This window comes from Pteronotus mesoamericanus, unplaced genomic scaffold, assembly GCF_021234165.1.
Source record: "Pteronotus mesoamericanus isolate MK-2021 breed Mesoamerican mustached bat unplaced genomic scaffold, CSHL_Meso_final contig_29, whole genome shotgun sequence".
In the NCBI taxonomy this organism is placed as follows: Eukaryota; Metazoa; Chordata; class Mammalia; order Chiroptera; family Mormoopidae; genus Pteronotus; species Pteronotus mesoamericanus.
The window spans coordinates 3,572,997-3,714,053 of NW_026555123.1; the positions used below are offsets into that span (position 1 = coordinate 3,572,997).

Below are 141,057 nucleotides of genomic sequence, written 5' to 3' on the forward strand. Positions count from 1 at the left end.
TGAATAATATATTGGTTTTATAAACTATTTTAATAATTCACGCTATAGCTCAGCGCAAACAGTATTTAATGAAAACAGCATCCACATTCCTTGACTCATGAGAGGTTTGAAGAATACTTTAAATTTTGTATCTTCAAGGCATTGCATTTCAGGAGTTCACACTAATAACTGGCCGGTCTTCTTCCAATTAAGGAGCTGCACACATGGGGCGCTTGGTCAGCTTGCGGCATTTCTGAGCAAGGTCAACCTACTTTGTCCTTGTTGAAAAGGGAAACACCACAAAATTAAATTCCAGGGAGTTACCATTTTCTTATCGCTACTGAAAAGTAAATTACTCCTTCAGTAATGTTTTTTTTTACATTTTTTTCTGTAGTTAATTAGTATTGTGCAATATATTAGTGCTCACTGAAAAATTTTTTGAGACGCACACCATTGCTTAACTGATTCTAAAGATAAGAACTACAGAGTGAGAACACTCCATGCCTGGGCTACTCGTGACAAGGGAAGTCCATCCCAACTTTTAAAAACTGATTGCCTACTATGAGGCTCCTTCTGAATTGGAACTTTATCATTTTGTAATAATAACTGCAGCATCTTTCAATAAAGAAACACAAGAGTTACCAAACATCTGATTGTTCATTCTCTCCACTTGCCTGTGAGGACAGTTAACGGGCAACCTGTCTCACAGGTACAGTTTCCCAACAGCCTCCATACCTTCAGAGAAAAGAAAAGAATACCAGCACCTGGTATGTGAATTATCAGTCCTGATTACTATTTTTAAAGAATAAGGATCTTTTGAAATTTGTGTTCAAAAATAACTTCACTACCTATATAGATGCTCAGCTTGGTAAAGCTTAAAAAAAAAAAAAAAAAGGCTGCACAAGGAGAAGGAGTTGCTAACCATCTGGTTTTCAGGGATACTTTCCACAACAGCAAGAATGCACCGCTGGTATCTATAAACACGAATATCTTTTGGTGATGGTTACTAAGAAATAGGTTTTTAAGCTTTTTCATTCACTAGGAATTCATGCCATTATTGTCAGCCGACGCCGAGGAGGAAGATTTTCTGTGTACTCGTGCCAGGCGGCCGTTGCTTTACTGCTAAGGACCTGCCAACCCCTCGGAGAGCCGCGCCCCGCCCCGCAGGTGCGGGCCAGGCTGACGGGCGCTCGGCTCCTGTGTTCTTCGTAAGCCGCCTCAGAAACCAGCGTGATTCTCTACCCCAGAAAACGGTTTTGAAGAGTGCGATCTGGGATTTGGTACCTCCAAGTGTAATGTGGCCCGTAGGAGAGTGGCGAGGGAAGGGATTCTGAGGTTTGGGAGACTCGGGGCCACTTGGTAGGCAGTCGAATGGTTCCTCTCTCTGCTGTGTTTCCTTTAGATTCCAAGTAACTTACTTAAATGTAACTCCCACGGTAATTAACATTAACAACAGTGATACATTTTGAAGTGAAAAGCAGGCACATGTTGCTTGCCAAAGCTTACAGAACACACACCTATATTTTCGATCATGAAAAACGGCCACGGCCGGTGATGAAGACCAGCGCGCAGCCAGCGGCTGGGCCACCGGTGGACCTGGTCTCTTCCGATCCGCCCCGAGCCGCGCCCTCTTCCTCTGCGTCCCCGCGTTCGTCTCTGTGGACCACAGCCTGAAGGCCGCAGGCACAGGGAGCCCTGCTGCTTCGCGAATATTCAGAGCCAGTAAGAAAACTATAAGGAGACCCTAATTTGTGGGGGGGGGGAGCGGGGGCGGGCGGGGCAGGATGGGGTAGAAACAGACCATAGACCAAAATAAACGGCCGCTTACACACAGGAATATAGCATACGCCAAGCAGATGCGGGTAAGCCCAGCACCCTCCGGCTGGCATGTCGTTTCCTCGAGGCGCCGCAGCGGTTGCGCTGTCGTGGCTCAGTGAGAGCCCTCCCGCTGGGCCCTGCTCCGGACGTGCTTTCCTGCCCCTCGTCTGCGGGCTTCTGCGATGCCCACCGCAGGGTTATCCACGAGCGGCAATCCGGTCTTCCCTCCCTTGGTTCCTCCCACTCCCGCGATGGGCCCCCCGCCACCCTAACGGTGCAGCGCGGCCCAGTCACAGCGCCTGCTGCTCTGGGGACGCGTCACTTGAACACGCGGGCAGTGCAGGGGAGGGAAGGACGTGCTCTCTCCACCCTGCTGCTTCCCCGGAGGGGGCCGGGACGTGGTCCGGTAAGAGACAGGATAACAAGATAAAAAACCAACAGGAGTTTATTGACGTGGGCATCGAGCGTGTGCACTGGAAACTGGAGTACTGCCCTGCACACTGGCCCCACACAGGGAGGTCAGGGAGAGCGCAGACAAAGAGGGGGCCACCGCAGTCAGGCAGGCGGCAGGCGGGACAGGCAAGGGAACTTACGCCAGGCTCATCTTGGGCGTCGCAAGAGGAGCGCGCCTCTGCACCTGCCTGGCCGAATCTTAGGAGTTCACACCGAGGCCCAGCGGGATTCAGCCCCGTGTACCATCCAGACCGTTTCAAAGGCAGCTCACTCCTTCGAGGATGAGTCTTTTCAAACAGCTTGGGCAGCAGGGATGGGGGCGGGCCAGGGGTCGGGTCCAAGGACCCGGCGAGGGGAGGTGCCTCCGTGTGGCCACGGCCACCTCAAGGGCCACCTCAAGGGCTAAGTGCCGGGTTGCCCTCTCGACCTCCTGGGTGAGAAGCAGTGGCTGCAACCTGCTGCTTACCCAGCATCTTCACAGAGAGCGGTCGTTTTGTGGGAAATGACGCACAAAGGGAAAGGGGTTTAGACTTCAGGGGCGGCTGACAGCGGAAAGTAAATAGGCGGGGAAAGGAGCAGAAGGCGGGGCTAATGGGCAAGGCGTGGTGCAGGGTCTCCTCCGGTGTCTTGTCTGGGCTGAGTCTAGAGTTGTCTCTGGCACTCAGGGACTGTCCCGCCCGTCCTGGTCGATGGGAGAAGGCAGAGAGATTTTCTTGTGTCACCTAATCCTCATCGCCTTTAGCTCAAAAGAATCTTGGGGTCCAAGTGGCCTATTTGGGGGTGGCATATTGTGAACCCTTCCCAGGGGGTTCTTTCTTGCGGTCCTTCTCTCTGGTTCATGTCCTAGTAATGTCTGTTGGAACGAGGAAGCTACCTTCCTCTTCACTTGTGTTATAATTTCACCAACAGGTGGCACCATCTTTTACTCTACCCCGGGGGTGGGGGCGCTACCACGTCACCATTTCGCTCTGTGATTATGATAATGTTTACGCCTGCGATGTGGAGTGCACGCCTTGCTTCACTCAGGTTGACCCTGCCCCTTGAACACCTCTGTGTCTTGGATTAATATTGCACACCTTGACCCCCTGCTGGGGTCAGCCCTTCCCGGGACGTGTCGCAGCCCAGACAGCTGTGTGGATCAGCCCGAATAGCCCCGCCGACTCCACCTTGACCCTGACATGAGCCCGCCCCCGGCAGCGCCTCCTCCCTGCCCCCAGTGCGACACACAGACATGCATGCATGTGCAAGCACACACTCACATGCTCCTACACAACCGTGTGTGTGCTCCTAAAAATATTTTCACATTAGTTTAATTTTTCAAAGTATAAGTATGAAACAGCAAGACATCAAATTGTATAACTTAAGTATGTACAGTTTATTATATGTCAGTTATACCACACTGTTGCTGTTAGCAGCACAACAAATACAATCACTATTAAAATTTCATACTTAAAAATCTATACAGATATGTGACCGGGCTCACGTCCGGGCTGGAGTTGAGCGTTGGTCATGCCTGCCCTGTGGGGTCGGGTAGTTGGGGGAGGAGAAGGCGGAGAGTGGAAAAGACCAGAAGACAAACTGCGAGGAAACACGGAGGGAAACTTCTGAGCTGGGTTTTGAAAAAGAGCCAAGGGTCAGGAGGGAGCCGTGTGTCGGGCTCTGATGCGGTGACTGATCTGAATGCTCTGTGACCTCCAGCTTCCCTGGAGGCAGGCATTCTCCCGGCGGCAGACAGGGGAATGGCCACAGGCCACTCTCCCCGATCACAGGTCACACGGGCCGAGCAAGTGCGCTGGAGAATCCCTCGGGGCAGCGACTGTCAGCCGGGCCGCCGGCCTCCTCTCCCTTAGACTGCCAAATTAGAAAAATGAGAACAGCCAAGGCAACAGCAGCCATTCAGTGTGAATGACTCAAAGTTACACCTCTTTGGAATACTATTTGGCGGTAAAAAAAGAGAAGAAAATTCTACCCTTTGCAACAGCATGGATGGACCTGGAGCTCATTAGGCTGAGTGAAATAAGCCAGTCAGAGAATGAAAAACACCATGCAACTACACTCATGCGGAATCTAATGAACAAACTGAACTAACGAGCAAAATAGACTCCTAGACGGAGAGCAGCTGACAGCTATGGTGGGAGGGGTTAGGGGTGCAGGGATCCAGCGAAATGGAAAAAGCGCTCACACACATGGACAACAGAGCAGTGGTTGCTGGGGGAAGGGGTAGAAGGGGTGCAAATGAAAATGGGAAAAATACAATAAAATAAATTTAAAAATTATACCAATTTTTGTCACATCAGCAAAAAATCTATTTTCTGGTATGCTGCAGAATTCGGAAGTTAGTGTTTGTGTGCCAGGAGATGGAAAAGGCAGGAAGCCTGGGATCTGGGAGATTGCGGCTCTCGGGGCAGGGCAGCCCCTCCTTGGAAGGCGGAGTCCAGCGAGGCTGCAGCCTGAACTGGAGGCGGGGCTGCGGAGCGGGAAGGGGCCCGCGTCCGCAGGGTCGGGAGAGCTGAGCCGCCAGCCGCAGCCGGGCCGCCTGGGAGGTCGCCTGTGCAAGCCACCACCCAGGGACGCGAGAAGCTGTTCAGGGGTGGAGAGCGTTGCAGACACAGAAGGGAGCTGCAAAGGAGAACATCAGGGCGCTTGCCTGAGTGGGCTCTCATCTGTACTCCATAGCCTGTTATGTGGGAAGGCATGGTTCTAAGGGCTATAAAAATGTTAGGTCCCCTCAAATTTGCACCATAAAACATCTTGATTAACCTTCAGATCTAGAGGTTTTTGACAGTATAAGCCACTTTCCATGGAACTGTACTTTTTTTAATAAAGATTTGCACTGAACCTGAAGAAAGTGTGCCGCAGCGACCTCTCATTCCATTGAATGGCACCTGCACGCTCTGCTCTAATGCCTTGTGGCTTCAGCCAGGGCAGGGCACCTCGGCCAGTGCTTGGCGAAGACTGCAAGCCCGCGGAGTACAGCCAGGTAACATGCTCGTTCTCTCCACAGAGCAGGCCCCGTTCTTTGCACACGGCAGTGTCGGTGGCGAGGATGGCACCGAGGGATAGATGGGTGGGGCCAGACTGTGCCTGGTTCGGCAACCCTGATACTTGACTTCTGGCTAAGAAGGAATCCAGAGTCAAGACACAAACGATAAGAGAAAGTTTATTTAGAAAGTCACAGAGGTACAAGTGAACAGTAGAAGAAACGAGCCCGGGAAACAAGTTCTAGAGGCAAAAGAAGGACCTTGGAGCTGAAAAGAAAGAAGGGGAAAGGTAACTTACCTGGGAGGGGGGAAAAGGGGGACAGGAAAGACACAGGTGTGCACCCAGGAGGAAGTACACGCTGGGGCCTCCATCCTCAAGGCTCTTAAGGGCGGAGATTTTGGGGGCGGGGAGCTCGACAGCGCATGCGTCCGCTCTCCAGCTGTGTCCTTTCGGGGCCCCGGTCTCCCCGATCGGTTGGCTCCCGGGCAGGAGGCCTTCAGTCAAGGCAGCTGGTCCTGATATCAGCCTAGGTGTTGCCTGTCAGGTTTTGCTGCTTTTCTGGGCCTGCGACTGAAACACAGCCAAGGCCTGGACGTATTTGATGCAGGTCAGAACCTCGTTGTCCTGGGGGCCTAATGCTTCAGGGCTCCCCCCCCGCCGCTTGTTTGTCCCCCTTTTTAAGGGGTCTAACCTGAACGACTAGCAACATGCCCGGGGAGGACAGGTTAGGAGAGGGTCCAAGCCGCATGGCCAGGGAGATGCTCCAGAAGGAGAGGTTATCCTGGGGGCGAGGTTCCTGTTCTCCCAGTTTAGCCCCTTGTTAGGCACCTGGGGCTTTCTGCCCCCGTGACATTCCATTTCTGGCCCACGGTCCTTGCTCCGCTCCCGTCTGTCTGAGAGCCCACCACAGCCGGTGCAAAATAGACAGGTGTTACGTGAGTGAATGACTGACAAAGTGAAGTTATTGCAAGATTTTCAAATCAATTTAAGCAGGGGATCATGTTAGGAATGGGGAGAATTTGTGAGGAAGAGAGGTAGGAAGTCTGGAAGAGAATTACGCAGGCAACTTAGAGACCCGTCCTAGAAGACCACAGAACGGACTGATGTTTGCGAGCCAGGGGGAGAAGCTGCTTTCTCGTCCAGCAGACGGGGCGCTGTCAGAGCAGAGATTCAGGCGGTGACGAAGCCCGAGAGTCCCGCCAAAGCTTACGTTCGAAACCTTGAGAGGCTCTGCCCGTCTTCACTGATTGCATTCTTTTATGTGTCAACAAAACTCACTCTTGGGCCTGCCCGTCAAATGAATCCTAATGGCAAAGTTGGCTCTGTTTGATTTTTTGATGTTAAACACTTAAAATGCATTTCTCGCTAAAAGGGCAGGCTCCCATTTAAACTGGGCAATGGAAATTACTTCAGATAAAGTAGGAGCTAGTGCCACTCATAGGAAGCACTGGATGTCACATTGCAAAGTGGCCGAGAAAGGAGACGGGAGGGCCTTGGCTCCAGAAATGATAGACGCTACCTCCAGAATAAAAAGTGGTATATCCTGGGCAGAGAACTTGAAGGAAAAAAAAAAAAGTTTTCATTGTGCATGGTCTTATGAGTGTGTTGAGCTGAAGAAGACAGTGCTGAGAATCAGGACTGAGGCGGCAGGCGGGGGAAACCAGAGGCACCTGAGAGGTCAAGCCCGAGGGCAGGGGAAACGCTGAGTGATCAGAGAGGAAGTGGGGCTGAGGGGAGGGGGAGCAGCGGGCCCGCCGGAAGGGGGGCCGAGGCCTCGCCCAGCTCCGCTCCGTGTGCCGGGACCTGGGTCCGGGTCTCCCCTGCCTCTGCTCTCGGTCCCTGACGCCAGGCTGCAAAGACGTCCGCGTCCGCGGGGCCTCAGAAGCTTCCTCGCACCGCTTCACCGCCTGTTCTTTGACTTCGGCCACTTTAAGTTAGATTGGTTTTTTTCCCCCCTTGAAAAATAGCTGATCTCTAGCTGAACCATGTAAGTTTTCCAGAGAAGGAAAATAGCAAGAGCCATACAGCTGGCTTGGTCCCTCACATGACACATTTCTTACAAAAATAAAATCTAAAGTACATGTGAACAATGTTTCCCCTTCACTGAGCTTTTCCACATCGTAAGAGACAAGCTTCTTAACTTCTTCTTTCCTCTGGCCCATCTTATTAAATTATGTTATTAGCCATTATTTGAGCAAATGCATTTACTCATTAGGGCAACAAACATTTATTGAACATCTACTCTGTGTCAGGCCCTGGTTTAGGGCCTGTGAGTAAACGAGGTTAACGAGACATGTCCACTGTCCTCAAGGATTTCCCTGAGGAGACACTCGTATGTCTTAAACGTAAGCAAGCACAAGGAATAAAAACCTACTTGAACTAGATTAAAAGAAAAAGGGAAAATGTTAGGGGGTACAGGGGCATTTTGGGGAAGTAAAGGTAGGAAAGGCGGTCAGATCTCACAAATGGCTGAAAACAGAACATGGAAAAAGATAAAAATGAAAGCAAGTGCGTGCTCTCTCCCCTCCCTTGTGCTATCCCTCCCTCCCTCCCTCCCTCCCTCCCTCGTGCAAGCCTCAGCATCTTGGTTTCTTATCTCTGCATCTCTGTTTTATATAAAAAACTGCAAACTGGCACTTTCTGTGCTCCTTAAGGAAAATGGGACATGAAGTGCTAGTCCCCGTGGTCAGCAAAGGGTCTCTATGATCCCTCCCCCCCAAGCACAATCCCAGGGAGGAAGCCTGGTGCACCCAGCTTGGTCTGGTGTCAGTCCACATGCCTGGGGGGCAGGGCGGTGTGAGTCAGTGACTTCTGGAGGGGAGTCATGGCAAACTCAGCATGACCTGTGGGCAGAGCTGGCAGATCGTTTGCATGTCTGCCACGTAGGTAGGTGATGAGGACGGTGGCCACCAGTAAGGACTGTCAGCCCCAGCGGTGCTAGCATGCAAGGGGGGGACAGGTGTGTGGCGTATGAACGAGGCCAGGGGGCTGGGGATCGCAGAGTCTACGCTTGTTCACCTGTTTTGTTTGTTTTTTAAGTTGAGAGTTTCTCTCTTCTTTTGGGGCATGAGGCAACTCCGCCAGTGCCAAGAGACCTGGGGTGAGTCAGGCACAGTGGACTCTGAGAGTCACTCAGCCTCGTCATTGGCTTACTGGGTAACATCTGAGAAGTCCCCGGTTAATTCATTTCAAAATTTCCAGAACTTCTATGGAATTTCATATCCACTCCCCCTCTCCGGTCTGGGGAGAAGACTATGGAACGATTACAGAAGTCATTTCAACTTAGTAACTGTTTTTAGGAGCTCATTTGCCAGGTACAGGACTAAACTCTTGGGATATAAATATGTAAGATTTCAGAGGTCCCACATTTAAGAGAGAAGTGGAGCATCGCTTATAATTAAACTCAAGTCCTACCATAATACAGGCAAAAATAAGGTTGTTTTAAACTAGAGGAGTCGGGAGCCAAGGAAGAAAAAAAAAATTCGTTCTGAATAAAGGGGATAGGAAAGGTTGGCAGATGAAACAAAATTAGATTGGAGCCTTGAAGTAGACTTTTAAGAAATGGAGAAAAAGAGAAAGACGTTCTAGGCATAAAGACAGCTCAGAAATGGGTGGAGGAGAGTGGGCAATGCAGTCAGTACATGGGTGAACTGAGTGTCGCCTGAGTGCCGCGTAGAAGGCGGGGGACAGAGAGAGACTGCGGGTCAGGTTCGGGGTCACCGGAAGTTCAAACGCTCAGGCACTGGAACTGCATTCCGTAGACGTGGAAAGATTTCAGCCGATCAACCCTGCATTTTAGAAAGAGAACTGTGATGTAAGACAGGCATTTCTCAAAAATGAACAAAGTGGGTTTTTTATTTAAAACAGAACAACCAATACCGTATGCATTGCCAATGATAAAATTCAAGCCTTCCAATAAGAATGAGAATTTTGGAAAATATGTATCTGCCAGCATGTGCTTGACAGTATCCCTATATGAGAAGACTTTTCTGATGAGATAGGTAGTAACGCAGCTTTTTTGATATCGTGTCCTGAAATGTATCAGCAATGGAAAGATCTGCGTAACTCAGTAAACCAGTATTTTCCAAATGACCAATACACGAAGGGACAAGATCTTGAATGGGTATAAGACCAGTTTAAAGTGCTCAATAGGCCAATGCATTTTAATGCACCAGGTGCTGGAGGTCATCAAGAAGACGTAACTGCCGGTCAGCCCAGACAATCAGAGGCTCCCTGCCGTTTCCTGTCTTTGGAATGTACCTCTGGCCCCTGGCCCAGGAGCCACGTCAAGGACTCAGCCTCGAGAGAGTAATCGGTGCTTGAAACCATCTGGCTGGTCTCTGTGACTGAACCCCATTAAGAACTTTATACGAATTCTTAAGATTCTGGTGGCTGGGTACAGAGATCCACAATTGTGTTCCATTTTTCCAACTATACATCTGTGTAATACCAGAATAATTCATGCAATCTCATTAAAACTACATATCACAACAGATTGAATGCAGAAGCAGATATGAAAATCCAAGTGTTCATTTCTAGGCAGACATTTAAAAGACAGGCAAAAAATGTAATTCTTCTCATGAATTTTTTTGTTTTGGGAAAGGAAGTTATTTTATATAAGATATGTTTTTATGTTAACATGTAATAGCCTTATTGTTTTTTTAGGGAATTAACACATAAATATCGGAAGATTTATCTGTGCCAATTTCTTACTTGGTAAGCACTGGTAGAAATAATCCACATAAACAAAAGTTTTTTTGGATCCTCAATATTTTTTTCCAGCCATAGAGTTGTAATTGACAATTACAGTTTATATATTTAAAATGTACAAAGTGATGGTTCGATATACACATCCGTGTGAAATTTTTACCACAATCAAGCTACTTAACACATTTACCACCTCACAGAGTTACTGTGTGTGTATATGTGTGTGTGGTGAGACCACTCAAGAGTTACTCTGTTAGCAAATTGTTGGTATATAGCACAGTATTATTAGCTACGGTCACTACGCTGCACATCGGATTCCCAGAACTTACTCATCTTAGAACTGAAAGTTTGCACCCTAAGACCAGCACCTCGGCAGTTCCCCCACCGCCAGCCCCAGGCAGGCTCTGTTCTGTTGTCTGCACCCTGAGCCGGTTTTTTAGGTTCCACACATCAGGAAGACCACAGAGCGTGTGTCTCTCTCTGTCTGGCTTCTTCACTCGGCATAATGTCCTCCGGATCCATTCATGGCATCGCAAATGGCAGGGTTTCCTTCTTTTTGTGGCTGAATAATATTCCGTCTATCGTGTGTGTGTGCACACGCGCATGCGTGTGTGTGTGAAATGCATTTTTAAATCCATCCACCCCAAGAGACTGTCAATAATTTTAAGATTGTAAAGAGCCCCCGCGACCGCGGCGTTTGCGACGCCGTCCCTTCGTCCTCTGGTGCCCTGCTCTGCACGTGGGGTCCAGCACAGCAGTGCCGCGGCGACGCCCCTGGGAATTTAAAGCGGGCGTTCTCAGACTTGGGTCTCCCGAACTCTTCACACTCTGACAATGAACGTGGAGCAGGAGTCGACACTTTGCTTCCTGAAATTTGAAACCCCTGTCTGCTCTGGGAAAATGTAACTCCTGATTTCTCTTGTCCGCCATGCCAGCAAAATGCTCATTGGTCCAGCCCTCAGCACAAAGGTAGAAAAGGGTGCATTTCCATCTCCAGCACCCAAAGACCAAGGACAAATTTCGGTCTCGCAAGAGCGAGCTCTGCTGCTGCCCAAACGCCGTCTGTTGGGAACCACTCACACACATTCCAGTGAGTCACAGGAACAGATCTCCTCACCTCCCTGAAACCTGGCCGACTTCCTGCAAGGGCGGGGGCAGTCCAGGCGGGGTGTGGGTGAGCCAGCGGCCACCTGGGAGCGCACAGGTGATATCCGAAGCCTTAGTAAGCAGGGGTGTGGAGCACAGACAGGTCAGAAAAAAGGCCCGCGGGTGTTGGTCAGGATTCGTAAGGAGAGTTAGTCAAGCAGATAAGACAGGAAAAGAACCGACGGCTATGCATTTTGAGTTCAAAGGTACTGAGTTTATGGTTATAATTAGAACCAGTATTAAGAATAGCAATTTAAGACTTTAAAAATTCGAGACTTCAGCCCGGGCCATGGTGAAAGGGAGCATTTAATTGATTGTCGCCTATTAATGAAGTTCTTTGCACCTTGAATCACTTGGCTTTCCAGTGACAATACCCTCAGCATCCCTCCCTGCTCTTAGTACCCGCGCCACAAAGACCTGCAATGGTGACAGCAACTCCTTAAGTTTAATTTTATTAAAACCTTTGATCGCTTCACAAAAGTAGTCACCGGCGGGAAGAATTCGCGCTTCAGCAATATGCTGGGAATCGGTGGCGGAATCTTTGGAGGAAAGGGTCAGGTTTCAAGAAAAGCGAATATCCTATTGTTTCTTAGGTTGGTAGGTGAGAATGCCGCACGGGGTTGCAGAACGTTCTCTTTCCAGATCCGAGGCGGACGCGGTGGAAGCAGGTGCCATGGTCGTGGCGCAGCACCGCCGAAGGGAAGGCTCTCGGTCCGACGTGGGCCTCTGCGCCTTGGAGTAAATCGCTCCAAGTCAGTAGTGAGATCAGCTCCGCGTTATCTTGGCGGAGAGGAGCGAACGAGGATCTCTCGCTTGCTCATGTGCACACACACACACACACACACACACACAGACACAGACACACACACACAGACACGGCGCCCCTGCAGCAGGTCTTGCTTAAATGTCACCTAGGATAATCATAGCTTGGGGAGCGGATTTTTGTCTCTCTAACCTGGTCGTTCCAGGCTTATTTTCGTCTCTTTCTCCGCCAGGCTTATTTCTGCCTGTTTCTTGGGAAAGGCAGGGCAGGCCCGCACTGCGCAGCCCCTGGAGAGCGGGGCTCAGAGCTCCGGCCCCCGAGCGCGACCGCTGCCAGGAGCCGCCAGGGCTGCAGAAAGGCTGCGGGGTCGTCCCGGGGACCCGGGCGTCCGGCTGCCAGGGGGCGGGGTGGTGGCAGGCCGGCTGTCGCCCGCCGCGTGTGCCCGGACTGCCCGGTCGATTTCCGGACCCCCGGGCGGGGAACTGAGCGCGGGGCGAAGGTGCGGTTTCCGGGGGCGTGGGGCCAGGTGCGGCCTGAGGGCGGCGGGCGGGGCGGGCACATCCGCGTTGCCTAGGCCCCGGGGCGGGCCGGGGCGGGCCTTGGCGTCCCGGAGCTGCCGGAGACTTTTCCCTGCGCTCGCCCGGGCAGGGAGCCCAGCCCTCTGGACGGCCTCTGGCGAGTGGCGGGGTTCTCTGGTCCCTCTGCAGCCCCGAGCAGCTACGGCCCCCGGGGCAGGCGCAGGATGCGGCCGGGACGCACGGGGACCGCGCCGCTGCGGCTGCTGCTGCTCCTTCACGGTAAGCGAGGACTGCGCTCCGCGGGGGCGGCCGCAGGGGCGGGCCGTGGGGACCGGGGCGCAGGCAGAGCGCGTCTCCGCTCCGACTCCATGTACACCCAGGTTCCCAGCCCTCCGGGGCGGAGGGAGAGACTGTCATCCCGTGCTGTCGCCCCGGGTGTCCCCGCGAAAGCGGGGCTTGCCGTCCGTTAAGCACACTTCAAAGTCAAGGCAGTGCGAGCTCTGATTTTAGGCACACGCGCACGGTGACACCTGTGCACAGACGGTGGCCACGAGTGCGTGTCCAGAGGGCGAGTGCCGCAGCGCGGCTGAGACAGGTGCCGCGCCAGACCCGGGCGGGGGTGGGGTGCCGTGGGTCCCGGGAACCTGCTCCTCCTCCCAGCCTTGCCCGGTGGCTTTGCAGGAACCCGGGTGCCGCAAATGCTGATTTTTCAGCCCAAGCGTGCGCTGACGCCCCCGTTTCTCCAGGACGTGGCACTGGCGTTTCTTGGCCGTAGGTGCCAGAAAAACCCAGCGCCTCTTAGGGACTTGGCGAAGGGGGATTCTTCCTTCCCTCCTGCCTTCCTCTCATTGTTCTAACGTCGTCTGTGCAATGAATGTAAACTCGGGCCAGGAAAAGTTCTTTCCACTTTCTTGATCTTGGCGCCGCAGCAAGAAAACTGAGCGAGCGGCAGCTCCAACTGCAGGGCAGTGCGCGGGGGCCCACCCGTGGCTCGGCTTCTTTCGCCCCAAGTTGGGAAAGGAGGCTGGGAGTGACCGTCGTCGCCGCTGCGCCGCCCTTGCGCCCCAAGAGTGCCTTCCCCAGGCCTTCTGCAGAGCCCAGTGTGAACTTTAATAAATTTTCCTTCCCTGGGGAGGGGGGGAGGTGGAAGGGGGGGAGGAACGGAGTCACATTTGTATTTTGTAGTTTGATCAGCTATCAATACAAATACATGGTCTCTGATTTTCAAATGTTTTTCCAAAGAAGTTACCTGAAATATTCCCTAGCCGGTCCTCCCTTGAGGCGTTTAGCCAGGCTTTCCCTTTTGTGGAAGAAACCTGATCTCTGTGACCCTGGAGCATTTTCTCTGGCTGGAGGGAACAGAGAAAGAGTCACACCATTCCCATGCCAGCAAGCACAGGCATCATCAGATTCCCTGTGTAACCGGTGGCCGGTGCTCAGGCACCCTCTCTTGACCCTCCTCCGGGAGAGCGTTCTGAGGGGCCTTCGCCCTAACCTGGGGGTTTCAGGGCGATTCACGTTGAAACTCAGGCCCTGCAACACTTCTACCTTCCCAAGAGCTAATAGACACTTAATTCCGAGCTTTTCATCTCTCTTTAATTACCCATTATTAACCGAGGCTATGGAAACATAACATCATTTTCTCATCTTCGAGATGTCGAGGCTTGTCTTTTCAAGAGGAGCGAGAAGCACTGGGGTGGAATGTGTTGCTTCAGGGCACGGAGTCAGGCACGGAGACGTTAACCTGGAATTAGCTCATGAGGACAACTCCGTGCAAGCATTGGACATTGAAAATGACACCACTAAAACGTTTTTTATAGTTCGTTCTTCCTTCCGCTCCAGCTATTTGCTTTCCCAAGGAACAGGCTTCCTCCTAATCCGGGATGGTCATGACAAAGCTTTGACACTGTGACACCAGCGCAGGTTTTAATATTAGGGAGGCAGCAACGTTTTCAGGTCCCATGAATATCCGAGGTGAACATGAATAACTGAAATCTCTAGGTCAGTGGTGGCTGAAATTGTATGATTATGGCATTACCCTATCTGTCTAAAACTGTGGAGGGTTCATCATTGCTACGCACACGCATCGTTGTTTATGAACTTTACACACGTACAATTGTGCGACATAAGTACATACCAAGAATTAAAATGTTAATGACACACGCGTGTCAGTGTTGATACATTTTGCATTCTCTCCAGCATACGTGCCAATCGCTGTAGAAACATAAAACCCTCAGCTCTCATTTTGACACAGATTCAGGTGCAGTTGCCACAACCCTTCCCCCAGGTGTGTGAGGAAAGCAGCGCTCACAGTGTGGCTTCACAGTTCTCACCTTTCGTTGATCAGGCCTTTGTTGACGTGCGGCAGCTGAGATGGTGTTCGGCCCTTTGAGGATGGACAAGAGAGACCATGTAGGCCTAGATAATCCACACTAACTCCCGGGTCCGGAGGGGCAAGGGAGATGCCGTTGTGCAATGCATGGCGTCACTTCCACTGGCTCCTTTGTCGCCAGGCCCGGGGCAGTCCTCCCACTGGTCTAGGTGTCTTCTCTCACCCTCTCTGGTACCCACCACAGAAGATTTTCCAACCCTCTCCCTCCTTCCCCCGCAGGCTACAAGTTTCCTCCTTGCTCCCCTGGTCAGCAAGTCCTTGTGATACGGCTCCGCGGCCCTGTCCTCCTGAAACGCCCCCACCTCGTGCCCCTGTCCTCCCTGGCTTTCTCTCACCTCCCTGGCGGCTCTTGCTTAGTCTCCTCCACGGGCGCTCGAGCCTGGCCCAGCCCGGGGCGGTGCTCGCAGAGTTCCGTCCTGGCCCTTCCCCGCCATCCTCCCTTCTCTCGGGCAGGCGCAGCGCAGGTGGGCACCGACCAGGCTCCCGAGCAGTAGTTCCCTCTGCCACCTGCATTTCCACCCAGATGCTCTCCGAGTGCATCAAACTCAATGTGTCCCCCATGGAAGTCGGCACCTGTCCTCTGCACCCTGCTCTTCTATTGTCCGCCACGGTTTGGAGGCGGCCTTCCGTGCAAACACCGAGCCAGGGGCCTTCGCCTTGTTCACGGCCTCACGGCCCGTCTCCGACGCGGCCCCTCCTCCCCACCCTGAGCAACGGTGCCGTGCCATCCAGGCAGGCCCTGGAGTGGGGGGGGGGGGTGCGTGCGTGCGTGTGTGCGCACGCATGCGCGTGTGCCAGGACTTCTGCAGTTTTTACACTGGTTTTCCTGTTTTGTCTCTTATCCCTTCGGGCCAGTCTCCTCATTGTCCACTGCGACCTTCCTAAACGCTGATTGGTGTCCAATCACTCCCTTGCTTCAGATGTCTGGTGGCTCCCCATTTCGCGTAGGGTAAAGTCCAAATGTCTTGGCAGGTTCCGAGAAGGCCCTGTGCCACCTGGCCACAGCGTGCCTGCTCAGCCTTTCCTCCACCACGTCTGCGCTGCGCACCATGGAGGTGCTCAGCCCGCTCTTGTGCACACACAGCACACCCTCCAAGGCCATATACACACACCTCACACACCTTCCGTGTCCTGCCTGCACCTGATCGAACCACAGTTAGTGTCGGCCATTTTCCAGGCTGTTCTCTCGGCCCTTCCTGCCTTGCTGCCTTGTCCCTTTCCTCTCACCCTTGGGCCACTGACCATTGTTTTGTATCGTAAGAAACAACCCCAAGCGAAGCGGTCAAGCAGGGAGGTTTTTCTTTTACAACAAAAAGAAAGTCTGAAGCCAGCTGTCGTTTCTGGGGCCTGCCCCAGACCCCAGACCGCCCTCTGACAAAGTAACCCCTTCCCCCACAGCCCCCCAGCTTCCGCTGCCCAGCCGCACTAAGCTCTGCTCTCTTAAACCCTGGTTCACGAGCCTCTGCTTGATTTAAATTAATGGATTGAGGTGCAGGATTTAGTATTTAGAAACAATTACTCATCTGTTTCTGATGCACAGCCAGGTTTGGAAGTAACTGCTGAAATAGTAGCCCCGCGCCCCTCTGTTCTAACCAGTTGAAATCCCTGTGTTGCCTGTGCCAACCACCGTGCAGAGATGACCCCCAACACAGGCAGATTTCAACACCAAGAGGCAGTGGGCGCGTCACTTTGAACGAGTTCCCGCTAAAGCGGGCACTGACCGCTGCTGACTCTGCGTGCCAGCAGCGCTGGGCAGGGGGAAAGGGACAAGCCTGTAACCGTGAGGACATGAGCTTCTCACAATGGAATTTGAGACGTTCTGCAAAAGAAAGACACGCTCCTGTCAGTGGGTCAGAAAGAAAGACTCAGCCTTGGCTGGGTAGCTCAGCTGGTTAGAGCGTTGCCTCCATACACCAAGGTTGTGGGTTCGATCCCTGGCCAGAGCACGTACAAGAAACAACCGGTGAGTGCAGCCACAAATCTCTCTCCCCCCCCCACTGTCACAATCTCTCTCAAATCAATAAAAAATAATTTAACAAAAAAAAAAAAAGAAAGAATTTCAAAAAATATTGGAGACCAGAAGTATCATCCTGCTATTGCCTAAACGTCACCACTGAAGTCACGGGCCGCAGGCTGGACTGTCCGCCCTGCTGGAGGTATTGCTGAAGGTTCAGCGTGAAAGAGGAAGAAGCACTGTGATTGTCACAGCAAAGATGTGGGAGGTTTGTTTTTTCAGTTGTTATGGTGACTGATGATTTACCGTGAAAAAAACGCACAGAAGAATGGCTCCCCCCAGCGAAGAGCGGCTCCCCCAAGAGCAGAGAGGCTCCCCCGAGCGAAGAGCGGCTCCCCCGAGAGAAGAGAGGCTCCCCCGAGCGCAGAGCGGCTCCCCGGAGAGTAGTCTTTTCACCACCTGCTGAGGCCGCCCTGGGCGCCGGGAGCGGAAGTGAGCGCTGCAGGCGGCCCACAGGCACCCTGTCGTCCTGGCCCCAGTGAGCCCCAGAGCCTGGGGTCCAAGCAGATTTTTCTGCAGTGACCGCTCTGTCGGGCAGCGGGCTCGCCCCGTGCGGCACCGAAGGGGACTTGAAACCTGGTCGGGGAGGCTTCAGTCCCCCGGGGGACAAGCACAAAAGCAGGGCAGGGCGCCGTCTTAGCCCTGGTGGGGTTCTGACCGGCGGTGCTGCCGCCGTCCTCCCGACAGAGTCCGGTGGCCGGGTGAGCCCCGCCCCCGCGGCGGGGAGACCAGGGGTGCCGAGCCGGTCGTGCCCTCGCAGGGTCTGATCCAGACACCGCCCGTAATACAGTCCGGGCCTAAGAGACGGGGCGGGGATTTGCCCCAGGGTTTTGGGGAGAGCTTTCTCATTCCCAAGAGACACACTTTTAAGAAACATATTGTCAGATGTAGACGTGACGATCAGGACAGCTACGGTCATCTTGCAGCCCTGGTGTCACCTGGCTTGAGGTCAAAGCCAGTGCGCTGTCCTCGGGGGAAGAGAGAATGTGGGCGGGCCTTAGACCGTGTTTCTGAGTTTCCGAATTCTTGGAGTTTACAGCCGTCTTATCTCTTGGGAGTCTTAAAACCCTCCCATCTAACTGAAAACCTCTGTTGTTTTTGTTATGCTGCATCGTTCATGCCTGTAACGCAGAGATGTTACGTACGGGCGTTTCTGTATCACCACGGATGTCATAGGGTCGCCTGTAATTAATGGGTAGATGAGTGGTTCAAAACGAAATGGCGCGTTCAGAGGCTGGAGAAAGCCACTGTTGATGCCTCTAAGGAGGAAGGGCCCAGAGAAGTCTTCACGGGCGCGGGAAGGAATTGCTGCATGTCGCACCTGCTGTGAAGGACCCCAGATGTCACAGGGCCCCGCGCCGCCTGTTACGAAGGCCGTCTGTGACGGTGGGGCACTGTCGGATACAGAGCTCGGCACCTGCGAGGAGGACCCACGCCCCCCAGTTCCCGGGTCAGGGGTTTTAGACACTTGCCGAGGGAAGGAGAAGGTCCTTCTGCCCAGGACTCATGGCTCCAGGGGTCCCGGGGGGCGAAGGCGGAGAGGAGAGCAGGCGCCGCCACGAAGGGCCTGTGGGCCACGCTGAGGAGCCTGGCCGTATCCCGAGGACAGTGGGGCGGTTCTGAAGGGGCCCCATCAGACCGGCTCCGTAGGCAGGTCGCTCTGGTGGCAGGGAGGGCGACGGGTTGAATGGAAAGGCCCCGTGGAGGCACCAACGCCACTGAGGGAAGAGCTGGTTCTCCTTCCGGTGCTGGGTGAGCTCCCCCGTTGAGGGATGGCGGCAACCAGCATGCAGGGAATGGCCACAGGGAAAGGCAGCAGGGGACAGACTTGAAGGCTACGAAGGAAGAATGGCTGGGGTTCGGTGATCGATTTGCCATGGTGGTGGCAAGAGGGAGCAGGTAGGACGGGAGCCTCGGTGTCCGACATGGACGGCTCGGTGGGGAGCCGCGGACCGAGACAGGTGGGGCTGACGGGAGGCAGGTAGGAGGGAAAGACGGCTGACGCGTAGAGTGGGAGACGCCAGGTGTCCATGTGTAGTTAGTGGGTAGTTACATGTGTGCGGAGGAGAGGGCGAGAGGCGGGGAGAGATCGGGAGTCTAGAGAGTAACAGAAGACACGGTGTTGACGAGGCAGGCACCGCGGGACGAGAGGGCGCCTCAGCCCAAGCGAGGATGGGGGACCTCCGGGGGCCGGCGAGGGAGCGGCCGGCGCCATGGAAAGCACGCCGCACGAGTGTGGCTGAAGGGACAAGAAGGGAGCAACTGCCTGGAACAGACAAACCCAGGAGAGGCGTGCACACAAAAGACTACAATGAGATTTGATTTACCACTTAGAGTCGCGCACGCCACGCTCGTACCGTTTGGATCCCTCTGAGGCCTGTGTACACAGCAGGCTCGGACCCCGGGGGACCTGGGGGGCCAGGAGGAGCTCTGGGGTCCATGGAAAGGGCCTAACCAGGGAAGGCGAGCGGAGCTGGGCAGCCCCCCGCCACAGCTCTGGTGACAGGTGAGAAGCCACAGCCCATCGTTTGAAGGAAGGCGGAGGAGGTGCCGCCGGTGGAACAGAGGACAGCAACGGGTGAGAGGGAAGGGGCTCAATGGGGGCCCAGGCGGAGGAGAGCCGGCGCAGCCCCGGGCCGGGCGCCGCCCCGCAGGGCCGCCGCCTGGTGGGCCGGGAGGCCGCTGGGCACAGTTGTGTTTCCGAATGCACGAGCCCCCCTCGAGACGCGGAGATGAAGAAGCCCAGCCCCGTCTTCAGCTGTGTGATCCGCCGCAGCGCTGCGGCTCGGGGAGCACGGGTGCTGTCGGTGCTCCACCAGATTTCCTGCAGCGGAACGTTCTTTGAGCGCTGTGGTTTCATGCTTCTCCAGTCACGCTTTTGATTCTGTACTTCCATCTGCTATAGTAAAGCCCCTCAGAGTAATCTTCTTAGAACTCCTAGTCCCATCCAGCACAGAGAATTAGTGTGGGCTTCGAAAGTTTCCATTAGTAAAGTAGTGAAGGCATTCATTCTGCCTGTAACTCTGGTGTTTTGAAGTGTTTGAAAACATCTTCATTAATCATATAAATTAGAAAAGAAATTAACAGCTATTCATGATTTTGTTAACGTTCTAATCAGTTCACAGGGCTTAGAGTCACGTGCTGTGCCCGCCCCTTGCCCGCTGACACTTGTACATGTCAGTGGCATCTACGGACCCCTACTAACTCGAACCGCATAGTGTGCTAATATTTTCATGCCCGAAGACTATTGGGGCTGTGAATAATTTTCAGATACATTGGTCTTCCTTTGAGAGAGTGGTCTGTCCTGTTGCCCGGCCGCTTGTAGAAACTGTGGTTTGGCCCGTGGCAATTCCTGCCCCTTTGCCGACTAGAGAAGGCTTTCCCCGCGGAAGCCGTGGGCAGCCCTGGATCGCTGGAAGGCTTTCCCCACGAAAGCGAGGCTGCTGTTTGCACAGGGCGGTGGAGAGGAAAGCGCAATGGGCGCTGGGCCGTCCGCGTGAGAGATTTCTGCAGACCCTGCTCTGAAAAGCACGAGCGGGGCTACCGCCTGGCGGACGGCCTGGCGTTCCGCCTGGGACGTGGGCGGCTGCCGTTTCCCGGTTCGTTAGACGGTGGCCTTGGTCTGCCTTTGCGCAGACCCGCTCCCATTTCCATGGATACCATGTAGAAATGCAGGTGGACGCGGGCCAGCTTCTGGGCAGCTTGTGCAGATAGCTCTGTACCAAATTGTTTGCGGTCACCCCAGGTCCTCATCCACGTAGCTTCTGGAACACTCGTTCGAATAGGGACATGGAACCTTCTGGATTGAGCAGCCTCTTCAGAACCACACTCTGAATGCTAGCGCACAGAATAAGTCCTTCAGAATAACTGGCATAGTTTTTGGTGTCTTTATTAATGTTGTTCCCTGGGGGGAACAATAGGAAAACTTAGCTCTGGAAATTGGGATGCTTGTATGTGATCTTTGTGGGTTTCCTTTCAGTGTAAAACTGCAGTACACGGCCCAAATAAAAAGGCGATTAAATAAGGAATTTATGCAAATGTTATACATTTTAGTCTGTTTGGACTGCTATAATAAATGACCAAAACTGGGTGGCTCATAAACACAGGAATTGACTTCTTCTCATGGTTCCGGGAGCTGGGAAGTCCAAGGTCAGGGTGCCCACGTGTTCGTCTTCTGGTGAGAGCCCTCTTCCCGGGTCAGAGCCACTGGCACCCTTTTGCTGTGTCGTCATGCGGTGGAAGGGGCCGGGGACCCCTGTGTATGAGGCAGTAATAATCCCTTCCACAGAGGGCAAAGCCTAAGCCCCGCCCATAGGCCCCACTTCCTAACATCATCGGGGGCGAGCATTTCCACACAGCACGTCTGGCAGGACAGCACCATTCTGACCACAGCACGTAGTAATTAAGAAATCCCTTCATTATTACGGTATCTAACTTTTGCCCCTCTGTCACTGACAAAGAGTCAGACTGCAATATATTAATGTCATTGTAGCACTGTTGTCCTGTTACGGTTCGGTAGGACCTTAACGGCCCCCCCTCCCCCCGGAGTCCAGCGCCACGGCCTCCCCTGGGCCCGTGTCCGTCTTTCCGAAACCCGGCTTAGCCCCGACCCTCGTCTGTCGTCGCTCAGGTCTCCGTGGCCCTGAGGCCCGCTCGCCCCGCAAGGCTCCCCGACCCCTCTCCCAGTTTGGGTGGCCTGCTCACGTGGCCGCCTTCGTGGCCGCTGTCCCCGTGCGCCGGCCGCCTGTGTTCTGGGCTCCGACTCCCGCAGGCGGCCGACCCGAAGAAGACAGGGCCCGGGTCTCCCTCGCGGGTGCCGAGTGGCGCCCTGCTGACTCGCTGCTGTCGGCAGGCGACGCGAGCGACGGCCCCGGGCGCCGATCGAAGGCACGCTGTCCGCCCGAAGGCCGCGCCGCAGCCCGCCCCGCCTCTACCCCGCGGGGGCACGCAAACACCGCGGGCACGTCCTCCTGAATCCGCTCGGATATTCTTTCAGCTGATTTCTTTTTCACTTGACAGAGTTTGTTTGCTCTGGAAAAGTTTCGCTTTTGCCTTGAAATGTCCAGCCACGACATTACTGTGGACAGGGCGTGAGGCGACTAGGAGAGTCCGGGCGGCACAGACGTGCCCCCCGCCCCCCGGCCCCGCCCCAACCTTCCCCCTTCTCACAAAGTGGCCCCGCGATGGGCCTGCAGCTTCTGCAGCTCCCCGTCCTCCCGGAGGCTCCTCGGGCTGGCCTGGCACCCCCGGCGCAGACTGCAGCGAGTGCCCAGAAAATACCGGCCAGAAAACCTGTTTAAATAAAACTACCCCAGAATGCAGATAACCACGAGGTAACTGGAGCCATTGAAACACTAAACTCGATTCATAATTTCAGTTTATAGAACCTGTTCTTTACAAAGCAGAATATTTGAATATTTTTATAGAAAAAAAATGACACATGTTCAATATCCTAACTGAAGGAATATTTATTTTTCTTTTCTTTGCTCTGCATGTGTGGAAGTGTGAGTTTTTCATAGACATACTCACCATTTACATGAAAATAAGTGGTTTGCTTGTTTTCACTTGCTGTCTTTTGTGTGTGCTTTTCCATACGGCCTTTACGTTAATGCATCCTGCAGTGTTGTGGTTGCTATTGTCTCATTGTTGGATATTTAGGTGGTTTCCTGTAGGCTTTTTCCCCCTACTGTAACTAAGGTGGTTATAAATATCATTGTATAAGAAGTTTTTTCTTTTCTTTTCCTTTTGGATGATTTCCAGAAGAGGCATTACTGGGTCAAAGATACTGTGTACTTTTTACTTCCTGTAGCATATTGAACGGTGTAATCATCAGTAATTTGTGGATTTACCAATTTCTCCAACATTAGATTTTGATTTCCTTTCTGTAGTTTTTAAACACTTTTTCTAGTTTGGTGGATGTAAAGCGGTGCTTCCTATTTTAAGTCTCATTCTTTCTATTCTCAGGGTCCCCTGTTTGTTGCCATTTTAAAAAGCCTGTCTTTTGAAAACTCTGTGCAGATCAGAATGCTTCAGAATGCAGGCCAGGGCGAAACCGCAGGAGACCATCCGGTGAAGGCCTCATCCTCACAGCAACTTTCTGACGTGCCCAGAGGCCAAGGCTCTGACCTGCGCTGTGCTTTGCACCCGTGCAGGCTGCCCTCGGGAACTCCTTCCAAAAATCTTTTTGACCAATGTCCCCTGGCCCTCTATTTCCCGCAGGCCGCTCACAGTCCTCTCGTTAAAGCGTCCCTGTTCCCAGGGGTTAGAACCCTTCAGGGAGGGCGAGGAGAGGTTCCGTTTGCCAGATGATTGACTTGGATAACCCCATTTGGAGACTGTTCTGGTTAGCTATTGCCTCTAACCAATCACCCCAAGACTTAGTGGCTCCGCATGACAACCAGTGTTTGTTGTCTCTCGTGGCCTCTTAAGCAGGGCGGTGAGAACAGCTTGCCCGGGCGGGTCTGGCGCGGGCTTCCTGGCGGGCTCCCCCAAGGAGGCGCAGCTCTCCCCCTGCAGGCGGTCCCCTGGCGGCTCCGCTCGGGGCCTCTCCTCGCCCGCCGCAGAAAGCACGCAGCTGCCTCTGTGGTCAGCACCGTCCCGAAGTCCCGCCTGGGCCCCGGGAGGAGGCCCAGAACCTGGACCAGAACACTGTCTCGCCGTTAGTTCCTGGGCATGTTTTAAAGCCACCACAGTGACTTAATCAACTGGACGGTGCTTACAAGACCATTCATTGCTGAGACCAGAGCTGCTCACTATTGGCACCGTTGACATTAGGGGACAAGGGTGGGGAGGTGGCAGGGGGTTGTCCTGTGCGTTGCAGGATGTTGGGGGCATCAATGGTCTCCACGCAGGAGATGCCAGGGGCCACCTCCCCACACACAGTGTGACAGCACGACCTCTTTCCAGATGTTACCAAATGCCCCCTGACGGTCAACACTGTCCCCAGCGGAGAACCACTGCATGAAACAAGCATGTATTAAGCACATGTAATGTTCATGCATCACAGAAAGAAAGAGCACCAGGTCTGGAAAGGAGGCCATTTTTCTGGGTGAGTCTGGTAAGCCACAGGCAAACGGTTCCTGTTGGGAGGGTCAGATCCAATTATGAACGAAAAAGGATTTTGCACGCTGTGGACGCATACGTAATTTTTTTTTTAAATCCATACACTGGGTCCTCATTCATTTTTATCATCATCCATTCTTTTGAGGGCCCCATGGGGTGCCTGTCACATGGCGGGAGGGGAGCATCAGACGCAGCGGGACCTCAGGGGTCCGGGCGGCCCTCGGACCCCTGCCCTCCGTTCCTCACGTCACCTGGGCAGGAGGACGGTGGCACCTCGGTCCTTCCTGAATGTAAAATTTGACACGCAACAAAAAGACTTAAAGAAAAATGGCATTTTCTTTCTCAGTGAAAGCAAGGGCCCCCCTCCGCCCCCCCGCACTGTGCCCTTGTTTAAAGCCCCGAAGCCGTGACCCAGCGCCGCGGAGCCCGGACCTGCGCCCACTGCGCGGTCTTTCCCAGGAGCCTCTCATTTCAAGTGTAGTTGCCTTCCCCCTCCCCCCCGCCTTTTTTTTTTTTTTTTTTTTTTTTTTGTCAGAGCAGGGGGCGGCCCCCTGCAGGGCGCCTGCAGGGTTGGCCTTTCCGCCCAGAGACAGTGCTATTGAAAACGAGTTCCTGTGGTTCTGTGTGTGTCCCTGCGATCTGATGTGGCCCATGACTGTTTTCCGTTGTCATGTATACTCTGGGTAATGATTGGCTGCACTTGCGAGTTTGAAGGCTATTTTCTCAGTTTCCAAGTCAGGGCCTGAGTGACCCAGCTTCCTGCCGCTGTGGCTTCCTGGGGGGTCTGTGGGCAGATAACATTTTCTCGCCTTAAGCCGTGCGCTTCGAGCGTGGCCGGCCACAGGCAGCGGCGTGGGCTCCTCTACACCCCCACTCAGGGCTCAGCAGCTTCCTTGGAAAGGGACTTCGGACATGTTTGCCACATTAAAGCTCAAGGTGCTAGGCCCTTTAGTACTTCTCAAGAAGTATGCTATCCTCAGTAACACAATGACATCGAGAGCAAGAGACAAGACTAAAAGAGTTTTTACGAAGTGCTCGCCGTTAGCTAGGCTCGACGGAGACTTTTTCAGGCACTGTCTGATCACAGTGAGGTCAGTGACCAGAGAAGTGGCCTGTGAGCAGAGATGTCACAGAGGAAACGCTGTCTTCGGTCAGGCCCGTTGCTTAATACAGGGTCTTGAGCCTGTGAGGCAGGTCTTGTTATTACTCAGCAAGTTACTCAGCAGCTGCCGCCCTGCTCGATGCGCCGAATGCTCCCGAGCCTCTGCTCCCCTGGGAGGGACCGAGGAAAGAACTGATGCCTCGAAGGCGAACGGAGAAGCTGCTGTCCCTGGTGGTCCTCCTACTCCTCTGGGCCGTGGGGACACAGTGCATCTGCCAGGTGGCTAGTCACCGTCCGGTGTCCTTATAAGAAAGGGGATCCGCTGAGCTGTTACAAAGCACTGAGTTACACCAAGTGGGCTTCCGAAGCCATTGCAGCTGACTCCTGCCCATGCGCTGCCTGCAAGATACAGGTGGGATGGAGTCTCAACTCACCTGCCACCAGCCCCGATGCATTTGCGTGGTCAGGTATGCGCCGTTAATGATGTAACTGGCATAGCACATCTCTCTCCTGCATGCTACGTACCGGTCGAATGGCCTTTGAAACTCAGAACGGTAAACTGAAATGTTCTGGGATGATCCGATTTCTCCCTGAGTAATCTGCTGGAGCTGCCGAACGAATCACCTCCCCCTGCGTGGCGGCCTTACCCGCTGAAATTCATTTTATCGCCCTTCTGGTAGCTACAGTCCCGGAGCCAGAAGCTGTGGGGTGGGCTTCTGGCGAGGCCTCTCCTCCAGCGTGTGGTCTGTGGCCTCTCGCTGGGCTCAGGTGGCCTGTCCTGCGCGCCCCTTCGCGGAGCCCGCCTGGTTCGGGGACCCAGTGCTGTCAGGGCAGGGACTCCCCAAGGACCTTTTTTTTTTTTTTTTAAAAGCTCAGCTTTTTATTGAATGTGTTGCAAAAGAGATTTAGTCGAAGAGACCAAAGCCCTTGTCCTGCGCAGATGCCTCAGGTTCTCCTTTCTTGCTCCCACTGTTTTTCCTGAGCGGGGGCAGCAGCGGCGGAAGGGCAGGACCTCTGCGGGCGCAGCACCAGCTGCCGGGGCAGGCCCGCCAGCCCCAGCGTTGCAGAGGGGGCTCCCCGTGGGGGCGTCGGCCAGCGCCTTCGCGCACAAGCCTGGCCGGAAAGGTCCAACGCGCACACCGGCTGCTTTAATGCGGGCATTGACCTTATCCTCCGTCCCCGTCCCCTCCCCGTGCTGCAGGGCACGAGCCGAGTGGACGCCGGCGAGCTCGGCAGAGGCCGTGGTGTGGGCGCTGGCCCGCGGAAGAAGCGAGGGCCTCGCCCCAGCGTGGCCTTAGCTTCCTCGGAAGGACCGAGCACCTCAGCGGCCGCTGGGGAAAGGTTTTTTGTTTATTTTTCCTTCACTTCATTTCAACCTTAAAAGTCCTGTCTTCAGACAGAGTCGCTTTCGGAGGGGTTCAATGTACGCATCTGGGGGGGATGCGGTCCATCCGTAACCCCCGCTCCGGCGTACCAGTGTCTAAAAGGGTTCATTCCTGGGCGTGGACGTGATGCGCGTATTCCTTGATGTGAACACGGAGGGATTGTCGAGGGAATGGTACATGCGTGTGCTGTGAAAAAAGGGGGGCAACAAAGCCCGCAGCAGCAGGTTATTACCTGGATGTCAGGGGAGCCTCTCTGCTTCTTAGCATTGAAGTAAGATTTGTTCAAGTCCCTGGGCCGCCCCCGCAGGAGTTCTCCCCACTCGCGGGAAGTGTCCATTCTCACGTCCGCCGGTCCCCGGCGCGCCGGCCGCAGAGGGCTTTGTCCTCCACCGTCGGGCCTGGCGCTGGGCGTTCCCCTGCGCGCAAGCTCGCGCAGGAGCCCGTCACCGCGTCGCGGATCTGACAGGCACGAGACGCCCGAGTCCGCGATGAGGGGCCTTGTGTCTCAGAGCGCGGCGGTCGGCGCGAGCGCGGGCGCAGGCCGTCAGCTCCCTTTGTGCCCCCCTCGAGGGGGCTGCGGGGAGGGGCCCACGCGGACACGGGCACACGCAGCTGGTGCACTGCAGGCGGCGCGCGCTGTGCCTGGGGACCCTGCTGTGTTTGTCCTGGCGAGAGAAGCTGGCCAGCCCGCTCCTTGTCCCCGAGGGCGGGGCTGCCTTCCCCGAAGGCTGCGGGCTGCAAACCCGCCCGGGGGGTGGCCCAGTGCCCGGCGCGTACCCATTGTCTGGGACTGAATGGTGCACCCCCCAAAAGGTATTTCCGTGCCCTAGTCTCCCAAATCTGGGAATGTTACCTTGTTTGGAGAGAAGGTCTCTGGCGGTTGCCCGTGGAGTCTGTTGGTAGACACAGGGATGCGGAAGCTGCTTCTGGGGGGAGCTCCGAGTTAAATGGGGAACGTGGGATTGGAACCTGGAGGAGAGGGGACGCTTGGTAGGCCGTGGCAGAACATGTGGCCTCCTCGTGTCCTCCAGATGCGTGGGATGGGGAGCTTTAAGCAAGGACCTTAGATATTTAGCAGAGGGGCTTTCCAAGCAAAGTGTTCATAGTGCGGCCTGCTCTTTCCTTGCTGAATGTGGTAAAATGCAAGAGGAGAGATAAAAGACAGTAGTTAATGATTGGAGAAAATCTCAGCCTATCCAAATTACAAAAAATTAAAAATTAAAAAGCTAATAAAAAAGCCAGAAAAAGACTCATTGTTGGGCAAGTGCACTCGGAAGAGGCCAGGCGTGGGCGGAACACATCTGTCTTGCTGCGCAGCCCGGGCGGGCGGCTCCCGGGCGCCGGCAGCCGTCTCCGCGAGGCCGGCAGGGGACGCGGCGCGGTGTCCAGGGAAGGCCTGGGGAGAGCTCTCCTTCTAACGGCATGGACCGCCCCCCACCCCGCAGACCTGCGAGGGCTCCAGGGCTGCGGTCTCCGCAGAAGCGCTGCCGTCTGCGGTGGAGGGGGCTGTGCGGCCGCAGAGGACAGAGCCTTGCGCCCAGGGCTTCGTGGTCCGGCCTCGACCCCGGACGGCGTTGGACCTGCTAGGGTAAACTTCCTCGGCCCGGACGCCCCTTTATTCCTTCCGATGTCTCCCGTGAGAAGTGGGGATGTCTAGGGCATGCCTGCCCCCGCCCCCCCCACCCGGCATGTTCTAGAAGCACATAACCTGTTTTCTAGGTTCACAGAACCTCAGAGAGAGAAGGTTTTGCCTTAGAACGGGTCATACCTGGTCTCTCCGATCCCTGACTTCGTGAGGCTGTGTCTCCTGGGCTCTTGGACACTCTTCTCCTGGGCAGCTCTGCTGTCCCCTGTGGCTCGGGGGCTGCCTCATAGCCCTGCTGCCCCTCTGATGCCCAGCTCGCTGTCCTACCTCCCCGCTCTCGCCAACACCCCTGCAGCTCCCGAGGCCCAGTTCCCACCAGGCACAGGAGAAATGTGCTCCACGTCCTCAAGGAGGCGACCCCTGAGCCTGCTCCTCATAGATTCGGGCCGTAGAGTTCGTATTATATATTATATTATATTATATACAAGCACACACACGTACATAGATAACTACCCATGTGTATGTATGTATATGCTATATGCACACATATACCATAAAATTTAACTGCCAGAGGATAAAATGAACTCCATCATGATTTCATGTCGCTACTGATCTGCCAGGGTCTAATTAACGGGAAAAAATGACATCATTATACATGGAGTCATACGTGGCCTTTCCAGCATGAGACATTTTAAAAGTGGGGGAGCAGTTTGACATCATCTCCCTCAGCTTTTACTAGTGTGTTAGATAATTGGTTACACATTTCAATAGCATTTTTGAATTCTGCAAAATGGGGTGGCATTCAACTGTTCGTTGGAAATGCCAGTTTTCTGAATGTTTGGTCTAGTTCTCTGCTTCGTTTGTGACTTTATATATGTATTTGTTTTGGGGTTGGTTTTTGGGTTTTTTTTGCATTTTCTTTCCTCAAAAGTAAACACACTTGCCCTGGGCAGGGAGCTCATTGGGTTAGAGTGCTATCCTGATACGCTAAGGTTGCGGGTTTGCTCTCCGGTCACAGTGCATACAAAAAGCAGCCAATAAATGCATCAATAAGTGGAACAACAAATTGATCTCTCTCTCTCTCTCAAAACTAAAAATGAGCAGTGGTACCTCTGAACAAGGTGTTAAGGAGAAAATTTGCACGTGTAGCCCGTGTGGATTTTGCCACCGAGCATTTCAAAAACGTTGTTTGTTGCCTCCCTGGCAGCGTGTGTTTCTAAAACGTAACAGGCTGTGCTCCCTGGCGGGCACAGACCCGGGGCAGAGTGAATGACTTGGGCACCTAGAGAGGGAACTCTTTCCGTCCCCAAAGCGCCATCAGTGACCTCGGCGACTGCGCTGCTCCCTTGGGGCCCTGGGCAGCGTGGGCTCTGGAGCGCAGACGCAGGGGAGGGAGCCCTTCCCTCTGCGCTTTCTGTGCCCAAGTCACAGACTCAGGGTGCTGGGCACGCCCAGTGCTGCCCAGGGAGTGGGCTGTTCCCTTGTGAAAACTCGTGAGGGTGGGACTGCGATGTCGGTTGTAAGTCCGCTCTGCCTTCAGTGCCTGCAAAGCTAAGTGACGGTCTCAAACAGCAGAAAGCGGGGCCGTCTCAACAGAGCGCCCAGATCCAAGCACCCTGCTTTCTCTTGGCAAAGGGCAGGGCGAAGGGCGGGGAAGGGGGGGGAGGGCAGCGAGCATTCATGGTCTCGGTGCAGAAGGAGCCGGAATCGACCCAGCTCTCTCCCCTCATTCTCTTTCCATTAGAAACAGGGTTTTTTGTTTTGTTTTGTTTTTCTTTTTTAATGTCTATCAAGGCCGCGTCCTTCTTGGTCTTTGTTTTTGAAAATGACGGTCGTTTGAAAGAAGCGTCCAAAAGCCAAACCACCTTTGACAGTTCCCGCTGGAGTCAAAGGGCAGCGACACCTTTCCTACATTTTCACCCTCGAACAACAACGATCTCTGCTGAAAGGAAGTGGCGCAGTTTCCAGGCGCCAGGATCCCGCGCCCTCCTGTGAGGGTGTCAGTGTGGTTCATCCGCAGATGCTTCGTAGAGGCCACGGAGGCTCTTGCAGAGAGTCAGCAGGAGCGGGAGTGACCTTCAGCCCTTGCCCTGGGTGGCTCCGAGCCTTTTCTTCTTAGAAGGGACAAATAGAACTGAAGTTACTTAAAAATCCCTAGTGGCGACATGGGAGATGAACCCAGAGGTGGAGAGTCCAAGCCTTGACCCGGACAGCCTTGTGCCCAGATCCTGTCCTCGCTCTTCCTATTTTCCACCCGTGACACATAACTTCTCCAGGGACCTCAGGGTTCCCTGGGGAACAATTAAAATGCCAGCAGCCCTCCCTTAAGGCTGCTTCTGAGGATGAGGAGATAATGAATCATGTATGTAAAGTGCTAAGCATGGTGCCAGGCCCCAAATAAGTACCCAGAAAGCAGTAGCTGCTATTTCTTGGTAAACTGCTAAGGAGAAGGGTTGTATCAGATAAGTTGTTTCTAGAATGGACATTAAGGATTATATTAAACATTTATAGTCACACATTGTAAATATGGGCTATGTTTTTATTTTTCTTAATAGGCATTTTAAATTGTTGTGTGGCCTACAATGTCGGTCTCCTGGAAGCAAAGGTATTTTCCGGTCCTGCGAGTGAACAGTTCGGCTATGCAGTGCAGCAGTTTATAAATCCAAACGGCAAGTGGTAAGAAGATTCTCTTCTTTGTCATTTCAGTAAAAACACTAAATATGTTTAATATTTGACTGCAATTGCTTGTTGAAATTGGAGCATGAATATATTATTGATGAGTAGACCTCAGATGTTTTAAGTTTTTTTATTGTTGTTCAATTACCGTTGTTCCCATTTCCCCCCATTACTCTCCCCTGCCCTGCCCTCCCCCACCTCCCACATTGAATCCCTGTCCCCTCCCCCCTGTTGCCTTTGACCATGGGTCCCTTACACATGTTCCTTGACCTGTCCCTTCCCCTTCTTTCCCATGTTACCCCCCTCCTCCCGCCCCTCTGGCCTCTGTCAGTTGGTCTTTATTTCCATGTCTCTGGTTCTGTTTTGCTCGTTTGTTTGTTTTGTTGATTAGGTTCCACTTAGAGGTGAGATCATATGGTGTTTGTCTTTCACCCCCTGGGTTATTTCACTCAGCATAATGCTCTCCAGTTCCATCCATGCTGTCGCGAAGGGTAGGAGCTCCTTCTTTCTTTCTGCTGCATAGTATTCCATTGTGTAAATGGACCACAGTTTTTTGATCCACTCATTTGGTGATGGGCACTGAGGCTGTTTCCAGCACTTGGCTATTGTAAATAATGCTGCTATGAACATAGGGGTGCACAGGTTCTTTTCAGTTGGTGATTCGGGATTCCTAGGGCCTAATAAAATGAAGGATTTTTCTTTGAGAGTTGGTAACTCTCAGATAGATAATTAATGGGATGGCATAATGCTACTTTCTAAAAACCCGAATAGAAAAGTTTCTCTAAATATTACATAGCAAATGCGTAATGCCGGTTTTGACCACTTAACTGAGGATAGATTTATCTCTATTTCCTCCTCTGTAAACCGGTAACGATGGAGCTTTGTAGATGTTCAGCTAGCTGGTGATGCTGCTGGGCCATTTCTAGATGATGGAATTGTTCTGTAAATTTTCTCCTTCAGCAAGGTTTTGTCTACTGGTTTCATTCGAAGTCAGTCTTCCCCTCCCCCGCCCGCCATATGGCGAAGGGTCCTCCCAAGCATTTGTGCAAAAGTTACGAAGGTCCCTTTCTCCAGTGCATTGAACATCTTTGGTTTTTCCCCCAAAAGTGCCCTAAGTTTTTTAATGCTGAGTCACGGTTCCATTCATAAACCACAGTTACAGTCACACAGGGTGGGCAAAAGTAGATTTACAGCTGAGAGTAGGCAAAACAATTTATTCTTGTATTATTATTTATTAATGAGTGCATTATTTTTCCATGCAAAAAACCCTAAACCGACTTTTGCCCCACCCCTTATACGGCCACCTTCATGGATACGGAAATATATCCTCCCATTGCGGGTTTAAGTTTCTCATGGTAACTATGAAAATAAACCCAGGCAGCTCTGAAAGTTGCCTTCAGGCAGAACTGTAGGTCCTCTTTGGCCGGAGCGGGCGCCCCCTGGTGGACAGGATCCTGCCAGTGCAAGCCCAGCGCCTGCGGCCGCAGGAGGCCCCAGCTCACCTGGAGCTTCGGGTCTGCCGCCCTCCAGAGCTCTTGGCAATGATTAAGGGGGCTCGTCAAATCAGAGCTATCATTTGTAACCTTTTCCCCCCTGCGGGAACTTATGTGTGATGCTCTAAAGAAATTAATTCAAAGACGCAGAATACAGACGGTTCCCATTTTGGAGCCTGGCTGCCTGTGATGGGAACGAAGGGAGTCGGGAGCCGGCCTGTAGGGGACGCGGTGGGCAGGCTGGAGACGGTGCTCCCGGGCGCCGGGAGCCTGGGCGAGCGGTGCGTGTGCGGAGAGTGTCAGTCCTGCCGAGGGGTAAGGGCAGTTTGGCCTGAAACGCCAAGGGCAGCAAGTACTGTCATCATTCGGGATTTGAGAGAAAGAAAGAGAATCTCTAACAAGTATCGAATTTCACTTGAGAACCATAAACCACAGGGAGGCTGAAGGAGTGTGGTTTGACCTTGGGACCTGGCAGGTAGACTTGCCCCAGGCCGCCCGCTTTCCGTAGCCACCCCGATTCTTTCCCAAACTGCAGACGCCCAACCAAACATCTCCACCTTAATGCCTACTGCATAGATATTATCAAACCTAACAGAGAGAACAGATATCTGATTTTCTGCACCACCTGATGAGGCCAAAGATCCATGACGCCTCTCCCCTCCTCCCCCGTATTCTGTGCACTAGCCAGCCCTGGTGACCCTCCCACCAAAATAGACACAACCGCCCGGCGCCCACCGCGGGCCTTGCAGGTGCTCAACCGCCTCCCGCCGCCCTCCCGGCGCCTCTTTACTCTCCCTGCTGCAGCCGGAGCGAGCCTTTTAAAACATGATTCCAATATTGTCGCTGCTGAGCTTAAACCTTGCAGTGGCTGTCCCCAGCCGTTAGAATAAGCTAACGCTCCTCAAAGGTGCTTCACGGCCTGGCCTCCGTGGGCCACTCCTGGCTCCTGTTCGACCCCTTCACCCTTGATCCCTGAGCCCCGAGAAGTCTGGCTCCCATCCCGAGCACACCAAGGCCATCCCTGCCTCGGGCCTTCTGCACGCGCCTCGGTCCTGGGAGGCGCGGCCCGCCCAAGACCTCCCCTCGGCAGGCGGTTCGTGTCCTTCTCTCAGCTCCAGGGTCTCCTGTCTGTGTCAGCGAGCGCTCGCCACCCCTCCCACTTGCTCTGCAGCACTTTCTGCCCATAGTGTCTAGAGCAGTTGCCGCTATCCAAAATAATCTCTGTTTCTTTAGATGCGCCTCATCTGTCTTCTCCCCTGCCTCTGGGTATAGGGATATTGTCTTGTTCACTCGTGCATCCTCTGAATCCAGTGTGCTCTCTGGCGTAGAGCAGGGGATCAATAATCATTTGCTGAATGACCGAATGGAAGCCCTATTTCCAAATGACTCACCCAAGGAACACTACAAAGTGCACTACAGTAGAATGACGGACGTAGTAGCCGAACAGGACCTGCAGGCGTGCTCTGATGGTCTACTTCCTGGGTGGGGCCTTGCTGAGGACGACCTGCCGTTAAGCTCGAGGTTATTTTTTGTAAGGGACAGTTTTCCTGGGACAGGCCACCTCTAAGAGAAGGAATCACCATCCGTCACAGGTGGATCAGAGGCAGGAAGCCTGTCATGGATTGTAAGGAAACTTGGCCACTGGCCACACTGCACGTGGGAGGTGGGGCAAGACCACAAGGGACAACAAGGTGACAGGAAGCCAGCAGGCAGAGGCCTGGGCCGCGGGAGCGGCAAGCCCACCCCGTCTCTCTCAGGGTCCCCTCCAGCGCGCAGACCACTGTGCAGAGGCCCATGGGCTGGCGGTTTATCGTGGGATTCTGGTGCGAGTGAGGCCAAGACCAGACATTCCCAAGTCCCCCCTTGGCCTGGTCTTGACGTTCCTGAAAGACATATAAACACAAGGCAGTGGCTGTTAGGAAACGAGGTACTACTGTTCGTTAATTGGCTGGGCTCCTGCTTTACCCCTGCACAGAGCTTCCTGGGAGGGTGCAGAGTCGGCCTTCCGAGCCTCCTGTCCCCCCAGCCTGGGTTCAACCACCAGCTGGTGCCAGCACCCCCGCCCCCTCAGAGGGAGGGGAAGGTGAGTCCCCAGACGGCCAGGCTGGGGCCTTGCCCTGGTGTGGCCTCGTAAGGCAGAGGAGCAGAAGGGGCCAAGTCACGGGCCGCAGGCTGGGGCAGGGGAGGCGCGGAGCGCTCACCGCGGACCAGGGCTTTGAGGCCGTGGAGCGGCGTGAGGCCGCGAGGACGCGCTCGGGGCGCAGTGGGCGGCCGCGGGGGACGGCAGTGTCCGCCCCTTCTCGTGGGTGTCACTTCAGTGTCCTCGCTGTGGTAACTCCCTGCGCACAGCTCACGTCCGCTTCCCGACCCTGGACCCTGGGGGGGCAGGGTGCCCTCCCGGCGCCCCTTTGTGGCCTGGCCCTGCCCCAGGGACTGGCCACGGGGGCGGGGCCGTGGCAGGACCCAGGCGAGCGGGCGTTCCCGCCAGGGCCAAAGTGGCCCGCGATGAGGACAGTGTCCTCCCCAGCCCTCAGGCCTGAGGGACATGGCAGGAGACCCGGAGTCCAGAGTTGCCTGCTGTCTGGGCAGTTGGCGCTGCGCCCTCCCCCACTCCTCATTTACCGCAGCTCCACGGACGTTGCGGATGTAGCAGACGTGGGACGGACTTTTTTAAACATTAACTTCCCTTCTGATACCAATCGAGTTCCTTGCAGGCCCAGAAAGCGCTATTGCTATGAATTCCTTTAGTCACTGTGAGCTTTTTCCCTGTAAACCTTGTATCCGTAACGCACACCCCCCTGTATTTTCGTTCCTCTCCGGCCTCTCGTTGGGAAGCCGCTGTTCGGAGGCGCCCTCCACTGCGCACGCCGCCTGGCCGGCTCGCCGCCCCGCGGAGCCCGGCCGCGCGTGCCCCCTCCCCCGCCAGCGCGCCTGCTGCTGCCGCCTGCGTCGCCTACGAGTCGCACTTCGCTGTCTTTCCAGCGTACGTTACCTGTTTCACGGGGCCCACGTTTCTAAGCATGTACAGGCACATTCTCCATTGGTGTGTACACCACGTTAGCAAAATGTTTCACTGGTTTTATGTGCTAGGTTTTTCTTACTATGCTATGAAATTACTATGCTATGCTGCTCACTCCGGAAACTCTGCTGGCACGGCCCTGAGAACTCGGGAGCCTTTTGGATGGTCTCTGGTGGTTTTCAAAGCAGGTTCCCCCCGAAGCGGAGCACCGGGGCACCCCTCGGTCCTCAAGGACCGTCGTGGTCTGTTCCCCGGCCACGGGGCCTGAGGGTCATCGGGTCATCTGCCTGGGAGTTGTCCCTCATTTCACACACAGGTTGTTTAAGTGCAGATGATGCAATGCTTATCACACACAATCGCACAGAGAGCGGACGTGTGTTTGAAACCCTTTCCTGGAAGCTCACAGTACACATACCGGGTCTGTCTGTCCCCCCCTAAGGCCTATCCCAGGGACACGCTGAGCTCATTTTATGAGTCAAATACATGAGAACATTGCAGTCCCCGGTGTGACGAGGGCTGTCTGGGTATGGGGGGTGTTTCCAGTGGCAGAATTGTGGGTTGTTTTTTTGTTATTGTTCCCGCAGCAGCTAGAGCATGCATGTTCCGTGAGAATTAGAAGGGACGTGTGTCATGGCCAACAAAGAGTCTCATCTGTATGTGAGCTGATGTGACAGTTTTAACTCATTAATTAAGAAAACATTTAATAAACCTTCTATGTGTGTTGGTTTATCTTAACAGGTTGTCTGTAAGAGAATTTTAGGTAAATAATAAAGAAGGAACATTTGATTCCATAACAGACATTAAAGATTGTCATATAGCGTGTGGGTAAAAACAGGCCCTGGTATTTATTGATATTCTTTCTTTGCCAAACACGCAGTACTCATAATGCTTCCAAGAGCTTTGTAAAGTCATTACCCCATTTACAAACGAGGGGACTGAGAGATTAAACAGTTTGCCTAAGATTACAGAGCTAATAAACAATAAACCTAGGGCAGATTAATGCAAAACAGAGATAAAATGTGCTAAATGCACATAATTTTTTTTATAAATTTCCAAGGGGGGGAGTGACTGAATGTAATTGGCATGTAGAAATAATGTTTAAATATAGTTTTCATATAAACTCTGTAAAGTCAAGTCAGCGTCCGTGTTTTGAATGGAAATTCCTGTCACGGAAAGCGTGGCCTGGCTGGGGCGCCGGTGACCGGGGTGACAGGTCGCGTCTGCCTTCTCACTCTCTTGCGGAGAGAGATTTGTCACCTGAGCCAGCAGCCAGAGCCCGAGGGCTTACCCTCAGCTCCGCTAGGCGGAGCCGGGGGCCTGGTGAAGCCACTCAGCCTCTCTGCAGCGCAGCGCTGTTCCTGCCAAGCCGGGGGCTCGGAGCGCCCTGGGAGGGGGTAAAAGCTCAGCCCTTCAAAAGCCGGGCCGGGCGAGGGGCTCTGTGGGCGCGGTGTACAGACCGCGAGGGAGGACACCAGGACTTTTCGTAACCAGCTCCTCCCTGCGTGTCTGCGCCCGCCACCGTCTCGCGTGTGCCCGGGAAGGGCTTCGCGCGCCGCGGAGGAGCTTCCGTCCATTCCTCCCTCTTCTCGGCCGTGCACTCTAGTCCACTCCCTTTTCCAAAGCAGCCACGCTGCTGTCTTTCCTCAGGGCCTTGAGATGTTGGCCAGTGTCATCCTTTGTGTTTCTTCCTGGATGTGACATTCTCTTGCCGTTAGGCCGGGGGGCAGGGCCACGGTTCACACGCGTGCTTCGCGTATTCACGGGGCTTGCGTTTATTTTCAGTCCTGGACATATGTATTCCATTTTGTTCTTTCATTTCACTTTAGTTACTTTCCCTAACTTATAACTTAGTCCAATTTTTTTTTTTTTCTGTAAAGGCATTAGAAATCTGGCTGTAATACGTTCTTGCGCTTTGACGATAAGTCTGAAAAACTTGACGTTTTTATCACTGATCATTCTACTTTTGCCATAGAATGAACACGTGTGTCTCCCGCCAACAGCGACTCTCTCTAGTCCAGCAGTGGGGGCAGGGTAAAGGGAACCAAGCGCCCTCAGGCCCCCATGGACGGCCCCTGCGGACCGCCCCCCGCGTTGACTCAGCTACATCAGTTACATCGTAGTTGCCTTTTTTTCCATTAAGTAAATGTAACCTTCATGGTGGCGTTGTTTTCATGGTTTGTGTCGTTGTTCATGCAGAAAAGTCTGCAGTAGACGGCGCGGCGCGGCTCCCCTGCTCCGGCCTGCTCTCCCCGGCCTCCGCCCCGGGCGCAGGTTTGTGAGGCACCTACAAATGCCTGCGCGCCCGTCTTCTGGGACTGGCGTGCGGGGGACAGCTGCTGCCCAGCGTGTCTGAGGGGGGACCTCCTGGACCTCACCCCCCTCCCGGCCTCACTGGACTGGCTCGTCTTACCACGTTGAGCCTCCCTCCCTGTGCACACCCGGGTGTCCGCTTCTGGGGTAAAATTCACGTACAAAAGGGAATGGGGTCGACGCATCCACACCTTCCTGGTGGCCAGGCGTCCGTGACGTTTGCATCTTACCTAGAGACAGCCGTGCGGCCCAGGTGGAACCGCCTGGCCACTTTGTTGCTGGCCCATGTGGCGGGAAGACTGAGCACCTCTGCCCTAGGAGAGCCCTGAGCGACGTCGGCACAACAGGGAGGATCAGCGTTTGGATGGAAGCGCACAGGCTCGGGCTGGGCTTTGTTGCCCGTCGGATGCTTCGACTCGGCTCCTTTATAGGAAAACAGGGACAGTGACAACCTGGGCCTTTACGAGGGTTGAAGGAGTTAACGCCCATACGACGTGTCTATGGCGTGAACTGAAAGCGGTTCATGAACGTTGCTGCTCATCCAGTTTGTGTCCTTGGTAAAACAACCACGTGCCAAAGCACGTAGTTGAAAGGCCCTACTCATGAGCTTCGATTTATAAAAACGTGGTGGTTTTAAAATCATTTCTTCTCTCCTCCGGGGCCTGAGAATGTGGAACTTACTCCACCTCAAGGCTGTAAACTGAGCATTTCAGCTTTTGACTTCAACTTCAGGAAGACTGGCTGTCGACGTAAGGGAGTCCATTTTTACTGATTCATTTGCTTCCAGCACAAAAGCTAACCCCCAGGGCTTTCACGAGCCAGCAAGGAGCCAGCACTGAGCCTGTGCGCGGTGCGGCGGCCCTCGCCCGCCGGCAGCCGGAGGAGCCTCAAGCAGCGCCACGAGGCTTAGGTACTAAAATTGCCTCTCAGCAAACGCCATGGAGTGTAAGTCTTAAATTTATAATAGCGATGTTTCCCAACCAAGGGCTAAAAATGCCCTCTCTTTACCTGTCTCCCTCCTTCCCAGAGATCCAGAGTCCTCCCAGGTGAACTGTTTCCATCCTAAGTTCCCTTCAGGTGACAGGAAGCAGGTCTCTCTGTAGAAACGCGCCGACCCTTCTGTTGTCAGTGCCTTGGAGCTCAACTACGTAAGAAACCACAGGCAGGTGCCTTAGGCTTTGGAACGTCTCACCCTCACTGGGCTTCTAATCCCGAGTGAAATCCCCGCCCCAGGCGTCCGACAGCCTCTCGGAGCCCCTCCTGCCTAGATCTCCTCCAGGGAGAGTATCCTCCTTCTCTGGTGATGCATCTGGTTCCTTTCAGTTTCTTAGCCAAAAACCCTGCGAGCATCCTTGACCCATTTTTTTTTAAATGCCAAAAATAACCTCTCGAGAAACCCTGGTGGCCCTCCCTTCAACATAAACCTAAAATAAGGGCCTTCTCACCCCCTGCCCCTTCCACCACCCCTTGCCCAGGTGACTGAGTTGCCTCCTAAGTGCCTGATCTTTGCCCCGATGCAGCCATGCTCAAGAGAGCAGCCTTCCAGATCCTTCTAGCATATGTCAGGTCACATCACGACTCTGCCCCAAACCCTCCCCTGGCCTTCTCGTTCCCCTCAGAGGACCGCTCAGTCCTATCTGACCGCACCCCTCCCCATCCCCTGTCCCACCCGCCGGCCGGCCGCAGGGCCTTTGCCCACGCTGTGCCCGCAGCCCAGACTACTCTTCCATCAGCGTCTGGGGTCTAGTCCTTGGGCTCCTCCAAGACTCCTTCAACATCACCTTCTCCTGAGACCTTCCCTGGCCATTCTAGCAAGAATTTCAGTGCCCCACACTCCTCACTCCGTCCCCCACACTCCTCACTCCGTCCTGGTCGGCTTTCCACAGAGCCACGGTCGCCCTCACCCTGCGCTTGAGTCACGTATTAAATTTATTCGCTCTCCTTTCGCACTGGAGCGTAAGCTCCATGAGGCCAGAAAGCTCTGACTGACTCGTGCACGACTGGTCCCCCGGGGCGTTGAATCAAGTCTGGCCCACGCGGGTCTGGCGCAGAGGACAGCCCCCTGGTTGTACACGGCACACGGAAGGGCTCGCCGTTTTGGAGGGAAGGACGCCCCCTGGAGTTGTGCGGAATGTCAGCCCGTAAGATCTCAGCAAGCTTTTGCTGGATCAAAGAAAGCATGTTTCGCCCTACTCTTATCTCCGTCAGTCATCTGCACAAAAACCGCTCGTACTGAAGGGACACCTGGAGAGCTTTGAGACTCGGAGACCGAAGGAAGATATTTATAACAGTCCCTGGATTGTGGGTTTGCAGCGGCCTGGCCTCCATAAATACTGTTTACCAACCTCAGAAAGAACTTCGAATTCCAGTGGAGGTGGGCAAATTGGCTCTGTTTGGGAACTCTATATAATCACTATTTTGCCACAAGATAATTGAACAGTGAGTGTTATTTTAAGCAGCCTTGGAAGAATTCCCGTTTTCCCTGCAGGAAAAGAGAAGTTTGTGTCTCGGGATTCTGTGTTGTCAGAGACTCGGCACCCGCCACTGTTCCTGCAGCTGGCTTGTCCGCTCGTGGCGAGGTGGAACCGTGACTTGGGAGAGAGCCTGCCGCTCCTCGCAGGGTGCACCCCCTCCCTTGCCCCGTCCCCGCCTTCGTCACCTCCTCTCCGAACGTGTCTCCTTCCGCTGCAGCGGGTTACAGAAAACTGTATGGGTGAATACACCAGCCCCCTCCTCCTCCTGTCTGATTAGTTTAAGAACGTCGCAGTTCCGTAGGAAGAGTGCCTGTGGGGGTCAGCCCCCTGGGCGGAAGTGACGGGGAGAGGCGGCTGGGAACCCCGCCAGGAAAGGCAGAGGCGGTGGTTTTGGAAACGTCCTCTGTGGTCGCCGGCATGACCTGGAGGCTACTGACCAGAGTGGGTCACACATCTGAAGACTGCGCCCCATGGGACAAGGACCCCTTTGTTCTTCAGCAGCCACCAAAAGGGTCTGGTTGGGCACTGCTTTCTAGTGTTTCCTGTTACGAGTTTAAATGGCATTATACTGCCTGGAGCGGTGCCACTCAGTGGGTTGGGCGTCAACCTGCACAACGAAAGGTCGCCGGTTCGATTCCCGGGCAGGGCGCGTGCCTGGGTTGCAGGTTTGGTACCTGCTCAGGGTACATACAAGAGGGAACGGATCGATGTTTCTCTCTCACGTCGCTGTTTCTCTCCTTCCCCGTCTCCCTCCCTTCTCCCCTCTCTAAAAAAAGTACACAATTTAATAAAAAAAAAAGCTATAATGCTGGACGATCTAGATGGGTTTGCTGAGAGAATTTCCGGACCTTTCGCATCTCCCCGTGAAGTGGCACCCGCTACATGCCTTTCTCTCCTTCCGGCTGCTGCCTGGGGGCTGTGCCCGCAGGGCCTGCAGGGAGGTCAGGGAGGTCGGCACCCCGACCCCTCCCGTGAGGTGGGGGAGGTGCCCCGGAAACACTTAGTCAGCAGGATACAGCACGTGGCCTTGGGAGCGTTGTCATCGAGAGGATAGTAGCTACCGGTGGAGCTTTCCTGCTGAAAGCCCCGAGGGGCACATGGTTAAGTTTTAGACAAGAAACACGAGCCCTTCGCTCGTCAGTGGGCTCCTCTGGGCTTGGGAGGTGGCAGGGTGGAGGGGAACCAACCATACCTGCTTCTGTCTGAGCATCCCCTGCTCCTACCTGCCTGTGACCAGCTCAGCCTGGCCCCCCAGGGTGGACGGGCTCTCCCAGGGGGCCTTGGCTGGGGGCCCTCCTACAGCGCATGGTCACGGCCCTGCGTTTCAAGTCCTAGGTGGTTCTGGAACGCAGCCGCTCTGTCCAGATAGTTTTCCCAGTCTGGGCGCCCACCAGGCCTGGTTGCCCCCAGGAGGAAGGAGAAAGGACTAAGGGTGAAGACTTCGGCGTCAGAATTGGTCGCACGGGGCCCTCACAAGGCTGCGGACACAGCAAGCTGCTCATCTCTCTGTTGCGGTGGCTCCTTCTGCAAAACAGAGGCACGACACCTCCGACGCGTCCTGCACGTGGAACTAGATCGTGTTGGGAAGGCCGCGCGCCCGGTGCCGGCTTTCCTAAGGCTCTCCGGGATGAGTGCCCCGCCGAGCACGCCCGGGGCAGGGCCGTCCGCCCCAGACACCAGTTCCCTCCAGACCCCCCAGCCAGCCCTGGCTTCCGCCCACTCGCCTCTGCTTCTCAGTCGGCCTGTGGGGCGGCCAGCGAGGGCGCGCTTCCCTCTCAGCTGCGTTGGGTTTTACCTCTTATTTCTTTTAACTTTAACTCAGAGAACAGAATTAAGATTTTCATTAAAAAAAAATTTTTTTTTTAAATGTTAAAACCTCTGGCTAGTGTGGCTCAGTAGGTTGGAGCATCATCCTGTTGCCAAACGGTTGCGGGTTCGATTCCCGGTCAGGGCAATTCTGATCCCAGGTCCCGGCGTGTACAGCAGGCAACCAGTCGACGCTTCTCTCCTTCCCTTCCTCTCTTTTTAAAAGCAGGGACAAAATATCCGCAGGCTAGGGTAAATAAATAAATAAAACACAAAGATATGTTTTCCCTACTCAACTTTTCCTCAACCAGGAGAGCCCCCCTAAACACTGGTGCGGCCGCCGGTCCTCTGCGCGCTCCTCTGCGCTCTCACCGCTCGGTCCCACAGGCAGTGTCCCGGCGCCGCTGCGCTGTGCCGAGCCTCGCGGGCCTGCCCTCTCAGGCGCTTAGTCGCCGGGCAGGAAGGCAGCCCAGTGTGCGGCACCAGCCGGGGAGCCGGTGGCCCTGGACGTGCAGGTGGAGCGCCCTTGCCCACACAGGCAGAGCCGGGGCCCCCTGGAGGGCGGGCAACCGAGCGGGAGCACTGGGCCTTGCCAGGCAGGGCGCAGGCCATGTGACGGTTCAGAAGCCAGGCAGCCTCTGATGGCGGAGGAGCCGAGTGGAGCGGGACGTGGAGTGGGCCGGACACGCGGAGTTTTGGGGAGGAGCACATGGGAGGGGCGAGCAGGGGCTGTCTGTCTCCCTGTGTTTTTCCTGCGCTCTGAGGCCTGTCTGACCCCAGAGGTCAGAGGCCAAGCTGACAGGCCCCTGTGGGATGAAAGGCAAGGACTTGGGCAGAGGAAGCTGAGGGTGCTCTCATAGTGCAGAGCTGTCGGGGGCTTCCTCCCCTGCGAGGTGTCACGGGTCAGCAGAGCGGGGCCCTGTGCGCATTTCCTGGCCTAGTACCAGCCTCTCCGCTCGTCAGAGCGGACACCGATACCCAGCACTCAGAGTTCTTTTCCGAAAACCTGAACCCGTCTGCCCGGTGTTGCTGTAATCCCGTCCACAGTTAATGTTTTAACAGGTAAATTATGCTAAATGATATGCTCGCAAGAAGAAAACGCTTTCAACTCTACCCTTCATCAGAGTTAACTGAATTAAATGAAGCACTCAAGAATGCTCTATGAAAATGTTCATTTGAGAGTAGTTATGTAAGATGAATAAGGGGAGAAGCTTATTACTGAACCGTGAACTGTCTCAGCATGACCTGCATTTCCCTGTTCTCCCTGCGAAGAACACCAACACCACCTTCATCTTGTGACCATTTTCCTGTTTGTTCCACGGGGGAGCTTATTCGTATCTTTTCATTCATCTGTGTTATTACTGTTTTCGTTGTCACGTCCTTCAAAGAGTTTTACTACATTCAGTGAACAGAAGGGCAGCTGGAACCTCTCTAATCCACTGTAGCACCAAGCATGGAGCACCTGTTGTCTCACTGATGATGATAAAGCATTTACACGAATGGATTATGAAAGCATTTAAGCATCATCGGTAGATAATCTATTCCTTCCAAACTCTGACAAGGGAAAGACGTTGAATTCAATATCCTTCCTCGGTAGCCGGAGCTGCGGAGCCTCGGAGAGGGAGGCTGTCGCACAGTCCCTTTCTGTCCGCTCTTCTGTGCCGGGGGAGTGGTTCTCAGGGGAGCAGTGGTCGCTGGTTGGAGACGCTCCGAGGGAAGTGAAGCCGACCCGCGGGGCAGGGGGAGCACGGGCCGCGGACCCCGTGTCCTGTGTTCTGGCTGTAAATGTGGCTGCTCTGTCTTCTTTGTGCTAAGGACCCACTTACAGAAGCGATAAACATAAAGCCATCGAGGGAACTCATCGACTCCCTAAATACCGTGCGAGTTCTTCGGGAGTAGAAGGCACGCAGCGCAGGGGAGTTTTTGCTTTTAGCTCGAACACCGTCCCCTTCTCTAGGGTTAGGCTGACCCGTACGGTAGCCGCCGGCTGCTGGCGCGTGAAACGTTGCCCGTCCACCAGGACGGGGCCCTAAGGGCAGGGACATGCTGAACTTCAGAGGCTTTCTGTGGAAAAGAGAGAACGGCAGATGGCTCATTAATAGGTTTAATATTGATCGTGTGCTAGTTTTGATACAGAGTTAAATGAAGTATAGTAGTTAATGTCACCTGTGGCTTTTTATTTTCTTAATGTAGCCAGTAGACAATTGAAAGTGACCTTTATGGCTGACATCGGTGACTTGCACCGTGTTTCCGTTGGTCAGCTCTGCGTTCAAGAGACCTCCCGGGGAGCTGGGACCAGACAGCAGACAGCCCTCAAGCCTCTTGATCAGCAAAGAGGAAGGGGTTAGGGTTCGGGGGCAAAGATCCAATTATAGCTGAACAAACATGAACTAGTCACTAAGTAAACATTGAAATTATGGTAAATGTGTTTCCTCACTGCTTTGTGGTCAGTTTTATTTTTAAGAACCATTAGCTAACATTTAAGATCTAATGAAAAAAAAATCCTGTTTTTAGGTTACTGGTTGGTTCACCTTGGAGTGGCTTTCCTGAGAACCGAATGGGAGATGTGTACAAATGTCCTGTTGATCGGCCCATTGCGACATGTGAAAAGCTCAATTTGCAAAGTAAGTTCCAGTTAGCAATGAGATTTTTGAGAAATAACAAAACTCGATTTGTTATATACACGACTGGAAAATAATAGCAAATCCAATCATAGTTCTGTCTGAAAGAAATAAAGACAGCTTATTGGCCTGTATTTCTTTTTTTTTTTTTTTAAAGATTTATGTATTTATTTTTAGAGAAGGGGGAAGGGAGTGAGAGAGAGAGAAACATCAATGTGCAAGAGAAACATCAATTGGTTGCCTCTTGCATGCCCACAACTTGGGACCTAGCCTGCAACCCAGGCCTGTGCCTTGACTGGGAATCGAACTAGAGGCCTTTCGGCTTGCGGGACAATGCCCAACCCACTGAGCCGCACCAGTGAGGGCTGCCTGTATTTCTTTGTCCTAGTTATATGGGGCCCAATTGCATCCAAATCTCCGACACAGTCCGAAGACCCGATTTAATACAGTACACGGGAAACATGCTGCTTCCTGGACCCTCTACCCCCAGATGCGGACTGGCTTCCACCAACGTTTAGGATTATTTGTTGATTATTGACAGAAATCGGAGGCTGCCCCAACCCCTGTCTCCTCAAACGCACCGTGAAGAGGAGAAGTGTCAGTCCTCGGATGGCCCTCGGAGGCACTGCGCCTAAACGACGCCATTCTAGTAAAAACGTTCATGGTTGAGGGCCGCCTGTAACTGTTCGGAATTGCTGTTTATTGCCCACACGTCAGATGCTTTCTATTAATGCAAAAGTTCCTAAAAGTTCCTGGAGACCTACATGAGTCATGTTTCCACACAGCATTTCCTGATGCAAGTAAAAATTACTCAATTTGGTCACTGTCATCATTCAAAAGAGACAGCACTGAGGAGTCAGAACCCTGCAGAACTGGGGTGCGGGCCAGGAAAATCCTGTGTCGTGGAAATCGAGGGAAAGGAGACATTCGAAGACGGTGACTAAGCCTTGGAAGCAAGGCGGGAGCGAGGTGGGGCAAGCGTCAGTCATGGCCAGTGCTGGGGGAGGCGGGGCGTGGGCACGAGGACCAAATTCAGACGGTCGTCTTATCTAAGGGACGTGTGGCTGATCTCGAATAGTGCTCTCCAAGCATTCGCAGCCCTCCCCCTAGATAAAAATACATGCAACACGTCTAAAGTAAGAAGAGCAGGTACCAGGCGTGCGTGCTCAAGGGCCTTATTACGTCACCCCGATGTCTCATATTACCTCTTGCTTTTGAGCACTCATCCCTAATGTATACATTTTATTTTTTTAATTACAGACCTGTACTGACACCTTATCTTCCTAAACAAAAGTGATAAATTCAAAGGAATAAAAACATACACACAGACATTCTATTGCTTTTCTGTCTGCGCTCCGTACCATCACGTTTTGTGATTTTCCTGTCTGGTGTTGAAGGGAAAATGTAGGTGACAAAGGCTGTGGAGCAGGTGGGCAGCAAACAGGTGCGAGGCGAGAGCGTGGGCGCCCGTGTCCACGAGCCGAGCGGTGCGGGGAGCTAGGAAGACAGCTTGACGGGGCAGCAGGGTTAAGAGGAGATTTTCTCATAAGAAGATCCCGTTTGTCGGGAGAGCGGAAGGAGGCGGTACGACGGGGCGACCGTCCGTCGAGAGCAGAGCGACAGCACAGACCCGATGCCACGGGCGCCCGGAGAGTGCAGTGAGCCTTGGAGAGAACGCTCCCTTCTCCAGAATCCAAGCGAAGCCGGGGCCTGGAACGAAGCCTCCTCAGCGAACAGAGAGAAGCCAAGCTCGCACTTGGGGCGTGACTCTTTTCTTCAGGAGACACGTTGTGCAGACAGGGATGGGGCCTGGGCTCAGTTCGGAGGCTTGAGAAGAAAGGTCACGTTTTAAATTGGTCGCCCTGGGGCGTGCGGACGGAGGGCAAGTGGCGGTGTCGGCTTGGCAGAAACTAGGCTGCACGCGTCGATGACATCGTGGAGGAGGTCGGCCGTGTCCGATAACCGCTCGAGGACGAGTCCGGTGGATGGCGCTGGTTCGGTGGCAGAGACGGGGCTAGGGAGACGTATTTATTATTCAGTGTGGCCGGCCTCGGGGTTCCCTTCTCAGATTCGCTCACTGTTGTGCTGAGCGGAGTCTACCACAGGGTAGGGTTTCATAACACGCTACAGATACTTCTTCTGATCCGGAATGAAGCATTAGACAGAGTCATCACGGTCTTGGACAGGGCAGGGGCCGCAAACTGGAGACCCAACGGTGTCCTCAGCTGTGTTGGGTTTGGCTGGCCTTTTACCAATATTAAATGCAAATGCCCACCTGGTTTGCCTGCTCTGGCCCGCGCTCCGACCACATGCCCCTGCAGCCTCCCGCGCACTGGGGAGCGTCGGTCGCCGAAGGCCTCTCCATCCTCTGCGCTGACCCGGTCCCTGGCCTTCTGGCTACGTGACACTAAATTCAACACTACAAATATACACGAGTGTGCATGGGATGTTTAAAAAAACAACTTTAAGTAGAGAAAATTTAGTCATTATTTAATTTTTTTTTTTCCCCCTTCGAAAGCTTCCGTAAGCATCCCCAATGTTACCGAGATGAAAACCAACATGAGCCTCGGCTTGACGCTCAGCAGGAACATGAGGACCGGAGGATTTCTGGTGAGTGTTTAGTGCTCAAACCCCCCTCCTTCTCCAGGAAGCATGAAGCCAGCGTGTCTCACCGTCCCGCCTGTCACGTCCGATCTTGAGGCTCAGGAGCTTGCTTTTCGATCGGCTGGGCCACCGGGCTGCCCACCGTGACTTAACGACCTGTGGATGGAGAGGCTCCTGAGTTGCGCAGTAAAGTCCTTGCCATGGGGTGTTTTGAAAAGGGGGAGCGAGAGACACCCGGATTCTTTGCCCTTGGACAGGGTGCGGGCCTTTGTTGAAAACCTCAGAGCTCCAGGCCTCCCGTCTCCTCCCGTGGGGGCACACAGGACAGGGGCTGCTGGCTCCGAAAGCCGGCTTCAAAGCGAGACGTGCTTTTGTTTGTATTCCTGTCCTGTAACCGTTGGCTAATCTGATATTAGTTGAGGCATGGCTCGATCTCATTTTATTTCCTGTTCGTGTTTATTCTCATCTACTTTCTAGAATGCTGTGAAAAGACATCCCAGACCAGTGATGTCTAATTTAATGAATGCCTCAGTTAATGAGTGGGCTGGGCCAATCCACGGGTTAATAACTTGCACATCCAACTATGCCTCCAAGTGTATTAAAGAGTTGATATGTACAAGTAGAAGAAAGTGGTAATTTTCTGGAAAAGAGAAGAAATTCTGAGCTTAGAACTAACAGAAGAAATAGTATAGAAAATCGTTGAAAAGATTTGACTATATAAAAGAAGTGAAACCATTGCACACAGGCAAAAGAAAGTTTAAAGGCAAATAAAAGCCCAGCTTTAGTTCACATTTCCATCAGCTCTTCCGGGTGTATTCTCGCTGCATTGTCATGTTAAAATTGTCATCTTAGACAGCTTAAGTAAACTTTACATTAGTTATATCTATGACATGCTTAAAACCTATGTGTATAACTGTATTTTCCCAAAAGTACAATCGGTTTTGAGCAACGTCCTTCTACTTTCACTAATAGGTAATAGTATTCAGACAGACTTTGTACCACTAAGTAAATCAGAAATTGCTTCTAATATGTGCTGCATCAAGGCAAAGATGAATGTTGCAACAAACCTTCATGCTTTATGATATCGCGAAGTCCTTGTAATAGGGTTGCCTTCATCTTTTTTTTTTTTGCTTGTTTGTTTTTAAAGTTGAATAAATTCAGAAAGAGAAATATATTGAGATATAAAGATTACATACAGAATGTGCTTCAAAAATGTTTAAACTGTAACTTCAGATAGAGTAAATAAAATTTCAAGAGAATTTGAGAGATTAATTTACTCATGTAGCAAGCACAGAGGAAGGCAGGGAGGGAAGGAGGGAGAAAGGTGTGTGAGGGAGAAGGGGAAAAAGGAAGAGAAAGAAAAAATCCAGTCTTCTTTAGATACCTAAGAGAACAAAGTCTTAATATACTCTTAAGAATTATGTGGAAAAGACTGACAATCACCACATTTTTTTGAACCTGCTTAAATTCTGGGCTTACAGCAGGAATGTAGTTCTGGCTTTAACAATTGGCATAGTCTGATCTCAACTTCTTAATGATGTTTTCCATTGCTTAAAAAAAATTTTTTTGAATACTTCATGAGTTATTTTTTTTTCAAGTTGATTGGAACAGTCAGCTTGGGGAGGGGGGTATAGGAGTCAATCATTGGTATCTGTTACTTAGTAAACGACCACATGCGTGAGTTATGCTTTTCCCCTAATTGGCAAAAGGAACCAGTTTCATAGGCAAAGCTGGCCTTATTCACTCCCTGAGCATGAAAAATGACTACAGCTGTTGCTTTCTCTTTCAAGCTACCAGCAACTGAACCCATAAATTCCCTTTCATTCTTCCAGTCGCTTTTTGCAAGCCTGCACTCTTCTGTTCAGGTTTAACCATTAGTCTGCAGCCTAATAGTAAACTTCGTAGCTATTTTTTAAGATCTTGACTGAACTTCTCTTCCCCGTTCTTTCCTTTTCCATGGAAAGTATTAACCGGACCTTTCCCGTGGGGCAGCATCAGGCGTTCTGGGCACGAGCGGGCTGCGGAGCAAGGCAGGCCCGACGAGCGCCGGCCCGCGGGCTGAGGCTCCAGGGCGTGGAAGCGAGGGGCCTGAAGTCCTCTGAGAAACGCGCTCTAGCAAAGTTTCAAACTGGCAGCTCAGGAACCTCATGGTGTGTGCTTAGCACAGGGCGTTTTTTAAAAACAGCGAACTTCCACACACTTCATTCTCTCTGACTCTCCCGGAGGACTGGGGAGACCTGGCCAGGCGGGGGCAGAGTGGCCCGATCCCTCACTCACCTTGCTGTCTGTACCTGACCCCAAGTGCGCTTCCAGGCTTCCTGCCTGGCCCTTGGGGACACGGGGGTTCACGGCGTCTGCTGACTCGTCCACACGGAAGGGACAGGAGCAGCCCGTGTCCATGAATAACAACAATGGCGCTGGCTAACACTGCCCTGTGACTGGCTGCTCACCCAGCACTGTTCCAAGCATTTTATACCTAGGGACCCACTTACACCTTAGAAAGACTAGAAGGCGTTATTATCTTCATTTTGCACATGAAGCCCAGGTAACAGAAGGACCAGAAATGAACATTTCTCCTGGGGGTCCCCTGGAACGAAAGCACCCCTTTTCCCTAGCTTGGTGGGCGGCTGGTGGGCTCCCCTAAGCTGACACCTGCCCCTGAGGGTCCCGACGCCCCTCTGCCCCAAGCCTGCCCTCTGGCCCCGCACACCCCTACGCTGCCCTCGCTTCTGTCTACCTGGCGCACTACCAGCCAGAGGCGTGTGCCACGTGTTCCTGTCAAGGGCTGACAATCCCTAGTGTCTCGCAGAAGAACAGAAACGATTTTTGAGTTTCCCAGGCAGAGAGGTTTTCCATGCTGTGTCCTTGTTCTCGTTATTTTGAAGACGTGCGGTCCCCTGTGGGCGCAGCAGTGCGGAAGTCAGCACTATGCGACGGGCGTCTGCTCGGACATCAGCCCCGACTTCCAGCTCTCGGCCAGCTTCTCCCCGGCGGTGCAGGGTAAGTCGTGAGCGTGCGGAAGGTCTGAGCAACGTCTCACGTCGGAGGGGGGAACGCGTTTCAGCACGCCGCGCAGCCCTCAGCTCCGCATCGCTCCGTCACGCTTGGATGCGGCGTGGCCTCTTGACTTGGCCGTGCGACTCGGTCTCTCCCCTCTTTCCCTGTGCAGCCTGTACGTCCTTCATAGATGTGGTGGTGGTATGCGATGAGTCAAACAGCATCTATCCCTGGGAGGCGGTGAAGAACTTCTTGGAAAAATTTGTACAAGGCCTGGATATAGGCCCCGCAAAGACACAGGTATGGACGTAATGCAAATCCACAGATGAACCCCCAGCTTTCTCCCTGAGAAAATGGGGTTAGATACGAGGTCTTAATTTTTGCGTCTGTCAAGTCCCCATATTAACTGCCTTGAAAGGTAACATTGAGAGTTACATGAAGCTTGTACTCAAGTTATTCCGTCTGTGACTTTGCCCAACGCTGGTCTTTGAACTTGGATTTCTAGTTCTGGCCCAGGCATCAGATATGGGATAGAGCATTTTAATCCTTTTTAATCCTCTTCTGTGGCTTGTTTTTTCATTCTCTAACTCATGAATTTATTAATATGTTTTAAAATCCAATATGATTTTTTTTACACCCCCTGGACGAATAATGAATTTCTTTTGTTTACTCCTTGCTGCTAAACAATTATCCTTGAATTCTGGGATTTTCATAAAGAAGTCTCTAGACAGCATAATTCCACTATTTATCCGTTTGTAGTCTTTTACCACATTCTCGTCTACCCCTCTTTTCATACAGGACAGGTCTTTTCAGTTCCGTTGTATGTTTCTCCATGGTTTAAGGGGCCCTTCATTTGACACGCAACCAAAACTCCAGAGCAGAAGTTCATGCTTCTATTAAACTGAATAGAGCTTATTTTTTCAGTTCCGGGGGTTTGGTTTGGTTCTGTTTTCTCCTTGGCTCTATCGCTCCGTGGGTCATCCTGGGTGTGACAGCGTGTTGACCCGCCCTTCAGAGGGACCCATTCTCAGTGTCACTGTGCGTGTCCTTGGGCTGCAGCTGATGCCCCGAAGTCTGGCAGTGGCCAGCAAGTATCAGGACATTTTCTCCTAAATGCCAGTCAGTTGTCCATATTGAAGTTTGTTTTTCAGCTTTTCTATGCAGTATAATAAAAAATTGTTAGACTTTTCTCCTTGGACCTTACCCCTCAATACCAAGAGGAGCTTAAACCCCCAAAACTGCGAAAGTTTCACTGTGGGCTTTAGCCAGAAACTTCTGTTAAAGGGGACTGAGTGTAGCCCCGGTTTCCAGGGAGCGTCCCTGTTAGGGCCCCTTGAAGAAGAAGCTTTCATGTTTTCTTCTTCTCTGAGTGGGTCACCCCGTGACATGGCCCATTTGCTGGCTAGTCTCTCGTGTGGGATTCACGGCCTTTCTCGTCTTTCTGCCCCAGCACATCTTCTTCATCTCCAGAGGGGGCTTTGCTCAGTCTCTCCTTTTCAGCCGACTGTGACCTTTCTGCAGGTCCTGCCGCGCTGCGCCTCCTCACACCCTCCACCCAGCCCTCCCCCTTCTCGCCTGGACGTTCTGGGGCCGTGGCATGGGACGTGCTCCCATCTTCTCTCCCATTAGGCTTTGAAAGTCTCAGCCTTCTTTTCGGTCCTTCCCTCTCTCTCAAGTCTTACAATCCGCCCTGAAAAGCGGGGTGTGGTAATACCATCTTTTCGCCATCGAGTGAGAGGAGCTGATGGGACTCAGAGACCCAGGCTGTGCCCTCCCACCTTCCTTACTTGCTGGCCTGTGTTTCGGAGGCCGCGACCCTGAGCTGTCACTGCCCCTTCCGGCCCTGGGAGCCCCACTCCTAGGCGTGGCGGGTGATGTCGGGCCGAGAGCAGCAGATGTGTCTGACCCTCTGAGGTAAAGAACGAGGGTTGTGAGCCCGGGCGGCGGGGCCCGCCATTGTCCTGTTTCTCAGCTCTGCTCAGACTCCCTCAGGCGGCGTTGGCCGCACACGCACAGGCAGCGTCTGGGCTCCTCCCGTGTGCGACGGGAGCGACGGGAGGAACCCCAGCACAAGAAATACGTCCAAGTTGACTGCATTGATTACTAGCAATAATCAATTGTCTTGAATTCTCATTCTCTGCTTGTTACATAAATATCCTGAATCGACGAATCTTCCATCTGTGGCTGCTCATAATTATTTACAGGTTTATATCCATTGTTAATTAGAAAACTTACATCATTTTTATCTTTATTAACTTTATTCTAATATTTATCCATATTAAAATATTATAGGGCAGTGCTTTAAATTTTACATCTATTACTCTTGAGAACCAAATCACACAACAGCACATCATCTTGCTTATCGTAAGTACTGTTGCTATACACTTCCAGCCACTAACAAAGAAGTTATTTCATTGGAAGAAAAATAACTGTTCTTATGAAGGAAATTGAAAAAAATCCTCTGAAGGTGTCAGTCCTCGTCTACATGCACCTTTGATTTTTATTATATTGATAAAATAGAAATGATTTATAACTTAATTTACAGCCTTTTAAGAAACTTCTGCTCTCTTGCAGGTGGGGTTAATTCAGTATGCCAATGATCCAAGAGTTGTGTTTAATCTGAACACTTTCAAAACCAAAGCCGAAATGATAGCAGCAACAGCGCAGACATTCCAGAATGGCGGGGACCTCACCAATACCTTCAAAGCTATCAAATACGCAAAGTGAGTTATGAAGCCAACAGGCCAGGGCTTTGACAAAGTAGAAGCGCTTGTAAGTAAGAAAAAGAACAGACAAACAAAAAATAACGTGCCTGGTATCCACACGTAGAAATAGTGAAGAAGAAAGTTTAGATATTCTGTATCGGAAACACTTTGAGAAGACAGTAGGAAATGAAGTTTAAAAATCTTTGATTTCTAGGACTTCTATGAGATAGTCTGTGGTTTTTAAAAAGGTGTTACATGACATAATGAAATGAAGTGAAAAGACCTACGTCAAAACACGAGTAGACAGAGCGGTCTGGAATGACTCGTTAACACGTATCCAGGCCCCAGGCAACCTGAGCGGGCGGAGCGCTCGCTGCGGAGGGAGACGCCGCATTTTCCCAGGGTCCCGCTCCCCCCGCCCCGCCTCCGCTCGGTTCCTCTGCTGCTCAGCCTTCCCCGCGCTCCGTTTTAATCAGATACCTTTACAGAAACGCACACTGCGGTCCTACTGTTAAAAAAGTAAATGAGAACAATGTGCTCACCTTCCCTTAAACCTGCTTCCCGCCTTTCGCCTCTTGTTACGCATGCCTCCCATCCATCGCCGCTCCTCTCTCCCGAGTCTGTACTGCCTCCCCCCGACCTCCCTGCAGCGCGGGCCCTGCCGCCAGGCAGGCCGGTGGTGCCCTCTGCGCCGTCCACACAGCGGGCCGTCCCGCCTCGAACCTCGCCGCTTTGCCTCCCTGGACCTTTGACAATGATGAGACAGGCTGCTCCTTCTGCCCTCTGGCCAGGACCCCACAAACCTCTAGGGTCCCGCCCACGCTTTGTCGGCAGCTTTGCCTCCACCCTGGCCCCTTGTCCTGTCTCTCCTTCCTTTGGCAGAGCCCTCTGTTTCTGCAGCGCTTCTGGGAGGCGCTGTGTCCACGCCCACGGCACAGCCGCTGCTGCGGGTCGCCGCGGGCGCGCGGTCAGCCCAGCCCCTCCCGGAGCGCACGCAGCGGCCTGCGGACGCTGCTTCTCCATGTCCGCGGGGCGCGGTCGCGTTTCAAAGTCTGTGCCTCCTGAACCCGCGGCCTCATTCCTCTTCCTATTCCTGCTCAGGACTTCGTCGCGTGCAGACACGCCCCCGCCCCTTCCAGGGGCCGAGGCCAAGGACTGGACGGTGCCCTTTATCCCTTGTGCGCCTCCTTGGGCCGCGCACCCCAGCAGCCGCCACGCCCTGTCATTTCTGTTTCTGGTTTCCTCGCTCCGCTCGTTCCCTTCGCTGCGTGTGCGCTGCTTTAGTTCCTGCTTCCGTCCTCTGGCGACCCTCTCCCCCGGTGTCAAAGGGCTGTGGGTGATTTCAAAAGGGGCGGGAAGTCCTTTCAAAGTACTGTGTCAAGTATCAAAAGGCCACAGAAATAGTTAGTGGGTTTGATTTTATTAAAATATAAAATTTCTGTGCAGAAGTAATCCCATTAAAATTCAAAAGATGATTAATGAGTTGAAGAAATTATTTATAATGTATATGACAAAGGATAATTTTATTTATTAACAAAAGATCTTACTAATCACTACAAGAAACGATGAACATGCCAAAAAAGGACAAATATAAAAAATCAAGGGAGAGAAACAGTTAATAAACATGTAAAATGCTCATCGTTCCTTCATAATAAAAAATGCATATTAAAACTACAATTATGTATTATTTGTCACTTCTCAGAATGCCCCAAATTAAAGGGTTTAACAATCTTCATTGCTAAGGAAAGGAGGAAGAGAAATGTACGTTCATGGTAATATAAATCACTTGAAAGTTTTGAAGGTCAGTTTGGCATTAGCTATCAAAATTTTAAATGTATAGAACCTTTGTTCCAGTTATTTTATTGCACATACACATTTGAAAAAGCATACCGAGGTTCTCACGGGCGTTCATTACAGCGTGCGTTAGTTGTGAAGCTCAAAATGGACTCAACGCCCAGGAATGGGGAATTGGCTCAACAGCTGTTCCACCCCCAAACGTGGAAGTGCCCCACAGGCATCAACGAAGGACCAGGGCATCACCTGTGCTGACAGGGAAAGACCTCTGTCAAAAAGACATGTCACCCCAGAGACCACGCCCTGGGCAGGGCCATCCAACCTGCTGCCCGTGGGCCGCATGCGGCCCAGGACGGCTGTGAACGCGGCCCAACACAAAATCGTAAATGTGCTTAAAACTTCATGAGATTTGTTTGTGATTACGTGTCACAACGTATTTAATGTGTGGCCCAAGACAACTCCTTCCAGTGAGGCCCAGAGATGCCAAAAGGTTGGGCACCCCTGGTTTAGGGGGTAGACTACCCATATCCATCGAGACACAGCATTTTCTAGGACACATAACGTGATAATAGCAGTTTTGGAACAGGAGCTTGGTGTCAGATTTTTATTATATACCTTTTCAAAGGCTTTTATTTTTACCACATATATCTTTTTTTTAAAGTATATTGAAAAAGGAGATGCAGATTCAATGAGTAAAATATATGACAAATTTGAGTATTTTTGATCTGTCGAATAGTATTAATGAATTTAATTTTCTTATCAGAAGGTAACTCTAAGGATTCCTGATGTAGACACACGTGAACACACACAAAACACACACCGTGGAGCCCATGGAGATTCTTTTTGCTGCCCAGCAAGGGTTGTAGGTTTAAGTTTCTCCACAGGCTGCAAGTAGAGCGTCCCTAAACGTGTCTCCAGGCTGACAGGGAGGGGAACCCTCTGTCGCGATAGGCGATGCTCAAAGCAGTTTTGCATTTCTGTTTCCAAGAAGAGGTGCACATTTTAACGTCTGTGTTGGTGGCGAGCCTTTCATTTTATCTGTTGCAGGGACTTCGCTTATACTACAGCTGCTGGCGGGCGACCAGGCGCCACCAGGGTCATGGTGGTTGTGACTGACGGGGAATCGCATGACGGTTCCATGTTGAAAGACGTCATTGAGCAATGTAACGAGTACAACATACTGAGGTTCGGCATAGCAGTAAGTGCATCTTTTCAAAGCCTCCCCTGAGGACATGCTTATTGATTTTAGCGAGGGGGAAGGGAGGGAGAGAGAGAGGGAGAGAAACATCGATCGGTTGCCTCTCTCACGCTCCCTGACTGGGGATCGAACCCACAACCCAGGCATGTGCCCTGACCGGGAATTGAACAGGCGACCTTTTGGTTTGTGGACAATGCTCCAGCCAACGGAGCCACACTGGCCAGGGCTAAGTGAATTTCTTTTAATTATCTTTCCATTGCTGGGTAAACGTGCCTCTCTAACATCACTGCCCAAGACTGCCTTTCTCATTGGCTCGCAAAGCTTGATAAAAAGGAAATTTTTTACCCTGTTTCTGCTTCTTGTTGATTGTAGTCCTGCCGATGAGGGCGGGGCAGGCTTCCTTGCCCAGAGGGCCCGTGGTGGTCAGAAACTGCCCAGAGAGTGTTGCAGGAAAACCGAAGCACAGCAACAATGACCGTTTTTTTCCTCTCCTTGTTTTCAAGGTTCTAGGGTACTTAAACAGAAACGCCCTTGATACTAAAAACTTGATAAAAGAAATTAAAGCAATTGCCAGTAGTCCAACCGAAAGATACTTTTTCAATGTGTCTGATGAGGCAGCTCTGCTGGAAAAGGCCGGGACGATAGGAGAGCACATTTTCAGCATCGAAGGTAAAAGGGCGCCTCCCAGCAGGCTCCTTCCAAACGCATCTTTCACGAAGTCTCGCTTTTCTGGCTGCGCACTCGCTCTGTGAATGTCCGTGAGTCACGTGGTACGAAAAGAGCTCTTACAAATCAGTACAAAAAATAGGCAAATAACGTGAGTAAGTATCTTATAAAAGATAAATACAGACGGCCAAGAAATATCAGAAAATATTCCCAGTTATTTAAAAGCATAAATTATATCAATGTGACTTTGTGCTGAAAAGGTAACAAAGATTTAATTAGTTAAATTAGTTTAATTAGTAAGATGTAATTTTGGAGAGATTATGGAGGAGCAAAGAAGCTCATAGATTGTCCATAAGATTATAAATTCTATACCATTTGGAAGGCAATTTAGTAATGTCTATTGTAATTGTAAGCAGTTTTACCTTTTGGCACTGGAGTTTTTATAATTGTAGAAAGTTTTACTTTTTTACACCGTGTTACCTAATTTCAGAAATTTTTTGTTTATAAAAAACAAGTCTACTTTTAAAATTAGGAAAATATAATGAAGATTGTTAGTAGTTAGGATTTCAGGGGAGCATGTACCAGATCTACGATAAATTCCTTCCATGGCCTCGGAAGGTTCGTTAGTGGGGAAATGGCCCATGTTCAAGAGGCCACTTGCATGCAGGACTGGAACACACACTCCAGCCGGTACGAAGGCCCACAGGACCCCAACCTGGTTCCTGCCGGTTAACCCCAGTAGCTGTTGGCAGTAAAAAGCACCCTTTACTGAGCACCTGCTATGTATCCGTGCTGCTCCGGAAACTAGGTCCAAGGGGATTACGTCAGTTCAGTGTTCGTTCCTCAGTCATATCCTAATCTCCTAATTGTCCGCTGGAAAGTTCTATCCAAAACGTCGTATTCCTCCTTAAACATCCCATGGTGCTCCTGAATTGTTTAAATCATTGTCAAAATCTCACATGCCCTGAAATAATTAAAAATTGTTTGGCTGCCTGTTGTAATAATTTGGTTCTTTTGTGGCGGCACGAATATGAACCACCTTGATGCGGTCCAAAAACGAACTGCAAAAGAATTTGTGTATCCTCTGCCAGTCTGAGGGTTGGGACAACGCCGCGTTGTTTTCCTAAGAGTTATCTCTACTCATCCTGTGGAAGTGATTGCATCTTCCAAGCATGTGACTGAGTCACGAGGTACGGTTGGTCTCTCTGTTAAAGTGACGCTTCAGGAATTTAGCTTCATTTTTGAGACTATTAACGAGACCCGTTTTGACCACAATGTAGGGCACCGAGCACTAACTGCGCCCCCTGGGGCTGAGTGAGCGAGAGGCACCCTAGGGTTGAGCTGGGACACCCCCCAAGTTGGTTCAACCCCCGCTCAGGCCTGAACGCTGGCTCCTGAAGTCCAACCCCGGCACCTCTCAGCGTGGCCTGCGATGCAGCTCGACCGCCATCTGCAACGTGCACGCACTTATTAGTTCCTATATTTAAAGGCTAAAAGTTAGTTCCAATATTTAATGCTAAAAATTCGGAGAGCTTCTTGCCTAGAAATGACAGGTTGTTTTTTAAAAGGCTATCGCCTCAGTTTTCACCTTTCCCCGGCCCCTCTGTTGAGTGTTCTTTGCTATCAGAAACTTCCTATCAATAAATGTATCCATATGTAATCAAGATTAATGGCTCCTTTAAGCTCTGCCTTTGGAGATGCTGAGGATTTCCATATCTGTTGGAGTGCGACCTTACTGATTTCTCTGCCCTGCCAGCTCTGTATTTCTGAGTGAACCTCAGAGCATTGTATGTGCGTGCATGTGATTGAAAAATTGATTTAAAATTGATGGCAGCGATCTGATTCTTGAAACTGCCACTTCCCAGGCACCGTTCAAGGAGGAGATAAGTTCCAGATGGAAATGTCACAAGTGGGATTCAGCGCAGATTACACTCCTGAAAACGTGAGTATATCATAACTCCCAGCCGCTCTGTCACGTGGCCTAACCTTGCGGGCGCGGCAGCCTTGCCCGTCCCGGGGAAAACAGCCGCCCAGCAACCAGCCGCCCTGACTGCCGGTCCAAGTCCTTGAGCTTCTGCGTGCCACCGGCTGCCCCCTGAGCACAGAGGCTCATCCGTGCCGTCCCTTCCCTATTTCACAGGGATTTTGTATGCAAAAAAGAAAATGATAACATACTAGAAAGCCTCTGAGCACTCCAGGGGACAGGCCCTCTATGAATTCAAGGCGTTACCATTGCAGGAATTGCCTTCGAATCAATTAACTAATAGAAACGCTTACTACAAACACACATTCCTGTCACCGCCATCATTGAATTCTGAGTTGCTCTGGCAGGAAATGGTGGGGAAAAGGAGGGATTTGGGAAAGTGTGAGGTGGGACGTCGTCTTAGCTCAGGGAAGGCCATTCCAGAACCATCCACCCCCCCAGGCCTCTGAGGCTGAGTCTGCTCAGGACGGGAGGGGAGCCGCTGAAGGACCAAGGGACACTGAGGGACACGCGGGGACAGAATGCACTCAGAGCATTGGCTCAGAGCCTATTTTCTCCCTGGAATTAAAGGTACTGACTTTCTCGGGATCACCAGTCATCAGAGATACTCATAAAAGTTACAGGTCTTCCCCCTGGGAACTGTAAATGAACCCCCTCCTACCCCACCCCGAGAGAATTCTTAACATGAATTCCTGATGTTTTTGGATGCTCTGAAGCTCCTCTCCCTTCCCCAGATCCCGAGTCCCAGACTTGTGACAACTACGCACATGATTTCATGGCCTTCTAGTCTCAAACGCAGCATTTCCCTAGTTGCTATTTTTTTAACGACTCGTGTTTTTCTATTCAAAATGTTTCCTAATATGTCAGATCCCATCCTGACCAGCCCCGGGTGCTGCAAAGACTCGTGGGTTCGGATGCTCGGGTCGGGTTGCCGGCCCGCCAGGGTAGCCTGTCTCCTGTGCCCCTCCCCCACCGGGGCCGGCCTGCGGTGGTCCCGCTAGGGACCCTCCTGCTAGGGACCCTCACGCTCCCTCACGCTAGGGGGGCTGTCCCAGCTCCGGGTGCCTTGTTGTAAAAAGATTTTATTTAGTCACTTATTTTTAAAGAAAGGGGAAGCGAGGGAGAAAGAGAGGGAGAGAGACATCAATGTGAGAAACACTGATCAGTTGCCTGCCAAACGTAACCAGACCGGGGACTGAATCCATAACCCAGGCCTGTGCCCTGACCGGGAATCGAACCGGCCACCTTTTGGTTGATGGGATGATGCTCCAACCAGCTGAGCCACACTGGTCAGGACGGGGGTGCCTGTGGTAGCTGTGCTGTTTCCCAGTTGGTGAGACCGGAGAAAGGGGATGGGGGAGCAGCTCCTGTTTCCCAAGCTGCCCGGGCCCCACTGTGAGCTCCTCTGCGGCTCCGTGAGGCTGGACGCGCCCTGCGGACTCCTTTCCGAAGGCTCCCCGCTGGTCGGCCCTGGCTGGTGTGCGCCTTTGCATGGGAATCTGAGCGTGGCCATGGGCTCCTCCTGACGATCGCTTGTTGCGAAGACCCGTCTGTGCGACGCGTCATCCCAAAGGGGGCCTGAGGTGGCGCGGCCTTAGGAAGGCGCCTTTCCCAGCACGGACAGGTTAAGACAACTCCGCGACGGTCGACAGACATTTGTGTACTTTCACCTCATCGTGCTTAGTTTATTTTTCCCTACACCCAGACCATCGAGTTCAACATTTTACCTCTCCTGAATTCTTACACTTCGAGGGAGATTTGTTTTACTCTTCGTCTCCCCGTTATGGCAGGACGTCCTGATGCTGGGGGCAGTCGGGGCCTACGACTGGAGCGGGACCGTTGTCCAGCAGACGTCTCACGGGCATTGGATATTTCCCAAAGAGGCCTTCGAGGAAACCCTGCAGGACAGAAACCACAGCTCCTATCTAGGTGAGGCGTGGGGGCGCTGGGCTCCGCAGCCCTACGTCCCCTCCCCTGCAGCCGGCCCGCTGTCGAATCTCAGGATCGGTCAGCACAGCCTGCCGCTGTCCTCTGCTTATTATTTTATGACACAGTATCTGGGTCCCCTGTTTGCCCATCAGGCCTTTGTCCATAGCTATTTAATGAAACCGGAATGATACTCACTGATCTCTTCCGGCTCCCCGGGGGGTGTTATTCCTGTGTTTCTTCAAACTGGATGTGATTCCTAAAAGCCAACACAGCAAGTGATAGTCTGCTTAAATTCGGAGTCCTCGGTCTTCTAATTCCTAAGATAAGCCGCCTCCGATTGTGAACAGTTACTCTGGAGTAGTTCCTGAGCTGTCGATAGAAATCCACGTGAACATCAAACCCTCCAACAACCTTTTGGAGGGAGTCTTGTTGTCCCCTTTGGACCTTTGAGAGCCAATGAGGTTCATAATTGGCCTAAATGTGGCCGTCCCAGAATGTGAAGCAGGGACTGACTCCAAAGCCCATGTTCTCTCTGCTCTGCACTGTTACCATTTTTTAGCCATTTAGTGACTCGTTAAAGAAATAGTCGTTGTGGGCCAGGTTCATGAGTGGCTGATGGGGACAACCCAGAACGTAGAGTCAGATGCCCCCCCCCACACAGGGCAGCACCGCTGGTCAAAGGGCAGGAGCGGTTCATCTTAGAAACAGCCAGACGTGCCCTCGGTGGCGGGCGCAGGACACGGCGCGGCACCTCGCAGCTCACAGGAAAGGGGCTCTGACGCCGCCTCTGCCCACGGAGCTGGCCTGGCCCCCACCCCGTACCTCCGTCTCTCCTAGGTTACTCTGTGGCCACGCTCTCCACTGGAAACGGGGTCCACTTTGTCGCGGGTGCGCCTCGGGCAAATTATACGGGCCAGATAGTGCTGTACCGCGTCAGCGGGAGTGGCGACGTCACCATCATTCAGGCTCACAGAGGCGACCAGGTAAAGGCCGTGGTTCCGCAGGTGGCGTTAATCGCAGGCCCAGCGGGCGCAGGTGGGGAGTTGGTGGGAAGGGACGCCGCCGTTTGCCGACGGCCCGCGCTGCGGCTGGCTCTGCCGGCTGCCTTTCCTTGGCTATCCCTCAGACCTTCACAACAATGCCGAGGCCCGCCGTCTCCTTTGGACAGGTTCCCGAGAGGCGGACCAGCTTTCTGGGTCACATAGCTTTCACGGGGTGGCGCTGCCAGTCCGGTCACACCCCACCCCAGGTGACCTCAAGCCTGTGCTGTTTGGCTACCTTTGGACCCCCAGACTGGTAATGCCCGGGCGTCCTTTAGCCGCGGTGGCGGGCCCCGGACCCCTGCTGTGCCGACGCGCCCCTGCTGGGAGCCCGGGCTTCGGAGGAGAGGCCCTGTGAAGGGAGTGGTGTCCTGTCGCTTTGAGCTTGTTGAAAGTAAAGCTCCTCGCTTCTCAGCCACTTTCTTTTGCTGTGTGACCGTTCTGTGGGCAAACGGTCCTGACCGGCTCGGCGCGGCCCTGGGAGCGGAGGTCAGCCGAGAGACTCCCGCGTCCTCCCTACGCGGTTTCGGGCCACGGCCTAGGCAGCATCGGCGATGAGCATCGCGGATCTCGGACAATGGCCGGAACCTTTTCTTCCCTAGGCCGGAGAACCGGGCGCTCCCTGGGTTTCTCCTCCGTGGGAGCACGTCCGGTCCGCGGCCCCTCGGGTTTTCCAGGAGTAAGAAGACCCGAGTCTTCGACTTCCTTGACCAGAAACCAGTGAGGGTCCCATACTTTTCCCTCCTGTTTAATGTATTTTAAAAGGGTGCTTTTATCTTGAGGGGGAAGAACAAGGAAAGTATTACGGAAGAAATCCTTTCTTATTCGTTTCCAAATGCGGCAGAGGCGTTCGCGGGCGTGCACTGAACATGGCTGAATGGGGTGAACACGCACATTCCCGGCCTGGCTCCTCCTGTCCCTCCCTCTAACGCGCCTGTCCCAGCCTGTGTGGCATGACCCTCCTGTCCCCATCAGGCGGTGGACGCTGGCGTCACACGTGTGTCCCGCTCCTCTTCACTTAGAAAACTCCTTGGCATCTTTCAAGATGCAGTGGAGACAATACTTGATCTTTCTAAGCCTTCCTGACCCCCGCGCTCTGATCGCATGGTATTCGGTACCCGCCTCTATTGTAACACATTTTTTCACGAAAACACAACGTTTATTCCGCCTCTCTCCTCCTCCTCCCCCCTTTCTCTGGAACACACCCCCTGTGCATCTTCTAAGTGTGGCCTTTGACCCACCAGCATCCGAAACACCTGGCGTGTCTATAAAAATACCGTTTTCTGGATCACGTTCTAGGCATGACCCCAGAATCCCGGAAATGGGTCTCAGGACTCGGTATTTTAAAAGATACTTTCTTGGTGGTTTTTGTGTGCCCTGAGGTTTAAGAGCCAAGTATGAGGGGATGACACAACCCGAGAGAAGGGACTGTGTTTTCCATCTTTATGTTTCTAGCACTTTCCAGGAAGTGGGCACTCACTTTTTATTTGTTGAATGAACAAATACAAGTTCAGTGTCAGGAGCGTATGCACCCCAGAGTCCTAAGGTCGCCATGCTTTCGTGCTCCAGGTCGGCTCCTATTTCGGCAGCGTGCTGTGTTCAGTCGACGTGGACAGAGACGGCAGCACAGACGTGCTCCTGGTCGGCGCCCCGATGTACATGAACGCTCTAAAGAAAGAGGAAGGACGCGTCTACCTGTTCACTATCACAAAGGTAAAAACAATGATTACACCGACTGAATTTGTATTCGTATTGGTAAATAAAAGTTGACCTGCGTTTTTGTATTTAATGAAAGAAAATCTGGTATTACCGAATCATGATTTTCATGTATAGTATGGGTTACATTCATTTTGAGGATGTCACCATTTAGTTATAATTTTAAAAATCACATTAATGTAGAGCTTCATGGGTCATGCACTGACGTTTTCCATGAGGGGTCTTTGCATATGTATTCTCTTACACAAATAAAGTCATTACAAATGCCTATCATTTTTAAAACACACACACGTGCACATACACGTGCACACACACAGACACGGTGCATTTTCCAAGTGTCTCACCCAAGTATCTTCTTTGCTGTAAGGAGATAACGGTAACAGCTCAAAACTCTGACTCTTTCCCTGAAGCAGACAGGTTGTGCCGGGCACTTTGGACGCCTCCGTAGAGCCCCGGACGCTTTCCGCCTTCGCTGGGTCCGGAGGTTCCACTGCTTAGCGTCACATTTAGGTGTATCTCCAGCTCTTGAACTTCCCGGCCCTTGTGCATAAAACTCAGCATTCTCTAACATGGCAAAACAGGTTTTCCACCTCGAAGACTGAGCTCTCTAAATCCGCCCCCACGAGCACAGTGACACAGAATATTAGGTGGCCACAGGGGAGAAGGGATGGAAGAGAGGACCGCTGATGGTAATACAGTGTTACGTTCAGCTGATGTGATACTTTGCCCTCCCTCAGTTCTTTAAATTAACGTAAGATCAGCCCTTGAACAGAAGCAATTGAAACCATTCTAAAGAATATAAAGAGTGTGTAACTGAGCATTCAATAAGGAAAGGGCGTATCTGCTTGGCCAAAAATTTACCAGATCCCGGTTTCTTAAATGTTTCTTGCTTGTCAACTATTCTGAATTATCACTAATTGCCGAAGGTGAGAAGATCTAATACTTTCTCAAACTTAGTAGCAGGTGGATTTCTAGACGATTATGATAGAGGCGAAAGAGCCAGCACTGACGCACCTTCATGGTGACGGGCGTTGCTTTCCTGTCAAGTATGAAATATTTCCATTCTTGATTTCAAAATTGGAAAAAAATAAATGGCTGCGTCTTTTACAAGGAAATGGCATTTCTTTGGGTGGAATTTTTTAGTGTTTCTTATAATGGAATATTAACAATCTCATTGTTCACTTCCTGTACCATTATAATTATACCACTGTTCATTAAATTTTATGTAAAGGTCTAAATTAAGATACAGTATTTTATTTTGTCTGTACCTTAATTTTATTCAGAATATTCAGTTTTCACCAGAAAATGTTTGAGTCAAAAGGTCTAGAAACAGATCTTAATCTTGAGGGGACAAGGAGATAAAGGAATGGACACTTTATGTAGGTTGTGTCACTAAAGAGAATGCCCTCCTTTCACCTTGTTTTTTGAGCACACATCCTATGGCCTTACTCACGAAAATTATTCCTTAAAATCCTCATCACATTTGGAGAATTTTGAATTCTAGGTTTACAACCCTACCCACGTGTACCAGTTTGCAAATTGGTTTGGCCATCATTTGCTGTGAATTTCAATCGCAAAAGCAGTCGGGTTCGCTTTAATCGCCCCCTTTTCCCTTTTGCAAGGGCATTTTGAATCAGCACCAGTTTCTGGAAGGCCCCAAGGGCGTGGAAAATGCTCGGTTTGGCTCGGCTGTCGCCGCGCTCTCAGACATCAACATGGACGGCCTCAACGACGTGATCGTTGGGGCGCCTTTGGAAAACCACAACGCCGGCGCCGTGTACATCTACAACGGCCACGAGCGCACCATCCGCACGAAGTGTTCCCAGGTAACGCATGCGTTTCTTCACGACAGTCACACGTGGGCATCCTAGTGCCTGCGCTACAGAGAAGGGCGCGGACCGCCCACCCCACCCGCCTTATCTCACAGCTTTATTCCCTCGTTCAGCCACCATTCAGGGAGCCGCTGCCGGGGGCGGAGCTGTCCTCGGCTTTGCAGGTGCTGCAAAGAACCGGACAAACAGCTGCTCTTTATGGGTCTTATTATTCATACACTCCTGTGGACGAGACAGAGGAAAAATAAGATAAATAAGATGAAGAGTTGCACATAGTAATAAATGATAAGGAATCCTTTTAATGAAGCAGGGAGTGAGTGTTGGGGGATGGGAGGAAGCGAATGTTTAAAAGCGGGAGGAGAAGGCCTCGCCAAGCAGGCAGCTTGGAGCAGAGACTGAAGGAGGTGAGGCGGGGCCGGACTTGGGATGACCTTGTCCAGCTCCCTCCCAGGCTGCTGCTCCTCCACTGTGCCGTGCTGGTCTGGGATTTGATGTTAAAAGATTCGTGCTGTTTCCTTGATGAGAATGTGGCTGCAGGAATGACAAAAGATCAGATAAGGAAAGACCGAAAATTCAATGGCATTTTGTGGAGACCATGGCCACCTGGGCGTGGCCAGGTAGTGAAGGTGACAGGCTGGGCAGAAGCTGCTGTTTTGTCTGTTTCAGTGGCTGTGCCCTGTAATTTTGTATGTTACACGTGCCCTTCCAGAAAATCCTGGGATCCGACCGAGCCTTCCGGAGCCCTCTGCAGTACTTCGGCAGGTCCTTGGACGGCTACAGAGATTTAAACGGGGACTCCATCACCGACGTGTCCGTCGGCGCCTTCGGACACGTCGTCCAGCTCTGGTGAGTTGGGGAGAGCCAGGCTCAGGGCAGCTGGCCGACGCGGGGCCTGAGGAGTGGGCAGACCGCCGTGCTGGTCACAGGGAAATGCCACACGCACCCTCCAAGACGCCAGGCACCGGTGTGTCGTGGTTTGCATGTAGGGAGGAGCGTGTTTTCCCTGGTGGGAGATAAAAGGCATTTGCTTCACTGTGGCCCAGGAAATGGCCTCCTGGGTCTCTGAAATTATCACCTTCCAAAGAGGCTGAGCTCACCCCGTGCACAGCCAGGCAGCCTCCTGGGAGCGGCCGACCAGCGCCGAGTGCTCAGACCACACATGTGAAGTGATACTTCTCGTGTGGTTTAGGGGTACTTTCAAAATTATTAGTCACAAACAAGAAGCCGTTATGTAGGCCCAGTGACCTCTCCTTGAACTCAGGAGGAGCTACAGAGCGGGGGACAATAAGGGATTCAGGGGCCATGTGATTCAATGGCAAAAATAAGTACGTGGGGCTGGTGAGGGAATGGAATCAGAAAGAAACTGAGAGCTTGATCAGGAGTCGCCAGGAAAGGAGAGCGCAGCCTTTCACCCACTTGTTTCTTTTGAAAACTGTGCTTTAAATGCCCAAGAATGTCAAGAACAAAAAAGCTACACAGGGATGCCAAGTCGTTTCCGAGTGTAGTGATACAGTTCACAGCATCTCACTTGTGGTTTTCAAGAACAAAATGCATCGTTTTACGGAAATCTTTATGTGGGAAAATAAAACTCAAGGGTCATGTTTAAGACTTGAAAAATAAGAAAACACATTTACTGAATAAAATCAGTTAAATCAGTGAAGAGCAGCCTACCATCGGAAAACTACAAGGTGATCACCCGATGACAAGGCCGACCGCAAACACTGAGGGCTGGTGCCTCCCCGAGCGTCGCCCCAGCCGTCCAGCCGGGCTGCCGTCCCCCGGCCCGTGGTGCTCCTGCTCACCCCGCCAGCGGCGGCCAAGCTTTTCTCTCGGAAGGTGAATCTGATTCTTCCGAACAGTCAAGAAACATGAAATCAATGTCCTGCAGTTCAGTTAAGCGAGGTTAATGGCATTTTGCGGTCACATTCTTATAAGGTGCTGAGTCTGGTTTTTCTGGGGGACTTCCTGAGAATAACTTTTTTAAAAAAACAAGTGTTCAAAATAATTTCAATCAATGCCATTCCTACGGGATACGCGCTCAGCATCTCAGAGACTGACAAAGACAAGCCCCACCTCGACACTGCCGGCCGTGGAGGCGTGCGGACAGCTGCCTTTGTTACCAGGTGTTTCCTGACTGCCTGTCAGGGGCCTGGTAGATATATGAAAAATTACCAAAATAATTTTTCAACGGACTCAAGTCCTGAAATTAAAAGGAAATGTTTTCTATCTCCTCTTGTACTATTTGTAGGAACAGGGAGATTACTGATTTCTATGTGCTGCTTTGTAAATAGTTAAGGGGGTGCCCAAGGGTCGTCATGGTGATGTAGAAATCCCACGCAGCAAGGGAGGAGACCGTGGGCTCTCCTGTTGCCTGTGCTGTTGTTTCGCACTAACCGATACTCAGCGAAGTTACAAAACGTCTTTGTGTCTCAGGCTTTCCGTTGGTAAGCGGGGACAATGTTTGCCCCACCTGTTGCACAGGAGTGTTTGTTGTAGAAACAGCGAGGCCGCATCCGTGGGAGAGCCCTTCCGAGAGCCGAAGAGCAGAGTGCCTTGCCCGAGGTGGCCGTACCGCCACCGTCTGGCATCAGGCTAATTGCCCCCATCGTGGTCACATGCCACAAACCAGGGAACCACAGTGAGTCACTGAGGCAACGGGGGATAGCCACAGCCACACTCCTCAGCCCTGCCACCCCACCTTGCCACCGGCTGCCTGCTCGATCTTTGTGAGGACAGTGAATGTCATGGCGTCCTACTGGCAAAACATGGCAGGGACCACGGCTCTGTGCCTCCCTGCAGAGAGCTCGCAGCCTCAGGACCTGTGCTCACGCATGCAGACATTCATCCAACCAAAATAGGAGGCGCGCATTGCGCTGGCGACGCAGTCACAGACAAAAATATTATCCTGCCCTGGCTGGTGTGCTCAGCTGGTTGGAGCCTCATTGTGCACCAAAAGGTTGCAAGTTCAATTCCGGTCCGGGTACATACCTAGGTTACAGGTTCGATCCCCAGTTGGAGTATAGGAGGCAACCTATCGATGTTCTTCACATTGATGTCCCTCTCCCCGCTCTCCTCTTCCCCGTCTCTCAAAACAGTGAAAAAATGTCCTTGGGTGAGGATAAAAATAAATTAACAAACAAAAGAAAACAAAGAACGTGATCCCTACCACCACACTAGAGCTTTCAAATGTAAAATACTGCTGATGTGCGTAGACAGCGGTGGAGAGAAGAACCGGGAACTGCTGGCCCTGGTCCCGTGTGGCGCACGCAACATGTCCATTTATCTGTCTCCGCTGCCTCTTTCAGGTCGCAGAGTATTGCTGATGTGTCTATAGAGGCGTCCTTCACACCAGAAAAAATCACTTTGTTCAACAAGAATGCCGAGGTCCGCCTCAGGCTCTGCTTCAGTGCGAAGTTCAGACCTACTCAGCGGGACAGCCAAGTGGGTGAGTGGACTTTCAACAACCTGAAGGGAGACAGGTTTGCTTACAGGTCTTTAGTCCTGAGTACAGCTTATGCTTTGAGTTTGTAAACCAATTTAAATGCCGCCATTTAACTTGCTGCTCACGGGCAGCGCCCGGGAAGGGCTGATTAGGCGGCCACCTTCCGCGGGGTTCCAGCCTGCGGCCCGCGGGCCGCACACAACCCAGGGTGGCTACGACGGTGGCCCGACACAAAACCGTAAATGTTCTTAAAACCATTTTTATTACTCATGAGTTTGTATTATTAATGTTTGTGTATTTAAAGTGTGGCCCAAGACACCAAAGATCGGACACCCTTGACTGACCTCGCTCTGCTACACGGAGCTGTGGTCTCTGTGATAGAATCACGGGGCCTCCCAGCTATGCCCCTCGGGTGTCTCTCTCTCCCGGGTCCCCTCCAGGAACTAGGCTCGCCCTGCTCCCCCCGACCCCGCTCTGTAGCCCGTGCCCGGGAAGCTCCTCTGCTGGCTGGGCCATGGCCCGGGTGGGGTTGTTCAGTGTGAGTGCCAGGCGTTGTCCCTACTCTTCAGGAGTCAGTAAGCATGAAATGATGACAGAAAACACAAAAGAGTACATAATTCTCGCCCAGTGTCTTCATTTTCCAAATAGTCCAGAGAAGTGAGTAGAAGCCTGTGGCACGGTATCCACGGGAGGGGAGCAAACACGTGGGCCCACGTGAGCAGGAATTGCTGTTGTCTCTCGGACTGGCCGAGTCATCTTTCAGGGCCTGGCTGGGGTCCCGCCCCTTCATCCCACCTGCTACGTCATCTTAACACCTGCCATGCATGGCAGCCAATCACACTCAGTTAAATGACCTTCCTTCGCCCGCTGCTGTTTCATGGGTCCTATTCCCTCTCTCTCAGCCTCTGGCTCTAAACTTGAGAAACCGGTAGTTCCTACAGTTATTTCATTCAGCGATAAACTAATACAAAGACCGAAAATAGAGAAGCGGGCTGTTTGTCCACAAAGAGGTTAAGACCAGGAAGCAGAAATTCGATTCACTCCTTGGCAGTTTCCATAACCCCCATTTTCACACCTGTCTGGCCCACTCCTTCCAGATACGCAAACGCCCACAGACCTGCCATGTCACACATCCGCCTGAGTGAAAGGCGACTGTGTACACGCAGAGTGGCCAGCAGCAGCGTGCAGCCTGGTGACCGTGCTGAACACACTGTAGTCATTGCGCGTGTGCTAATTCTCCCAACAGAAAAGGCTTTGCTGTGAGGCGGCAGACGCGTCAGCGAAGATCACTGTGCCGGCCGTTTTGCAATAGACATGTGTACGAAAATCACTGCACTTTCCACCTTAAGCGTACACAGGGTTGCAAGTCAGTGATATCGCCGCACAGTGTGGGGAAGAGTCTTCTCCAAGATTAATCTGGAAAACATGTTAGGTGGCAGAAATGGCTGGCTGGTCGCCGCTCCTGGCGGGAAAAAGGTCCCTGCCCGCAGAGACTTTCCACCCTCCTGCGCACGGTCTGGCCTCTCTGGAGGTCTTGCTATTTGCTGGGCTCCTTTCCCTGCTCCCTGACGCCATGAGGCGCACACAGACACGCCGTATGGAAGACGTGAATCCCGTCTTCACGGCCTTCGAATGTGGATTTACAAAGCACAGGATCTCTGTTGTTTGTTGCATGAGGGTCTCACTGCAGGGTTAAGGTTAATGGCACAAAAAATTACTATACTGCCTCTGAGACTCTGTTCCATCTTTTCCAAGCTGCTAGAAACAAAATAAAACAGTGTCATCGTGTGCGCTAGCTTGGTCCTAGCTACAGTCACTCCCTCGTCATTGCTTTTCCGTTGCATTATTTTTACCACTTAGTTTTAGTTCATTTGATTCTTTTATATTTCATCCATCTTCGCTAACCTCCTTAAGTCACCGGAGCAAGAAAAATCACACGATATTTCTAATAGATAGTTTAAAGGAAACATCTGTAATTAACATTTTTGGAAGTCTATTCAACCTTTAAAATATTGACAGTAACAAAGTAAGACAGAGTAACCCCAGTTGCTGCCCTGAACAGTGTCCGATCTCTCTTGATTGTAGGCGTGCAGTTAGCAGGCTTCCGCCGACGGCAGTTTAGACCCTGGCTTCCGACATCAGCTTTTATCACGTGTGTTTTCATTTCCTCTCCCCTGGGTTAGTGGCATTACTTGTTCCATTGCTGAGGCAGTGGAGGGTCAAAGAGGCCTCACACAGCGCCTGCAGTCATACAGCGCGTAAGAGTGGAATGAGGACGCAAGCCAAGTCTGCCTCGTCAAACCCTCACTCCCTGCACCAGGCGCATGCCTTTCCCCACGGGAGCGTCTGAACATGCCCCACGCTGCACCAGTCCCCTCGGAGCATCTCACACCCGCGGCACCGGGTGTGAGCCCCGAACCCTCACACCCGCAGGGGGACAGCCAGAACATGCGCTCTGGCGTCCGAACTACGCACATTTTATTTCTGCTCACGCCCTCGCTGTGTGAGCAACGGTGAATTATTGTGCCTCTTTTACTGTGTTCACTGTCTGAAAAATAGGATAATAACACCTCCTTCCCGGTTTATCGTAGAACTTGAACAAGGTAACACATAAGAATGTGTTCCGCGGTGGGCACTCAAGAGCTGTTTCCTTCCGTTCTGCACCAGCGTGTTACGAATGACGTTTGGAAACCGGGGTTTGAGGGAGGGATTGGGCTGCTCCATTCGGCAGGTGGGGACAGCTCCACTTGTCCTTCCCCTGCCACTCCCAGCCACCAGTCTTTGAATCACACGCCTTGACACCCACAGCCACGCACGTCACCAGAGTTAGAATCGCAGGTGTCATGGGCTGTCCCCGTCTCACCCTCCGTCAAGTGGAAAGACTATTTTTATATTTTCTCATTGTTGAGCCTTCACCCAATAAGACACAATAAGACAGAGTCGCTTTTTCCTTTGAAAAAAAATGTAGTGACATATTTTAATGATTTTTACCGTAGCCATTACATACAACGTCACCATAGACGCAGACCTGTACTCATCCAGAGTCACCTCCAGGGGCTTATTTAGGGAAAACAACGAGCGGGACCTGCAGAAGAGCCTGGTCGTCCACCCAGCACAGACGTGCTCCGACTTCCTCATCTACCTGCAGGTGAGGCCTCGGCGTCCCCCTTCCTGGCATTCCTCCTTGAGTCTGGTCCCCGGGGTCGATCAGAAGCGGAAACTAACGAGTCAGAAAATGCTTGTCGTTATAATGAGAGCTTTTCTGTTCCAGGAGCAGGACACATAGTCCCTTTGCTTGTATATGTAGTCACATTCCATTAGTAACAAGTTAGTTGCATTAAGTTTTATTGGGGATGCTAGACAGGGCTAAATATACGGTTCCGAACGACATCGAGACCAGGGTGCTTTATTCGATATTTAACAGGGACAACTTTAAGTTGACATTCAGTTTTATTTTGACATTTTTCCTATTACAGAAAAATGGTCGTCATTTTTAAGGTGCTGAAACAACGATTTCAATTGTGTTTTTCCACAATTGGATTTCATTAACAAAGGTGGCGGATGGTAGAGTATCAGGTCAAAATGATTTGCTCTAATCTTAGGCCATGATTACTCTCACTCAAATGGATTTTGAAAATCTCTCAAATAGGAAAAATGCTTTTCAGGAGATAACTTCCAACAGGAAATTTATTATATGAATTAGATGAATAGTTCCCCCTAAAAACCACATAATGGTATTTGAAAGTGTAATTTACTCAGGAAACCATTTTTGAAAGAGCTGTTTAAGAACTTTTCTAGAATGGGGTTGTCAGAGAGCTTAAGATGCATAAGAATTGCCAAGAAAACTTTTATAAAATGCATATTCTGGGCCCTCACCACCAGAGATTTGGGGTTTGAAGGTCCAAGGAATATGCAAGATTTCGGGGGCACCCCCAGGTATTTCAACTGCTGATGGATGATGCAGGGAGCACGTCTCAAGAGATGTTAAGTAAAGAAGCTGAGAAAACATCAAATGGATGCTTAGATGCATCAAAATCAGTTGTGTATTGTTCAAGTTAAAGGTTTCTTATTTGGAAAGGCCTGGACTTCTTTTATCCTTAAGGGGCCAACTATATTGATCATTGAAAGGAACAAAGGCTGGTTTCCATTCTCTCCTATCTGTGCGCTAAATGGTGGGTCAAATTAAGAATGTCACCCTTCGTGGGGGAATGAGCCAGCTGGGCTGTTGTTGCAGGGGAGACTCCGTTCCCTCTCACGTGAGAAGTTTGCAGGGGCTGCGTGCCGTTTGGGTCGGCGAGGAGACACTGTTCCGGCCAACACACACGCTCGCCTGCCCCACTGACGTCCGCCCTCCTGTGTGCGGTCCTGAGCCTGGGAGGAAGTGTGTCCCTGAGTCAGGCCTCCAAAGGGCTGGCGACAGGAGCGATCCCTGCTGGGAGCAGGGCTGATGACACCTGCGCCCCTCTCAGGAAAAGGCAAAGTCAGGTCTCAGACGCTAGCATTGGCGCACTGTTCTTTCTTGACAAGGACGGGGAGCATGTTTGTGAGGGGCCTGCTCGATGACACTCGCTACCCCGTTTGGGCATTTTTACGTTTTTCATGAGACAGGGTGCCTCAGAAACCAAGGGGCCCCTGAAACACGGCCAGCCCCAGACCCCCACACGAAACGCCAGGTGGAGAGGGTGTACCGGGTGGTGGTGACGACAGACCGAGACGTGCATCATCTCACCTGTGCAAGGAGAGAGCAGCTCCCAACAGCCGGCTGGAGCCGCAAGCTTGGGGGTGTGCTTCCGGGTTTGCGCACCCCCATGCTTGGGGCTTGTGGAGCAGAGTTAGGGCCTGACTAAGGGAAGGAGCCCTTGTCCGCCGCCCACCAGCCAGCGCCGAGCGCCGTCCCTGCAAGGCCATCGCCTTCCCCCGCAGAGGTTCGCTCGGCACCCCCAAGGACGCCTAGGCCTTGGCGATAGGACTGGAAAGGCCAGAGCCAATGCCCCGAGAGGCAGACACAGACCCAGGGGTCTTCTGAGCCTCAGAGCTGGACACAGCCTCTAAATGTCTCTAATCCTCCACTGTACAGGGTGCTGAGGAGCTTAATGACGACGAACTGCTGCTTCTGATTTTTACTGAACCCCAGCCTTTAGGTTTCCTAGTGGTGGAGAGGCGAAGAGCAGAATTAGGGCAGAAGGGAAGAAGCCGGCGTCTTGAAAATTTGCAACCAGACTGTGGTCATTTCCTCGCCTTAAATCAGGGATGTCCAAACTGTGGCCCGTGGGCCGCATGCAGCCCAGGATGTCTGCGAACGCGGCTCGACCCAAAATCATCAATTTACTTAAAACAGGATGAGATTTTTCTGTGATTATGGAGCGCAGTGTACTTCACGTGTGGCCCCAGACAAGCCTTCTTTTTCCAGCGTGGCCCAGAGGCGCCGAAAGGCTGGGCACCCCTGTTTTAAAGCCTCCGTGTGCTAACCACCTGCCTCTGTGTTCATGTGTGCGCACATGTGCGTGCGCATGTGTGTAGGAGCCCTCGGACATTATCAGCCCCCTGGACCTGTGCGTGGACATCAGCCTGGCCACCCCCGGCTCCAGCCCCGCCCTGGAAGCCTACTCCGAGACCGCCAAGGTCTTCAGCGTAAGTGCGGGCGCCCTGCCTCGGGTTCGCTCCTGCCAAGCTCCCCCGTATGGCCTCTTGGCAGACACTGAGGACATAGCCTTTAAGTTCTTAATTTTATGAATGAAATACAATTGCTTCCGTGCGTGCAGCACATGAGTTCCACGGAGGCTGAGAATTTTGCCCCCCTGGGTCACTGCTCTGTTCCCACCAAGCCTGGTGAGCAGTGTCGGGCCCTCTGAAAGAATACGTGTCAATAAATATCAATAAAGCAAATGCCTTGTGCTCACCGCGCACTTAAACAATGACATGTCACTCCACAGGTATGTGCCTGTGAAGTTCGCTGCCTCACTTCCCGCCCCCGCAGATCCACGCTCCTCTTGCTCCCCAGGCAAATCATCACCTTGAGTTTTGCATTGATCGATGCTTTTTCTGCCATGGCTAAATGCGCACACACGCCTAAGACACTGTTTCATTTGGCATGGCTTTGAACTTCGTGTAAATGGCATGACGCTGTATGTACCCTTCCACAATTTGCTTCCTCACATGCATGTGTCTGGGTTGTTCTCCCTCGTAGGTCCCTTTCCATAAAGACTGTGGCGAGGACGGAGTTTGCATCTCTGACCTGGTTCTCAAGGTCCAACAGGTGCCGGCTGCTCAGTAAGTTTTCCTTTAAAGGCTGGTGTGGCTCAGTGGGTTGGGCGTCATCCAGCGAACATAAAGGTCCCTGGTTTGTTTCCCGGCCAGGACACAGACCTGGGTTGTGGGCCAGGTCCCCAGTTGGGGGCACGTGTGCGGCAACTGACTGGTGTTTCTCTCCCTCTTTTTTCCCCTCCCTTCCCCACTCTCTAAAAATAAGTAACTGAAGTCTTAAAAAAAAATAAAGTTCAGTGTAAAACGTAGACATAAAAGGCACATTCAATTGTGTTACTCAAGTCTGTTTACGGAGATTTTTTTTTTCTACAAAAGAAATAGCCATAATTAATAAAGACCTTTAAAATCTAAATTTCAATTTCTGCCATCCATGTAGGTGTAAAACAATAAGAAATATAAAACTATCTGTATTTGGACGGTTCCTTTTCCTGCAATGTAATTAAAGGCTACGAAGAAAACCCCATAGCATCTTCTTCTCGCTTGTCAGTATCATTTTGCAACGAAGACAGTTTATTAAGCAATTTTCTCAGTATTCAAAACAAATCTAAAGAGTTTATTTTTGAAATGAGTGCCGTGTTTGAATATGGGGCCCTTTTCCCCTCCTCAATGACCTTTTTTCCCGTTTTTTGCTTCTTTAACAGGGAACAACCCTTTATTGTCAGCAACCAAAACAAAAGGTTGACATTTTCGGTGACACTGAAAAACAAGAAGGAAAGCGCGTACAACACGGCGCTTGTGGTGGAGTTTTCAGAGAACTTGTTTTTCGCTTCCTGGTCCATGCCGGTAGGTGGCGCCAGCCGGGCCCCGCGGGGCCCCTCGTCAGTCACCGTCCTCCTCCCGCTCAGACACGGGTCGTGAGAAGCATGTAACCGCGACCAGCATGGCCCGTCCTACCTCGGAGGCTCCCAGCGGGTTCAGCCCCCCGAGGACGTGCCCGCCGCGGTGTCCAGGCCGGTTCTGCCGCACGGCCGGCCGGTTTTCCTCGGCCCCGAGACTCGCCGCTGTGGCCAGGCCCTCGCGCAACCCCCAGCCGCCTGTGGGCTGGGGCCGCCGGGCGGTGCTCAGAGGCCCCGAGCGGCACTTGCTCCGGGAAGCTGGAGTCCTGCAGCTCGGCCACGTGGGGCGGCTGCCAGGATGACACATTCCAGCGAGGTCACCTAATCGTGTCGACTTGATCGCTATTCCAGGAGCACACTTGACCATGAGGGCTCCCTGGTCCCTGCTCGGCCACCTCGCCATGAAAGGGCGAGGAGGGAAAGGCTAAGATTTTCCAAATGAGCTACCTACTTGAGGAAAGAATTCTGAGATGGTTCCATCTGGCTTCAGGTCAACGTGAACTTAATAGATCCAGTGTCCTAAACCTATTCCGACTTCGGCGTTTAAGTTTTCTGCGCAAAATGACTTTTTATTTTAAAGAGAAAAAAAAAAGAGGAAAACTAGAAAAAGAGTCTTTAGGTTATTTAAAATATAAACAAATGCCAACGTATGCTTTTGTTTTCTTCTCATGAAACTACCAATTTCAAATCTATTAAGAGAAAGGTATTAAAGACAGCATTTCTGAATATTGAATTACAGTTATTTTGTGCTTATGAAATATAAGAGCTACGATTTACTTCTGGGGAAAGTAAATCCTTTGGCTTGTTGGGTGTCCTGCTTAGCCATAAAATAGCATATCAGCCAAGTGGACAATGCACGATTTCCAAGTGCTGGGGGGCAGTAGGTCACTTCAGTGTGAACCCCTCTGCGGCTAAAGCGCCCGCGTGGCTTGCGCACCCTTCGGCGTGGCTGGGCTGCACGCAAAGGTCATATGCTCATGGCTCCTTGTTTCCTGCTCTCATCCAGGTTGATGGGACAGAAGTCATGTGCCAGGTCGCTCCATCTCAGAAGACTGTAACCTGCAACATAGGCTACCCTGCGTTGAAGAGGGAGCAACAGGTAGAGCTTGCATTTCCTCCTCAGATCCGCGCCAGCCCCTCCTCAGCCCGGGTGGAAGTTCGCCAACATGCCCTCCTCCTTGTGAGGTGCCACCACGTCATAGGCGTCATGGCAGGACTGGTTGCCTATTCAGAGGAAGTGTTTAAAACCTAAATATTTCTTTAAGTTACTAAGAAAAGTGAGATGCTCCCCCCACCTCGCCCCTGGCCGTCCCCACCAAAATGCACACACCATACGGAAAGCATCGACCAGCTTTGGTCAGGGTGCTGCACAGCAGGCCCCAGGGAGCCTCGGCTGACCCCGATGAGCAAATTCCACGTCAGCGCAAAACCTCCAAATTCAGACGGGGGCACGCGCCTGAGATGGCGGCGCTTGCTGGTGTTAGTTGAAAGCTAAGTCCTTCCGATTCTGAACGTGGGGCAGGAAGGAAGGTGGGTAGGTGAACACAGGAGCTACGAATTCGGAGGCTTACAGCAGATAAAACTCTGAATTAGACTGAAGTGGCTTCGTTTTCATGGGAAACTTGTTTTTTTCACATCGGTCCCCAAGCAAAGAGCATCACACATGGATGAATTTTAATTTTGTGTACAGGTGACGTTTACTATCAACTTCGACTTCAATCTTCAAAACCTTCAGAATCAGGCATCCGTCAGTTTCCAAGCCTCAAGGTAAAGCCTAAGGAAGTACGAAATGGGTGGCTTTGCTCGTATTTCTCGCTGAGTAATTTCCTGGTGTTTGTTTCCACAGCGAAAGCGACGAAGAAAACGCGGCAGACAATGCGGTCGGCTTCAGAATTCCGCTGCTGTACGACGCCGACATTCACATAACGAGGTGGGAGCCTGCGGCCGCCAAGGCACACGGGGCCGGGCACGGGCTCGGGGCGCAGCGAGTCCTCTGGGCGCACTTTCGTAACTGGGGAATGGGGATTAAAATGCTTTTCCCTTGTCAACTCAAACAGAAGTCTGGGGACCACCTGCCCCTGGGGGAGCCTCGAGCCACTCCAGGGTTTTGGACCAGAATGACACCAGAAAAGCAGGGCACAACCCTTCTGGTGCAGGCCAGTGGGACCCCCCAGGTCCCCAGACAGGCTGCCAGCTGTTCCAGGAATCAAAGCGGAGCTAAGGGCCCCCAGAGCCCCGCCGCGTTCTCCAGACCCCTTTCCCTGACCACACAGGCTCCCCAAGGATGTCCCCATTCCTGGACGTTGAAGTTCCTAGCGCAGTGCTTTGCATGTAGTCGGTCCACAAATACTGAATCTAATTAAAAAAATAATAATAATTTCTGGGTAGAAAGCTCCTGACCTAGCAGACAAAAGAGTTTCTTCCAACCAAGAGGAAATGCGGCATTTCCCAAAGGAGGCCACCCACGAGGAAATACCCCACTCCCTTTGCTTGCCTGCCCCCAGCAGGAGAACCCAAGATCGCGGCCCAGAGTGGGGCCCGGTGATACCACCGTTTGTGACTTGCGCAGAGGGGCATGTGTCTTGAGACATGAATACCATGTAAACGTCACAGGAGCTAACAGGTTGACATCATCACCTTCACTCCCTCTTAGAAGCGAAGCAGACACACTGGGGCACAGCTGTGTAGGGGCACAAGCGACAGGGACACCCACCTCCGCGCCTTGGGACCAGAGTTCTGTGCCTAGCGAGGCTGCCTCCCAGCAGAGATAAGTGACCGTGGGCCACGGGCAGCGGCATGTTCCCGAGAAGCCAGGCCGCCAGGTGTCTGGGACAGGACCTCCCCGACTCCCACAACATCTCTGCAGCCCCCAGAAGCAGGGGGCGTGCAGTCACCCCCAGACCCCGGAGCAAGAGCAACAAGCAAACTGTCTAGAGCCCGGGACGTGTGAGCAGGAGGAAAAGAATGCTTCTGTATCAGGCGAGTCGCAAACAGTAAAAGCAGAAACAGAGTGGAGTCCAAGTCGTCATCCCTGAAAAACTAATCAGTAACCGCAGACTGCGGCCGCCCCTCCCCGGCTGGAGAGGTAGCGGACGACACCCGCCGCCGGGGAGGCGGAGGGGACACGTTGCCTGCCGTTTCTTCTTCCTCCCTAGCCTGATACTGATTTTCTTTTTTTCACATCCTCACCCGAGGACACATTTATTGATACTAGAGAGAGGGAAGGAGAGACAGCAACGTGGATGTGAGAGAGAAACATCAGCTGGTTGCCTCTTGTACGCCCCCTGAGCAGGCCACGCCTGCTACCCAGGCACGCGCCCTGGCCGGGAATCAAACCCATGACCTTTCAGTGCACAGGGCGACTCTCCAATCAACCGAGCCACCTGGCCAGGGCCTTAAATGCTTTTTCTTAACACAGCTGTTTTATGACTCCACTCTCCGCCACGACCGATTGTTTCAGGTATTTTCCCGCAGGACAAATAGAAGATTGAGGGGTCCTTCAGTCTACTAACAGCTTAGCTGTGTATTTTTGGGATGGTGAGTTGGACTCTAAGACATTCTGATCATCTTTTAAAAATATAATACAGTTTAAAAAATGAATATGAAGAATTAGGAAGAAAAAACTAACATGGCTCTTAATCCTACCACCCAGATAATGCGTCTTGATTTCTTTTTTTTTTTAAAGAGACATTAAATGTACACGGATGGAAAATCCAAACGTTAGAGAAAGATACACAATGGAAAATGAACTCATCCCTCCCAACCTCTTATGCCCACCCCGCAGATGACTAACTCGCCTGTTTTAAGAACACCTTCCAGACATGGGGTTTGTTTTTCCTCCAGGATAAATGTCTCTCTCTCTCTCTCTCTCTCTCTCTCTCTCTCACACACACACACACACACACACACACACGTATTTACCCAAATGGAATGATAAAACTTTCCTGTGCCTTGCTTTTTCTGTAATCCTAAAGAAATTTATATCAGGAAATACAGGTCTAACGTGTCCTATTCCTGGCTAGATTATAACTGATGGAATCAATTTAACAGTAATGAGATATTTGGATGTTTTCCAGTTTTATTTTGTTTTGTTTAATCATCACAAGCAATGCTGGGGGGGGGAGACATTTTTAAACAAACACTTTTGCAAGCTTTTTGAAAAAAATGTCCTCCCCAATTACTGAGCATGACTGTGAAGCACCCGCTCTGATGCCGCATAACTGTGCCGCTGTACTGCGCCAAAGGGACGGGTGGGCGTGGACGACAGGGGACTTATTTCTCACACAGAAACCCCCCAGTATAGCTGACTGCTATTAAAAATACATTGACCGACACTACAGAGACTTAAGGAAAACTTAAGTAACACACGGACAAATCTTGGGTCTCTTCAAAATGCAAAAGCAGGGCTATCAATGAGCTTAGAAATGGGTGTCCTCAGAGGCCCCAGAAAGACCCCCGGAGACTAGGAGGACCCCCGCACCGGCAGCCAGCTTTCTGGGTCACGGCCCCGGCGGCTGCCCCCGTCCACGGGGGCTCGCAGGTCCTCGTTCCTCCCTCGACCAGGACCTTGGCAAACACCACATCTAGTTAAGACTCCCTAGGATGTATTTTCCTTTTGAGACTTTGGAAAAGTGTTTTTTCCTAACGGGGACTAAAGAAGAAAAACGAAGTAAAGAAATCAAATACCTCTATCTCAGAAAATGTCCTAATTTGCGGGGGGGGCATATAATCAACATCCTATAATTATGATAGATTACGTGGTGGGGATAAATGTCGCTTCTCAGTCTCCTGCCCCAACCCTCGCCCTCTTCCCCAACAAAGCCACCCTGGCATCCAGCCGCAGAGCCCCAGGAGTGAGAAGGGACACTCTGACTGCCCCTGTGAGGGTCCCCCGACCCGGTCATCACTGCACTTGCGCACCCCAGTCGGCAATCCCCAGCAAAGAGATCAAATCGCTCCATTGCCTCTAGGTCTCGTCTCATAAAACCCCCGGGTCGGCCATTAGAGGGTGGTCTCTGTGCTGATGGAAACAGACGGACCAACCCAATTCAGCCCTGACGCACTAGAGTTGTTTCGGAACCAGAGAAGGTTGGGGGAGGAATCGTAAGGAAAGGTGTACGTCCTGACTCACAGGCGTCCCGTACCGACGAGGCCGGAGCGCTGCCCAGCGCCCTGTCCCTGCGCCTCAGCCGTGCCCAGCGGGAAACCCTCTGGCTGGTGAATCCGATCGTCCGCTCCACACGGACCAACCGTCTGCTCTGTTAACACCCCAGTCAGGGTAACGGCATCTGGTAGGAGGTCCACTATCAGCTCTAAAGTAATACAATTGTACTTATTTTAGGAACTTTACAAGTGATCAACATACAGCGCAGAGATTCTCAGCAGAAAGACCAGGAAGGGACATGCTTTGAGAAGAATTTGATTTAGCCTTAGAGATGGACACTGGCCCCTAGGCCCATAATAAGCATGTGTTTTCATTTTGTGCTTTTGTACCTGAATGTAAACTGTTTTGCTTGTAACATAAGCTAGAGACATTTAAGTGAGGGAAATGCTAAGTTTCAAGAAGAACAGCAAAACTAAAATATCTGGCTTTGCAACAGGTTTACCAACATAAATTTTTATGAAGTCTCCTCAGATGGGAATGTTCCTTCTGTTGTGCACAATTTTGAAGATATTGGTCCAAGCTTCATCTTCTCCATTAAGGTTGGTATTCCTGTCATAAAGGTGGGAAATCAGGAGGAAGGGGAAAGAAAAACACGAAGCCAGGAAGAGAAGAAGAAAGGAAAAAGAAGTTGACGTATACTGGCGGCTCTCAAACTTGAGCCAGCGTGAGCTTGCGGAGGGTGGCGGGGGGGTCCTTGTTCGAGCACAGGCCACCGGGCTCTGTCCTCAGAGCTCCTGAGGTAGGGTGGCCTCAAAGTGCGCGTTTGTAACAGGTCCCCAGCGACCCTGACAGTGGGCCCATGGCCGCACTTGGAGAGTCACTGAGACCAGAGACATAAAGTGCTGGGCTCTGTGCATAGTTCTGTGTCCTGGGCGAGGAGGGATAACCGATATATTATGAAAGAAAATGTTCAATGTTAATCCATGGCATGTTGGTGGGGGCCAAAGTCTCTGGAATACAATTAGTATGCCAATTCGGCCTTAGAGACCGCTTCCATTTGAGAAGCTTTCTGTTTGTGTACAGCTACGCATTCTGTAGTCACGCTACGTAGCATCTTAAAATATTTTAAAATCAGTGTTATTGCCTATTCCTATATACAACTAATAATCTAAAGGTTGTTATCAATTATGTAAAGAGAAATTAATATGTAAAAGTAACTAGTTTACAACATAAATTACAGAAACTTTGGAAAGCAAAAAGGAAGTTCATCTACCACCCTGAGTCTGTACAATTTACTTCTGTACATTTTCTCACTAGTTTGTTAAATGGTTGCATCTGTGTAACTGGGTGATTTTTTTTATAAAAAATCTTTCAAAGAGCCTTGATTTGTAATCCAGATACTGGAATTTATAAAATATGCACGGTATTTGGCAACTACCTCTTTGATGCAACGTTTAGTCCGTCAGTAGTAACAGTAAAATAGCGGTCACAGCGGCGGTAATAAGAATCAGCCTTTGTATCCAGTGCTCTGCCTGTGTTGACCCGCGTTTTCCCAGAGCAGCGAGGGGGTTGGTGGCACTGTTGCTCCCGGGGCGTTACACAGGGACAGGACAGGGCATTGCTCAGTGCGGTGAGTGCCCGGCGGGGAGGGTACAAGGGGGTAAATGGTAACGTGGACAAAAATGCAATACACAGTAAATTGAAAAAACAAAGACAAAACATGAAATGTTTAACAACTCTCAGGGCACAAGTACTGGGCAAAGGGAACGGGCTCCCCACTGGTGAGAACGGACGCCCTCCTGTCAACAACCCCCCCCCTCGCCCCGAGCTGCCGATTTTCTTTATTTACAGGAAAAAGGAGACTTGCAGAGGCCTGCCCACGCCACGCTGCCCGTCGGTGTGGGGGCGACTCCGTGCCCTGGCAGCCCATGGCGGATGCCTTTAACCATCTCCTCAGCCACAAATTATGTACCAGGTCAAACTGTAAGATTTTTCCAATTAAAGAAAACCGCCTGTTTGCCCCGTACTTGCAGGTGGCCATGGGGAGCATGCCGGTAACCATGGCGTCCGTCACCATCCGCATCCCCCGGCACACGCAGGCGAAGAACCCGCTGCTGTACCTCACAGGCGTCCACGTGGACCAGGTAAGGGCCACGAGCTGCCTGGGACGATGCGCTCTTGCCACGCGGAAACTCCCCCTCGGGCGGGGGGCGACCTCGTCCAACGCTCGGAGACGAGAAAGCGGGGAGGCAGCCCTTGCTGCCCTGAGTGCCAATTCACAAAGCGTCGGTTTCGTGCGAGGAGCAGGGTGTTGTTACACGAAAACCAATGCCTGTGTCTAGATGGCAGCAAGGAGTCCTGGAGCCCCGCCTTGGCCAGGCGGAGCCGGCTTCACAGGGCCCTGTCCGTGGGGAACTTCGTGAGCTGGGGAGGGAGCGGTTGAACCCACGCAGGAGGCGCGTTGCCTGCAGGCCGCCGTCAGCAGCTGGCCTTGGAGCTGCCGGCCTGGCCTTCCTGCCGGCCCCCCTTAGCCTGGCTGCTCCTGCCAACGGCCGAGGCTGCTTTTTGGGTAACGATGGTGCCCAGGCACCCCCAGCCCCACCCCAGGCCGTGGACCTGGCGTCTCTCTAGCCGAGGCTGTAGTCGAGCACCTGTGTTTGTCTTTAAAGCCCCCCGTGGCTCTGCCCTGCTCTGACATCGGCCCCGCCGACCTCCGGCGCCTACTGAGCCGGTCCTCACGTCAGAATCCTAAGCTGTTCTGCAGGAGGGAACCCTGAGCTAAATCGCTCACGGTCTGTTGTTGCTGCAAATGCGTCTCATCCCCGGTGAGACCCAGCAGCAGCCAGCTGAGTGCGTCCAGGTTTGCGTGAGTGATGGCCAGAACGGTGGCGGCCCAGCAGTGAAGCCAGCCCCGTGGCCCCCTCTCCCCGCCCCCGCCCCGACACGCGACACGGGGACCTCCCCCCAGGCTGAGAGGAACGGCAGGCACACACTGTTTTGCTTCCTCAGACTGATCGGATGTCCTTTTCTTGTAGGCTGGTGACATCAGTTGTGATGCTGAAGTAAATCCACTGAAAATAGGACAGACGTCTTCTCCTGTGTCTTTCAAGAGTGAAAATTTCCGGCACGTAAAAGAATTGGTGAGGACGGGCTAATGCGGTGACAGCTTCCCTTGGGGCGTCATCGTTCGATTTGCCCGGAAACCCAGGCCCTTCTTTCCTGTCTGTCCCCACCCTCCCCCTGCCCCAGGTCACAGATTTCCATTTTGCCTTTGACGGCCTGTACCAATCGAGGGGTAGAAGCACACACTCAAGCCTAGATTAAATGGTTCTATTTCATGATGGATGGGGGATGGAGGAAAATAGGAGGATGAAACAGTTTCTTTTTAAAGTAGTTATAGTATAAATATAGTCGAAATCTAATATGTAAAAATTTGCAGTCGAAGCTCATCTCAGCATTTTCCTTCTTTTGGTGGAAATGCTTTGATTTTGTAAAAATGGCCACCGCTAAGTGGGAACAACACAACCCAAACATGACAGTAAAAACGACGAGAGAGAAACGGAAGTTCTTCGGACGTGTCCCAGCTGGCTGCTCGGCGGCCAGCGGCCGCCCCTGCCCCTGCCGGCACCGGCCCACGTGGAGGGAGGGACCGGTGGGCACTGCTTCATAAACGGGCCGTGCGCCCTTTTTATAGGCCGATGTGCCGCGGGCCTTTAAAAATAGACTTTATTTTTTAGAGCAGTTTTAGGCGCCCAGCAACACTGACTGGAAAATACAGAAATCCTCTATAATCCCCCCCCCCCCCGCGATAGGCACGGCCTCCCCCACTATCAAAATCCCCTCCCCCCCGCCACACACACACACCAGAGTGGTACCCTTGTTTCAACTGGCGGACCCACATTTGAGACGTCATAATCACCCCACGCCCAGAGCTGGCCCTGGGCTCGCTCTTGGGATGTAGATTTTACTGGTTTGGGCAAATGTATGACGACACGTGTCCAGCATTAGAGTGTTACACAGAACAGCTTCACTGCCCTAAAACCCTCGGTGCTCCGCCTGGGGACCCCTCCCTCCCCAGACCCTCGGCGGCTACTGATTCTTCTACTGGCCACTTCTCTGAAGTCTAAGGAATGCATCTTTATCAATTATGTTAACGCCTAAGTTGTGTTGCCTTCTGTATCTGTCCATTCAGTAATTTGCTTAGTTAGAACATTCCCGATACACAGGAATTACTAGTTGTTGCTGTTGTTGTTGTTCACCGTTGGAAGTAGTCACTGAGCGGAGGCGGGGGGGCTTCCCCCTGCACAACCCCGGCCGTCCCCCACCCCCGGCCTTCCGAGCAGATGGGAAAGGGCGCGGCAGAGGGGCGGCGCGGCCCAGCCCAGCGGGGGTGGGGCGGCCACAGCGCAGAGCACTGGCTGCTGATAGTTGTGAGCTTTGTGTGCTTCCCTTCGCCCTTCCCACCCGCCTCTGTACGAGCGCGACGTTTCTTTTCCAAAGCCCACACTAACCCTCGCTCTTCCCTCCCGCGACCCCGCCCTGAAGAACTGCAGGAGCGCCTCCTGCCAGAACGTCACCTGCTGGCTGAGGGACCCGCAGGTGAAAGCCGAGTACTTCCTGAACGTGTCCACCAGGATCTGGAACGGGACTTTCGCCGCAGTGAGTGTCGCTTTTATTTACTGGGCGTGGCCCCACGCCGGCCGGCTCCGTGTGGAGGGGCTCCCACCCTCTGGCCAATGTCAGCGGCACCCATTCACCGAGAGCGGCGTCACCCCCGGAAGCCCGGTGCCGCCTCTCCGTCCAGAGCTTGTCCAGCCTGGCCGGGCCCCGCCCCCCGCCACTGCGGTGCTCCCAAGGCACCTGCTTCCCCAACTCCCCGCCAGCCCCCCACGCCCGTCTCGGGGCACCGTGCCAGGTGCCCTCTGCGGTCGCAGGGCCCCTGCGTTGTCTCCCTCCCGTGCCTTCCTCCCCTCCCCACCGCGCCCCAACCCCAGCGCACACACAACTCTGCCCTCCTCCTGGGGCTCTGCCTGCCGGGTGGGTGTCGAGCCACCCAGCGGTGACTCTAACGCAAGGAGCAGGCACCCGCTCACTCCCCCGGTCACCCCTTCCCTGGAGGAAGCCCAGGGCGCGCACAGGGCTTTAAGTCATTGCAACCTCACAAAAAGTTTGAAGGAAGTACCAAAGCAATGTCAGTGCGTTTTTGCACTCAGCAGGTGCAACCGGAGTGATACCTGCTTTCAGCAGAGGTTTGGGAGCCAGAATTTGCGTCTGGAATGAGAACTACAAGGAAGACAGGGCTCCTGGAGCAGGACCTTGTAGGCGGCTGACTGAGGCCGCAAACCAGAAATTAGTCTGAAGCCTCCAGAGGGCCTTGTGGCTCTTGGTGGAGGTTTTTCTCTTTTTTCTTTTTTCTTTCTTTCTTTCTTTCTTTTTTTTTTTTTTTTTTAACAAATCCGTCCTGAAGGTGCTTACCCACTGGCCTCGACTCCCTGTTTTCTAGCCATGCCATGGTCTCGCCAACAAACCCACGCCCTGCTATGGCATTTTGTGTCTGATGAGAGAACTAAGCACCCGAAAATCTTGTCCCTAGAACCAAAATATGAGCAATAGCCTTGGGTAAAGACATCATAGAAAGAGGAACGGTGAAAAGCGGGGACGAAGAGGGAAGCGGGGGTGGGTGGAGAGAAGCGGGGGCTGCTTCCCTTTTATTTCTCTTTCTCGTCGGTTGCGTTTGCTCTCGGGCCCCAGGGCCCCAGACCCCTGCCCTGCGCGCTGCTGCTGGCCCAGCTGCTGCAGTTGGGCGCCCAGCTTCACCAGCTGGCTCTGGGCTTCCGGGATGTGAGGGGCCCACGTTTCCATAGCAGCAGCCGTCGCTGGCTGGGAAGGGACCCAGCTGCTGCAAATCTGATGCAATCAGGCGGCTCTGTAACATGCATTGGGTTTTTCCTGAGTTTATCTAAAGCTGCATCATTTTAAGTGTCGGACTTGGGACCTGTGTCCAAAGGTTTTCAGGAAAAAAAAAAAAGCCATTTCATTTCTGGGAACAAAGTTCTGAAGAAGCGTAGCATCGAGGCTTCTTCGCCGTGGTTACGATGGTTAAACTGAGAAACCGCCCGATGGTTCACGCCCGTGGTCAGCCCCTGCGCGTCTCTGGGTCGAAGGTCAGAGGTGCACCCCCCTGTTGGCCGCTATTTCAGTGGCAAAGGGGCTGCTCTCCGTTTACATGTGGGTCTCGTTTCCTGTTTCAGACCCATTAGGGTCCTGCCCTCCCCTCTGCCCCTGATGCGCTGCAAATCGGGGTACCATGACAAGGAATTCCATTGCCAAGTGACGGCCACGCGCGGGCCTCCAGACGGATAGCACCGTCGGCTGCCACGTGCACGCACGCCCTTGCTGAACGCGGGTCTCGAGTGTTCACGGCGCACACGCCTGCCGCAGCTCGTTCGCGCTGCCGAGGGCTCTGGGTCCTTGTGCAGGGGCCTGACGTGGGAGGCCGATGGTCAGCGCTGTAAGGAGATTCTTTCATCGCTAGTCAATAGGGACTATGGAACCAGCATCCACTTCACTGTTTTTATTTAATTAAGCCATTATCAATACCCTTTTTTAAATTGATTTTTAAAGAGAGGGGGAGAAACATCGATCTGTTTTTCCACTTACTGATGCATTCGTGGGTTTCTTCTCGTATGCACACTGACTAGAGATCAAACCCCCCACCTCGACTAATCAGGATGGCGCTCTAACCCACTGAGCTACCTGGCCATCTTACCCTTGATGCTCCCCTGATAAAATATGCTTCAGAGACTAGGGATCAAGGTTAATTTCTGATGCGATCTTCCATGCTGAGAAAATGAAACAGACCAATCAGAGACTGAGCGATTGGAAAGGAAATGTATTGCTCTGTTTTTGGGTGTGCACCCTCTTCTTCTGGCTCCCAGAGTTGAGCACATCGGCTCATGGAGCACATTGCGTCCCGTGCCCTAGGAACCAGGAGCGCCGCGTCCTCATAGCCAGCACGCATGGCGGCCGTTCCCAGACCTGGGCGCCTCAGGCCCATGTTTGCATCATAAAGAATACCCACATCAGTAATGCAGCCAGTGAGAAAGAGCTTTATTTCTCTACAGCAGGTCCAGGAATGCATGCTGCATGATTTCTTGTCAGGTCACTGGAAACATCAGCCTAAAATGAATGTGCTAGTTCCTATATGTCTGCCCCAAATCCTGTATTTTCGGTAGAAAGGCTCAGATTAGGAAATCTGAGATGAAGAGCCATGTCGCACAGCATGACACAAGTTCGGGGTGTCTGCTATGGACGGGCGTGGCCGAGCTCAAGTGTACCTTCCCTTCGAGCAGTACTGTGTCACACATGTGTGCGCGAGAAGGACCGTTCTCTTCCATTTTTCTTCTGACCTCCCACTGCATTAAAAACTCCACTTCCAAACCCTGTTCTGCGGCCCTGTTTGCAGCCAGACTCACCGGGAGAGACGGGGGGACTGGACTCCCCGAGTCTGGGGTTCGTTTGCCGTTCCTGCCTGCCACCCACCCGTGGAGGTCCCCAGGCTGTCCCCTGTCCCCAGGTGGCCTGTCCCCTGTCCCCGGGCCCGGACGCTGAGTGTCCTGCGTCTTCAGATTGGCATTTGCTCCTGTTACTTTTCATGGGGAAATTGATAAAAGTAAATTAATTTACTAAATGCAACAAGCGTCCTGCCTGAGTCTCTGCTGGGGTGACATGTTGTGTTTGCCCTGCGTTCCAGGCGACTTTTCAGACGGTACAGCTGACGGCCTCTGCGGAAATCGACACCTACAACCCGCAGGTGTACGTGATCGAGGACAACGCCGTCACGGTGAGCGCTTCCGCCCCTGAGGGCCCCGGGGCCATTTCTGAAAACCTGGAGCAGGGCTGCCTCTCTCCTGCAGGCACGCAGGGCGGCCTTGCACAGTGCCCAGTGCCGGCTGTTCCCTACGCTGAGCTGTGGGCCAGGGCGTTTGCTCCTTGCCCGCCTCCCCGCCCCCACGTGGGCAAAGCTGGGTCAGAAGGAGGGTCCTATGCACGGCACAGCCCGTGGACCCCCATCCCTGCGGCCGGCTTCTCGCGCCAGGACCAGCACCTCCAGGCCTCCTTTCCCCGCCCGCCCACTCGGACGCGTCCAGGCCTTAGCTCCGAAAATCCCAGTCTTGCCCATCGGGAGCATCTGTTAGAGAATGTTTTGGAGAGAAATGTTGAAGTATGCGTAATAAAGAAGGCATTTAGTAGAGGGCTTCTTTTTCTTTTTTCACAGTATTCCTTCTTACTGACACTGAGTGAAATGTCCATTCATGAGGTCTGACAGTCTAGAAAACTATAAATGCTCCCCTTGATTTAAAAAAAAAAAAAAGTCTTGCAAAGAAATGCACTTTCGGTGCAAACAAAGGCTCCCTGTTCTAAGAGCTGGCCCGGAGCAGGCTTCCTTTGCCCACGAGCTCTGGTTAGACTGCGCTCCGTTCAGATACAGCGGGGGCCGTGCCCAGCTCTGCTGGCACATGCCCGAGCATTTCCCTCCAGAGCTTTTGTTAGAAATTGGAAGGCAGTTCCAGTCTCTCCCCCAAGGCCAGTGCGGCCTCGGTGCCCTGCCGCAGCCCGTGAACGTGGGTGCAGGGCCTGCGGCCTGTGAGCTCTGGGCCTGTCACCAAACCTAGCCCTGCCTCCCTCCCTGAGGGGCGTCCACAGCACAGCTGTCCCCTCCCATCCCAGGGAAAGGAGTGCCAGCCACAGAGGATGCGCTTCTGTCTCTGGACCCTCCACCGAGGACCCACCCCCCGGCCTCTGCAGAGGCGGAGGGTGGGGCGTGGAAAATCAGAAATAGAAGCAAAGGAAATATCATCTTCAAGTTCAAAGTGCTATGACCTTAGACTGGGGGTGGGGCGGTTCAAGGGGGAGCACCATAGACATTTTTAAAGTTCGCTTCGGAAAAATGCAGTGTTCAGAAAATGCCTAGACTTCTGCTGAAGTTTCCTTTCTTTCTTTTGTTTTTTAAAGCAGTTTTAAACAAATGTACTAATTGAAAATTCAAATGAACTATTTTAATGAGCCCTTTAGGAAACTTTTCTTTTCCTGGTTTTCTCTGAGCAATACCGAAAAATAACAGAGGCCAACTCTTACTTTGTTGTGTCTGTGAAAATAGTATTTGCATCCAAATAAAAACTAGGTACATTTTTACATAACATTTGGAATCCAAATAATAAATTGACATGTCCCTACAGGTAACTGTGTGACTCAAATGTATTTGAATCCCAGGCCCATTCAAAAACCTGATACAGAAACTTCATTCTCATGGATCCCTGTCAAGTCAGGGACCCAGACTGGGGAGCTCTGGAACGGGGAGAAGTAGAGGCATGATGGCCAGGCAGCGGTGGACCACGTGAACTTGGAGTTAATGCATTCTTAGACTCATAAAGCCCGATTTTAGCTCTTGAAGATACTAATGAAAAGAAACACAGTCCCTGAAAGGCCAGATTCGCGTTTAGCCCGACTCATCAGCTCTGTGCTGAAAAGCAACTCTCTGCCCCCGCCATTCAGGGTTTAACCAAGTAAATAAGTTAGGCTCTGTCCCCTCCTAGCTCTCTGAGAATATGCTGGGTTGGCCAAAAAGTTTGTTTTGTTCTGCACAATGGCTCTAGTAGCGCTCAGTGGTCTTTAACTTCATTCAAAACAATTTTGGTAGATTGTACGTGATAGCTGTCCTATCAACGTGCATTTAAAAAAATTTACCAAAATTGGTGATTTTGTGTCTAACTATCTTAATGTTAAAGGTGGAAGAAAAGTAGCAACATTTTTGGCATATTATGCTTTATTATTTCAAGAAAGGTAAAAACGTAACTGAAATGCAAAGAAAAGATCTGTGCCATGTATGGAGAAGGTGCTGTGAGTGATCAAACGTGTCAAAAGTGGTTTGTGAAGTTTTCTGCTAGGGATTTCTTGCTGACGATGCTCCACGGTTGGTAGACCAGTTGAAGTTGATAGCGATCAAATCGAGACACTAATTGAGAACAGTCCATGTTCTACCACACAGGAGATAGCTGACCTACTCAAAATATCCAAATCAATAAAGTTTTTGGTGAAAATGAAAAATGGGTCTTTTGTTTTATGGGAAAAAACCATATAGACTTTTTGGCCAACTCAGGACTTTGTGGAGGAAGTGGTTGTGATTCTCTCTCAATTAAAAAAAAAAAAAGACTCTACAGTCTTACTGTTAAGACTCAAAGGCTAGTCGTTCTCTTACAAAGTCACAAAGATCGCCATGAAGCGGACATAAAGAATCATAGGGAGCCTCAAGGACAATCTCACTGCTGGAAAGGGCAATCTGAGCCCTGAGATATTACTTCTATTTTTTAACAGTCCATATCAAATAAGCTTGAGTGGGAGTTAAATGCAATCAACGTTTTAGGAACCCACTTCCAAGTTGTTTTTTTGCAGTTTAATCACAGGCCATTGACTCCCCTCCCCAAGACTGGGCTCCAAAAGCTTCACTTGATGATGGAACTGTATGCAAGAAAGTGAAATCGTTATTTCATAAACAATTAACACATCGGAGAGGGCACATCTGCTACATACTGATGCAGTTAAAAGGAGGAAGCCAGAAAACGTGTATTCTTTGCCTGTACTTTGCAGGAGCATTTTCTCTAGAAGTTGTCCTGCACCATGTTTAATTGAAGAACACAATCCTGAACAGGTCATGCGCCTGTCATGTATCAAATTGGAGAATTGGATGAGACCATCTTTTTTTTTGGTGCTGGAACTGGTTAACTCAGCTGTTGTGTGTACGCATTTGCAGATCCCCATCACAATAATGAAACCCCATGAGAAAGCCGAGGTGCCAGTCGGAGTGATCGTAGGAAGTATAATCGCTGGGATCCTGCTGCTCTTAGCTCTGGTTGCGGTGTTATGGAAGGTAAGAAAAGTTTCGAATCTAAAAATATGGGGCTCCTGAGGACCTTGAATTTCCTGATCGAACAGCAACCTTCAGTTTTATGCGGTCCTTCCCCCATCATAAGAGGAAAGGCTGTGCACGTTACATGCAAAGTCTCGCTCACGTCCTCGAAAACACTGAGGAAGGGTTTTAGCTCCTTGGTCTTGTCCATGCCCTTTTTCCCCTCAGCCTTCCTTTTATCCACATCCCTGAATGTTTCATTCAATCGCAGATAACTACAGCCTGAAAAATTAAACTTGCTGCAATTCAGCTCAGCTCTCGGGAACGGACTCCCTCCCTGAAGGGCTGACACCTGGTCCGTCTGCACACCACCGCATCCTGGGCCCTGGTGGCTCCCGCTTCAGGGCTAGTGGCAGCAAAGGGGGTCCAAGGCCCCACCCAGAATAAGCCATAGGTGGTAACACTGTTATATCATTGTCCCACAGCTCGGCTTCTTCAAAAGAAAATATGAAAAAATGACCAAAAATCCAGACGAGGTTGACGAGACCACCGAACTCAGCAGCTGAGCAACCACCGTGAACCTGCCATGGACCAGGCAGCTGCCCAGCTGGGGTCTGCTGTTGGCCTGGATTTTTTTTTAAATCCCACTGTTTTGCAATGTAATTGATGAACTAGCCTGATATTTTATTTTAAGAAAACTGCAGGTCAGTTTGGAAAAAAGAAACTGGAGGTGGGGGTGGGGGTTATTTTATATGGAAAAGTGATCTTTATCTGGCTGGTCCAGAGTTTACATTATAACATGCACTGTGTTGGAAAGGGGAAATGCTTCCAAACATGATGTGACTTAAAAAAAAATGTAACCTTTCTTAAATTTTTTTTTGAGGGAGAGAAAACCCAATTGTGTACAATGATTGTTTTTAAACAGCCACAAAAAAAGGAGTATTTGGGGTAGATATGTAATTGCTTGAATATTGATATTTGGCCAGGGGGGGCGGTGTTGGGATGGGGGGACCCAACAGTCTTCAACCTGTGCTGCTCACCTGGAGCTGACACAGAGTTTACAGGAAATTTGTGTTGATAAACTTGGCTGCCTGCCCTCGGGCCTCGCCTGCTGCGATGCACTGAGGAAAACCTGCAACAACGGCAGCGGCCTCCTGCAGGGGGCGCCTCCAGCTCAGCGGGCGGAGCAGGTTAGAGGCCGAAGCACAGACCGCTGTGGCCACGCGTCTGGCGCGGTCCTGCCCGTAGGAGCAGCGCCAGCCGGTGTCAGATGAAGAAGTAGGAGGCTTCCTTTCTCCTGAGGGCTCGCGCCGTTGGCTGGCTGGCTGGGACCTCGTAAATCTTTAAAAGAGGGGTAACATCTTTGGCATGTCGCCACCTTCCACACTGAACCCCGGGAGCCGCGTCTGCTGGAAGCCCGCGAGGCTGCCCGCACTCCAGAGGTGGCTCACCTTCCTCCACCTGCGTCCAAATAGCCGCCCCCCTCCGGCAGCGGCCCTGCCTCGGGGGTGAGGAGGAGAAGCCGTCTGTGCGACTCACACCCTCGGGGAACTTTGGGGGGGGGGGCAATTTTCATTTCCTGCTAAACAAGCAAGAGCTACAAGCCGGAGAGGATTTCTAGCCATTGGAATGTCAGCCGGCGTGAAGCAGGCAAAGTGCAGCGTCACCTCGGGACTTTGCGAGGAGGTAGAGAGCAAGATCGGGCGCCACTGAACTAGCAGGAGCGCCCCCTGTGCCTGTCCCCTTCTGGGGGACCTAACCCCCACAGCGGCTGCTGTCACTAGGGCACGTTTGCTCACGAGCTAGGTTGTCGGCCCCCCGCTCCTGGGGCTCCCCCTTGGTCGGATGGGGATGAGGTCCACGCATCCCCAGGTAAACAAGCGCCCCGTGGCGACGCCCCACCCCCCATTCCTCGGCCGTGCCTCCTTTCCTGGTTCAGGGCGCACACGTTCTCGCGGGGCGGGCCTGGGGAGAAGGGCGTGGGCAAAGCCGCGGGGTCAGCGCCAGGCCCGGCTGCAGAACGGAAGCTTTGGACAAGCTCTGTCACCTCTGTGGACTTCAGTGTCCTCCTGGTGAGCTGAGAAGGCGGCGTCGGGCGCTCTTAGCCCTCCGAGTCCAGGGTCTGGGCGTCTTACAACCCCAACAGGCTGGACCCAGGGTCTCACTTTGAAAAGAAGGCAGGGGCCGCAGGTGCGCGCCTGGATGCGCCGGCCCCACGCCCTCCGGCCCGGCCCGTGCGTTCGCAGCGCACATCCGCGCACGGCTCCGTCATTTATTTTTGTATTGGCCAAAGTAAAGAAGAACAGCCCCAGAATACCAGGGGCTTCAGCAAACACAGCATGGTGTTTTCCAGGGGGAGGTGCTAGAGCCAAGCTTTTCTAACAGCAGGTTGGATTAAACCTCTTGTTTCATTGCAATTAAAGGTTTATTAAAAAAAAATGGGGGGCGGGGGAGACACTGGTCATTAAGCTGATAAAGAAGAGTTACTAAACCGTGCGAATTCTGTAGCAATGTGCTGTGCCAAGAAGCAGGTGACCGGCCCGGCCTTCTTGGAAAAAGCCCAGGCGGCAGCCGGTCACGCCTGCCCCGCGGCCGGGCGCGTGGGCAAGCCCGGGTCAGGTCGCCCGCCTGCGCGCCTTTCCGCGGAGCGGCGTGATTCCAGCAGGCGCAGCAAGGGTGACCCTTCTCTCGCGCCACCTCTCACCGAGCCCAGGCCCTGCTGATGGTGGGTGGGTGGGTGGGGCTGGTGGTTCCTTCTTGCGGGCCATCCCGCGCCTTGCGGGGTTGGGGGGGATGGGGGAGGGGTGTAGCAACGGTGCGGCCTCTGCCCGCCCCACGCTGGGGCCCTCCCTCCCCAGCCGGACAGTCAAAAACTGCCCCCAGGCCTTGTGTCAAAGGCAAAACCGCCCCGACCGAGACCCGCCTCGCCGAGAGCCAGAGGTCGAAGTGCACAACTTCCCCGTCAGAGCGCCGGTGTGAGGCCGAGGCTGCTGGGATCAATAGAGTATTTCCCCAGCACTTTGGGCAGAAGGGGATAGTCATCAAAGACGGTTTTTAAATTGTTTAAAAAGTTTTGCATTCCTATTTCGCCACGCTTTTGTTTTGAAACTAAGTAGAGCGTGGGGCTCCAGAGATGCCCTTCTCGAGTGTCCGCTTCCTAAACGGCGCTCGGCCCAGAGCTGCCGGCGGGACACGGGCGCAGCTTCCTCGCGTGGAGCTGCCCCACGCGCCGTAGAACACGGTTTGGGGACAAACTGTAGAGATGGGACGCTGACGTTGCTCATTGTCGCAGCAAACTGAGAACTTCTGACAAAGGTTTTCTAGCTGGCAGTGTTCTTTTCATAAAATAGCCCAAGTTACCTATGAACTGCGAAGAGTGAAGAAAACAAAAACCAATTGATCATAATCACAGGAGTGATTACTCTAAACATTAGTACAAGGGGTATAATTTTATACTGTATTTATTTCATATACAGCTATAACTTAATGTAGGAAAACCTCATAAATTGGCATCATCCAGCGGGAACCAGGATTCCTCAAAGTAATCTCCCTGGTCCACACTGAACATTTCAGTTTGCACGCAGAACATACTTGTACACACAGCTCTTTAGGGCGATGCCTGTCATGTGTAGTGACACAGACCCATTTTAATCGATTTGAAAGACTGACCACCTAGAGGTAAACATAAACATGGGGGTAAAGTTTGAAATACATAAAAATGTAAAGTACTTTGAACCTTAAAGGATGAAAATGTAGCCATGATGTAAATATAAGAAGGTGGTGTCCTATGTGCCTGATTTATTTTGGAAGATAAAGTCTATATAAATGTATATATATTGCACGACTATATTATAATTGTATATTTTTAAAAGAAATTGTCCTGGGTATTTTCTTTCACACCTAATGTGTAAATCTTTGTTAAGATGTAATAAGTATATTGTCTTTGATTAACTAGTTTTTGTTTTTTCTCTCAACCAAAAATATGAAAACGAATGTATGCGTGTTTGTACATAAAGCTGCGGGATTCACTGGATTTCTGAGGGACACAAATCAAACCGGAGAAGTCAGCGTTACTACTGACGGGGCCTTCCTCCTATTAAAGCGTGGGGCTCGGCCAGAAAAGCATTATTGAATTGTGAGCCCCTCTTCCCACACCACACTCCTGACTAGCATTAAAAGCGTCTTGGAAATGATGCTCCTCAATTGGGATTTTTTTAATCTTACGGCTCGCGCATTTCGCTCCGTTTATCTCACCCGCTCACTGCGCTTCAGGACGCGCTCCGAACTCACAGGCGGAGGCGATCTAACCGCTCCGGCCGCGGGCGGGGCGCCCAGGTGCCGACGGCCCGCACCGCTCCGCGCCTGGTGCCACGCTCCGCTCCTGGCCGAGGCCCGCAGGCGTCGGAGCCTGTTACAAAGCGCAGGTCTTGGGGGCCAGCCCAGTTATTGAACGCAAGCCCGGAGAGTGACAAGCTCCCCCGGTAGTTCGGTAACTCGGATAAATCCTGCTATGTTCAGGTTTGAGAAGCGCGCTCCGACGCACAGCTTGTCCCTTGAAATAAAACGTGGGCTTGGAACGCAGCCGAGAGGAAAACGCAGTCCGTCTCGCGACCTGCAAGAGCAGCCACCTGCGCGTTGGGCTTGCTCATTTCAGCAGCAGCAGGAGGGGTCGCATTTTATTTTTAAGGACTGAATATGTGAAATGAATGTGCTGGGGTTATAAAGCGAGATGCATCTCGGCTCACCGACGGGCCGCCATCGCGCGGGAGTGTCGCCTTTTGCGTCGAGGCACGGAGGCCTCAGGGCGGCCTCTCCCAGTCCCTGCCGTCCTGCCAGGTGCGCGCCCCGCGCGGTCACGCAGCTCGGGGTCGGAAGAAGATGAGTTTCTGGTGGTTTTGTCGCAGCGAAGGTTAAAAGGGCTGCTCATGGCCCGCATTAAAGCTGCCACTCTATCCCCGTTGGAAGACACTTTGATACTTACTCATTTTTTTAAAAAAATTAATTCCTTGCCGTCCTCCACATCGTTTGAAAACTACCAACAGCATTTTTAAAAACTCTCATCCCACCCTAACCTTTAATATTCAAAACTAAGGTACCTATTAAAGGTTAAAAATCATTTCATTCACAATCAGGGGCTAATTCTCATGGAAGGCTCACTTCAACTTAATTTATTTTAAAAAAGCAATGGCTACTAGCCAAACTGCCCTTTTTGGTTCTGCGCGAAATGAAAGGCACCGACTAAAACCGAAGACTGGCGTTGCTCTGACTATAGCCCAGGCTCTACCGCCCCCTGCTGGGGGCGCTGCCTAACTACAGCGCCCAAGTAGTGGCCTGAGTCCAGCTACCACCTGTCACCCTGCCAAGGTGCTACAGTGTCACTGAATGTATTCTCTGTGCTGTCCTTTATGTCCTTTACACCCCCGTGACTTCTATAACTGGACGTCTGGAGCTCTTGATCCCTTCTCCTATCTTGCCCACCCCCGAACCACTCTCCTGTCTGGTAACCACGTTTGTTTCCTGTATCTATGAGTCTGTGTATAGTGTTTTAGATCCTACACGTAAGTGCAATCAAACTACATTTGTCTTTCTCTGACGTATTTCATTTAGCTAAACTCGTACATCCAATAAGAGGTTATGGTTAAAAATATATGAAGAGTTCACACATTATTTTTTATTCCCCACCCTCCTTTTTTTAAATTCACAGTTTACACATCCTAATGTCAAAAACAAAACATGATTGAAAAATGGGCAGGAGTCTTGAACATATTTCCAAAGAGGACATAGAGCCGCCCACAGGCATAGGAAAAGATGCTCAACGTCACTAGTCATCAGAGAGACGTAAATTAAAACCACAATGAGCTACCACCTCACCCCTGTCAGGATGGCTGCCGTCAACAAACCATCGAACAAGCGTAGGCGAGGATGGGGAGGAAAGGGAGCCCTCCCGCATGTGGGTGGGGGTGCGGCCTGGTGCAGCCACTGTGGAAGCCCGCATGGAGGGTCCTCAAAAAATTAAAAATAAAACTACCATATGACCCAGCGATTCCCCTTCTGGGTATTCATCCAAAGGAAATGAAAATGCCAGTTTGATAAGCTACATGCAGCCCTGGGGGCGCCGCAGCCTGTGTGTGGAGGAGCCGAGAGAGGAAACAACTGGGGCGTGCGCCCGGAGAGGGCTGTCGCCTGCCCCGGGCTGAGACCCGTGGCCGCCACCGGACGCGAGCGCAGGGGGTGGCGGAGCAAGGCCGCACCCCCCACTCCTGCGTTCAGCCGGGGCCAGGCTCCCTTCTGAAAGGGCACTACAGCCTCACAACCAGCCTCAGGGGTCTCATTTGGGGCACAAAACACCAACAGTACTTTTGTGTGTGTGTGTGTGTGTGTGTGTGTGTGTGTGTGTGTGTGTGAGATTTCATTTATTTATTTTTAGATGGGGGAAGGAAGGGAGAGAAACAGCGATCAGATGCTTCCCGCGCACACCCCAACCGGGGACCAGGCCACAACCCACGCGTGTGTCATGGCCGGGGACCCTCCGCTCTTCCGGATGATGCCCCACCCACTGAGCCACGCGGGTCAGGGCCCGGCAGTACTTTGGGGCACATGTGCTGGCTAGACACTGGCGGCCGAGGCAGAAGTCCTGGCCTCGGCGAGTTCAGCGGTGGCAGGGAGGCTCGTGCTGGAGATGGACGGAGGGCGCCGCCCAGCAGGCAGCAGGAGGCGCAGGAACGGGAGGCCAAGCAGAGCCGGCGGCAGGGTTCCCCGGGGGGCTCTCTGAGGCGCCCACCGTCAGTCGTGGCCGGGAGTGAAGTGTGGGACAGACCGGGACCCCGGAGGGAGAGCCTTCGGCAAGGACAGGTAAGGGCCTGCGGCAGAAGCAGCCTCCCGCACCCGCGGGCGCCTGAGCGAGGGCAGGTGAGAGGGCAGAGGGCGCCAGGGGCCAGGCCGGCGGGAGGCCCGGGAGGCTCTGCAGTCCCAGGGTGTGACGAGCTGCCGGAAGCTGCCCAGGACGTGAAACGGCCTACGTGGGGGACGGAGCAGGGGACAGGTGAGCTGGCTGCAGCGGCGCCCGGGCCGGCAGCGGAGGCAGCAGACGGAGGAAGTGACTGCCTTCAGAAGATACTCAGCAATCCGTTTCCTGATTCCCCAGTAGCTTCCTGCAGGGATGGGAGGCCGAGACTCAACCTGCCGGCTCCCTAACGACTACGTCTCCCAACGTACTGAGAGTATGTCTCAACGGCCCATCTAGCCGACGAAGAGACCCACAAAATCAGAAAACACGTCAGTCCCTGAACACCTGCTATTCCTTTCAAAGAAGGTAAAATTCTCTTCCTTGGTCCGCCTATTGAAAAGTACTTAAAATGTAAAAGATGTGAACGCCCCACTCCTTCAGGGAGCGGCCCTGGCTCTGGCACACAGCCGCGGTTCCACGGGGACTTTGAAGCCTTCCAGGAGATCTGTTTAGAGGCCAGTTTTTTTTTTTCTTTAAGTTGCTCTTCTAACTACTTGAGCGGCCAAGTCGCGGACAGGAGAGTGAGGCAGGGGGCCGCCAGCCCCCCGCGCCCCCCCGCCCCCGCCGCTTCTCCAGCACTGACGACCCCGCGGCGCCTGAGAAAGCGGGGCTCGGCGAGCCCCCGGGCCAGCGCAGGGCGGCGCCCCCAGCGCTCCAGCACCGCCCCCCGACCGAGCCCCGGCCCCCGGCACCTGGCCCCCTGTGCTGGAGGCTGGAGGACATGGCAGTCGGTCTTCCGACTCTAACGCAGCCTGCTTCCTGACCGCATGGTTGTTTACAAACGTGTGAGAGGCATATTTTGTTTTTTAAAGATAATTTCCATCCATAAAGGTCCTCTGAGGAAATACTGGAGTGGACAAAGCCTGAAATCCACGTATACCTAATATTAACATCTATGACCCAATAAACAGATTAACAGTAGGGGCACAGACTCCGAGGAACATCTACGGTGGGCCGGTCACGTCGCGGTAACGTGCCTTCCGAATGATTACACCGCCTCCGTTCTCACGGGGGCGGCTGAGGTTTGGTGGAGGAGGAGGAGGCGTGAAATCAGAGGGGTGAGGGCCAGGGCCGGGGCCGGGGCCAGGCGCCCTCCTCAGGAGGGGAGCGGCCGGCGGCCGTGTCTACCTCCCCGGGCCCTTGCAGCCCAGGCCCTAAGCAGGCGGAGGGAAGGGCCCCGTTTGCCAGGGGACCCCCGACGTCAGCGTGGTTGCCCTGCAGGTCCCAGGAAAAGACGGGATGCGGACCTTCCCCGTGGTGTGGGGTCGGGGGACAAGGACCACCAGGTGGGCGGCCGGCACCAAACAGGCATTCGGCGTGGGTTGAAAAAATGGATCCCTTATGTCAAAAATGCTTCACTGGATGTAACAATGTTACCAAAAATGCCATCACAGTGTCTGCAAGCATAGCCTTTGTCCCCAGTGCACATAATGCCAATTTTGTGATGGTGCCAACTGCCTGAAATGACGTCGGAATCGTATCACCGTAGGACCCACATGGCGCTTACAGTCGGGCTCTGAAGAGAGCGCACAGGCCACGGAGCAAGGAATGGGCCTTGGCTTCGCATAAAGACCGTGCAGAAAGTTGTTTCCTGATGACTTCAGTAGTGATCATGTTCCACGGGCAGCTGAAGAGAACACCATCTGAAAATGCTTTCATAAGCAACCACGTAATTCTCCTTTTTAATTGACTGTGGGTCAAATTTTAAATATCAGCTAACATTGTAACACAAGCGAATCTTGTTGCTAGTCAGTTTGCCTGGTTTTACAACACTTTTAGGCTTATTTGTATACTGATACAATACTAAGAATGAAGAAAATATGGTAAGTAATGGTCAAATGATAGGTTCTAAAATACTAGAAATTTCCATACGATGACTTTTTTTCGGAATTACCACAATATTTTAAAAAACAGAAAAATACTTGTATTAAACGTTTTTAATCATGTGTTTATTTTGTTTATTTTTTTAAATATAGAAATTCTAAAAATATATCAAGACTGTCCGATAATGACTCTGTACACCTTCCAGTTCTGCCACCGTCCTGTGACACTTCCTGATAACAATGACATCATGGGACGGGAGGGGTGGGGGCGGGTGCTGAGGGAGAGGAGCTCAGCAGGAGGGCGCGGCAAGGCAGCAAGTCCTGTGACAATGAGAACCTGGCCACGGGACAGTCTGCCTGCTGCTGACCCGTCCCTCACATTGAACGTATTCTTCCATTTTGTCCCTGGAAGCCCTTCCTCTGTCCCTTGTTCCAGTGTTAAGTCCTCCCACTAAACTCTCTCAGCTTCTGCAGAAGAAAAATCAAAGCGTCATCAAAGTTGATGCAATTTAAATGTTGGCACTCCAAACACGTGAGTGATTTACTCGGTGGTGGCCCAAAAGCACTCTTTGTTTCTCTTCCAAGATGATGACGATTCTTCATACATTTCCTAAAACAGAACCAAAACAGGTGTTCAAAACAAAGCATTTGAAAAAATACAAATACATCTGAATAATGAAGGCAGATGAATATCACAGCTGTTTACGTCCACTGCTCCTTTAACAATCCAGCGAACATACACGTCGAGAGCAGGAAAGGAAATAAACGCGTTCCCTACACGCAGGGACGCCCACCCAGCAGGAGAAACAAGGGACGAGGGGCCTTACCAAGATGGGGGTGCGCACCGGGAAGGGCAGCGCGTGAGCTCCCCTTGGGCAGGACGGGGACAGCTGGGCAAGGTCACACGGAGAGAGAGGAGGAGGGCTTTAGTTTTAAATGCCTTTTCTCTCCGAACACTCATCCCACTTCCACATTTCTAAACACGCCGCTCCGGGGGCGGAAGGGCGGTTGCATCAGCTGTGCAATCGGGGCCGCCCTGGGGACAGCTGCTCTGGAGGCAGTGCTTCCCCCGGCCCCTCTGAGCCCAGGCCGCCACGGGAACCCGACCCGCACTGAGGCACTGAGACACCTTCTGGGCGGCAGGGGAGTCAGAACGCAGCACTTTCCCCGCTTCCTCGCTAGTCTGCTCTGGTTCGGCAGGCAGGACTCCAAATCCCATGGTCCTCCGACCGCCTGTTCCCCCAGCCGCTGGGGGCGACCCTCTCACCAGCTCTGTGGGCTGGCTGTCCCTCGGCCCCGCCCACGGGCTCCCAACTGCTCCTGGGCCGTCCGGCCGCGCCCTGGGGAGCCAGGTTCACAGCCGGCCACCATGGGGCTCAGCTGCCCTGACAGTGTCCATCCGCAAGCCACGCCCTCTCACCCAGAGTCTGCCCTTATGACAATGGGCTTTGGTTTTTATTCAGAAAGCAGGGCCACCAAACCCCACAGGCCCTGGCTCGGAGGCCCGCTGGCCCCTGTGTGCGCGAGGGAGGCTCCCCGCTGCACCGTCCCTCCCGCCCCCCGGCAGCCTCCCGCCCCACCAAGCGGCTCCCGCCTCCTGAGCTCTGCGCCAGTGTCAGGGCGGCGGCGGGCAGGCCGGCCCGGGCGCGCAGAACAGCGAGCTGTCGGCCTTCTGGATGGGCTGGACACAGAGACGGAGAACAAGGAACAGCTTCCCAGGCAGAGTTCTAAGTTCACTCGCTCTGCGCTTTCTCCGAGGAGGCGGCACCCCGCCCTTTTCTTTGCCTAAAAGGATGAAGCTCTCGGAGGTTCTTTTGCCTGGAAGAGTTTCTGTCTCAGCCGTCGCCTACACAGCCACGCGTTAGTCCCCGCTCTGAGGGGAAGGCCCCGTGTCCGCGGGGGTTCACACCCGGGGTGCCCGTCTGGACGGGGCACTTCCCCCTCGTGGGGGTCGACGCCGGGCTGTGCATGGGGGGCACGTAGGTTTTCATGCTTAACCAACCTTGGAGAAAAGGTGTCACACAGACACTGTTCCACCGATAAAGGAAACAGGATTTCACAAAGTCAGGGAAGACCCACGAATGCAAACTCTGTATGTGTGTGCTCTTACACCCTTCTCCTGGAAAACCCCCCGAGAAAAATCACGTCCAAAGGCAAAATGAGATATGTTCGTAAGGTACCTTTTTCCATATGGGCACCTTGGCTTTCAAAGTGTCGATGGCGTAGCTCACGGCCTCGAGGGACGCGGCCCTGCGGGCTGACGACACAGCAATGACCACGCTGGCTTCCGACACGGGAACTAAGCTTCGACAGAATGCAGGGAAAGTTACCGTCTTCTCTAAAACTACGCGTTAAAGAATCTGCTACACGTGAGAAAGAAATCCAGAGGCACACTCTTGGAACTCAACCCACTTTTTACCTAAACACTCAGATTTGTCAGAACAGAGAGAGAGCACCGAATCCATCCCAGCTGCATTCACGGAGGGGGCGCGGAGGCGGTGGCCGATCTGTGAGCATCTGTCCCCCCACCAGGCCCATCTGATGGGCACCAGGAAGAAAGGGACCCTTGGCTGATTCAACAAACTCTGACTCAGACAAATAAGGCACCGTGCGGGCAGTGGGTGATGCTAGAGAAACAGTTGCCAATGACGAATGCAACATGGAATTTACAATAGCAAGAGACAGTAGATAATAGAATCGGCAACATTAATTATTCATACAGTTACAGTCATTAATAACAAAGTAACAACTAATAGAACATGATAGATACAGTGTCAATCGCTGGGTTCTTTGTAAAGCCCTGAACCAAACTCTTCTTAGTGGTACAAAAAGGCAAACTAATTGAATGACCTTCAAAGGCATTTACATTAGAAAATGTTTTTCTTAATCGGCTGTCACATAAACAGAGTCTGGACGACAAAACAAGTGTTAAACAGCCTCAGGACTTCGGCTCGAGAGCAGCAGCCATTCCGCTCCAAGGGGCCCGCACCGCTGGGTGCTGGCGCAGTGCCGGGTGCTCCCCACCCACCACCACGGAGGAGCCGCCGCAAGGGCGCGGGGGAGGCGGCTCCACTGTCCGCCAGAGGGACACCCGCACTGCCCTCACCGAACACGGGTCCCTCGCACACCACCAAGCGGCAGCGGCCACGCCGAGCTCCGCGGCTGGCGCGGCGGGCCTACCCGAGTCTGTGGAACACCACGATGTGTCTGACCGGCCACTGCTGCCTGATGTCCCTGCAGATCCTCCGGACTTCGTTTTCCGCCATTGGGATGTAGGCTTCGTATTCTAAGCTAATGACTTTTTTCCCTTCAAAGTTATTTCTTGTGGTCCCTAAAAAAAAAAAAAGAAAAGAAAAGAAAAAGGCAATTAAAATAAGGTTTCTCCTTGTAGTAGAAACTGCACATTAATAGAATAAAAAAGGGTTATTTTTGAGTAGACAAGCAGCATACCAATTGGTCTAAAAACTACTTTGAAATATTCTAAAAATGAAAACGGTGAGAAAAACAAAAGATAATTTTCACAAAGGTAAGAAAATAAAATGCACTGACCAGGCAAGCTAACAGAAACACTCCCATGACAAACTGGGATATATTTCTTTTCTGGTAGCACTTGATACTTCGAAGGAAAACGTTATGGCTCTGGCCAGTGTGGCTCAGTTGGTTGGGCGTTGTCCTATACACTGAACGGTTGTGGGTTCAATCCCCAGTCAGGAAGAGGCAACCAATCGAAGTTTCTCTATTATATCAATGTTTCTATTTCTCTCTCTCTTCTCCCCCCACAACACCCTTGGCCTTCCTCTTTCTCTAAAAGCAATGAAAGAATGTCCTCAGGTGAGAATTTAAAAAAAGAAAGGGAAACATTTTGTTCTCAGGATTATCATTGAGTTATTACCATCACTATGTTTTCTCAAAGTTTGGAAAATACAGAATTCTCTCTGCTAATAATGACTCTTATCCTGCTTTGATTACGCCTTTGACATGCCACTTGGGAGACCGCTACAACAAAACAAGGCCTGAAAACATTCCTAGCACCACCCCGGGCCATCGTGGCCTAGCGCCCAGTGTCTAAAATCCCCGCGGCTTCTGCTGCGGGCCGTCAGCGGACGCGGGAGCGCAGGGAACTCACAACTCACCTACGAACAGGGATATGGCGCCACAGCGTGGAGATGTCACTGCCCGCGAGGCTTCCTCTATAGAAAGTTTCTCAGTGGTGAATTTTATTATGTCTTTAGATTTCTCTTCAACTTCACTCATATCGTTCCTAAAAATGAGATATTAACAAACCTTACTGGTGGTACTTCCAGGCAAAACACCAACTTACAGACTGTTGTTTCAATTCATAGTTTTCTACATTAGATGTGTTAGGAGGCATGATTTGATCTGCATGATAAAAATAAGTGTCAAATTTTAGCAAAACAATGTTATTTATAAATACCCCGAATGAATCAAATATGATATAAAAAGGAATTTACCATTAACATGACCACTTAAGAGCATAATCTATCTCACATGCCAATCTCCCAAATCCTGGGGTTGCGGCCCTGAGCTCCCATCACGGTGGTTCCGACCTCCACCCCTTACCCGCACGCACATCCCCGTAACCACTGTGTGACCGAGCAGCGCGCCTCCAACTGCCCTGTCCTGTAACCAAGAGAGGCAGCGGGGGAAGCAGACGTGGGACCCGCAGGAAGGGGACATGACCCCGGCGCAGCCCCTGAGGGAGGAAGGGGATGAGCCGCAGGCCGGTCACCCGCTCTCCTCGGCCCACTCCGCCGGCGTGGAGCGCATGCTCAGGGAGGGCCAGGGACGCCCTGCACCCGCTGCGGCGCAGGGAGCAAGGACTTGCTTCCCGCACTCAGGCGGCTTCTTGCGGACTGAGGGGAACCGCGATCAAAGCGTGGCAAGTGGGCGCGATGCGTGGGCACAGGCGGGGCTCAGACAGAGCGCGGGGCCTGGGCTGGGGCTGTGCAGGGTAGGAGGGCGGAGGGCGGCCTCTCTCTAGAGCTGATGCTCGGAGTCGACCCCTGCTCAGGCCGCCCGCCGCCCCCCACCTCCCCCTCCGCCCCCCGCAGAGACAGAGGCCAAGGCCAAGGCCAGGCTCTGGGACAGGGAAGAGCATGAGGTGCCCCAGAAACTACGGGGAGGCTGGAGGCCCGGCGGGCCAGGGAGAGGGCAGGCGGGCGGAGCCGGGCAGGCAGGTGGGGCCCCGCAGGCCACGAGGGGTCGAGCAAATCACACATCCCCCGGGGCTTCGCCCACAGGAAAAGACAAGCGAGAGGAGACTGGTGGCGTTGGGGGCTCACGCGCGGTGAGTCCAACCAAGGAACCCAGGAAAGCCCGCGGTGCTGCTCCCAGTCTCCTCCAGGGACGGGAAAGAAACGCCACGCGTTCCTGCACCGCCGGGGGCCGGGCCGCCCCAACCTCCTGCACACGCCCCCTGAGCTCCCTCCACGCCCTCTCCCGGCCGGAAGATATAGGTAACCGGACAGTCTACGAACTTCAAACCATACCAAGTTCCCACACGCGATTCTATGAGGACACAGATTCTTAAACGACTTGCCTCAAGCCCTGACAAAGGCATGCAAACAATCCACCACAGTGTTCGGTAAACTTCCTCATCTTTCTAAAGAGCGGCTCTAATCACACACACCCAACTTTAACAGCAGCCCGTCATTCTCTGAATAAAGTCCAAACTCCAAAAAATAGCATTTTTCTAAAAGCGTACAGGTGATAAGGTGACCCCAGTTCCCAAATAAAATAGAGATGCCCGTTTGACGAGGAATTCTTCTCGTATTTCTAAGTGGTAAGACTCACAGGGACCCAGTCCCCACGGACATGCTGGGCAATGTGCTTTGCACTGTTTACTCTTCACTTTGGGGGGCACCGCCCTCCAGACGAGGGCAGGAAAAGTGGGTAAAAGGGTGCCCAGGCGCCCCCGGCTTGTTCCTTCCTTTAACGAAGCCAGGGTTGCACCCCTGAGGACGGCATTTGCTCTCGGTCCTGGAGAAAAACGCTATCAAACTGAGAAAGTTTTCTTTGATTCCTAACTTAGCAAAGTTTCTCATTGGGTTGATTTCTATGGTATTTACGCTTCGGCTGACAATAAAGCAAGCCTCGTCCTCTGTGTCCCTCCAGCCTACACTGACAGATGCTCTTACGCGTCACCCTGCTCAGACGTGGCCCACGCTGTCGGGAAAGGCGGAGAGGCGGCAGCGCGCTGGAGCCGCCTGCACACGGCTCTCACGCTGACGCGGCTCGCTCTGTGGACCTGGTAAATCTGGACGCTGCCCAGCTCGCTCTTCAGGTACAGTGGTCCTTTTCCTTCCTGGCGAGGTGATTTTCTACACTTCTGCCCAGGAGAGCTGTTCTCGAGGTTGGTAAACACATTTGCGAAAAGGCACAGAGTCTGATAACCTGCGCGCTACCCTGGCTCTGCCACGTATTAGCTACGCGATCACGGGCGAGTTTTGTACCTCCTCCGAGCGTCGGCCTTCCCTCCTGAAAAACAGGGCTCTCGATGCTCCTGCATCCGACCCTGTGCCTGACACGCGATGAAATCCCCGTAAACCATGGCACGTGAATAGGAGGAGCGTACCCCGCCGGCATCGCGCCTGCAGAGAACTCCCGCCGCGACGGCAGGCGGGGATGTGGGCGCTCGCCTGCGCCGAGCAAGGGCTGCCGCTTTCAGCGGGAGCCGGGGCAGGCAGTCTCACAGCGAGCACACGCTCGGAGCGAGCCACACACGGTCACCACCCGCTGACCCTTCGCCCGACGACCGGGGAGGAAAGTCGGACCTCGCGTCCTCGGGGGGCTCCCGAGCACTACCCTCCACTAATGGGGGGGATGACGGCCACTTCGTCCCCTGGCTGAAGCAGGAGGAGCTGCTCTCCCAGCTCGACATACTCCTGACGCACGGCCAGTATCACCTGGTCTCGGACATCCGCCAACCTGAAAGGAGACAAGCAGAGAGGAAGTGTTGGTGCGGGCCAGGCTCAAACGCCGGCTGCAGTTACATAAAGACGTTGCATAACATCCCCTCACGGAGCCCTGCCAGCGGGGCCACCCATTAAAGTGACGGACTCTGCAGAGAAAGGACACAGCCCCGAAGAACCCACGTAGTCACCACAAAGAACACATTCAACTGCTAACAGCTCTTTATTGGATGTTGTGTGTCTTGGGGAATTAAACAAACGAACAAACTAGACTGAAGACGACATTCAGACCAGGTCAAAAAAAAAAAGGGAAAAAGAAAAATGTCCCCATCTCGGGAGCCTTCTAAGTGTACAACATACTAAGTATACCTCAAAGTTCCCCCCAGGACTAGGTGTCTCCCAGGGGCTGAAGGTTAAAGGTAAAGTGGGACAAAGGTCCCGCCATGTATCATTGATTATCAGGGCACTTTGAGAGCAACTTAAAAGATATAAAATAAAAAAGAAGTAGTTTTTTTCTTTTGAACATACATTATGGAGTATCTTTCACATGTTAAACACTTACACGGACTTATGTGACACTACGAATATTCCTTAACACCTTCCAACAATCCCCTTTTGTCATTTGTTCCAAAAAGAACTTGCGGTGGGAACGAGAGCATAAAATCACGGATTTGCCCACCAGAGAAAACCGACCACCGCAAAGCACACGTTCAGCAGCGGCTCGGGCTTCCCTCTTATCTTCCTTTTAACCTTAGACATTTCTTTTTTGACTTCAAGTTTGAAGCACATATTTTTAAATGGAATTTGTAACAATTCCACTTAACATTATAAAAATGCAAAATCTACATTTCCAGTATCTTACAAATTACTAAAGCAAAGATAACCCTGTCCCTTTGGGAAATCATCTCCTTTTGCGAATATCCCAGCTCACCGCGTTTTTCAGGAAAATATCTTTGACTTTCCTTAAGGAGCTGTGCATTTTTAAATACGAGAATTTTCAGTTTCAGTGTAGTTCCAGAAAAACAGAACTAATGACCTTTTTGACATTAAGAAAATCAAACTTGGGTTTTTTTTTTTAACTTTGATCCCTTATTCATTTACACATTTTTAAATATTAAAAAGTTAATCCCATGCACTTGTTTAACTACCCGGGGTGTCGCGCTTCTATCTCGTTCCACAGCTGCAAGGCTTTTATTTCCTGGGGCACAGAAATGGTCTCGGAGCGAATGCCTGTTATGTCGGCGCTCTTCGCAAAATACAACACTTCCACCTGCGAGGAGAGAGGACGCTTTTAATCACAGCGCACGGTCCTTTCTGACTGTCCACACTGAATTCTGTCTTCCAAGTGTATTACTTTTTCTCAAAGACAAATTTTCTAAGTTAGAGAACATTAAACCGCCCATGGAAATTTCAGTGCATGTACAGGCTCACATTTTGAAAAATGTCTGTGTTTTAACCACATCTCGCACTAACTTCTGAATGCTCTTTAGTTTCCCAAATGTCATTATGCCCAAGTAGAGCCTTCACACTGTCTCCCTGGCGACTGTGAAGCAAGGTGGGTCTTTAGCCGACAGAAAATTCTAGCACTGCTCATAAACACTTAAACAGTGAACAGCGGTCTAAGTCAAATGATGAATTACACTAATAAAATAAATGACCAAAGAAGGGAAAAACATGTCTTTCACGGTTGTCACCTGACCTGGGAAGCTAGTCTGCGCCGCACTGAACCCAGCTGCCCAGGGTTGTTACACAACCGACCCACCCTGACATTTATACAAAGGTAGGTGCGTTGGAAATACAGGTTCAACTGGCATTTCCCAGAACGAATCTGCGCGGCCAGCCCGCTTCCTGAGGGACCGGGCCAGGTGGAAGGACGCACCTGCCCTCGGTGAACGTTATTCTCTACCACACAGTCCGAGGTTTGCCAACGCACAGAGGAAGGGTGTCGCAAGAATTCCTAAAGGGCATATCTTTTGCGGGGGTCACTTTGCAAAGTCGATCAGCGGCCCCCACGCCGCCCAACAGCAGCCAGCAAAGCCCGCTGAGCTCCGCCCGCCGCCCGCCGCCCGCCCCTGCCCCGCGCCCCCCACCCCCCGCCCCCCACAGCGGGTGAGCCAGCTGACTCGCCTGAGCGCGCCCCCCGTGTCGTCCGCCCACCCCCACCCCCACCCCCGTCTTCCACAAAACCGGGCCCTGGTGCCAAAAAGCTCGGGGGCCGCTCCAGTAGATGACTGTCTAATCACTATGCTGTGGACCTGCAACTAATACAAAGTAGCATTGAATGTAAACCGCAATTGAAAAATAAAATAAAATGAGCTAGGTACAAGTTCTCTGGGAGAAAAAGAAAGGAAGGAATGCGTATATCTTTAAATAAAACTTGTCTTCGTCCCAACGAATAATCCGAGAACAGGGACAAAGGTCGAGGGTGCCCGTATGGTCCGCAGCGCCGCGGACTGGACGGGACCTGCGCTGGGCCCCTGCCCCCGAGGCCGGGAGGGATCGCAGCCGCCCAAGCGCCAGAGCGAGGGGGCCCGGTCTGGAGAGGGACGGAGCGGGGCGCTCACGTCCGGGAGGGGTCCCCACCCTTACCTGGCACTGCCGCACCATTCCGCACCACCTGCCGGGTCGGGATCCCGGCTGCGGAGGCGGAGCGCAGGTCCCCCGACCGCGCAGGCGCACCTGGGCTCCGCCTGCCTCACGGCGCCTGCGCACAACGCCGTACGCGCCCGCCCCGCGCGGTTTCAGCTGCCGGCGCCGCGGGAAGCTCCGTTTCCACGCGCGGGTGGGTTGCGGAGGGAGCGTGAGCGAAAGGTGTCCCGAGATGGGCCCAGGACTGGTGGTGTCCGCGCGTCTCCGCAGCCGAGAGGCGAGGCGTGGGACAGCGGCCCCGGGCTGTCCGGACGCTCGGCGCCTGCGTTGGGAAGCTGGGCTTCTCCGCCCGCTCACCGGCAGGCTTCTCCTTAATACCTCTTTTTACGCACCCCGCCCTCTGGTGTTCCTTAAAGACTTAGAGCACTCAGCGCATCAAATGCACACTTTACCTGTTCACTGGCTGCCCAGTAATTTGCCCTCACCTACCCATCCAACCTTTCCAGCTTTTTATCAACTAGGACTCTGGGTTTAATTGCTGGTTAGCTACGGAGATATAAAGGGAGCGTCCTTCCCCTTGGCGCTCATCGTCCCGGGTGTGAGACGGTCGCATAGTGTTAATGCTAACTCGGGGCTCCGGGGGTCATTCGTACAAGGGATACTGTTGCGGGGCGTGCCAGTGGCTGCTCACCTAAGGGCTGGGCTGGAGGAACAGCTCACCCTTAAGCGGCAGGAGCGAAGGCGGCTGGAATGAGCAGCCGCACCGGGTGGAGTGGGGGTAGCGGCGCGGTGCGGCCACAGAAGGGAGAGTAGTTGGTGAGGCAGGGTGCCCCCTGCAAGGGAGGAGTGGGGGTGAGACTGGGGAGACCAGGCGGTAACCCAGAGCAACAAGGATTGGCAAGGACTGAGTAACACCGGCATCTCTGCTGGTTAACGTTTGTAAACATCTAGGATAAAGAATCCCCTTCACATTCAGACAGAATGGGAATGAGGACAACGGCCTTGGACTTGCCCTTGACGTGCAATGCCAGACCACAGCGGTGTGCAATACATAGAAAAGGCTGAGAACAAAGGGGCGAGCCAAGTGTCCCATTCAGCTGAGCTGGTGCTGATAAAGGCCAAGCCTGACGGGTCTCAACCTGAAAAAAGGAGAAAGAGCCAAGAGCCCTTCTTTAAAAATCTCCTTGGGCAAAAACCCAGTCAATCAAGAGACTAAGCAAAGTATAAGACTTAGTAATAAAAAAAGTGCATGGTGAAAAATAAATAAATAATGGAAGAGATTTTAATCCATTTAAATACAAAACAGTAACATCATTTGTGGGAGTATGGTTATGGGATAAAATGTAAAGGATATCAGAATATTTTTAAAGACATAAGAGAAACTGCCCAAAATCAGAACATGGAGTTACAAAACATTGATTCAAGCCTCAGTATTTTTCATAATCTTGTTTCTTAATTTTAGAAAGATCTGTTGGGGGCAACTAAAAAACTATGTCTTCTGAATAAAAGTGTGATGGTTTCTAATTTCTTCAGTTTCATTTCAGTTATTTTGTTGTTAAATTCAAGTACAAGTACATTAAAATCTTAAAAATGATAGTGCATAGTATTGCATTTTTTAAAAATGATACCTCTGTAACTTTAATGTTCGATGAATTAGCATTCATCAAATGATAATAGTTATTGTACACGGGTCGTAGATTTGCAGATGATTTAAAAAAACACTTTTGCTTTCCTCTTAGTAAATTTCTGTTCCTTGATTCTTAAAGAAATTTGTTTATAAATATTTATTGAGAGCTTATTGTTATTTGAGCACTGGGGATACATCTGTGAATATAAAAATAAGGTCCTTGCTTCAGGGAGCCTACATTCTCGGCAGGAAGCCAGATAGGTCCGCCTCTTCTGCAAGAAAAGGAGCGAGGACAGTGTGCGGCAGGCACTGAGAGGAAGGGAGACAGGGAGCAGCAGGTGCGCACTCGGTAGGGTCAGGGGGGACTGGACAGGCCACCCAGCCTGAGCCTCGGAGACAGGCGAGGTGACAGAGCCGCCCTGGGCAGGTGGGGGGCGGGGTGCAGAGCGTCGGGACAGAGGCCACCTGGCTTTGGGGCAGGAAAGGACCCTGTGCATTTGAAAAAGAGAAGAGGGGCCATTGTGGCTGAGATGGAAGAGAAAGGGAGAGACCCTGGGAGGGGATTTTGGAAGATCACAGGGAACCTGAACCCTCAGATCCCGGTATCCCTGAAAGCCGGTTTGGGTTTTACTCTGCAATGCTCTCCGTGGGAAGGCGCGTGGGCGCACACACCCCCTTTTCAAAGATAGAGTCTGCACCTGCTCTGAGCCAGTCCCAGGGTCCTGAGCACAAACAGGGGAAGGAAGCCAACAAAGCTTGATCCGCGGACTTTTCAATTACGTGGGTAATGCACTCCTTATTTTACCCACACATTTTCTGCCATCATTTTCACCTGTTAAAGAGTACTTGGTCCTGGGTTTCCGGGCATATGTTGTGGCTCATTATCAGGGGTTCTTCCTGAACCTCCCCAGGTTTCAGCGACCTCCCGGAGGTCAGCTGACACCCATGCTCCTCTGCCGGGCTAGAGAGTAGGGGAAATCGAGTCTCAGATCTCAGTCCACACGGGCCACAGGGTTTGTGAAAAGTGAAGATATCTCTGTCTGAGGAAGTATAAACAGTGTGGTGCGAGGTCGATAGGCATTTAACATATTTTTGGTGGTATTTTGCATTGCTCATTAAAAACTAGATGCGGCAGTTATTTTTTTGAAAGGCTGGTTCAACATAAGCTCATCTGGAATTACTCATTTAAAGAGGTCACCCAGAATTTCAAGCATTTCCCTCTACAATTGGCTCGTCAAGACAGAGTGTCGTGTATACTAACATACAGCCTCTCAGGGTGCCTGGTGCCTTGCAGGTGTACAGAGTATTGTTCATTCACTTCTGCGATTGAATGATATTATTTACAAAATATCACCGTCTTGTGTAATTTTATCCATTGGTCGTCTTGAATAAAAACAAGAAAACAACATAAACTAGATATACTTAGTGAAAAGAAATACTCCCCCTTGTGGTTCGTTATACCAATTGCAAATCCTTCACCTTCCAAGTGGAAACTGCAGCAAATACGGGAGCTTTTGGTAAATACGCTCTTCATGGACTGTATTCTACCGCCTATGTCCTATCTTCCCGTGTCAGATGGCAGAGCAAAACGTGACCTCAGAATTTTATTTCGGCAAAATCTACGATGCGCCCAACAAGTTAGTTACCAAATCGAAAGGAAAATACACCACCCAGGGGCTGTTATCTATTGAAAAACAAAACTCTTCTAAGTAGCTCCTCGTATCCATTGAGAGCGAGCGAGCTATGGGAAACAAAACTGTGAGCGGTCATGCCAAGGGGCGCTGGTGAACCAGAAGTCCTTACGGACAGGGCGGTTTATCCCCACCCCGCAGGCGTAAACCCCTGAGCCGAGGCGCGCGCAGGTGCGGGAGAGGCTGAGCCCGGCGCCCCCGCGGACGCGCCGCCCGCCCGGCCGGGTCCTCCTTGCCTTACAGGGGCTCGGCCCGCCCTCCGCTGCCGCCCAGGCTCTCGGTCCTGTGTCCTTCTCTGGACCTCAGGGCGGGGCCGGCCTCTTCTGCCACGGCCAGAGAGCAAATACGGAGACGTCTCAAGCCGTGCGATCGCCGTCACAGCCCCCTAACGCGGCGGGTGGCCCCTGAAAGCCCCAGCGGCAAGCCGGCCGCGAACGGGCGTGGCTGTGCCCGCACCACGGCGTAGGACACCGGCGGGCGGGCCCGTGGGCGCCGTGGGCCGCGCTCTGGCCCTCGCGGCGCTGCCCGTCGAGGAAAACGGGGGAAATTTCCCCGAAGAAGAGTTGCACCAAGCTATGATCAGCATGAACAGGTCTGCAGGAGTCTTTCTGTGGGAAGTAACAGTAAAACAGAAAGCGAAATAGAAACAAACAAGAACAGATGTATTTCAGTAAAAATTAAATAAAACCGATATGAAAGAATGTAGTATGCGCAGGACAGAGGACACTGTGTGACCGTAGAAAGCACACCCCCCCCCCCAAAGGGAAATGATTCAGAGCGCTCACCACGGGAGAATTTACGAGGCCGCAAATTTGTATAAGACTTCAAGGATAGGATAAAACTACAAAATAGAAATAAAGTTTCTTAGGAAATATTGAGAACTAACATATGACCATCACAGAACAAAGCGGCCAAGATACAAGGAAGCGAGAAATAGAGCCGGCAGCGGAGGAGCGCCGGCCGAGAGCGGTCCCGGGCGGAGGCCGCCTGCAGGGCCTGGGCTGCGCCGAGGCGGCGCCGTGCCACCGGGCGCCCGCGGCCCGGCCGGACACTCAGCGTGCGGTTAGGGCAATCAGGAGACGGCGCTTCGCATGTTAGAAATGCTCATTAGCTGAGATTTAAATAGCCACATATGGCTAGTGGCTGTGTATCGAACTGTGAGTCTAGACTAGAGGAAACTCAGGACCATTACAGCGAACACAGAACAGGGAGGAGCGTAAACAATTACAGAGAACATAGTGAACGGACGGGGTGTAAAAGGCCGGGGAACCCAAGGGTCGTCTGTGTCGCTGGAAGGGAAATCTAAACAAGTGGAGCGGGGCATGAGTTTCAAATCAACATAGAAGATAATTTTCCCAAATAAAGGAGTTTACGTGACAGAGTCCAAGGGCACAGTGTATTCCCATAAAATCCTGAAACATCATAATGGGCAATAAAATATTTCCTGGTCTTTATTGAATTTTAAAGGTAAAATTTCGTCAGATTTCCTGGAAGGATAAAAACATTACTTAAAAATTGAACTGCTTGTTGATTTCTTCACAGTAACGTTTAGCATCGGAAGACAATGGCCACTGCCTTCAACGCGCCGAGGAAAAGAAACGGAGCCTAAAACGCCTCAGGCTCCCACGCACGGTCGTTCAATGATAAAGACAACAGGCAAGTGTGAAAGAACTTGGGAAATCCAATACATACACGTGCCATATTACAAATCCTTTCTCCTGGCAAAATCAAATCGAACCGAAAACGGCCTCAAAGCCGTTCTAAAAAAGACTGGTGGGGAGCCCCGGACCCCCTGGCAGAGATCACCAGGCTGCGGAACCAGGAAAGCCACGCGAGAGGCTCTGCATGCATTTCAACGAAGGATGCAATTGTCACCGTGCCGTCAGCGCCCTTAGGCCTGGCTCGCTGACCGCACAGCCTGAAACGAGAAGTCACGTACAGGTGGCTCGCGGAGGAAACGGAGGCCAGGAAGCAGGGGACAGACAGGCACCTCGGGGAGCACTGCAGCGGGGCACGGAGGAGGGTTCTGGTTTACCAAGGCACGGATGCTTACCTCTGTCTCTGAGAAATTATGCTACATGGAGAAAAAAGGCCTAAACTTACAGGATGAGAAAAATAGGCGAGACAACAATAGGAGAAGGTCGGGAACCGGAGCACAGAGGGGCCGATTTCGGGGCTGGTGCCGATGGAGTGGCTGGAGCGACCTGCTCGCAGAGGACACCGGCGCCGGAAGGCTCGCCGCGCCCTGGCAGCGGCCCTGGGCAGAGCGGGCCTCCGGCCCCGGGGCAGGCCAGCGTAGCTGCCGGGCCCCGCCCGCCTCCCAGCGTTTCCTTTGAAGGCATTTTGCAAACCCTGGAACACACAGGAGCTCAGGATGAGAGTGAGCCGATCAAAAGGGAAGGAACGGGAAAAGATTCTCTGAGAAAACAATAACCCAAAGGAAAGCCCAAAATAGATGTTAAGACAGAGTATTATTGTAAGAGATGGAGAATGATACTACTGCCCAATACAGTGTTGATGCAAGAGGAAGGTTTAACAATCCCTAGTTAGTATATACCAAATTACTTGGCTTCAAAACATAGAAAGCCAATATTGACGGAACAAAAAGCAAAGGCAGATAAATCCACAGTCACACACATACCTACCAGTAACGGATAGACAACCGAGCCAACAAAAGCAGGAGGAACAGGCACAATTCGGGCACAACAATCGATCACTTTGGTGTGATTGACACATAGGACACTATGTCCAACGACCGAGGTTAAGTCACATTCCATGATCTTGCTTGGGGGACCAGGAAGCTGGTGCCATCACTGGCCGCAAAGACGTGCACCCCAGCCTGGCTCGCCAAGGACCCTGAGACTGCCACCCCCAGTTGTCACCCCGAGACCCCAGAGCAAAGCCAGGAACCAGCAGAGCCTGAAGCCAGACCTCCCCACTTGGCCTTTCTCCATTAAGTGGGGTGGCGTCACTCCTCCCTGGCAGAGACATTTTGGGTTGAGGGCTCTGTCACTTGTTCCTGGAGGTGCCCTCGCTGACTCAGCCAGCTCCATGACAACACTGCGGTGGGACACTGAGCAGGCCTGGCACCGAGGCTCAGCGCGGAGCGCGGCACTTGTGAAATCGCCTTGTCGCTGTCCTCTGGAGGCTGCAGCCAAAGATGGACAGGCACCTCCCCACCGCTTGCAGGGCCCACAGCGCCGAGCCTCCTGCCCTGGCCAGCGCCCTCCCCCACGCTGTCGGGCAAAGGGCCGGGGAGAGGGCCGGGCGAGAAGGTTCCTCATCCTGCAGGACGCTGGAGGGCTTAGACAGGAGGGGACTCACCCTCTTTCCCAGAAGAAGAGGAGGGTCCTCTGGAGGTGCTTGACGGTGGCCCGAGGACCAGCAGTCTTGGAGGTTCAGAGGCCTTGGAGGGGAGTCTGTCGGGCAGGGCGCTGGCTGCTTTGTCGCTGCGCCTTGCTGACGGGAGAGAAAGTGCCTAAAGAAGGACCGCAGGGGAGAAAGTAGCAGCTTCCTCCAGCCCTGTCTGGTGGCAAAGATGAACGCGTCAACTGTGGGCTAGGTGGGGGCCACAGGGAGCTGCCAGCTTCAGGCACCCTGTCCTGCCCACGGTAGTGGCCTCCCGGCAAGAGGAGCCAGGAGCGGGTGCAAGGCGCAGGGATGGAGCGCCGCTGGCCCTGTGGGTCTGGGGAAGGCGGGGCGAGGGTCCCCGGGAACACTCACCCCTGCGCCCCGCAGGAAAGGTCACAAAGCAGGGAAGGAACCTGAATTGCATGTGAAGTCGGCACTTTAAAATAACTGAGTTTTAATGGCTCACGGTGCCTGGAAATTCATGGGACAGAGCACAGGTTGCAGTAAGTGACAGGAAGCGGGGAATGAGTGAGGCTGCCGAAAGCAGGGGCTGGAAAAAGTGCAACCTCTCCATCTTTACCCCCCGCTGACTGGAGACGCCCCAGTGCTCTGTGGGGTGTGGGAGAACCCCTCCTCACCGCGTAGACCCCTGACCACGGACCAGGAGGCAGCAGGGACTCCCGCATCGGGTCAGAGGGGGCGTCAGCAAGTCCAGCGCGGGCATCTCTGTCCACAGTCGTGTGGGACCGTTGGTCTCTCTACAGACCCTGTTTCGGGGGCCTCTGCCAGCACAGACCGGGGACGGGAAGGGCCAGGCCAAGGGGCGGTCCAGGTGTGTGTCCAGTAGTCACCCAGATTGCAGTGAAATGGACCACTAGCCAAAATCAACTTAGAGTCTTATTTTGAAAAGATAAAAGAGTCTGGTCATTCTTTCTTATGGGAAACTTACGTCTCATTTTTTTTTTTTTCCTATCTGTTGGGAGTTGGTGTTGTTTTTACCTGAAGGTAGAATTTTAAAAGATTAGTCTCCTCTTTAAAAATTCTTCCACGGCATTGGGGACCTCTCGAATAGCGTTGGAAAGGCCCGCAGGCTGGGAGAACCGAAACAGAGTGGAAACCATGGATTTCGCACTCCAGTGCCTGGCGGCCCCCGGGCAGCAAGAGCCCCGGCCAGGCTGGGCTGGGGGCCGGGTCCTGGCCTCCTGACCCCCTGACCCCTGCGGCCGCCACTTCACTCCAGCTCACCGTTGCCACGTGAGCCTGCATGCCCAGCGGAGCCAAGTCGTCAGTGTTTCAAGAGAAATGAGAAATTCAGGGTTTTATAGAAAGCTCATCATTTTCAGTGTTGGCGACTGTTCAGCGTTTTTCAACAGTGCTGTGTAGGCCAAGCAAAACATCTGCAAGCTGAAGCGGCTGGCGGGCTGCCAGCGGCCTCTGGCACAGGTAGCGGGAGAAGGTGGTCGGAACTGGAAAACGGGGCGCGGGCTCGGGCCTGTCCACCGCCACTGCTCCTAGAGCGAGCCCTTGGACCAGAGCATCTCCCAGGCTGGGCCGTGCGGGCGGCCTGAGAGGTGGGGGGAGCAGGGCGAGTTCTGCTAAACATAACGAATGCGGCACCAGAGCTGAGGATGATGCCACTGGCCACAGGGCACACGCCGGCCACAGAAGGACCCTTCGGGGAGAACTGGGGGGACCACCAAGGTCCACCCAAAGCCAGACCGGCTTTGGTGAACGTATTGCTGAATATGCCCCAGGTAAGTCCAAGAAGAGTTCAACAAATAGAGCGAAGGGTGGAAGAGAACTTCTCAAAGCCGGAGTGTCAGAGACACCTCGGAAGAAGAGAGACAGACTCGGGTTCCTGCAAATGCAGTTGGAGCCGGAGGAAGCATCTTTGAGAGTCGACAGGCCGATGTCTTCCTCCCTTAGGACAGTATCACAGAAGCTGACTTAGGGGAGGTGGACTGGGGACACGTTGGTCCATGTACAGAAATGAGGTCAGAGCCCTGGCTGATGAGGCTCAGGGAGTGGAGCGTCGTCCCGCGGACCAAAGGGTCGTCGGTTCGATTCAGGGCACGGTCCTGGGTTGCAGGCCAGGTCCCCAGCTGGAGGGGCGGGAAGGGGGTGAGACGGGAAACCCATTGGTGTTTCTCTCGCACATCAGTGTTTCTCTCTGTCTCCTTCTCTCTCCCTTCTTTCTAAAAACAAAGAAATCTTTTTGAAAATCTTTTTTTTTAAGAAATGAGATCATAACTGGTTATGAACAGCTCTGAGACAACAGACGCCCAGAAGACAGCCCTGAGATGAACATCGTGGTGAAGCGTGTAGGCCCGACTGGGCAGGAGGCACAAGTTTCTAAGACCAGCACTCACCTGGCATTTGAGGTCTTGTGGCAGCCTCGTCTCTGGGCTCCCTGCTCGCGGGCCTGACCCCTACCGTCCGTTCTTGGCATAGCAGCCAAGGTGATCCTGAGGCTTCACCCGCAGCGCCTTGCTCCCCTGCTGAAAATGAGTCTGCGCTTTCCCATCTTATTCGGAGTTAACGCCAGACGCCTCACAATGGACAATCAGGCCTTGATCTGGCCGCCAGCGTCTAATCTACCGCCGCTGCCTTGAACCCCACGCGTCGCCTTGCCCCCACAAGGCTAGTCCCTTGTCATCCCCCGGACCTGCTCGGGCGCTGTGGGCCTTTGCATCCACCACCCCCTGAGCCTGAGGGCTCTTCTGCCCGATACCTGCACACGGCATCCCCAGCCCTGCTCAGTGACAGCGGGGGAGCAGCCTTCACCGACCCCAGTTTCCTGTTCCCACGGAACTCGGCTTATTTTCCTCGTGTCACTTATCACTACCTGGCACGCTGCTTTCGTTTACTTGTTTATAATCATGCCTTCCCACGAGAATGCTAACTCCATTACAGTGTTGCCCACCGATGTGTCCCTGAAGTCTAGAACTGTGCCGGGCACATAGTGGTGCGTGATCAATGTCTGCTCAACAGAGTGAATGAATGCGTGAGCAGAGCGAGGCCACTTCCCACCGCAGGAGGAGACCGTCAGTCGTAGGCTAGGGAAGTGCTTCCACAAACGTAAAAGAAACTTCCACAATTTAGAAGGCCGTGATCGCCCTTGTCTGTCCCTTCCCTGTGATGAGTAATGTTAGTGACATGAAGTTCAAAGACTGGGTGTTTGCTTTCTGGAAAGAAGGCAGGCTGACTCTGTGAAAACTGTTGAGAGATCAGAAAGCTGCTGATAGGGTTCCAGGCTCGCATGAAGAAACTTGCTCTGAACTTGGCCAGTAAAGGGCCCATATGTGGGTTTACAACTGAGAGCAGGACATTATGTCTAAAAACTGAAACTGAGATTATGCCAGAATCTGTAATCCATAACTTTTCTGGATTTCTTAACTTTTTAAAAAAGTCCATAATTTAGATATATTTCTTCAGAAAGCTGGCTACCCTCAAGACCTCGTAGTGACAGCTGTCCTCAGGGAGTGTTTGTGGGCTTTCCTGATTTGCTAAGCATTTTTTTATTCTGCTTTTAATGCATTATTTACAAATGTGGGGAGATGAGAGACATAGGATTGAAATACGTTCTCCCCAAGATTTTTTTCCTTTCCATGGTCCTTGAAGGCCGCAGACACACCTGTTGGTGCACATGCGTGAGTTTCTTTATTTCCCCTCCCGGGGCTGTTTATCCTCAGCCACCCTTCGCTGCTACAAGTGAATAGGCAGGGGCTCTGCACACGATGAGTAATTTAATTCATTACCTAATGTGAGGCATCGCACATCACATTAATCAAACAGCCTCCACTGGAAAAGACTAGGACACAAAAATGATTCCCATGTTGCAGCAATAAATTTCTATATTTGAGATGGGCAAGTCCTTAGCATTTTTAAGACTTGTATTTGCTTAATGTTTTGAATTGTAACTCTATTTAGTTTCAAAAGTTTTTCAAGTTCCAGTGTAGAAAACAGAGCTTTGTTTTTTAGAATAATTTATTTTAATTCAAGTTTAATAAACTCAAGATGGGGATATGACTCAAAAACAATGAAATGTGTTTTTCTAAGCAAGCATATTAGGTTATAATACAAAGAAAACATGGGAATAAACCCACAGAGAATACAATTTTTAATTAGAATGTTTTATGGGCCCAGTTTTTCTTGTAGGGTATATAGAATTATGTGCTTAATTCTCATAAAATGTAACAATAATAATGCACAAAAGCATGACTGCTCAAGAGTAAAAATGTGATTTGAGACCAAAGAGTTTCTTCACTTCTTGCAATTGAACAAAGCCTTATTTCAGTTGTCTTGTAATTGATGGGACTCTTTACGGTCTCTTTACAGTGACAGAATTCTCCACTCTTTGACTTGATCAAGGAAGTCCTCTGTATTTCACCACTGCTCAAATTCCGTTACTTGCAACCTACTTCATATGTCAGACACTTCGAGTCCATTTGGGGATAAAATGAACGGCCACCCAAGCAAGATCCCTCCCTGAGGAAAAATAATGACGTACGAGTTCCGTTTAAGTTGAGGATCACACCTCAGACACTGAGACAATATATACATAAATAATTACATTCTGCAGTTTGGTGTGATCTTTGTCATGCAGAGTCAAGTTCCCTAAGAATTCGAAGAAGGACGCTGTCACCTTCAGAAAGATCAAGCAAGTTTTCGTGGAGGAAGTCGCATGTCAGCTGGAGAGCAAGACTAGAGACAGTGAAAGGAGGTGGCTGTCGTTGCAGTTCTATGTGGAGGAAGAACCGCAGGAGCTAAGCCACTGAAGCGGGAACGGCCGGCCAGCGTCCTGGAGATGGGAACCAGTGAGGCAAGTGCCCCAGGAAAGGATGGGTGTGGAGGGAGGAAAGACTTCGAATCAGAGCGTGTAAAGGTTTGAATGCCAAGGCGAATTCAGAATAACGTCATCTGCAAGACACAGAAACCCTGATGAAAACAGATAAATAATGGTTGTTTCAGTAACAAGAAATCAAGAAACAAGCAGTCTTAAGGGCGTGTCAGCAGCTCAACGGAGTTCTAATGGGCCTGGCCCTTTCCACTTCTTCTCTGCCATTCCGAGAGATTTTGTATCCTTACAACGGTGCCCTCATCGTCACAAGATGGATGCAGAAGCTCCAGGCATTATGTCTACATTCAAGACAAGGAGTACGGAGAAAGAACAGTAACAACCACATGTGTAATTTTTATCAGAAAAGCAAAGTCTTAGGGCCCCCCAGGAGTCTAATCTCTCACTGTCAAAAAAATGAGTCAGTGGCGACTTGCAGCTGAAAGAGAGGCAGAGCAGAAAAGTTTCCGCTTTCCAGCCTTTTCAGGGGGAGTGGCTGTGGCCTTCGCTAGCCAACCTGCCCACGGGAGGGAGGGTTGCGGCTCTACCAGGCAGTAGAGAGCCATTAAAGATTTTTCAGAAGAGAAACGAGACAGAGTGAAGCTTTATTTAATAGGATTGATCTGGCGGTGATATGAAAAACACCTTAGAGAGCTGAGAGACAAAGGCAAAAAACAACAACAAACAGTCAAGAACAGGCCCAGTCGGCAACATACTGTACTGGAGGTCTCTTGAATTTTGAGATCTTATCTATGCATTGTTTTGTCATCCCCAGGCTAGGCAGCGTTGGACGACTCGAGTGAGAACTTCTGTCCGTCTTTGCCTCCTGCCTTTGAGCGGGCTTTTAGTTCGCCCCGCACACCACGCTGCGCTGCGGGCGAGGAGCAACGCGCCGAAGTCCCGGTGCCTGCGCGCCTACTGGCAGACCTGTGCCCCGGAACACGCCTCTGCCGCCTCCAGCTCATCCCTTCTGACAATGGATTTCACTGGCCGCTATGACTTTAAAAAGTTACGGCCGAAGGCATAGTTTTGCACTGTGTTCAATCATTTCGCATTATTAGAAAGCATGTTAATATCTACATTAGAGGAGCATAAAATAAACACAAGTGACTCTAAGGCCAAATTTGAATCGGAAAAAACGTCGTTCTTTGGGCCATCCACAATCATAATGTGTTTATCATTTAAAGATAACATTTTGCTTATATACAGGGCAAAAGCTTGACATGATGTTTATATTTAAACATCATTAGACGGGCATTATGCATCCTATTTTTAAAAGGGCAATTATGGAAGAGTTTGCCAAAATGTGCATGTTACCTTCTAATCTGGTTGGCAAGCACCGCCTGAGCGCGATCCCCCAGCCGCGGAGGACAGCGTGCGAGAGGCTGGTGGCGCGAGGGCCACTCCGGCTTCTGCCGCGTGCAGCGGCCTCCAGCTGGTCAGGAGGAAACCAAGGGCAGTACCTGCAGGAGAGCCTGCTGGGCTGGAGGTACGGGGAACGGACCCGGGACTGGCTTCTGGGACGGAGGGGTGTGGGGTCTTCCCCCGAAGGGCACCTGCCGCTGCCACCGCGCGAGAGCGGTCCGGTCCCTGCTTCCTGCGCTCCCGGGGCGCAGAGCAAGGCTCAGGGTCGGTGGCAGTGCGTCTGAATCCTGCCCCCGGCGCGCCCTGGCAGCGGGGCTCGGGAAGGTGGGTAACGGCGCTGTAACGCGGCGTCCTCGCCCGCGACGGGTTGCTGTGAGAAGGCCGTGGGGCGCCCGTCGGAGCTGGTGGGGCGAGGCCTGCGGCGGGGCTTGGGGCCCGCGGCGCCGCGGCTACTCCTCCGCCCCGGCTGCTGCAGCTGCTGCTGCTTCCGCCGCCCCACAGCGACTCCGCCACGCCTCCTAATCTATCTGTTCTTTTTTTTTTTCTTCTTCTTCTCTTCATACAAAAGTATTTGTTTTATGGGAAAGATATAGTCTGCACCTTCCAACAAGTGCGCTCTGAAGGCACCCGGTACAACGTATTGCTTTGTGAATGAGCGGATCCGCGACTCCACTCTACCGCTCCTCCTCCTACCCCTGCTACTGCCAATCTACTGCTAGCTCTCTACTACCGCTAGTCTACTCTGCTCCTAGTACTACTACTGCTCTGGCTCTCTTCCTCCTCCTCCCCCTCCTCCCCTCCCCCTCTCCCTCCCCTCCCTCTCCCCCTCCTCCTCCTCCTCCCCTTCCTCCTCCTCCTCCTCCTCCTCCCACCGCTACTCCGCTGCGCTGTCACCGCTACTACTACCCCCACTATTCTGCTGTGACTGCTCCACTGCTACCCCTCGCTCGGCTACTCTTCTACTACGGCCCCGCTGCCGTGTCCCCCCCCCCCTCCTCTCCTGCTCCCACCGCGAGTCTACTATCCTCCCGCTCTTACTACTCCTGCTTCGCTACTCCTCCTCCTCTACTGCTGTGCCTGCACCACTGCTACCACCGGAATTCTGCTACTACCACTCGGCTACTACTGCTTTACTAGTTCTGCTGCTGCTACTACTGTTACAACTACCGCGCGACGACTATTACCGCAACCACCGACCCCCGCACCCTGACTACACACTCCTACTATACTGCCGCTCTGACTGCTGCACTACGGCCACGCTATACTGCTCCGGCTATAGTACCGCTAGCAGGAGTAGTATTACCTGCTATATTACTACTGTTACTACTGTTCTACCATTGCCGCTCCTGTGAGAGCCAAGGTAGAAATATTTACTTGAAAGAAACAAAAAGAAAAAGAGAAGAAAGTCCCACAGCGTGTTTTTGCAAAGATCCTCGAAGGGCCGGCTTGGCAGCGCTCTCAGGGGACGGGCAGCAGCATTTGGCCTATTCGTGGTCTCGATTCCCGTCTCCTTTTAGGACACTCTTGTTTTGGTCTGTTGTCTCCCCGCGTCGCCGCTTCTCCTTCTCAGCCTCCAGTGCTGGCTCCTCCTCGACTCCTAAGGCCTCACAGCGTCAGTGTGAGTGTGAGTGTGAGCGTGAGCATTCGTGCGTCTGTTCTGGGGCTCAGTCCCTGGTGTTCTCCTTTGACCTCCAGTCGCTCTTGAAGTGACGCTGTTCGGTACCGTGGTTTCGACGACCAGCTGTGCACGAGGACTCCCCCTCAGACCTCTGTCTCCAGGGTTAGCCTTGCTGCCCAGCTGCCTGCTTCACCCTTCTCCTTAGGAGCCCAAAAGACATTTGAAATCATACGGCCAGAGTGGAGATCCCGCTCTTCTCTCATAAATGCGTCCCACACACAGTCCCCTTGTTTCTGTGGACGACTCCGTCATCCTTGTTTGAAGACTTGTCATCGCCTTCCTTCTTCGTCCTCCCTCCTGCCCCCCACCCCCTGAGCCGTGGAGAAAGCCCATCGCGTCCCCTGGAGAGCAGACACGGCCCTGAGCAGGTCCACCGCCTCCACTGCTGCCCCCTGGCCCGAGCAGCCGCCCTCTCCTACCCGGCTGCGCGCCGCGGCCTGCGCGGCAGACCGCCCCGGGCAGTCGGCACTTAGAGCCCTGGCCCTAGCCTGTCCCTTCGACGCGTGGCCGGCAGCTTCTCCTGTCAAGATGTGGAATCCACTCCCCAGCCTTCGATCTGTGAAAAACCTGTGACTTCTGATTTGCCAGTCGATAAAACAATGAGCTAAACAGTGGTTCTTGTGTTCGGCCCCTGAAATATGGGAATATGTGGTGCTTTGCTACAGAGCAATCGCTGATGGACGGAGCTTCCTCACACAAGTCCCCGCTGGCCTCTCGAGTCTATTCTCAGGAAGAGCTTTTCTAAAAACATACATCGGCCTCACGTCGGTTTCGCTCAGCCCTCGCTTTGGCTCGCCTCCCCTGGCCTCCAAGGCTCTGCTTCCCCGGCTTCCCGTGGCCAGCGTGCCACGTCCCCCTGGTTCCGCCTCTGGGCGCTGCAGTCCAGCCGCGTCGGCTTCCTCCCTCGTCCTCGAACACGCCGCCCCCTGCCTTTGCTCGCTCCCGTGGGTCACTCGGCCCCCGTGGGCCGCTCTGCCTGAAGAGCTGTGTCTGCAGAGAGCCCCTTGTCCGACTCTCCCAGGGTCTTCGGACAGCTTCTCTGGTCTCGTCTTATCGAGGCCGCCTCTACTTGACGAAATAGCGGATCCCCATCCCCAACATTCCCGGGCCCCTGTTCTTGCTCTGCTTTTTCATCTTTTTCTTTCATATTTATCATCTTCTAAAATACCATATAATTTACTTAATGATTACATTTCGTATTTATTGTATATGTCTCTCTATTTATCAGGGTTCTTCAGAGACGCAAAGCCAATAAAATGTGTGTGTGTCCGTATAGAGAAAGATTTATTTTAAAGACTTGGCTCACATGACAGGGGTGGAGAGCAAGTTTGAATTTTGCAGGGTGGGCTGGGCACCCAGAGAAGAGTGAGTGGAGGACACAGCTCAAATCTGAGGGCAGTGGGGAGACAGAAGTCTGTCTCCTTCAGGAGACCTCGGTGTTTGACCCTTAGGGCTTCAGCTACGCGAGGGTTCTTCCCTAATCACCCGGCCAATCTGCCTTCCTCAAAGGCTGAGTAGTCTCATCTGAAAAGTAGCCTTCACAGAACATCTAGACTACTGTTCAACCAAATATCTGGGCGCCTTAGCCAGAGCGAGGCAGCACATCAAATGAACCATCACACTCTTTTTACTGGGATATAAGCTCTTTGAGAAAAGAAATCTTTGTGTTGGCCACCAATACATTTCAAGTGCCTAGAGCTATGCCCAGTATAGGATTGGCACACATGTTGCATGACTCAGTGAATGAATGATAGAATCTTAAAAAATAAAATTAAAACCCAGCAGAAATATTGTGAGAGTGCTGAGCTCGGTGGGTTAGTCCAGAAAGCTCCCTAAAATGTGTGCTCTGTGCATAGTTTTGAAAGGAGGCTGGGATGTGATTTGGCAGAAGGAGGAGTGAAGAAACTCCAGGAAGTCAGAGCCTGTGTGTGTTGGCTCAAAGCAGGGAGAAGACAAACAAAGATAACCACCTCTTTTGTGCCTTCGAAGATAACCACATCTTTTGTAAATAGGACAGACATTTCTCAATTATCCCTGAAAAAACTAAACACTTCCTTATTATCTCTTGAAGTCCTAGAGCTTCATTTGTCTGTCTATAAGAGTCAAAACCCGTGGGCTCTCAAACACCTGAACCTTTTCCAAGTGAAATAAAGCATTTATATGAAGCAGATGCACCCGCCGCGACCTTCGATCATGGTTTTCCTGTAGCCACCACAAGATCTCTACAAGGGGAAGAGGCCACGCCTTCCACTGAACTAGCTCATAAACGCCAAGCACAGTGTGATGGCAGCGTTGCAGGTACCGACCAAACCTGGGCCACTCTCTGTGCAGACAAGGAGAACTTCCAGTCCAGACCTGCTCCAAATCCACTCAGGGGCAAAATCCTCCTAACGTTCCACACTCACAGAGGCACAGGAGGCCCCGGCACTTACTATTTCTATTAATACTCAGAAACTACCGATTGGGTAGAAAAGCTATTTTTACAATAGTTGTTTCTCATTGTGGTGAGTGTAATACCACCAAAAAAAGGATCAATGGTCCATCTGTGAGTCTCCACCTACCTGTCTACCGATCTCCCTCTGTCTACTCTGGCAGGTCCCAGCATTCTGCACACAAGAGTGGCCCATTGACCTCCAAGTTCTAACGTAAATGCAAGTCGCCCTCTGGTCATTTGGATCCAGAGCAGATGGGCAGCCCGCTGGACTCAGGGCATGGACGGGCCTGTGGGTCGGTGGCCTGGCCCTCGACACGGTCCTTGTGACCGCAAATCCCTCTGCCCGTGGTTTAGAAAGCAACCTTTACTCATTTGTTTTTGGGAGACTGCAAAAGCCTGGCCCTTCCCTTGGGATAAACGGTCAGGATGGTATAGAGCGTCTGAGGACAAATCTCGCAGAGTCAGGCTGTCTGGGGAAGGGGGTGCATTCTCCAAGTAGTTGGTGTTTTCTTTGGATAGGCAGGCAAAATGCTGGAGCAGATGGTCAGACTACAGCAGCACTTCCCACGTGAGATATAAACAGCCGTCCGTTCACCCACTTGGGAGACATTTTGATGTAAACTATGTGTAGCTTTTTCTTTAAAAACCTAAACACGAATACCTAAGCATAGACTTAAACTTGGATACTTAGATGGTCAATGGAAGGGAGCAACTAAAGACATATTTATTTCCCTCTAATACTCAAACGGATCTAGAACACATGTGCAGAGTTGATGGGTGTCATCTGCCAATGATTAGCAACTATTTCATTGCTCATGGAGGGACACAAAAAACCTGGCCCAAGCAGACACCTCAGGGGCTACCTGGAGGTTTTTCTGTACCTCAGCACAAATGTCAGTCGGTGGACGCGAAGCGTTAGCAGCCCGTTGCTGGCAGCATAGTCCAGGTTTATCCCAGGGTCCCTAGGAACCATTTCGTGACCCACTGGGCGGACCAAGCTTGAAAAACACGGTCCTGTCCGGCTTTGGCAATTCAGTTCCGCTCTGGAGCCCTCTGCACTGTTGCTCCCGTGTCACCAGACTCACAAAACTGAACTCCGGAAAATAGAAAAAAGTCACGTTTAAAGCATTCAATTAAAAGGAAAAGGGAAACAGAGTGTTTTATTGGCATATATGATAATAAGTTTTCTTTTCAAATTTTTACATTTTAACTTGCTTGGATATCAGCTATCAACCCTGTTAATTCTCTGGCTGGAAATTTGTTCTATTATCACCAAGAATATCGCCAATAATCTCTGAGAACAATTTACAGACTCCCAACCTCTCACCATATAATTTGCAGCCAAGTAACCTTTCTGCTCGATAGCGACCACTTTCACGGACTTTGTCTAGAAGTTCACCGTGAAAGAGTTTAATTCCTTCCAAACTAAATTGGGTTTGGCTTAGTATATAATTTCCTCTGACATGGGATTGGTGCCAGGTATTTTGTGTCTTTCCTGGGCAGTTTTAGGAGGCTAATTTTTTTTTAATAGAGTAGTTGAACCATCACAGGTAATAAACATAGCATTAAATATAGATCATGTAGCGCTGGCTTTTCATTGCCATTTTAATTATAGCACTTGTATTGTGCATGTGAAAAATAATACAAGAATAAAGTAAAACCAAAGTCGGTAAAGAACTTTTTTAAAAAATTTTCTCCAAGTACAAATAAAAGCTGCCAACAAATAAAAAGCAAAAAGAATAGAGGCTGAAGGCAACCTACCTATAACACCCACAAAGTTGTTGATAGATAACAGCGGAGCCCACAGCCCCTCAGTGCACCTGCCTCTTTGATTCCCTTATTAAAGAGCAGAAATAATATCTATTACAGTATAAGGATGCAATCACTGATGACTGCTGCTGGCCCAGGAAAATATTTATGGAGTGAGAGATTTAAGATACAGAAATGTCCTTCACTCAACATGATTATTGATATTTAAAGACTCCGAACGATAGTCTACTAATCCATAAAACCTATTCGACATGAATAATGGCATGAAGCCTTGATTCCAAATTAGTCTATTTCTTCCAGAGGACAGTCAACACTGTTCTTCTCTACAGAAGCCTTTCTTATTTGTACACTCCATCTGTCAGGCTCTCCGAACAGGAACCAACTCAACAAATGTTGGTTACTCACCACCTCGCGGGCTACTGGGTTCTGCTGACAAAGGGAGAGGGCCAGGCCAGTCTCCGGTCCCAAAGAGTGGACAACGTAGTGGCGAGAGATGAAAGATCAAAAACTACTTAGCCAGCAAAGTCAGTCAGACAGAAAAGGTCAAGAACAACATGATTTCACTCACATGTGGGATATAAAACTGAAAGCAAGAAAGGAACAAACAAGCAAAAGCTCACAGACACAGATGACAGAGGTTACCAGAGGGAAAGTGGGGTTGGGGGCAGCGAAGGGAAGGGGGCGTCAAGTGCATGGTGACCAAAGGAGAGTGGACTTTGGGTGGCCAACAGACAATGCAATAAGTGAATAATGTGTCGTAAAATTGTACGCTTGAAACCTGTATAATGTTATTAACCAGTGCCACCCCAGTACATTTAATTTTAAAAAAGGGAAAAAAGTACTGAGCTGAGTGTGATTCCAGTCACCTGGAATTCTTTCTAGAACATGATGGGTCATAAGCGATTTTGAACTCTGTAAGCCAATATCATTTCATATTTTAACCCTATAAGCTAAACTAAAATAAAAGCACAAATAACGTACCACGAGATTGCCCAAACGACGCAAAAGAGACATCATTGGTTTTGCTTACAGGCCCTTCATCCGCCTGTTCTGTCCGCTTCTCGTTGCCCAAGTCCTAAATGAATTCCGGAAATAACGTTCTGTGGAGTAGAAGATAACATTAAGAAGAAGATGACATTTTCACACAATCAAATTTTAAATCTTTCTAGAGAAAGCTAATCTCCTTGAACAATTAAATGCCTGTTGTAGACATTTTGATTTTTGTTGGGGACGTTGGTACTTTGCAGGGGGCACACTCAGATTTGAAGCCAGACCCAGGCCTCTTGTTACATGTATCACTTGAGCAAATCTCCCAACTTCTGGAGGTTTAGTTTCCTTATCTCTAAAATCCAAACGAGACCCCTTAGGATGTTGTTGTAAGAGCAAGTACATAATAGATATTTAATAAATGGAACTTACTCCATTCAATTTACTTCTACAAAACTCTCAAAAAAAACACCCTTTAACAAAAGGGATCTTGTATAGAAAAACAAAAATTGCATGTAAAATATCTTTTCATCTTTGTACCCTCACCTCACCCACAGTCAGTGAATGACAATGATACCCCAGCATTAAAGCCCCCGCCGGGTCTGCGGCCCTGCGGCTCACCGCGGCTCCTGAGGCCGTCAGGTCCTGTCTCCAGCAACACCGCCGTTTTTTCCCAGCTTCACTGAGGTATGAGTGACCAAAAAAAAAAAAAAAAAAAGGATATGTTTAAGATGTTCAATGTGTCTTCATGTATGTATACACTGTAAAATGATTATTATGACCAAGCTGATTAACATATCCATCACGTCACATAGTTAAGTTTGTGTGTATTTGTGGTAAAGTACTTGAGATCTATTCACCAACAATTTTCAAGGCTATAGCATATTAACTGTAGTCCCCATACTGCATGTTAAGTCCCCAGAATATATTCATCTTATAACTGAAAGTCTGCACCCTCTGACTAGCATCTCCCCATTTCCCCACCCGAGCCCCTGGTAACCACTATTCTGCTCTTTGTACTATGAGTTGACCTTTTTACGATTCCATGTTGGAGATTGTGCAGTGTATGTCTTTCTGCACCTGGACTGCTTCACGTAGTAAAATGTCTTCCAGGCTCACCCTTGTTGTTGCAAATAGCAGGACTTCCTTCTTTGTAAGGCGGACTGGTGCTCCGTGATGTGCTTATGTACTTATTTTCTTTATCCATTCATCCATTGACAAATACTTAGCTTGTTTCCATGTCCTGGCTCTTGTAAATAATGCTGCAATGAACATAAGAGTACGGATACCTCTGACACTGCTGTAATTACATTTGGGTACATGCCTCAAAGTAGGATTGCTGAATAATATGGTAGTTTTGTTTTTAATGTTTTGAGGAACGTCTGTAATATTTTCTATCATGGCTGTATTAACATATATTCTCACAATGTATAGGGGTTCCTTTTCATCACATCCCCACCAACACTTAACGTTTAACTATTTCGATAATAACTATCCTAGTAGGTGTGAAGTGATATCTCACTGTTTTTTATTTTCATTTCTCTGATGATTAATGATGTTGAGCATCTTTTCGGATGTCTGTTGGTTGTTAGTGTCCTTCTCTGGTAAAAAAAAATACATATATATATATATACACACACATAGATATATGTGTGTGTGTGTGTGTGTGTGTGTGTAAAATGTCAGGTGGTTTGCTCATCTTAAAGTCAGATTCGATCCAGTGGGGTTTTGATTGCCTGTTTGTTTTTTCTGCAGCGTTGCACGAGTTCCTTGCTCCTTGCATGGCTGGGGCAGTAACCCCTTATTGGACCTATGGCTGGCAAAATTTTTCTCCTTTTCCTCCATAGGTTGCCGTTTCCTTTTGTTAATGTTTTCCTTCCATCGTCACCAAGTGGCTCCCTTCCCCGCCTCCTCCACTGTCCTGCCACCTGGATATGGCTTCCTCCTGGTCTCTCCCTTCTTCCTGTAGGTCTTGCAATAGCACACTCTGGTGCCCAGTTAGTCCCTTGGGGTTTGAAGGCTGGCTGATGGTGGCAGAAGCCTCAAGGCTCTTCGCTCTGAGTCCACAGCACATAAATACTCCAGAGCATGGAGCTGCTCAACCACTAGAGCAGGACTGGCCACGCCCCCGGCCTCTGGTCACCTTGCCGGGGTCAGAGAAGGCCGCCTGCCCTTCAGCCACCCCTGCAGCCTTTGTGAGAGCACTTCCCTGGGACAGACGGTGCTACGATAGTTCCACGGGCGACATCATTCTCCTTTCTTTAGTCAGTTTCCCCTTTTCTAAAAGGAGAAGAAATTAAAGTAGAAAAGACCCCTGAAATATTGTCCTGTTGAATTGAACTTTGCAGAATCCACAAGCTCTTCAGAGGCAATGTCCAAAGCCCAAGCTTTATAGTTCAGAACGGCAAGGAGCTGCACTCAACTCCTCTTGTCTCTCGCTGAGCAAGAGGCCCCAGAGCCGCCGGAAGTGAGAAGCATCATGAGTCTTTAACTCACCCTGAGCTGGCCGTGTGTGACGCTTGGACGTCCTCCTTGTGTTTCTATATGTGTATTAAACTTACGGATCCAAAGGCTCACTTAGGGGCCTCTTTGTTTTCCTATCAGCTGGAAGAGAGGAGCTGAGTGACTTAGGAAGGCAGGGTTTGTTTAGCTGGAATAACAAGGGAAATGGTCAAAGCTGAAATTGTTTAATTTTTTCTTGCCGAGTAACTGCAGAATTACAGATGTCTCTTGATGCAATAAATTAATTTCATCGTGCTTGTTTATTTGTACACATGTTGCCAAAGTAAAGGCCTAATCCAAAAATTAATGATTTGAGAATCCCTCGGGTATTCTCCTGGACCCCGTCCTATTATTTTTCACGTGAACACGGACAACCCCTTCTGCAGAACAACACGTAGCTTGCAGAGTGCATGGCCAGGCGGCTAATGCATAGCAAGGAGCAGCTACACTCCCGGCTTCGAGCTCTGGCGAAGTCTAGCCACTGAACGCAAGCCGTCTTTCAATGTAATTAAGACTCCTGGGTTCCAGTTAGGTGGAACCAGAAACTAGAAAAGAGTTGGGTTATCCTATGAAAATAACAACTGGTTGTAATCCACAGACAAAAATAATGAAAGTATTCAAGGGAAGAAACTCTTCGTTAAAAAGAATCAGATGTGGTGTTATTGACTTTTTAAAAAGGAAAACAAACTGTTTCATAATTTGCCAAATAGTGTCCACCTACGTAAGTTAATAAAAGTAGCAATGATTAGTTTGGGGGGAATCTGATGAGGACAAGGGTGGAAAGTGAGACGCACTTGGCCGGCAGGCGTGTTTTCCCCGCACCGTGGCCCCTCCCTGTGCTGGTCCGTTCCGCCCCAGGAGGGGGCGCGCCGCTGCACGCTGTATCCAGGCGCATTGGTGCACTGCGGGGTCTCCAAGAAGGTCGCTTCTGTTGCAGAACTGAAAGAACCACGCTGTGGCAGCCCCTTTGCCCCCTGCCAGTCCCTCTAAGGTTAGTAGCTGCCCTTGGTGGAGTGAAGAAGCCCCCTAGCCCCAGAGCCATGTTTTATCTCGCCAGCACGCAGAGCCCTCCGGCCCGCCCCTCTTGGGGCTGCAGGGGCCCCCTGGGAAACGGCAGAGACCGGCCTGAAAAGCCCCCTCTTAGTAACACACAGGTTGCAGATCCGTTGCCCTTCAGTCACTGGCTGCCCAGGGCGGTGACCGTTAACGGCTCTGTGTCTCGGTGTCTCTTCCCTCAAGGTGGACATGGGCCTCTATATCAATTCGTAGGCCAAGCCAATGGCAGTCCGGGCCCCGTGGCTGCCAGCGCGCATTTGTGGACTTGAACTTCGCTCGCCTTCAGTCCGGCTTCCTGACCTTTGCGTGTGCACGTGGCTGGCCTTCCTCCTCATTTTGCCGTAGCAGTGACCGCAGATCCTCACTGCTCCCTCTCCAGGTTCACTTTCTCTGTCCTTCCCCGACACGGGCGACGCTTTCCCACTCCACTCGCGCGCATCGCGTTCCTCCCCGCTCCCAACTGGTTTCGGCTCCCCTGGGCTCCCGCTTGCTCGGAAATGGCTCGGGCCAAAACTGATCACTGCCCTCTTAGTTACTCCATCTCTGTGTGCCCTTTTCGTTATAGAGCTCTCCTCCCTTGGCCCTTGATTTATTTGTCTTCCCACGGCTCCACTGCTCCCTCTCAGCCTCCCTTTACAGTTTTTCTTCCTGAACCTGTCCTTTAATGGATGCCGCTCCCTGGTCTTTACCACACTCTTGCCTCTTGCTCATAACCCACAACGTACTAGCTCTACGTCCGTGAGCGCTGCTGGACAGGAACAACCTGTCCTCTTCCCTCAAGGTTCTTCGGGGCGGTCTAATAATCAAACAGACACGAGACACGTTATCAAAAGAAAATAACCGAAATTTGATACATACATATGCAGGGAACTTGCGTACAAGGGTGAGAGACCTCACATGCAGGAGAGGGTCAGCGCCAGCGAGGGAGCGCGGGGATATGAGGCGCGCTGTGCTGGGGAGGAGCCCCTGCGCCTTGGGGACTTCAGAGGGCCGCCGCGGGAAGATAGGACGAGCCACTGTTCAGGAAAATAGGTGTTTGCCCTGCTACTGAGGCGGGTTGAAAAGGTTACCATTGATCCTCTCTCGCGGGCAAGGCCTCATGCAGGCAGTTAAGGGCGGGGGCAGGAGTGTCCCCCGAACTTGCAGCTGAAGTTGCCTGTAACTCCCAAAACAACCTGCACACCATGAGGCCCACGGTGGGGTGGCTCATTCTGGACCCCGCCATCGCCAAGTTGTCCCGCCAGCCTGCCCTTCCTTCCCAGGTTCCAGGCCCAGCCATCCAACAGCGGCTTGGGGACCCGGCCTCGGCCTTCGCTCTAACAGGGGCGGCCGGGCCAGCCTTGTGAATTCACAGCGCCGGGCCGCGCACAGCTTCGTCCTCGCCACCGTGCTTCCCCGGCACGTGTCCATCGGGACAGCCGTGGGGGCCTGTCACGTGACAGTCATGGCAGCGTCTGGCTCACATCTGCTGCCTCCTCCTGGTGAGGCCCTCATAGTTTTGGGCCTGCTCTGTGAGAGCCGCAACCCGGAGGACAGTAAACATGCGCTGCAGAGACATTCACACTTTCTGTGCACTTGTCCCCCCAGCTTGAAACTAACCCACGTCTGAGCTCCGGACGACTGCGCCCACCACGTGGCACTGCCGGTCAGTCTGGCGTCCTACGTGGGTCCGAACCTCAGGCTACTTCGCTTTCTGCATGAGGGGCGGCTGGGCCTGCTGCCGGCAGCCCTGTCTGCTCGGAAGATTTCTTCCGACCCCTGACGCTTGAAGCCACAGCTGCAGGAGGGTCGGGCACCTCCGGGCACTGTTGGCTGGCACGCACGTCCCGGACCTGATCTACCCCAGGACCAAGTTGGGGGGGTTTCCTCCTTTGTCCCCTGGTCCCGGGAGCCCCCCGCAGGGGTGGGAGCCCCGCGGGGCATGAGTGCAGGAGGGGCCAGTGACACTGGCGTCGGGCCACCGGCTCCAGGCCTGCACGTCCCCTGCTGGGCCGCCCGCGCTTCCTGCTGGAGGCGCCACGCCCACCTTAGGGGAGATTGATGTCGGGCTCCCTGGACGTGGGGACTCGGTGGGTTTGACAGGAACCCCGAGAGCCCTTCGGGTGACACGGTGCTTGGATGACCCGTGGCTGGGTGCTCGCCGCCCCCGGGGCCCAGCAGCACACCCGGAGCTGCCTGTGGAAAGGTGCCCCATTTCACGCCGCGCACAGCACAGCGTGCCCCGCCCTAGAGCGGCAGGGGTCTGCAGTCAGACCCGTCGGCAGGCCCAGTTCTGGGAACTGCATCAGAGGAAGATGAGAAAACTGTCCAGTCTCTGAATCACCCATCCTTGACTGCATTTGCCATCGGGAACACCACGTCCTTTGGACCCTGCCTCCAAGTCTTGGAGGGCAGCACCCCTCCCTCTCGCCCTCTGTCCCCGTTACAATCACTGTGTCCACTCAGGCTCCGTTGGCCAAGTGGCGTCATCCGGTCTCTATGGGCTCAGACTCCTGCCATTCACGCTACTTTGGGAGCCCAGCTCTGTAGCGGGACCCCTCCCCCCGGCGGGTGGGGACCTGTGGCTGCGGCTTCCCCGCTCACCGGCACCTGCCTTACTGCTGGAGGAAGGGCTGGGTCCTGGGCCCTTCCAGGGACCGAGCCTTGGGCAGGGCGGTGCCTGCCTTGCAGAATGGCCAGGCAGCATGGCCTCTCCCATAAGGCTTCAGTCTCTCCTCCCCCTGGCAGCCATCACATTCCTACACTTCCAGCTCGCTGAGCGTGGGCCACCCTTTCCCGTGCTTTTAACGCCAGCCTGGCCACTCGCATGCACTGCCACCAAGATGCCAGGCACTGTGTCCTGGAAACGTGGTCCCACGCGGACACCTTGTCTCCTGTCCAGTCCGGGTTCCTGCTCCTGCATTGAACCCCCTCAGGGTCCAGCCCGAGGCTTCCTGTCCTGGCCAGGGACCACGGCGGGGTCCAGCACCGACGTCACAGCCCAGCATCCTCTCCCTCAGAGCGTCCGGGCACGGCGACAGCGGGGCGTGCTCCCTGGGAAGCAGACTCTGGACCACCCCTGGCAGGCAGGATGCGGGCAGGTAGGGCTCTCGGGACCAAAGCCTGCGGACAGGAAGGGAAGGAGCGAGGCAGCGGCCGGAAGAGCCAGCCTGGCTGCGGCCTCCGGAGAGGCCTCCACAAGTCCTCTGGGAGAGTCTGAAGACGGGGTCCCCCCTTAGAGATCCCAAGATGGGCCGGGAGAGACGAGGCCTTTTGCCCCCCAAGCCTGCATGATGGCCTCCCGGGTTCAAAGTGCGCATGCCCCGAGTGAGGCTGCCCGCTCCACCTGAAGGAGGCGGACAGCCGCCCGCTGTTCTCCTTCACCGCCCGTCCAGCAGCCAGCACGACAAATCTTCATTCCTGAGCGGGACCTGGGCGGAGCATCCAGCCTCGCCCGCGCGTCGCGCAGAGTGTCGCAAGCTGGACAAGGCGTGCCCGCCAGACCTTCCATTTATCACCTTTCCAAAATTAGACGAGGGCGAAATCTCTCTGGAAGGCATCCCACGATCTGATCCAGGAGCTTAGGAATCCGGGAAATTGATACCCGTTCAAAGACTATGACAGTGTTTAGGCCGTGGTCTATTTCCAGAAGCAGAGCTCCACTAGCTTTCTCTTCCCAGAAAACCCTACGTCTCCAGCAATTGTCTTGGGGAGCCCAGTGAAACTCTCTCTTAAATTTGTGTCAATGCGCTTGCAAAGGCTTAAAGGAAGTTGGCTAAGGAGGCCGCGTATCTTCCCGCCGTGAATATGGAGCCTCGGTCGACCGCAAGTCTTCGGCGTGGTGGAAATGGGGCAAGGAGAGCGGGGCTGGGCGTCTGCCTCCTCGTGGGGGCGGGCTTGACGCGGACCGATGGCAGAGGGGCTGCCGGGCTTTGGGGCAGGGCCTAGCCAAGGCCAGCAGGCGGAGGCTGAGGAGAAGCAGCAGGTGCCGCTCGGTGCCGCTCGTTTACAAGACGGGCAAGCCGGGCGTCCCCAGCCAGGGAGGTGCAGACCGAGGCTTGGCGCGGGGAGCACACCGTCCATGTTCCTAGCACCTCCAATTTCCCCCAGCCCCCTGCAATGGATGGGTCTCCAAGGCCACCCACCCCACTGGCAAAGAAGTTTTCCTGGTCTATCCCCAATGCTAGAGTCTGGCCTACTGATCACGTTCTGCCCATGCCAATCAATCTGTCCTTGTCATAGGCTGGAGCAAACCCTACCTCCTGGAAATCCTCTAGAGTCAGAACCCTCCCTCCAGGGAGCTGAGGCCTAGCCTGCCACAGCAGTGGCTCCAGCTGCGGGGTCTGGGGACAGGGGAGAGGGTGGCAGGCAGCATCACGAGCGTCACCAGCAGCAAGGCATCCTCTTGCTTTGGAGGGGATGGGAGAGGCACGGGTGAAGCTGAGCCGTCTGCGGGCGTCCTGTCTGACATCGAGGCAGCTGCTGGGCTGCGGGAGAGCGGATTTGGGGCCCTGCTACAGGGCCCACGCCTGGGACGGCCCTGAGGCTTTCCTAGGGCGGCAGGCGGAGCGGGCCGTGGGCAAAGAAGCGGCCACGCAGGGCGGCTGGGGCTTGGCCCCACAGGACCCTCAGGCAGTGTCCATGTCTGACTCCCAGAGCGGTCGGTCCTGTGACTTAGTGTGACTGAAAACCACCCTTTGATCGCTTTGTCACCCTGCCAAGCACAAAAACAGCATGGCTGCACATGCTCCTGGCTGCTACAAGCCCAGGATCTGGGTCATCCTGAAATAATTATATCATCTGGAGAAGGGACAGAAGGTCCTTCAGGTTACCATGGCACCGCTGAGACGGACAGGGCAGGGAGCCGCCCCACGAGGCTGGCTGCAGTGCTGAAGTGGGCGGCGCCCCCCCCCCCCCAGGCGCGGCCTATGCCTCTGATCGCCAAGTCCAAGACCTTAACCCACTGACTTTCAAAGTCGGGGCTTGGGTGTATTTCCCAAGGCAACAGTACCCAGGTGTGCGGGGGAGGGAGGGAGGGAGGGCGGGGCCTTTGGTGTCTTGTCCCCTCCGAACCTTTAGGGAGAGAGGAAAAAGTTAAGCACTCCAAATAGGTTTAGATAAATCTTTGTCTTAAAATTCCTCCCAAGATCCCAATCTCCTACAAGAGTAGTTCTCAGTCCTTTCATTGTTATCAGAAATATTGCACAATGCACAATATTCACTATCCTGAAATAAAATGTATAGATAAATATAGCCTTCCTATGCACACTTAAAACAAAACAAAGCATTTTTTTCTAGCTGAAGGAGAAATAAAGAGAAAGTAACTTATACTAAAATAATAACTTCCTATACTGAATGCCTAGACACAAAAATGCAAAAAATCATAGTAACCTAGACAGACGCTTTCACCCTTGTGTTCAGTCCCTGCCCATACGACAATCACATGTGCTGGGTGACACAGGCTGCATATCGGAAACACAAATACCGAGAGTGGTTTCGTTGTGGCAACAGTTTTCGGAATCTGTGAATAATTTTTTTTTTAAATTCCCCCCGTGTACACAGAATGGCATTCCTGAAATGTTCCGTGCATATTAAATTATATAAGAGCATGTGGTATTTTTAGGTACAATGGAGACTGGTTGTGGCCCCCGGGAAGGACACAAGGGTTTCTACCCACATACGTGTCTGGTGGGCGAGGGACATTTCCTCACGGCGCGGGAATGCCCCACGAAGGGAAGACAGCCTGCACCCCGGCTGCCACCCGGCCGATGCCCACAGCTCCCCGTGGGCACCCCACCAGCCCCCGAAGCGCCTCTCCCCCGGGCGCAGGTGGACCAGACTCCCTCGCTGCCTTCACCAGCCCAGGCTGCCCAAACCAAGTGCCAGCAGCCGGGCGGCTTCAGCAGCAGAAACGGACCGCCTCACGCTCTGGAGGCCCGAGGCCCGAGGCCCGAGGCCCGAGGCCCGGCGGCAGCGCAGCGGGGACACTCTCCCTGGCGTCCTGGCAGCCGCGCCTTCCCACGGTGTCCTCGGGGCGGGGGAGGGAGGGGGGGCTCCGGCGTCTCTCCGCAGGTCTCAGATCCTGCCTGGCCGGGCCCTCCCTCTCACGGCTTCACTTAACCTTCGTGTCTTCCATCAAGGCCGCGTCTCCGAACACCGTTACATGGAAGTTCATTCAGGCTTCTCCCTGTGAATTGGGAGACATGGTTCTGGCGAGTCCATCGCAGAAGACGCTCCGCCGTCCACGTTCGGTGACATCGCCCCCCGTGGGCGCGTCAGCGCCGGAGGCTGCCGCGCCCTGTGGCCGGGCCGCCCGTGTCCTGTGCCCGGAACCACGGCTCCCGGGGCCGCTCTTCCCCGTCCAGGCCGCGCCGGCCACTCCTCCCGCGGCTTCTCACCTGACTCTACCTTTGACCAGAGCAAACGGCGTGACCGGAGAGTCTCCCTTTCCGGCCAGTCCCTGCGTGTCACCCGCAACGGAGCCCCGGCACCCAGCTCGACGCCCCGCGCCCCGCGGCCCTCGGCCTCCCTGGGGGCGGTTCCGAGGGGTCAGAGTCGGGGGTGCGGACAGGGCTCACCGCCGAAGCGGGGAAAGAGGGGAGAGGAAAACGCGCGCGCGCAGGGCGGCGAGGGCAGAGCGGTGTCGCCCAGGACGGAGAGAGCGCCCGGGTTACCGCGAACTGCGGGAGGAGGGCTCGGGGCGCGGGGCCCGCGGGGACCGGGGACGGGGGACCGGGCTGGAGCGGGGCGGGAGCCTCGGGCGGGGCCCTGCCGGCAGCTGCGCGCGGACGCCGCTCAGCGCACAGCCAGCTCTGTCTTTTTAGGTTGCAAAGTTAATTTTTACGTAGGCTGTTTAAGCCATACCCAGAAAGTTTAAAGAGAAAGTTAAAAACGCCAAAATTTTATAACCCTGAGGTAAACGAACACTTTCGAGTTTGGCGAGCGCGCCCCTCGCCCCCTTGCTGCACGGTTGTGCATTTTTAGGGAAATGGGAGATAGCGTCTCTTTTTTTAGTGAGCACATTTGGAAGTTCATGGAACTGTTTTTATCCGGTGATTACAAAGTATTTGTATAATTCGTGAAGCTTTGAACTCCTCATTTCTTCATGTGCAGCAGATGACTTAATTAAAGGAGAGCAATATTTTACTGGTAATAGAAGTGGACATGATTTACTCTGGGAAACTTGCCTTTCAAATGACACGCATTTGATTAAATAAAGTGCAGGCTTTCCTTTGGTCTTGCTGCTTTTGGGAACAAACAACTTTGCACTCTCCCGTGCCTGGGCTGGGACAGCGGACAGGTCGCCCGGTGCCCGCCTCACCGTCGCTTTCCCGGACCCCTGAACCTGGGGAGAACCGCAGAGGGGGGTCCTGTTCAACGCAAGCCTTTGCCTTCAAGTAGTGAATTCAGACCTGATGGAACTCCAAGGACAATGTCTTCTGCTCTGGTTTTGAAGCGAGGGGTTGGCTGACCTGTCGCCCCCCCCACCTGACCCCCAGAGGCGTGGAGGCGCCCCCTGCTGACCCGTCGCAGGGGGGCAGGTCCTGGCTCCCGGCCGGAGGGGAGAGTGAAGGCAGGACCACCCCTCTGCAACGAGCTCACGTGTGTGTCTATTCTTTTATGTTTCACCTGACTCTGTCATTCGGTATTACTAATACAAGTTTCAGGTCCACACAGCATAGTGTTTAGACAATCGCATGCTTTAGTTGACAAAGGGATCCCCCGATCTTTCCAGCGCCCACCTGAGACCATACTGTTATGATGGAATGATCAGCCGTATTTCCTAGGCTGCTCTCGCCGCTCCCTCCCTCGTGTGCAGACGAAAGCGCCCCACATGGGGCGTTATGGGACGTTAGGCCTCCTGAAAAGAGGGACCGGATAGCTGACCTTCGATGTCCTCCCTGCTCTAAATTCTGTCCATCTCTCAAGCAGAGGTTCTGCGGAGGCACCAAGTTTCCACTTTACTCTCAAGGACCCTGAGGAGCAATTTAGGGGGGCTCTTCCAGGCCGGCGGCTGTGACGTGGCTACTCTGTTCTGCGCTTGGCGGTGTTGGCCACTCCTCCCCTGCCTCCCACTCTGTGTTCCAGATCCAGAATCAAGGCCTTTC

At 52.5% G+C, this 141,057-nt stretch overlaps 2 protein-coding genes and 1 pseudogene across 4 annotated transcripts; 1 reads left to right on the forward strand and 2 right to left on the reverse strand.

The window, feature by feature from the left end:
* The first annotated feature begins 12,590 nt into the window (after window positions 1-12,590).
* Window positions 12,591-91,888, forward strand: ITGA2 (integrin subunit alpha 2). The gene is made up of 30 exons (XM_054575365.1): window positions 12,591-12,645; window positions 30,462-30,582; window positions 44,199-44,308; window positions 46,824-46,915; window positions 49,795-49,909; window positions 50,079-50,206; window positions 52,481-52,629; window positions 55,453-55,603; window positions 56,107-56,272; window positions 58,135-58,211; window positions 60,044-60,182; window positions 61,020-61,165; window positions 62,792-62,935; window positions 64,561-64,764; window positions 65,480-65,616; window positions 68,076-68,215; window positions 71,209-71,360; window positions 73,733-73,843; window positions 74,400-74,482; window positions 75,118-75,259; window positions 76,319-76,411; window positions 77,003-77,079; window positions 77,159-77,242; window positions 80,913-81,015; window positions 82,450-82,560; window positions 83,452-83,556; window positions 84,962-85,075; window positions 88,170-88,259; window positions 91,227-91,343; window positions 91,808-91,888. The coding sequence occupies exons 1-30, from the start codon at window positions 12,591-12,593 to the stop codon at window positions 91,886-91,888; spliced, it is 3,537 nt and encodes a 1,178-aa protein (XP_054431340.1).
* Window positions 25,842-28,194, reverse strand: LOC129071982 (60S acidic ribosomal protein P1-like; annotated as a pseudogene).
* An 8,362-nt stretch (window positions 91,889-100,250) lies between the features above and the next one.
* Window positions 100,251-109,732, reverse strand: MOCS2 (molybdenum cofactor synthesis 2). Of its 3 annotated transcripts, none has more exons than XM_054575331.1 (6): window positions 109,673-109,732; window positions 106,946-107,099; window positions 104,285-104,412; window positions 103,332-103,482; window positions 102,332-102,455; window positions 100,251-100,761 (listed from the first exon to the last, which is right to left on the reverse strand). In XM_054575331.1, exons 2-6 carry the CDS (start codon window positions 107,050-107,052, stop codon window positions 100,693-100,695), a joined length of 579 nt encoding a protein of 192 aa, XP_054431306.1. In that variant the 5' UTR covers window positions 107,053-107,099; window positions 109,673-109,732; the 3' UTR covers window positions 100,251-100,692. The 3 variants fall into 3 exon arrangements, with proteins under 3 accessions (XP_054431306.1, XP_054431307.1, XP_054431308.1); XM_054575332.1 differs by lacking the exon at window positions 109,673-109,732 and adding an exon at window positions 108,232-108,352; XM_054575333.1 differs by lacking the exons at window positions 106,946-107,099; window positions 109,673-109,732 and adding an exon at window positions 106,625-106,798.
* Between the last annotated feature and the right edge of the window lie 31,325 nt (window positions 109,733-141,057).

Bases quoted from the DNA above. Each gene is read 5' to 3' on its own strand.
- MOCS2 (XM_054575331.1), bottom strand. From the start codon at position 107,052: ATGTCGAGCTGGGAGAGCAGCTCCTCCTGCTTCAGCCAGGGGACGAAG. The intron at 102,456-103,331 runs GTAGGCCCGCCG...ATTCTGTCGAAG, and splicing joins GTGGTGTTCCACAGACTCGG to CTTAGTTCCCGTGTCGGAAG. The intron at 100,762-102,331 runs GTACCTTACGAA...GTTCTGTTTTAG, and splicing joins AGGTGCCCATATGGAAAAAG to GAAATGTATGAAGAATCGTC.
- ITGA2 (XM_054575365.1), top strand. From the start codon at position 12,591: ATGCGGCCGGGACGCACGGGGACCGCGCCGCTGCGGCTGCTGCTGCTC. The intron at 52,630-55,452 runs GTGAGTTATGAA...TATCTGTTGCAG, and splicing joins AAAGCTATCAAATACGCAAA to GGACTTCGCTTATACTACAG. The intron at 75,260-76,318 runs GTAGGTGGCGCC...GCTCTCATCCAG, and splicing joins TCGCTTCCTGGTCCATGCCG to GTTGATGGGACAGAAGTCAT.